Source organism: Colius striatus, chromosome W (assembly GCF_028858725.1).
Source record: "Colius striatus isolate bColStr4 chromosome W, bColStr4.1.hap1, whole genome shotgun sequence".
Taxonomy (NCBI): domain Eukaryota; kingdom Metazoa; phylum Chordata; class Aves; order Coliiformes; family Coliidae; genus Colius; species Colius striatus.
In genome coordinates, this window is record NC_084789.1 from 27070191 (window position 1) to 27191020 (window position 120830).

Consider the following 120830-nt stretch of genomic DNA (forward strand, 5'->3'; position numbering starts at 1 on the left):
AATTGTTGACAAGATAGTAGCAGCACCATTAGGAATATGGCAATTGGATATCATTGTCTATGCTCCCTTTGGACGATTTAAACATATACATGTCACTATTGATACCTATTTGGCCATGGTTTGGGCCACAGCCTTAACGAGCGACAGTGCTTGAGACAGCATAAGACATTGGAGGAGTTGCTTTGCAGTCCTTGGTGTTCCACATGAGATAAAAACTGATAATGGCTCGGGATACATAGCCAGTAGAACACAGAAGTTTCTGAACTTAAGGGATGTTAAACATACTACTGGAATCCCAGGAAATTCTACTGGTCAAACCATTATCGAACATACTCATCAAACCTTAAAATGACTGCTAGAAAAACAAAATAACGGGGAAAGAGGGGGTGAGCCCTCAAGATAGACTAATGAAAGCTCTTTATACAGTGAATCATCTCAGAATTGTGGCAAACTGGAATGAACCACTAGCATTAATACACTTTGGCCAAATGTGTCGGGATTTGGATTTTACTGATAAATCTAAAGTTTGGTATAAGAATCCCAAGAAACCTGTTTTCTACAGGTGAAGTGATATTTCCAACTTACAGATAATGCTCACAGATAAGCATGCTAAAGAATTTGAAGAAATGTCTGAAACTACATTCAGGAAGCAGAAATATCAGTGGAGTTAGAGAACTCATCCCTTCTCGTCCGTGTGTGTCCCTCCTAGCAACATAGATTATGTTTATTTTGAGTTTATGGATTTCTGTATTATATTGTTCAGCAATGTAGCTGTTATTGACCTTTTGTTGTAAATTCATGGCCATGGGTAAAAGGATTTATGTTTTCTTCATGTACCTTTAATTTTGAAATGTGTTGCTAAAGGCTGGTCCAAAAAGAAAAAGGGAGGAATTGTAGGCACAAATGTGGCTTGGACCACCCAGCTTGAATAAAGATGGTAGGGACAAGTTTATGCAGCTGGCAAGCTACTTCCAATTATCAGAAACAGGTGCTCCAATTTTTTTGGTTGCAAAATGTGGAGAAAAAATGAGGGAGCATGGACATGGATCCCGGGGTATAATGTTAGGCCTGATGGGGCAAGGCAATCTGAGTTCTAGTTATATGAATTTAATGCACAATCAAGACCAGACTCAGAGCCACGGTTAAAGTAGTTGCTGTCACGTAGTCAACATAGACAGCAGGCCGCTTTCTGCTCCTTCAAGGTTGGACTGTTTTCAGCTAACGAGCTAACAGCTCAAGGTCGAAAACAACTTTGGAGAAAAACAAGATGGGAAAATGTGAGGGAGCTTGCTTATCGCAGAAACCGCAAGTAGGATGAACATAAGAATGTAATCTATTAGCTGCTGTTGCTGAGCTAGCTTTGAAGCTGCTTTGTATATAAGTTAGAGCCTGCTCTCAATAAAGAAGAAGATTTCTGCTATCACTCACATTGAGTAGGACTGATTTCTTCCCACCCAGCTGAGAATCGGACTCTGGGTTGATCGCCGCATGAAGTAGGCTTGGAGCTGGTTTTTCAGGCTTCGAGACGGGTTTTTCAGGCTTCAAGCTTGGTTTCAGGCTTCGAGCCTGGTTTGCAGACTTCGAGTCTGGTTTTTCAGGCCAAGAGCCAAAAACTTCGCGGCATATGGTGCCCGAACAGGGACATCACTGGGTGTTACCGGGTAAGGAGCCTGCCTGCGGGGAGCTCAGACTTGAAAATCCAGAGGCAGTCGTCGGAGGAGGAAGCCTGCCGGACCCCAAGCAGAGGTTGCTGTACCCGGGGGAGTGACTACAGGTTGCGGTGAGACAAGGATCCGACAACATGGAAAAGGAGGTAGCACTCTCACTTTTACATCGTTTTTTAGAAAAGCGGGGAATGGACTTAAAACTGACCGATTTGTCCGGTCTACTTGTACATAGTAATTGTAAAGGCTTTTTTAAGGACTCTGAGAAATATTTTGATGAGAAGGAGTGGAGAGTATATGGGAATTGTCTTTGGGACTTGGTTATAGACGAAGATAAGACTGCTTGGAAACTGATGAAACCATGGAGAGAAGTAATTAACTGTTTGAAAAAGTATAAGTTGGAAAAGGATTTGGCCGCTGCTATAACTCAGCGGCTTGATATGCCCGAGACTGTAGCCGAGCCAAGAGCTGGACTGTTTGGTATCAGGACTAATTATATCTCACCTCCCTTTTCTGGTGAGTGGCGAGAAATTGGAAACCTTCTCCGGGAATCCACTATTAATGGTGATAAGGACAATAGTAAGATCAGTAAAGATCTAGGTCTCGTTTGGAGAGCCGTGCTAAATACTTTAAAAGAAATGCCTGCAGCCCAGGCGTTGACCGTTGCGCCGAGGCTGAAGGAGACAGACAAGGGAACGGACAGGTTCCTGCAGGAAGTATTAAAGAAACTGGAGCGACAAGAGACCATCGAAACACAGCCTGTCGCCACTGAAAGCCAGCCCGGTGCTGCCCATCGCTGAGCGGGGCATGCTGAGAAAAAAAAAAAAAAAAAAAAGTTCTCTACACAAGAGTTTTTACAAAGTCAGAGAGGCGAAGGGGCTTCGGAGCAGAGCCCCCGCGGGAGAGCTGCTTCCCATTCGAGCCCAGCCCGCCGAGTTACCCCTGGGACGACTTGCAGGGGAATGCCAAGTGGGCGGAGTCGGGCGGGGGTGCAGCGCAGGACGATCAGAGGAGTGGGGGAGCACGACCCCGCGTTAGACTGGGCACCATCAGGCACGCGAGGGGAGACAAAGAAAACACAGGAGAGAGTAATACCGACTGCGCCGCCGGCGCCGGGGACGGCACGGAGTGAGTCAGACCTCCCCTGCCCCTTCCATCCGCAGCCGCCGCCGCGCAGCCGCTTCCCGCGCCGGGTCAGTGTCTCCGGAGCCCCCCCCACACACACCGCGCGCCGACACCACTGGCCCCAGCCCTCACGGACCGCAGGGCTCATCCTTTCCATCCTCAGTCCGTTGCCTCAAAGAGTGTAAAAACTGTTGGTCGTGATGTTATGCATTTTGCTGTAAATGTGATGATGAATACTGGTTTTCTTACAGTGGAAACTTTCTAAGGTGTTTTAGGTGTCAGGAATGGAACATTTTGACATTGAGAAGCTAAAAGGTGGTTTGTGTTTTAGACTCATTGGTGAAGGATTTTTTTTTATCAGGAGTAAAAAAAAAAAAAAAGAATTTTGTCATACTGTTGATGCTTCAAATGATTGTGGTAAATGGTTTTAGGCAATTTCAACAAACCAAGCAAAACGTGGGTTACACTGGCCAAAGCAATCAATCAGTCTACAATATGTTTATCAATGGCCACTCCAGATAATCCTTTTTCTACGTTTGGTGGGCACAATGGCCTGTATCAAATGCATTAAAAACAAATCCCTTAGTTAAGGGTAATGGTAAAGTTGACAACTGGGATTTGATCATTTCATGGTTGCCAATAATGACAACAGAGCCACAGGAGTTAGAATTACTGGGATCTATAAAGATGGATTTTTGTGTTATGTTTAATTTTACCAGCAATACCAAAACATTTGGGACAGAATGTGGATCCCATCCTGGGCGTGTATAAGAACACAACATCTTGGTGCAATTATACTTCACCAAAAAGATCCAGGTCTAGTCTTGTGCCTATGCAGTTACCAAAGGGAATTTTTCTGATCTGTGGGGACCAGGCATGGCCTGGAATACCCTCGAGATTACAAAGGGGACCACGCAGTTTGGGACAACTGACGATCTTGATGTCTAATCACACAATGATTTAGAAACATCATTGTCCAAAACAATTTACTGACGAATGTGATGACCATGTTACCTTTGGTCTCCCTCAGCAATAATAGCAACTAGTATATTTGCTCCAGGTGTAAGAATATCTGCTTTATTAACTCAGCTATGCAAATTGGGATGCTGGCTTAGCAAACAAAGTAACCAAACCTCAATGACATTAGAAGGCTTGATTAGTGATGTAAGTAGTATTAGACATGCACTTGTGTATCATTATATGGATGATATCCTCATTGCTCAGGAGGAGGCATTTACTGTAGATCAAGAGAGAGATCTAGAAACCATGTTATTTAGGGAAACTAACTTTGTTTGCTGCTCGACAGCAGGACTGGTTAAAAAGTACCAAGTTGCGGAAAACAAGAGACACCCACAACTTAAAAGGAGATTGTGATGGTAAAGTACAATTGTGGTCCATTACGGCGAATGTATTTGCTTCAGCATTTGTACCTGGGTTGGCTGCAGCCCAGGCCTTACGGCAGTTAGAAAAACTAGTGTGTTGGTCGGAGCAGCAAGCTAATGTTACTACTGATGTTATTGAAAAATTGCTAGCAGACCAGAAAAGCCTTAGACATGCCTTATTGCAAGATCATGCAGCTATTGATTTTTTGCTATTGGCACAAGGGCATGGATGCCAAGACTTTGAAGGCATGTGTTGTTTTAATCTTTCTGATCATAGTGAATCTATTCACAAAGATTTGGCATATTTAAAGGCTCACGCTAAGAATATTATGGTGGGTTATAACCATTTTGATAATTGGCTTCAATCAGCTTTTGGGGGTTGTCACCTTGGTTGACTATGTTAATCAAAGAAGGGTTAAGATGGATATTGGTTATTTTGCTTTTGCTTGTAATGTTTAGAATAGTATATAGTTGTATTATGAAGGCAGTACATACATTGACTGACTCAGTCTTGATTGTGCAAAAACAAAACGGGGGAATTGTGGAGAAAAAAATGAGGGAGCATGGACATGGATCCCGGGGTATAATGTTAGGCCTGATGGGGCAAGGCAATCTGAGTTCTAGTTATATGAATTTAATGCACAATCAAGACCAGACTCAGAGCCACGGTTAAAGTAGTTGCTGTCACGTAGTCAACATAGGCAGCAGGCCACTTTCTGCTCCTTCAAGGTTGGACTGTTTTCAGCTAACGAGCTAACAGCTCAAGGTCGAAAACAACTTTGGAGAAAAACAAGATGGGAAAATGTGAGGGAGCTTGCTTATCGCAGAAACCGCAAGTAGGATGAACATAAGAATGTAATCTATTAGCTGCTGTTGCTGAGCTAGCTTTGAAGCTGCTTTGTATATAAGTTAGAGCCTGCTCTCAATAAAGAAGAAAATTTCTGCTATCACTCACATTGAGTAGGACTGATTTCTTCCCACCCAGCTGAGAATCGGACTCTGGGTTGATCGCCGCATGAAGTAGGCTTGGAGCTGGTTTTTCAGGCTTCGAGCCTTGTTTCAGGCTTCGAGCCTGGGTTTTTCAGGCTTTGAGCCTGGGTTTTTCAGGCTTAGAGACTGGTTTCAGGCTTCGAGCCTGGTTTGCAGACTTCGAGTCTGGTTTTTCAGGCCAAGAGCCGAAAACTTCGCAGCAGAAAAAGACCTTTCAGCTATTGAGTCCAAGCCCTGCCGTCACACCGCCCAGCCCACCACTAACCCACGGCCCTCAGCTCCACAGCTTTGCAATATCTCCAGGGATGGGGACTCCCCCACCTCCCTGGGCAGTCTGGGACAGGGGCTGACAGTCCTCTCAGGGGAAAGGTTCTTCCTCAGCTCCAATCCAAACCTCCCCTGGAGCAATTTGAGGCTGTTTCCTCTTGTCCTATCTCTCATTACTTGGGAGCAGAGACTGATTCCCACCTCATGACAGCCTCCTGTCAGGGAGTTGCAGAGTGCTCATGTCTCCCCTCAGCATCCTCTTCTCCAGGCTGAACACCCCCAGCTCCCTCAACCACTCCCCATGAGATTTGTGCTCCAGACTCTTCCCCAGCTCTGCTGCCTGTCTCTGGCCACGCTCCAGCCCCTCAGTGTCCCTCTTGCAGTGAGGGGCCCAACACTGAACACAGCACTCAAGGTGCAGCCTCACCAGTACAGGGGGACACTCACTGCCCTGGTCCTGCTGGTCACACTAGTGCTGATACAAGCCAGGATGCTGTTGGCCTTCTTAGCCACCTGGGCACACTGCTGGCTCATGTTCAGCTGCTGTCGACTAACTTCCCCAGGTCCTTTTCAGTGGGACAGCTTTGCAGCCCCTCTGCCTCAAGAGGCACTCAGATGATGTCTGAGTGAGACTTACAGACACCTCCTGTAGCAACAGCCCATTCCTTCATACACCTGACACAGCTCAGGTTTGATAATTGCTGGAGATTTGACAAAACCTGGAGATTTGCTTATAGGGTAAGCTGACAAATTAATATAGAGCCACTGGAAATTTTATACTAATCAGTGGACCAGAAACTGCATTTGTGGACTGCCAGATTAAATTTAGAAGCCTAAAAGATGCTCGATGATAGAAAAAGGGAGATATCCTTGTCAAATACTGTGGTGTTTACATGGAAAGAAGGAAGACAAGAGTGACTATATTACACGAGGATGATGATAACAAATGAAGAGTACTTGGTAGTGACACTTGTGAACCACAGATCACCACTGTCCAAAAAACGGACATGGTTTTGTTTATTAATGTTTGCAAAGGCTCTGGGGACCCTGCAGAGTGAGAGGAAAGCATCATGATGCAGAAGGCTGTTCTTGGCACAGTGCCTTGCTCAAGTTTCTTTCCTCCCAGACTGCAGATGAGCATTTTCATGCTCTTAGAATCTGCACCCAGCAAAACAGCATTCACTCACTGCTTGAGCTTTTCTTGGGCTGGTAACTCAGCTGCTCCAGTTTCCCAAATAGCCTTCATGATGTAGCTGAAGTCTGAGACCTGGGTGGGAGAGCAGGCACAAGAAATGTTGTCAAAAGCTATCTTCACTTTCAGCTGGAGTGAGGACAGGGGCAGCTCATGTCAGCTCAGACTGGTGGATTGGGCACAGACACCCTGCAAATGCTCCCCAGTGTTTAAGGCTTCAGGACAGAGTGAGAGGTTATTTGAGGCAGGTGTTTCAGCTCCAAAATGAATACATGCAGCCAAATCCTCTGCATTTCTCACTCAAATGTAATGTGTGAGCATATTTCAAGAGCTAGAGAGCTTTATCAGGACACAAATAGAAGTTAGGCAGCAAGACATTTGGAGATACCTGGTTTGACTGTTAATAATGAACAGAATAAAGCAATAATGTTTATTTGTTTTCTGTAGTCTATGTGATATTAAGTCAAGGCTAACACTGTAGTCAAAGGTATTTAGAGAGGGCAGCAGCAGAAGCAATGAGAGATGTTGGGAGGAGGCTGTACAGCAGGGCAAGAAGGGCAGGGAGCCCCTTCCCTCCCATTGTCACAGTGGAGACAGGGTACAGATACACACATCACCTTTTTGGTTATCCGTACCAGACAAACACAGCACCATGCAACACAATCTGCAGCTGGAAATGGGTGGAGAGCAGGATATGGGTAGTTATTGCAGTCCACTTTTTGGGAAGCCATGTGCTTTGGAAGTGCAGCTGCCCGTGGCAGGGAGCAGCTTGAAGAGTAACCAGGCTGTCAGCAGCTGGGACACAAGCTCCCGAGTGGCATTTGCTTGCTGAAGGGAACCACAATTCTCAGGATGCATTACTGGGATAGACTTCTCACTTGGAGCAAAATCCACTCTGCTGCATTTCAAATGGAGTTCAAGTATTGAAAGTACTATGGAAAGAGCCACTTGTCTGTTTTGCTCACAGGAGGTTGACTTCTGTGGTGTCTCATCAGGTTAAGATTCCTTCCCAGTGTGCCTTCCCTCCCAGCCTTGGCCCAACCCTGCACCTTCTATGGCGACTTGCTGTCCAACCTAGCTGAAGGCATCACTACTTCAAACATTATTTCTCTTCTAAAGGAGGATTGGAAGAATACCTTATCCTGATTGCACTCTGCTGACAGCAACTCCACCCACCTCCCACCCTCCAGCCCAGGCCCCACACAGCCCACCACCACTCCATGCCGTGTGTGCACAGCTGCCCATAGCCTGGGTCATGGGCACAAGAGAGTGTCACACACACACAGGATTATTCCCTTTGACTTTGTTTCACCCACTCACAGACCTTCCAGCACCTGAATACTCCTCTGCCAAGTGGTTCCTTCATCCCAAGCAATCCGCACAGCAGCAGCCAACCCAGAAGACTCCACAGTGAGGGGGGGCAACTCATGCATCCTCCTAGTTTGCATCTGAGACCTTTGCTCAGACCTAAAGACTGAGAGAAAGGCTTTGGAAAGGCAGGCTGTCTCCCACAGCTGGCTCAGCCAGTTACTGTACAAAATGGAAAACACACACACATTATTTACAGCCTGCTTTTCACATGATGGAGCAACTCTTGGCTCGATCTTTCCTGATCTCTGTATTGGTCAGTAAGTCCATCCTGACAGTCATCTGTGATGCTCTCTTCAGTATCCGTTTGGAGTTGCTGCACTTCAAGTTCTTGTGCACCCTATTGACTGAGGCGAGTGTGGTCACATGAAACACATCCCTCACGCTGTTCTCTGAGACCTTGGAGGAGCACTCTGCATAGGCCACTGCTCCGATCTGCTGTGCCAGCGTGCTGCCCTGCAGTCCAGAGAGAGTGGGAGGAAGAGAGAAGAAAGGTTAAGACACCAGCAATCTGAGAAGCATCCTGTCACATCACTGCCCTACCCGTGCCCTTCCACACTGGGAAGCAGCTCTTACCACATCTACTCATCACCTCTGTAAATGAAGTACAGGCTGTGAGAGCAGCAGAGGTGAGGGTGGCCTCCTAGGCAGACAGTGCTTACCAGGCTGGACCCTGAATATCTTGTGCTTTCTTACTAATGTGATGCCACCGCTGCAGCTGAGGGTCTGGGCAGCTCCTTGCGCCGGGACAGTCACCAGTATACAACTAGAACCAGGCATGGAGCAACCCAGAGCACTATAGAGACTGGATCTCCAGGACAGCCTGGAGACACTGCTGGGTCTACTGGTAGCCACAGCAGCCGCCTCTGATCCCCCAGCTGGGCTTTGTGCCCCTCCTCAGTGTTGTCCCAACACAGAATCCAAGCAGGAGAGTCACTCAAAGCAAAAAGAGCTGCACTGAACTAGGAGATGCAGAAGAACAACACTCTCTTAGCCAGCCCAACTTGGCAAATCAGGCATTGCCATCACCTTTGAGGACAGACTTTTTCACCTGCTAACCAGGAGGCTGTTCAGCAGAACATCAAGAATAAGTCAAAGTCTATCAGAGCTGGAGAACAGAGTGCTGTAAGCATGAGTAGCTCAGAGTCCACTAGCCAAGATCAAACCAGCTTCAGACCAAGACCTGAGTCATTTGCTGATGAGCTTCCTTGTACTAGTAGGTCCTGCAGAACAGTCCCTACCAAACCTCCACCTCCCTGAGCCCTAAGGGGATGGTTGCTGGCACACACCTGCTCATGTGTCACAGGGATGAGGTGCTGCTTGGAAAGCTCCTATAGCATGTTTAAGTCCGTCCACATGGCCAACTTGAGGCGATCAGCATGATCTTCACATTGGGGCAGAACTCCTGAGTTTCCCCTTGCCACTGCAGAGGAGACAAGAGGGAGAAGTTGCTGGGGGCTGATAGTGTATGAGATATTTGCCCTCATGGCCAAGAAGAAGTATTAAGAAGAGCGTGGGCAGCAGGTTGAGGGAGTGTCATGGTTTAGGCCCATCAGGGGATAAAAGACCACGATTAGACTCAAGTACCAAAGACCTGAAAATTGCCAAAGGGCAGGGAGAGCTTAATTGCTGCTTATGGTCCAGGACAAAACAGACCAGATTAATCAGCTTGGGGAAGAAAATAGAAAATAATTTAATCCAACACCAACTAAAGCATAACCATAAAACCCCAAAACATAACCAACACAAAACAACACAGAGTGGTACAATGATGAAGAGTACAACCAGCCCTTTAAGAACACCTTCTCCCCACCCCTCCCCTCTTCCCGGGCTCAGAGCCCTGATCCCAGTGTCTTTATCTCCTCACCTGCTAAACGGCTCAGGGGTGCAGGGAATGGGGGTTTCAGTCAGTCTATAGCTTCTGCTGTTTGTATCTCCTCAGGGCAGGCGGGCTCCGCACCAGTCCTCCCTGCACCTCCGCGGGGTACCTCACACACCAGGCAGCTCTGCACGGGCAGTTCCAATGTCCATTCATCCCAAAGGCTTCAGCTCCTCTCTGCCTCTCATGTGGGTCTGCTCTGCAGCCCACAGACTCTCCAGCACGGCCTGCGCCATGGCCGCCTCTTCACAGTCTCTCGCCCATCCAGGCACACTCACCTGGAGCTGGTGACTCTCAGTCCTACCATTGCCCTCCATGGGTTGCAGGGGTACAGCTGCATTCTCACCACGGGTTACAGAGGAGTCTCTAGTCTGTGTAGGCACAGATGTAGCTTGGACCAGCCAGCTTGAATAAAGATGGTAGGGATAAGTTAATGCAGCTGGCATGCTACTTCAGAAACAGGTGCTGCAAGTTAATCAATTGGGCCCTGGGTGATCTCATGGGCAGAAGCAGCATATAAGGAGGTAGCTAGCAAAGGAAGGGTGGCTTTGAGTCAACTCTGGTGGTTGTACTATGTTGCCTCTGTATGTGCATTACTTAGACTCTCTATGTCTTCAAGTGAATATTGCCTGCACTACTACGACATTTGGTGACCCCAACGTGATACGCCAAATTGGTTGGATTAAGAACCCTCGGCAGAAAAGCACTTGGATTCCTGCTTGAAAAGGCAAGTGATCTGAGTAAAGTGATATAATGGGAAAAATGATAACCAAAGAGGAAAATCCTATTGACACCCTTCAGCATATCCTTGCTGAGAAAGGATTCAGTTACGAAAGAGAGGATTTGCTAAGACTTGTAAGATGGGGACAGGAAGTAAGTCTCTTTGTTTCCCCCCAAGAAGTATATGAAAAGGGACACTGGGAAAACCTAGGAGACATGTTGAATGATGCTATGGGCTTGTGTAAATCGGTATAATCCATTATACACCAGCTAGAAGCTGAGCGTGCTGCAGCTGCTGCCATGAAAGCAGAAGCTGCTGTACCATCTGTGTTCCCGGTAGATGCTAAAAGGTTCTTTGGAGGTGGGAACTTTATAGTACCATCGGCTCCACCTCTAGAAGAAAATACTAAGAGACTCTTCGGAGGGGATAATGTTGTAATACCCTCGGCTCCACCTCTAGAAGAAGAGAGCATGGATGTGAGCCCACCTCCCCCAGAACCCCCTAGAGCACCGTTCCAGGAGCCAAATACGTGCATTGCTTCTCCTCCCCTCCCACCCACCCTTCACCATCCTGCCCCATCCCATCCTTCTGCTATGTCTGAAGGAGTACCTGTCAGAGAACGAAAGGTACATTTTACAAATGACACTGTGGATATGCCATTGCCCCTGAGCTCATCAATCCCTGAGTGCATTCCTCTTCCATCATCACCCCCAACATCTAGTGAAGTTGAAGATCAACAAAGACAATTATTAAAGGAAGAATTAATACGACACGGAGAAGATATGAAACACACTTTGGTCCACTTGGAGGAACTGATGGAAAAACCAAAAGCAACAGCTAATCAACTGTTGGAACGAATCAATGAATTAACCAAACCAAAGATTAAAGTTTCATCCCCACAGGCGCTCAGAGACCCGTGGCCAGATGACTATGATCCGGCTAAGAAATGGAGAGGCCTCATAAGTGATGTGGTAATGGAAGGAGAATTTATTCCACAAGCCTTTCCAGTAATAGTAGCACAAAGAAAACAACAATGGGCACCTTTGGATTGGAAGTTGGTAAGGGAAGGCTAGAAAGCTGTAATGCAATATGGCTTGTCCAACCCATACATTCAAACATTATTGGATCATATTTTTGCCAGTGGATTGATGACTCCATTTGACTGCCGGAAGCTAGCAGAAACTTTCCTGACGCCCACTCAGATATTACTATGGGAGTCTGAATGGGAAAAAAGAGTTGATGTGGCAGTAGTAGAAAATATGGACTTACAACAGGGAGATCCACAGCAAGTCGTCACAGCAGATATGATGTTGGGTAAAGGACCGTTTGTTGACCCTCAGGTACAAGCCCGACTGCATGAAGCTGTTTTGCAGCAAACGCAGACACTGTTTCGTCAAGCATTTAAGATTGTTCCTGACATGGGGGTGCCAGTTCCCTCATATACAACTATTATACAGAAACCTAATGAGCCTTTCATGACCTTCTTAGACCGTCTAAGAGCAGCTCTGGATTGTATACCAAACATGTCAACTGAAGTAAAGGCGGAAATAGGGTTACACTTAGCAGTTGCTAACGCTAACCATGATTGCAAAAAGATCCTGCAGGCTCTCCCGTGGACAACAACTTTGATCGATATGATAGAAGCCTGCTCTAGGGTAGGATTGTCAGCACATTTAGCTGAAGCTATGGCAACAGCATTGAAACCTTTAGTTCAACCTCACAAAGGAAATCGGAGGCCAAAATGCTTTAATTGTGGAAAAATAGGACATGTGAAAAATCAATGTCGGTCCAGACCATTGGTATGGACAAACAGCTCTGCCAGGCCACCTGGGTCCAACAGCAGATTTCATGGCAACTGTTACAGATGTGGCAAGTTTGGCCATAGAGCCATTGAGTGCCTCTCTCGAGTGGCCAGACATACAATGCCTAAGGGAAATGAGTTAACGAGCACAAAAAGGGCGAGCGCGATGACAAAAAAACGCCCTTCAACACCAACAGCTGCCTGGATGGCCTCAGATCAGCCACTGCAGGAAGCGCAGGAGTGGATGTGGAAACAGCAGTAGATGTAACCATCCACAATACGGAGGTAACAGTTATATCATCTAATGCTAACGGATCCCTTGGCTATGGATTAAGTGCTTTGCTTTTAGGATGATCATCGGCCTCTCGACAGGGTATTTTTGTGCTCCCTGGTGTAATTGATGTGGATTATGAAGGAAACATTGGAATAATGGTAAAAGTTTGGCAGCCACCAGTTCATATACCTAAAGGAACTAAAATAGCTCAATTAGTTCCTTTCAGAGCTGAAGTTCCTTTTGCAGGAAGTCGTAAGCGTCGAGACGGTGGTTTTGGATCCAGTGGAGTACCTGAGGTAAGACTGGCAATGCCACTTTCACAGGGAAAGCCCACTCATATGGTTGTATTCCAACATCCAAATGGTGAACACATGGTTGGGTACAACACATTACTGGATATGGGAACAGATGTTACTATTGTTCCATTATCCTATTGGCCAAAAAGCTGGCCTTTAGAGAATTTAGACACCCCTGTTGTTGGACTAGGAGGAATACAGATGAAAAAAATTAGCAGAGACCTGATTTCAGTATGCATACAGGGTGAAGAGAATAGATGTGTGCAAATTAGGCCGTATGTAATGAATACTGCCGTTTGGCTTTTAGGTAGAGACGCCTTAAGCCAAATGGGCTTTTGTTTGTCAAATGAAAATTTTTAATCGCGGCCATTGATGGGCGACCAATCCTGAAGTTAACCTGGCTCACGGATAAACCCGTTTGGATTGATCAATGGCTGCTAAGCAAAGAAAAGCTCGCCCACATTCATGAATTAGTAAATGAACAATTAGAGAAAGGTCATATTAAGCCATCCACCAGTCCATGGAATACACCAATTTTTACTATCCCTAAAAAATTAGGGAAGTGGAGGCTGTTACATGATTTAAGAGCTGTTAATGCAGTGATGCAGGACATGGGTGCTTTACAGACAGGATTGTTGTCTCCTGCAATGCTTCCAAAAGAATGGCCTCTGTTGGTGATTGACCTAAAGGACTGTTTTTTCACAATTCCCCTACATGAGGATGACAGTGAGAAGTTTGCTTTTACAGTACCATCTACTAACAAACAAGAGCCAGCAAAACTATATCAATGGACTGTTTTACTTCAGGGAATGAAGAGCTCGCCAACTATTTGTCAAACTTATGTTGCCTGGGCGCTGTCACCTCTGCGCAAAAAATACCCTCATGTCTTATTTTACCATTATATGGATGATATCTTGATTGCAGGAAAAGACCTGGACCAGCATCAGATTCTACAAGTGAACCGGCAGTTAAGCATCTCCGGGTTGGTGATCGCACCAGAGAAGGTACAAATGCACGCCTCTTGGTAATATTCAGGTAATATCATCACTGATGCACGCATTTATCCTCAGAAGGTGGCAGTTAAAACAGATATTGCTAACTTAACAGATGTTCAAAAGCTAATAGGTGATATCCAATGGGTACGAACCATATGTGGTATCACGAATGAGGATCTTGTGCCACTAATGCCTTTGTTAAAGGGTTCAGTAGAGACTGATAGTGCGTGAAAACTGTCTAGTCAGCAAATCCAAGCAATAGAAAAAATAGGAAACAAGATAGTCAATAACTACAGTCACCGATATGATCCTGACCTGTCAATTAACATTGCTGTGATAAGTCAAAACCAGCATGTAATGGCAGTCTTGATGCAATGGGATTCAGTAGCGAAAGACCCATTGAGGATCCTGGACTGGATATTTTTGCCATATAATTTGCAAAAAACAATTACCACGAGGCTTGAGGCAATTGCGAAAATAATAGTTAAGGCCAGGAAACGTCTGCTGGAAATAGCAGGGATTGAGGCAAACGTCATTTTTGTTCCTCTCACAGATGAGTTCTTGAACTGGGCACTGCAACAATCTGATGAATTACAGTGAGCCTTATTGTCATATCCAGGGACTATAAATAATCATTATCCGGCCTATAAATTGTTTTCTGTTAAATTTCAAATGGAAGACCGGCCGTTGAGATCAGCAGTACCCGTTAAAGGCCTAACTGTTTTTACCGACGCAAGTAAGATCCAAGCCAAAGCAGGAGTGGTTTGGTGGGAGAATGGACAATGGCAAAATCTAACTGTTCACTCCCCAGGCAGTTCAGTTCAACTGCTGGAACTGATGGCTGTAGTTAAAACTTTTGAGAAATGGCCAGATGTCCCATTAAACATCATCTCTGATTCCCTCTATGTGGTTGATGCCGTCACTCGATTATAGAGAGCGTTGTTGAAATCTCTAATCAGAATCTGTATCGCTTATTTCTGCGGCTCTGGCATCAGATAAATGAACGTCAAACTGCTTATTATATTGGACATATTAAAAGCCATTCGGGCTTAAAAGATGGCCTATCAGTTGGCAATGAAATTGTTGACAAGATAGTGGCAGCTCCTTTATTGATACCTACGGGGCCAATAATTGACAAATTTTCTCAAGCCCGAAGATCGCACGATTTTTTTCATCGAAGTGCGAAAATGTTGGTGAAGCAGTTTGACCTGACCATATCAGACGCTCAGGGTATTGTTTCCACATGCCCTGCATGCCAGAATCAAATCGGCCTAGGAGTAGGAGTCAATCCCAGGGGTCTGGCACCATTAGGTATATGGCAATCGGATATCACTGTCTATGCTCCTTTTGGACAATTTAAACGTATACATGTTACTATTGATACTTATTCAGCCATGGTTTGGGCCACAGCCTTAACCAGTGACAGTTCTCGAGATGTCATAAGACATTGGAGGAGTTGCTTTGCAGTCCTTGGTGTCCCAAGAGAGATAAAAACTGATAATGGCTCGGGATACATAGCCAGTAAAACATGTAAGTTTCTAAACTGATGGGGTGTTAAACATACTACTGGAATCCCAGGAAATTCCACCGGTCAAGCCATTATTGAACATACACATCAAACCTTAAAAGGCCTGCTAGAAAAACAAAAAACAGGGGAAGAGGGGGTAAGCCCTCAAGATAGACTAATGAAAGCCCTTTATACAATGAATCATCTCAGAATTGTGGCAAACCGGAATGAACCACCGGCATTAACACACTTTGCCCAAATGAGTCGGGATTTGGATTTTACTGACAAACCTAAAGTTTGGTATAAGAATCCCACTACTGGAGAGTGGCAAGGACCTGCAGATCTGTTAACGTGGGGGAGAGGCTATGCTTGTGTCATTACAGATCAAGGTCCCCGATGGATTCCGGCAAAATCGATCAAGCCACATCAACAGAAAGGACTTAACTGTAAGACCAATAGGGAAAAAAAAAAAAAAAAAAAGATCTTGAGGAAAGAACCAAGTGATCCACCCTCAATCCATCACTCTATTAAAATGTAAACCCTCGCAACTGTGGCACTACATACGCTGCTATAAATTCCTCCAGCTATCTGTATTGCATTAAAATTGAAGAACTTAAGATGACCACTGGGAGCTTGAAAACAAAAATGGTGTATTTTCTACAGATGAAGAGATACTTCCATCTTACAGATAATGCTCACAGATCAGCATGCTAAAGGATCTGAAGAGAAGTCTAGAACTACATCAGGAAAATAAATATGAGTGGAGCTACCAAGAACTCATCCCTTTCTGCCAGTGTGCGTCCCTCCTAGCAACACATATCAGATTATGTTTATTTTGACTTTATGGATTTCTGTATTGTATTGTTCAGCGATGTAGCTGTTATTGACCTTTTGTTGTAAACTCATGGCCATGGGTAAAAATATTTTGTTTTCTTCATGTACCTTTAATTTTGAAATGTGTTGCTAAAGGCTGGCTGGTTCAAAAAAGAAAAAGGGGGGAATTGTTGGCACAGATGTAGCTTGGACCAGCCAGCTTGAATAAAGATGGTAGGGATAAGTTAATGCAGCTGGCATGCTACTTCAGAAACAGGTGCTGCAAGTTAATCAATTGGGCCCTGGGTGATCTCAGGGGCAGAAGCAGCATATAAGGAGGTAGCTAGCAAAGGAAGGGTGGCTTTGAGTCAACTCTGGTGGTTGTACTATGTTGCCCCTGTATGTCTCTGCACGTGCATTACTTAGACTCTCTATGTCTTCAAGTGAATATTGCCTGCACTACTATAACAGGTCTGGTGCTCCTCTTTCCTTCCTTCTTCTCTGACTGGGGGGTCCATGTGTTTGCCTCCATCTTGTACCACTCTTACACCTCCTCCCAAGTACTTCAAATTCCCATCCTTAAATAGTGATAACAGAGGTGCCAGATTGGCCCAGCCAGGCCAGAGGTGGGTCTGAACCCAAGAGCCGGGGGAAAGTCCAAGAACTCTTTACTGGGTCTTCACTGTAACCCTTTCCCCTTTGTTACCAAGCAAAAGAGGCTCCTTGATAAACCATGACAGGGAGGTTCTCCTGCCCCTCTATTCTGCCCTGGTGAGGCCTCATCTGGATTCCTGTGTACAGTTCTGAGCTCCTCAGCTCAAAAGGGACAAGGAACTGCTAGAGAGAGTCCAGCGTAGGGCACCTCTACACATGACCCAAACCTGGACCAGTCAGGGTACCAAGACTGCTACTGGTAGCCACTGCAACACTGCTTTAGGATCTCTTGCCTCAGACCTGTGGTGCCAATACCAAGGCTGGTTTTGGCCTCACTGCATTGCCCAGACTTCAGGAAGAGGGGAAGGGGCACAGGCAATGGTGGTCACCAATGTCAGCTAGGGCTCTCAGTGAAGATACAGATTGTGAGCAGCTCTGGAGTCTGTGCTGAAGATGGGAAACACAGGACCAGACAGCTTTCAGTGTTCTGAATAAAACATGAGGCTCTAATGGGATCAGATTTGGAAAGCAGACTTCAGAGGCTAAGACCATGCACTCTGGTGCATGTGGCTTTTCCAAACGGGAGATCACAGCTGCTCAGAGCCTGATTAGCTCATTGAGGCACTTTAATGACTGCCACAGGCAAAGACAGGAATGGTCTGAGTGCCTGTCAGATAATTTTATGCTCACTTGTTCCAGATATGCCCTGAAAACCTGTTAAAGCTAAGCTGCAGTCCCCTGTGCTAGGCCACAGGAGACCACTCAGGGGTATGACTGTGGAAAAATAATGACCACACAGTCTGATGCACAGATCTGAGGACTCCAAAGGTCACCCTCACTGGACCTTTTGAATCACAGGTGGTAGGGAGCTCTTTGCACAACACACTTATTTGTTTACTATTGGGAGACACGTGTTAAAGAAATGGAGATATTCAGAGTGTAGCTTCAGTCAGGGAAATAAAGAATGGAAGCAATGGAAGGAGAAGGCCAGGGTAAATAGCCACTTCCTTCACACTAATGGTCCCTTTCAGAGCTCCAAAAATGGATGCCCAATGTGCAGCTGTTTGCAGCAGTAAATAAAACCATCACCTGTGACCTCCACCAGGACAGATCTGTATGGCCCAGCCCCAGTGTTTCTAAAGTAGGAGGCAGGTGATAAATAGACATTACCTCTGGCTAAAGATGTCACCTGGAATTAGCAATTTCCTGCTACACTAAGTGATGGTTCAGCATATATCCTGGGCATTTAGAAGGGAAAAGAAAACTAAGCCCACAACCTGGTGGCCATAACCTGGTGGAGAAAGGATGTGCCAAGAATGACTAGAGTTTCATTAGACCAATATCAGAACAAAGCAACTGCAAAATATGGAAAAATCTTATTTTCCACTAGGAGATGGGCTCAAGTATCTTCACCATGACTCCCATTTCCCTGATGACAAGGACATTTGTCCACCAGGACTCACAGACATCTTCAGGACCCAGGCAACTGGGGAGATTTCTGGTGTTGCAGCTGCACAGTGTCAAGGGCTGACACAATGATGCAGTTCTTTTGGAGCTGGAATTCAAGCAGCCTCATTTACCTGAAGGATAAAAACCCTCAAAGGGAATTGAGCTACAGAGTCTGCTCTTACCAGGATGAAGTCACAGCTGTCTGCAATAACATAGGGCTGTCTGATCTATGGAGAGAGGTGCAATACTCTTCTCATGATTTGTTGCTCTATCAAGACTTTTCAGAATGAAGGCACCACCCCACACAAACCTGCTTTGTAAGAAACAAATAGCTGCTTGTTTGCATTCTCTCAGATGGCTCCTTTCGTTCAACTGTACAGGCTGTACAGGCAGCCCAAGCATCAGAAGGGCAACAATAATATAGACTTCCTCTGCTGAATTAGCATTTTTGCCCAGGCTTAAATAGGGAGTGTTATTTTCCTTATTCACTTGATATCAAAAACTAAAATCCATGGTGCCTTAGAAATTTTCCTCACCTCCATAGGCTGTGAGCCTACACCAAAGAAAACGAGGCATCTACTCAGAGGCACTTAAAGAAATCCCCTGTGATTTAGGGTTTATTTTAAGTCACTGTATCAAAAAGACATTGCCCAACAATGCTCAAAGCATCTGTGAGGACAGGGAAGATCGTGTACTGAGTGGTACTGACTCACATGAAGAGTGTCCAGAGAGAGAGAAATAAACCCCAAACCCAGATAATTATTGTTGGGTTTGCATCTCATTAAGGTGTAAGCGATTTGCTTGCATTGTTATGATTCTGCCGATTCCCCAAGCTGAGCAGGGAACTCTTCCAGTCTGTATGAAACATGCTTCACTCCACCCAGTACCTGCTTTGGAAGGGAAGACTGAGCCATTGACCGAATTAATCATAGAATCATAGAATGGTAGGGGTTGGTAGGGACCTTTAGAGATCATTTAGTCCAACCCCCCTGCAGAAGCAGGGTCACCTAGATCACGTCACATAGGAACATGTCCAGGTGGGTGTTAAAGACCTCCAAGGAAGGAGACTCCACAACCCCTCTGGGTAGCCTGTTCCACTGGTCCGTCACCCTCACAGTGAAATAGTTTTTTCTTATGTTTAAGTGGAACTTTTTGTGTTCCATCTTCATCCCATTACCTCTTTTCCTGTTACTACCTACTATAGAAAAAAGGGATGTCCCAACCTCTTGACACCCACCCTTTAGATATTTGTAAATGTTAATAAGATTTACCCTCAATCTCCTCTTCTCCAGACTAAACAGCCCCAGTTCCCGCAGCCTTTCCTTGTATGAAAGATGTTCCATCCCCCTGATCATCTTGGTGGCCCTGCGCTGGACTCTCTCCAGCACTTCCCTGTCCCTCTTGAGCTGAGGAGCCCAGAACTGGACACAGTACTCCAGATGAGGCCTCACCAGGGCAGAGTAGAGGGGGAGTAGAACCTTCCTTGACCTGCTGGCCACACTCTTCTTGATGCATCCCAGGATACATGGCCATTCTTGGCCATGCGGGCACATTGCTGGCTCATGTTTAGTTTATTATCAATCAGGACTCCCAGGTCTCTCTCTGCAGAGCTGCTCTTCAGCAGTTCGACCCCCAGCCTGTACTGGTGCATGGGGTTGTTCCTTCCCAGATGCAGGACTCTGCACTTGTCCTTGTTGAACCTCATGAGGTTCCTCTCTGCTCAACTCTCAAGCCGGTCGAAATCCCACTGAATGGCAGCACAGCCTTCTGGCAAATCAGCCAGTCCCATTGACTTAAAAGCCTTAAGCTTGGCCAGCAAGTCTTTAACCTCTTTCTCTTCCACCAAGGGCAAGTCCTCTGCTGTCCAGGCCATCCTACTATCCTTGCTGGACTGGGCTTACCGAGGGCCGACCTTGGCTGTAAAGACTGAAGGAAAGAAGGCATCTTCAGCTTTCTCTGCATTCTCGGTCACCAGGGCACACTTTGGGTTCAGCAGCAGGCCTACATTCCCCCTCATCTTCCTTTTCTTGCCGATATACTTGAAAAACACCTTATTACTTTCTGTCTTGGTTTTGTCCAGCTGGGGACAAAGAGCCACGAGGGTGCTCGCTCACTCCTCCCCCTCCCGGTGAAATGGGGAGGAGAACCAGAGAAAAAAAGAAAACCCGTGTAGGTTGAAATAAGAACAGTTTAATAGAACAACAAGAAGAAACAAGTTCAGGCAAAACAGTTATAACAGTAAATGAGGGGATATACAAAAGGAATGGTGTGTGCCACAGTTGCTCACCACCCGGGACCTGACACGACCACGCCCGACCAGCAGCCAAACCTGCAGTTCCGCAGCGCTGCCCCCGACTAGCTCCCTGCCTATATGTACTGGGCATGACGTCAGTATGGTATCAAATACCTGTTGGCCAGCCTGGGTCAGCTGCCCATGCTGTACCCCTTCCTACTTCCTCATCAAAGTTAACTCTATCCTAGCCCAAACCAGGACATTCCACCCCTTATTCTATACTATCTATGTCATGCCTAGTTTCACAATATATAACATCTAAACACCACACTTCCTCTCCCTGAAAAAAAAAAAAATCAAATATGGGCAAATACAGAGAAGTATATCATTCCCTCAGTTTATAGACCATCCCCCTAACCTTCCAGTTGAGTCCATTTAGTCCATAACTTCAGGTCTTATACATCATAAATCTTTCACAGCAGGGAAGATGGTGTGTGTGTGAGATAGATCATGGCATGCAGGAGTTTGCAGCTGGTCTATTCAGTGAGTCTTGTCTGTAAGTTGAAGGCACTGATCTTGAGGACGTCACTGGGCATCACTTCACATTCCGCCATTCTGTATCTTGCTCGTCCAGGTCCATCCTTTAGCGATCTGGGTGATTCTTACTGCAGTGTCAGTGATACGGCATAGAGCAACTATGGTAGTGGTGACATACAACAGCAAAGTTATTTAACAACTAACATAATACAATTCAATTCATGGAATTCATGGGCTATTCTCATCCAAAATCAAATTTCTTTGAGGTACACACTGAATTTCCCCATCCTTGCACATCACCCACCAAGTGTACCCAGGTCCCTGAGCAAAAACAATCCCACAAATGGGTTTGCCTTTACCCAAGGTAGGACTCACCTAGACTGCTTTCCCTAACAGATCTTTTACATGCACTACAGGGACTTTATCCCCTTCTACAGTATGTAAAAGTTCCGATTAGACAGGGCCAGCTCTGTAGACAGATCCTCGGAGTTGATTAGCCAGGTGGCCTTTTCTAAATGTGTATCCCAATGTTTGAATGTCCCACCCCCCATTGCTCTCAGTGTGGTCTTCAATAGTCCATTGTGTCGTTCAATTTTTTCCGAGGCCGGTGCATGATAGGGGATGTGATAAACCCATTCAATGCCATGCTCTTTGGCCCAGGCATCTATGAGGTTGTTTCAGAAGTGTGTCCCATTGTCTGATTCAGTTCTTTCTGGAGTGCCATGTCACCAGAGGATTTTCTTTTCAAGGCCCTGGATGGTGCTCCGGGTGGTGGCATGAGGCACAGGATACTTTTCCAACCAGCCGGTGGTCACCTCCACCATTGTGAGCACATGGCGTTTGCCTTGGAGAGTCTGTGGCAGTGTGATATAATCAATCTGCCAGGCCTCTCCGTATTTATATTTCTGCCATCACCCTTCATACCATGTGGGCTTCCACCGTTTGGTTTGTTTGATTGTAGCACGTCTCACACTCACGGACAACCTGTGCAATGGTGTCCAGTGTTAAATCCACCACTCGATCACGAGCCCATTTATAGGTGGCATCTCTTCCTTCATGACCTGAGGTGTCATGGGCCCACCAAGCTAAAAATAACTCCCCCTTGTGTTGCCAATCCAAATCTACCTGAGCTGCTCCAATCTTTGCAGTCTTGTCCACTTGCTGATTATGCAGATGTTCTTCCGTGGCCCTGTTCTTAGGTATGTGGGCATCTACATGGCGCACCTTCACAACTAGCTTCTCTAGTCAAGCAGCAATGATGAAGCCTCGGCCAGTTTTCTCATTCAGCAATGTCTAAAGCCAACTGGATGGCTTTTACCTCTGCAAACTGTCTCGATTCACACTCTCCTTCTGCAGCTTCTGAAATTTTGTGTAGGGGACTCCACATAGCTGCCTTCCATCTCCGATGCTTCCCCACAAGATGACAGGACCCATTGGTGAACAGGGCATACCGCTCCTCATCTTCTGCAAGTTCCTTGTATGATGGGGCCTCTTCAGCACGTCACCTCCTTTTCTGGTGATATTTCACTGTCTTCACACTCTGGCCAGTTCATGTTTAATTCCAGAATTCCAGGGTGGAATTCTAGAATTAAACAATAATTCTAGAATTAAACATTAATTCTAGAATTTCCTATGCAAGCTCATTTTGTGATCAGTGCAATCCACTTACTCCATGTAGCATCAGTTGCATGATGTGTGGAGGAGGCCCTCCCTAGTACTGACCATGGAAGTCATTGCATACTTTTTGTAGAAAAGAGCTAGAAGTCCCCTCGAGGGGATCAGAATAGAAATCAACCCTTCTAATCTGTCTAGGGGGCTGCTCACTGGAAACTAGAGTGGCATCTTTCCAGGAAAAATTGCTTCTTGTAACCGTTTTTCCCCGTAATTCTCGTGCCCATGCCCTTAAGGCCAAAGTAGGTTGCCCATGCCACTTGTTCACGTTTTCTCGTTGGTCCTGCAGGTAAAGCCACAAAGCACCTCATGGTGTGTGCCCTCTATATTCCCTCTCTTGAACAGAGGGACATCTACTCCTAATAGCTGAAGTACGGACTCAGGCAGGTGGAGGGTGGGACATATCTTTGAATTGGCGGAGCTCTTGTGACATTTTATCTACAGCTAAAACAACAGCCTGTAGGGAGGAAGACAGACTTTCTTCATATTGCCAAAGTTGAACACCCATTTCCCCTACCGTTTTCCCCTCGCCTTCTTTCCAGGAGATGACTGTCAATGAATTGGCATAAGATGATGGTGCACTTTGCATAAATCTTTGTCACGTAGATTGTGTGCACCGGACTTCATTTGGAGTATATAACAGTAAATGAGGGGATATACAAAAGGAATGATGCATGCCGCAGTTGCTCACCACCCAGGGACCCGACACGACCGCTCCCGACTGGCAGCCGAACCCGCAGTTCCACAGCGCCGCCCCCGACTAGCTCCCTGCCTATATGTACTGGGCATGACGTCAGTATGGTATCAAATATCTGTTGGCCAGCCTGGGTCAGCTGCCCACGTGTGGCAGTTTGACCCTGGCTGGATGCCAGGTGCCCACCACACCGCTCTATCCCCCACCTCCTCAGCAAGCCAGGGAAGGGGAGAAATGAGATGGGAGTCTCGTGGGTTGAGATAAAAGCAGTTTAATAAAGAAACAGCAAAGCCACGTGCATGGGAAGCACAGCAAAAGCAGATAAAGCTGTTACTCTCTTCCTCCTCTTCTGCCCTTACTAATCGATGATATGGACTTGACCTCCTTATCCACTGTTTCTTTTTCACTACTAGGTCAACCACTGTGGTTGTTGTTTGATTCCCTGACTCAACCATGGTGGTCTCAGATACAGTTTGAGTTTCCACTTCAACCATAGTTCTCTGAGAGGACTGGAGTGCAGCTCGGTAGGCAGAGGCTAGGCCCCAGTATAATGCCTGAACCTGGACCTCATTGGGGTAGATAAGACACCCTTCTATCAGGTGGCATGCCAGTAAAGCACGGGTTTTTATCTGTTCAGGTGTAAAATCCCAGGTTACAGGAGGAATTTGCCCAAATTCATCCACAAACTCTGCCACCCAGGGACTGGCCGCTTCAGGGGGCATTTTAACATGTTTCCTTCCCAAATTTGTCCTCTCTGATACCCAGATGAGTCGAGATTCCACAAAATATGTAATATACCAGCCCTATTAATTAGTAAAAACTGCTATTATCTCACCCCACGTTGGGCGCCAAAAAGGCTGTGGTAGTTTGATCCTGGCTGGATGCCAGGTGCCTACCACACCACTCTATCCCCCACCTCCTCAGCAAGCCAGGGAAGGGGAGAAATGAGATGGGAGTCTCGTGGGTTGAGATAAAAGCAGTTTAATAAAGAAACAGCAAAGCCACGCGTGTGGGAAGCAAAGCAAAAGCAGATAAAGCTGTTACTCTCTACTTCCCATCAGCAGCAATGTCTGGCCACCTCCTGAAGAAGCAGGGCTTCGGTACGCATAGCAGTTGCTTTTGGAAGGCCAGAAATTAATCTTGACCCCCCTTCCTGCTCCTCTCCCCCAGTTTATATTACTGAACTGACATCATATGGTATGGAATATCTCCTTCGTCAGTCTGGGTCAGCTGTTCTGGCCATGGTCCCTCCCAAGATTGTGCTCACCCACAGCTATTGGTGAAGGTGGAGGAAGGAATGCTCGAGGGACAGCTCTGATGCTGTGTGAGCAGTAGTCATAATATTGATATCAACAACAATCACAGCACTGCAAGAGCTGCTGTGAAAAATCACTACCATCCCAGACCCACTACACCATGCAGTACCACTTCCTACTTCCTCATCAAAGTTAACCCTATCCTAGCCCAAACCAGGACACTTTCCTTAACTTTCCTGGCTAAATTTAATTCTAGAAGGGCTCTAGCCTTCCTAGTTGACCCCCTGCAAGCTCTGACAAATTTCCTCTACTCTTCACAAGAAGTCAGCCCCTGTTTCCACCTCTCATAGATGGCTGCTTTCTGCCTGAGTTGTCCCAGCAGATCCTTGCTCATCCATGGAGGCCTCCTACCTACTTTCTTACATGTTGGGACACACTGATCCTGGGCTTGGAGGAAGTGATGCTTGAAAATTGACCAGCTCTCATTGGCACTTCTACCTTCTAGGATCTTATCCCATGAGATCTGTCCAAGCAGGTCTTTGAAGAGGCCAAAGTTGGCTCGCCTGAAATCCAGGGTCACGGTCCTGCTTTGTGTCCTGCCTCTTCCACACAGGATCTTGAACTCTATCATCATGGTCGCTGAAGCCGAGGTTGCCTCCAACCTTCACATCCCCAACCAGACCCTCCTTATTTGTCAGCACAAGGTCCAGCAGCACATCCCTCCTTGTTGGTTCCTCAATCATCTGCGACAGGAAGTTGTCGTCAACAATCTGTAGGAACCTCCTGGACTGTGCATGCTTGGCTGTGTGGCTATCCCAGCAAATATCAGGGAGGTTGAAGTCCCCCATGAGGGCCAGGGATTGTGACTGTGAGGCATCTCCCAGCTGTTTGTAGAAGGCCTCATCCACTTCCTTCTCCTGATCAGGTGGCCTGTAGCAAACTCCTACAACAGTATCATCCACATTACCCTGCCCATTAATTTTCACCCATAAGCACTCAGCCTGCCCCTCATCCCTACTGTCATGGTTTGACATGATAGCCTTTTCTGGTAAGGGGGAAGTGGCTGTAAAGATGGCTCCTGTGAGCAACTTCTTACAACTCTCCCCAGCTCAGAGCCAGACCCACTTCTGGGGCTGAGCCAATTAGACACCTCCACGATCACTTTTTAAGAAGAAGCTGGAAGGGGAGGTTTCTTCCTCCACTTTCTTTTCTTCTTCTGCCCCTTTTTCTGGCTGGTAATGGTACATGGAGTAGGAATAGTGAGAGAAACAACCATGCGGACTCCAAGGTCAGTGATGGAGAGGAGGAGGTGTGCTGGAGCAGAGACTCCCCTGCATTCTATGGAGAGAACTGGTGAAGCTGAGATTTATTTTCATTTCTTTAAAGACATGGCATCGGCGGTAGAGACCCATTTTGCTAAAGCTGGCACCAGACCAGGGGCAGCAATTCACTTCACTGCAAATCCCGAGACAGGGGTGGTGATTTTCTTCTTTAAAACTATGGCCGGAGCAGGCCCTGTCCCAAGGAAGGAAACCAATATCCACAGCTGTAACTGTGGGGAGGAACCCACAACAAAACAGCTCATTAAACTTATGCCCAGAAGAGGCCTTGTCCCGAGAGAGGAACCCTGTAACTGCAGAAACTGCAACCATGGTGAAGAATCCACGCCTGAGATATTCACCAAGGACCGCATCCCGTGTGAGGGACCCTATATCGGCAGAAGTTGCAGCTGTTGGGAGCAACACACACCAGAGAAGTTCGTTAAGGACTGTGTCCCAGGGGAGGAACCCCATGTTGGAGCAGGGGAAGAATGCCAGGAGTCGTCCTCATCTGAGAAGACAGAAGCGGCAGAGCCCATCTGTGAGAGACTGACCACATCCCCCACTCCCTGTCCCCCTGAGCCGTTGAGGGGGGAGGAGGTAGAGATATCGGGAGCAGTGAGCTGGGCCTGGGAAGAAAGGAGGAATGGGGGAGGGAGATCTTAAAGTGTTGGTTGTAATTTTCTCATCATCCTACTCCCTTTTTGCTTTTATTCTGTTCTGTTTCTTGTAGAATAAACTTTCCTACTTTCCTCTCTAAGTCTAGTACTGGAGTCTGTTTTGCCCAGAACCATAATTGGCAGCGAGCCCTCCCTGCCCTTGTCTCAATCCACCACAATCTTGCTTATCTTTTTACTCCCATTTTGCTGGGTCCTCCACCATTCTATCGAGGGTAGGGGTGAATGGGGGGGCACCGAGTGAGAGACTGTCAGGGTTCTGCTGTGCTAGCTGGGCCAAACCATGACATCTACCCAGCCAGAGTTCAATACACATTAACTGCTCACTCACACAGAGAGCAACTCCACCTCCCCACCTTCTTGACTTGTCTTTCCTGAACAATACATAGCCCTCCATGACTGTGCTTCAGTCATGGCAGCTGTCCCATCACATCTTTGTAACCACAATGAGGTTGTAGCCCCGCATCTGCTCCCACATCTCCAGTTCCTCCTGCTTATTCCCCAGGCTGCGTGCATTGGTGTAGAGGCAGCGCAGGGGCTTACTGTAACACACAGGTTTCCCTGAATGGATACAAGAGGATCCTCCCCAGTTTAGCCCTCTGCTGAAGATGACGGGAGACAAGCCCACCCTGTAGTGCAACAAGTCTCAACTTTATTTGCAAAGATACAACTCTTATAGATACAATAATCAGGCTCATACATATTGCAAAAGCTAAGCTCATCATTGGTTCCCAGTTAGGTGCAAACCTCGCCCTTGTTTCAACATACTCCAGATACTTGTGGCTGCTTAACCCAAACTAAGCTCCTGCTTTTTCATCCTGTTATCATACAGCTCTCTTGCTCTCACGGCCTTGAGCAGGAGTCCAATAGCTTATCGCTTAGTGCTTACTGCCTAACCAGCTGTATTCTATCATGTCCTCTTTTCTCTAGCCAAGTCTCCACAAAACTCCCCACATCTCCCCCGTTTTCTTTTTGGACAATGATATTAGCCTGCCACATCCTCTCAAATGTTCTTGCTATTGTCTGTTGAATACAATTTTTGAAACAGGGAAACACTAACAATATAAATAAAACAATATCCATAAAGCCAATTCCATACATTATAACATTTCGCAACCAAGGGCCTATTCCCCATCCCTTAAGCCATCCTTCAAGTCCTAATCCCTCTTCTTGTTTCAACTGATGTAATCCCTGTTGAAGTTCTTTCAGTTTGGCATGTATCGAGGTGGAATGGTCCGACAGGTTCATACAACACATGCCTTCAAACTCTTCACATCCATGTCCTTGGGCTAATAATAAAAGTCTATGGCAGCTCTATTTTGTAACACCACATGATTTACACTTTGAACGTCAACTGTTAACATACCAATCATTTCTGAAGTTTAATTTACCTCATCCTTAGTCCAACATCCTAACTGTTTAGCCAAGTTCATGGCCTTATTGGCTGCTCCTCCTGGCAAAAGGATGGCAACTATGACTTGCTTCAGTTCACTCCAAAATCGTGGGGGACCAATATCAGTACAATCAAACTCATAATAACTACGTTTTTTGCGGGAGCTATTATTATGGTCAGCAAGCTGCATTAGCGTGGTTAAGTTAGGGTGGAATAAAGAGAGTTTCCCCAAATAACAGGGTCCACCTGGGGGATTTACTGGTATTCCGTTCCAGGCCCTTTCTCCACAGGTTAAAAATATAGCCGTGGGCAATTTCTTTGGTGATGTGATACTAGAGCCATTACAGCTGGAATACAATTGCTTAAATACCATTTCTGACTTCAAAGAAGAGTCTAAGGTGACCCAATATTTTCAATTTCTATTAAAGTCGTGGATATCCCGTGACATAAAACTTACCCAATTTCCCCCTGTTCCATTAGTACCAAAGCTTGCATTGGCACTTGCAAACAGGTCTATTTCCTCAGGGGGTGAGGCTAATGTGGTATTAAGGGACTTAATTATCTCACATTGACCTTTCGTTGATGATCGTGATCATCGCTAATTGTGTTCAGCCCCGTCCTATTACACAAGGTGTTATTGTCTACTAGTCCACAAAGTTCCTCCAAATTCCACACGGGCAATCCTATCAAACATGTTTTAAAAGGATTAGTAACCCCTCCCAAACTAAGACAAAGAGATGATTGACCAGTTTGATTAGCAAAGGTTATCCAAATATTATCTCTAGGCTGATTAAAATGCATCAAGCTGTTAGCAATGATAGTTACACTAAAAGCTATGGTTATAACAAAACACCTCATTATTATTCATTAAAAATCACTATATTTTTGTTATATAACCTTCAGTCTTTTGATTGTTAGCCAGTACTCCAGTGACCACAAGACGAGGGTGTATTTATTCTTCAATCTCTTCCTGTCCTTTTTCGTCAGATGGTTTGATCTCCGCAGCTTCAAGGACAGCTCTTGTCCACTTGGCTGGCACCCAAATGGATCCTGTGGGAGAATCAACACACAAATACCCACGTCCCCAGTATAATACTTTGGCCAGAGGCTGCCATATCCCTGTTTTAGGGTCACGATATTTAACCCATATTTCTTTCTTTCTCTCCTTTTGTGCCTTTGGATTATGATGTATTATTGCAGGTGGTAGCTTCTGTTCCCCAAACACACACAGGTGGTTCATAACAAATAAGGCCTTTAACAATTTCATATGTGGGTCTTTGACATCCCCATATTTACCAAGATATCTTTTTAGAGTCCTATTGGCTCTTTCTATTATGGCCTGTCCTGTGGGGGAGTGGGGAATCCCTGCTACATGTTTAACTCCCCATTGCCTCATAAACTGTTCTATGCTTTTAATTATATAGGCTGGCCTCTTGTTTGCCTTTATTTTCTGAGGAATTCCCATTGTTGCAAAACAACTATATAAATGATGTTCCACATGTATGGCCCTCTCCCCTGTCTGTGCTGTTGCCCAAACGAATTTGCTCCATGTGTCTCTGGTTACATGCACATATTTCAGTCTTCCAAACTCTGCCACGAGTGACATCCATCTGCCAAACTTCAACCCCTTGTTTACACCATGTGCTCACACCTGCCACCACCAGCACCTCCTCTCACTCCACCCCGTGCCCACCTCTTCTGTACCTTTCACCTCTCACATTACAACCCGAGATCTTCCGGACGCCTACCACATCTCCCGTTCCCTATGCTCGATGACTCCAGTATCCTGTGGCATGGGCTGATACATAACATGTCTGCCCAGCACATATGCTAGCTGAGCCAATTGCAGGAAGATATGATCAGGTGCTGGTCATGTTCCACTTCACTATTCAATCTTGCCAATAGTTGAGTGACTCCATCTTGATTCGCATCACGGCAAGCACTCCGAGAAACACATCAATCTGCAAGAGAGACTCAGTAGACCATTATACTCATATCTTCTACACCCCATGCTCTCCCCCTCCCTAAGACTAGTGTGAGGGATACCGTGGCTCAATGCATGGGGATAGCTGGTATGTCCATGACCCCTGCGGGCAGCCTATAACTCAAATTTTACTAACAAGCATCAGACCTCCATAATCAGCAGCAAAGCTAGCGTGTTTATAGTACTTCTAATTGGTCCTTTCTCTAAAAAGCCAGCTGTAGTTTTCTGCGAGAAGTCTTACAGTTTCACATGCTGCCTCAGCCTCCTCCTTGCTCGAAGTTCTTATCTCGTAGGTATTTTTGCTTCTTCGTTTCTCATAGTAGAGAGCAGCTCAAGGACAATCTGCACATTAGTTTTAGCAACTCATGCCTGGTAAGCTTCTTCTTATACACTGAAAAAAAAGCACAGCTGACAAAGAAAGTTATTATACTTGTGCTAAAGGTAAAATCTCTAGTAGGTCTATGTTGCAAAGTTGTATGGCTAATACTACTTACATTACTAATCAAGTCTTCTAATGTCATTGAGGTTTGGTTACTTTGTTTGCTAGGCCAGTATCCTAATTTGCATAGCTGAGTTAATAAAGCAGATACTCTTACACCTGGAGCAAATATACTAGTTGCTATTATTGTTGAGGGAGACCAAAGGCAACATAGTCATCACATTCACCAGTAAATGCATGCACAAATTGTTTTGGACAATGATGTTTCTAAATCATTGTGTGATTAGGCATCAAGTTGTCCCAAACTGCGTGGTTCCCTTTGTAATCTTGAGGGTATCCCAGGCCATGCCTGGTCCCCACAGATCAGAAAAATTCCCTTTGGTAACTGTACAGGCAGAAGACCTGGATCTTTTTGGTGAAGTATAATTGCACCAAGATGTCGTGTTCTTATACACGCCCAGGATGGGATCCACATTCTGTCCCAAATGTTTTGGTATTGCTGGTAAAATTAAACATAACACAAAAATCCATCTTTATAGATCCCAATAATTCTAACTCCTGTGGCTCTGTTGTTATTATTGGCAACCATGAACTGATCAAATCCCAGTTGTCAACTTTGCCATTACCCTTAACTAAGGGATTTGTTTTTAATGCATTTGATACAGGCCATTGTGCCCACCAAACGTAGAAAAAGGATTATCTGGAGTGGCCATTGATAAACATATTGTAGACTGATTGATTGCTTTGGCCAGTGTAAGCCACATGTTTTGCTTGGGTTGTTGAAATTGTCTAAAACCATTTACTACAATCATTTGAAGCATCAACATAAACCACCTTTTAGCTTCTCAATGCCAAAATGTTCTGTTCTTCCGAGTTCCATTCCCGACACCCAAAACGCCTTAGAAAGCCTCCACTGTAAGAAAACCAGCATTCATCATCACATTTACAGCAAAAGGCATAACATCACGACCAACAGTTTCCACACTCTTTGAGGCAATGGATTGAGGATAGAAAGGATGAGCCCAGCGGTCCGCGAGGGCTGGGGCCGACCGTCTCGGCGCGGTGTGTGGGGGGGCACCGGAGACACTGACCGGGCGCGGGAAGCGGCTGCGGATGGAAGGGGTCCCCCCCCCGGGTCTGGCTCACTCCGTGCCGTCCCCGGCGCCGGCGGCGCAGTCGGTATTACGCTCTCCCGTGTTTTCTTTTTCTTCCCCCGCGTGCCCGATGGTGCCCAGTCTAACACGGGGTCGCGCCCCCCCACTCCTCTGATCGTCCTGCGCTGCACCCCCGCCCGACTCTGCCCACTTGGCATTCCCCTGCAAGTCGTCCCAGGGGTAACTCGGCGGGTTGGGCTCGAATGGGAAGCAGCTCTCCCGCGGGGGCTCTGCTCCGAAGACCCTTCGCCTCCCTGACTTTGCAAAAACTCTTGTGTAGAGAAGAACCTTTTTCTTTTTTTCTCGGTATCATCCGCCTCAGCGCCGCTCCCGGCGCTACTCTCGGTGCCTCTGCCAGTTCACTCTCTGCCCCAGGGACAGGCTCACTAAGTGGCGGGGGGAGAGGCAGGGGCTCTTTAGGCCGGCACTCTCGTTCCCCAGGAGGGGCTGATGGCTCATATGGTTCTCGTACCCCATCCGTGCCATTTTCCTACACGCGGGGGGGGAAGCACTACTCTTGAGACGATAGGAGCCAGCGAGGTGGATTGGAACCGGTCATGCTCATAGTTTTTATTCTTACTCTGTGCTGCTGATGCATGCTCAGAAGCCTTCTTTTCTGTCTGATGTTGCAACAACTCATTGTGCACTATCCTCCAAAGCTTCCCTAACTTTTCAGCTATTTCATCGTCCTCCAGGGTAGCTTCCCACAGCAAATCCCCAAATTTACGCCATTCGCTCAATTCATGCACTGGATGTGGATTCTGAAACACTCCCTTAGCATACCCATAAGCTAACAACCCTGGTAGGTCTTTTTGCAGATCTATACCCTTTATCTGCCGCTTCTGCAAGAATGCAGTAAATAAATCATATGTCGCTTGCCTTTCCATACCTATTTGTCAGCGCGCTGTTGCAGCCCTTCAAGGTCCGCCGGCACGTATCGGCCGGGCTCGTCTATACGGTCACCCAGGGCACGGCGTGTTCCCAATTTTCACGTTTATTGCCATCCTTGCTGCATAGGACCCAAACCCCTTCGTCACTCCGCCGTGGCGCCCAGTCGGTATATCACGTCCTTCGTGTATCGCGTCGGGGTCACCATTTGCTGAAGACGACGGGAGACAAGCCCACCCTGTAGTGCAACAAATCTCAACTTTATTTGCAAAGATACAACTCTTTTATAGATACAATAATCAGGCTCATACATATTGCAAAAGCTAAGCTCATCATTGGTTCCCAGTTAGGTGCAAACCTCGCCCTTGTTTCAACATACTCCAGATACTTGTGGCTGCTTAACCCAAACTAAGCTCCTGCTTTTTCATCCTGTTATCATACAGCTCTCTTGCTCTCACGGCCTTGAGCAGGAGTCCAATAGCTTATCGCTTAGTGCTTACTGCCTAACCAGCTGTATTCTATCATGTCCTCTTTTCTCTAGCCAAGTCTCCACAAAACTCCCCACAGCCCTCCCTCAGGGTGGTCTGCTTTCTGCATCTCAACATGGTGTGCGGATGAGGGGCACTTATGGCATTCTCTGCCCTGCCCTATTTCCCTGCTAGACAGGATAGCTTGTTCTGTGTTGCTTCACCCCCCACCTCCCAAGTCCTTTAGTTTAAAGCCCTCTTGATCACGTTGGCTAGCCTATTCCCAAATATTACAGTGCCTTTATGGGAGAGATGAATTTCATCCTGTCCTATCATGTTATAGTTGCCATAGAAAGATCTGTCGTAAAATCCGAAATCTTCCCGCCAGCACCAGCCTCTCAGCCAGGAGTTAACTTGACTGATTTTTTCATTATTGACTTGCTGTTTATCTCTGGTGAACAGGATGGAGGAGAAAATAACCTGAGCCCCCCTACCTTTCACTTGCTCCCCCAAGGTTTTAAAGGGAAGGGACAGATGCAGCTACGGACACGCTTCTCTTGCTGCAGGGAGCTGCAGGAGAAGCAAACTCCATCCCTAAGCCACGCAGCATTGCAAGTATCCCCACCCTATGCCCAAGCACAGTGAGACAAGCCTCGCAGGGACTGTCATGTCTTCTCAGGTTTATCCTCCACACAGTCCAGCGTAAGCATTTCTGCTGTTGTTTCTACTGCAACTCTTTAAACCTCTGTCCAACTGGTTACTGACTTGCCTGAGAATGTGATCCAACTGCACATATTTTTAGGCTTAACTATGTATTTGTGCTGAGGCAGAACACGAATATACTGGTCTCAACAGGGAGCATGGGAGGAACTATTTTAGTACAGAAAGGGCAGCTCCACATTTTTTTCTCTGCTTCAGAGTGCAAGTGACATTGAACTCTTCCCAAGACTTGCTCTTGCACTTTAGAAGAGGCAGTCATGGCAATCCTGGAGCTGCAGGCTGGGAATACAGGCACAGACAGCCTCAGCATCCATGGAAATGCCATTGCTAAACTTGTCCCCTTTCAGCTCTCTAATCTTATCAACATTCCTCAGTAGTTCCCCTAAAGAAGGATCTGTTTTAGCAGCCTGTAGGTTCCCACACAGGCTGTACCAAGGCAGATTGTTTGCAGAGCACAGGCAAAGAGGGAGGAGGAGAGGTATTTGCAACTCACAATATTATTCTTGTCTCAAAAGCACATCTGCTTAAGAGACAGAAGCCCTGGAGAAGGGCTGGCAGCTGTGCAACTGGGAGTTGCAGCAGAGGACAAAGTGGCACTGCTGAGTTCATGGGCACCAGTCTTTGCAATGTCACAGGTTATGGCAGACACTGCAGCTCTCAGCAGCTGGTCCACAAAGGACAGAAAAGTCCTCTCCAGCAGCTCTACAAGGTGGTAATGATCATACGTAAGGCTCAGTGCCAGGTCTGGGCCTCCCCTGGAGCCACTGGCACAGATGTTGCTAACAGAAATGGGCAGCTCTGCACTGAGATCTGCATCAGCAAAAGATGCACCAAGCAGATAAAAGGCCTGAGGTCACGGCACTGCTCTGCCTATATCTCTTAGAGGCCTCGGCCACAGAAGGCAGACAGAACTTCCCAACGTAACAGGAGTGTGAACCAAAAGCAAAGACCTGAGCCCAGGCTACCATACACAGCTTTAGCACCACCCCCCCTTATTATTATTATTATTTGGAATAAAACAAAATCCTCCACCCAGGCACAGGGCAAAGCTTCAGACTGGCCAGCACTGACGCCACAGCACCCCAGTCTTTCTGAGGCACTAGTGTTGCCTGAGCACATCTTTGTCCCTTTGGTTCTCAGCACTGGGGAGGGGGCTCTGCAGGGTATCCACGGCAGTAGGCAGGATGGGCCAGTCTAGAGGTGTGGGCATGGGGTTCCCCTGGCAATGCCCAGGTCATTCACCACAGGAATGCACCAATGGACAGTCCCCAGGAAGCAGGTCGGGCAGCACTGAACATTCTCACTGCCAGAGACCTGCTGAGTGGGGCAAGGAAGACCTGCTAGAGATGGGCAACAAAGCTGGGGAAGGGTCTAGAAAACAAGTCTGATGAGGGGCAGCTGAGTGAGCTGGAGGTGTTTAGCTTGCAGAAAAGGAGGCCGTGATCACTCTCCACAACTCCCTGACAGGAGGTTGTAATGAAGTGGAGGTCGATCTCTTCTCCAAAATAATGACTGATAAGACAACAGGAAACAGCCTCCCCTGCACCAGAGGAGGTTTAAATTGGAGTTGAGGAAGACATTTTCCCTGAGAGGGTTGTCAGCCCCTGTCCCAGGCTGCCCAGGGAGGTGTGGGAGTCCCTATCCCTGGAGCTATTGCAAAGCCGTGGAGCTGAGGTGCTGAGGGCCATGGGTTAGTGCTGGGCTGGGCACTGAGGGCAAGGGGTGGACTAGGTAGGCTTAAAGATCTTTTCCAACCAAAATGATTCTATAATTCCAGTGTCTCCACTGCAGGTGTGAGACCTCCCAAAGCAGGGCAGACCCACAGACACTCCCTGATCCCACGGTGAATACAGCTGCCCGATTTCCCAGGGAAGTCTCCCTGCCTGGTGCACACATCCTGGTAACTGCACTCCCTTTCACACCTCTGAAGCATGGAAATGAAACTCGCCCACTGTTTGCAAAGCATTGCTAGTGATCCCAAAATCATCCACCCTTCCTCCACAGGGAAGAAAGCTCTTCCTGACGGGGCTGGGAGGCACTCAGACCTTTGGAAATTGCATTCTCAAGCCATCAGGCGTCCTGTCAAACAGGAGTTTCCCCCCTGCCACAAGATACCAACGCTATGCAGAGGAGTTGTTCCCGTACCAAGCACATTCAGCCAACAGGAAGCAAAGAAAGAATTTGCCTGAATGGAAGCACAAAGAGCAGCAAAGCACCATATCCTCTGTATGAGTCACAAGCAGAGGTGCCAGGGCACAGCAGCCCCCTGGAGCCGTGTCCACCCAGTATGGCAGGCAGGCTCCACTCCTCTTCCTTCACACACAAAGATGTCAATTTTGCTTTTTAGTGGAGGCTTTAGAAAACACCATGTAGCTGTTTCAGGAGGCAGGAGGGATAGGACATCTCTTCCATGCTGTAAAAAGGCACCTGAAGCAATTTCACTCTCACAGTATGTCCAGAGGTGGGACTAACTTAAATAGAAGCATGAAATGCAATCAGCAGCTGTGGATGATGGACAAGGGGTCAGACTCCAACTTGGTTCACTTTTCTCCCTGGAAGGTTCTTAGATCTAAGACAGTGCAGAGTCCTCACGTTTGCCCTGAGTGGCACAGATTTCACCCTTGTGGAGGATTCTCAGTGCTGGAGGCTCTCCAGAGTCACCCTCCAGCTTCAGAAAAAAAACCTAATCAATGGACAAAAGGTTAGAAGACATTTAAAGGAAATCAGGGGTCCCAATACAATTTGGGAGGCATTCAGTTCTCCATCACTTCTGTCTACCCTACGGCACTATTTCTGTAACTAGATTGCCTGTCTGCCTGCCAGCTGCTAATGTCATAGCCTGCACTTGCCACTTAGCAGAAGGGGCAAATTCAGCCTGAAAGGCTGCATTTTCCAACACACTTCTTGTGGCCAGTACTACAAAATCCCATGGAGCAGACAAGATCCCAGTTTGTACAGAGATTTTCAACAGGACTCCTGAGTGGCCAGGCAGGTCATGGTCATGCTTGATGACAATAAAGGGAGTTTTCCAGGCAGACTGCTCTTGCCCCAACATCCATTGTTGGATGATGTTCAGCTCACCTTGTGCGCTTTAAGAGTCTCCAGCAACTTTGACAATTAACTATGGGGCCAGGAGGAATTTTAAAAAAAAGAAAGAGAATTAAATAAAAAATTAATCATCAGCTCCTCTGGCCTCCTCTTCTGATTTCTGGAGCAGACTGTCAGTTCCAATTACTTATCTAACAGATAGTGAGTGTTTAAAATATAAAGGGTGATCTTGACAGGAAGAGGGGAGCAATTTCCCAGCATGTTCCTTCCCGCTCTAAGATGGAATAAACCCCTAAGTGCAAAGCTGTTTAAAAGAGACAGAAGGTAGCACAGGGACAAGGGAAAGTGCAACCCAGTGCCTGTCACCCTGCATGAAGAGGGCAATTAGCCACTCTCAATTCCTTTAGCTCAGCTGATTCAATTCATTATTGTGCAAAACTTCTTTTAGCAAAGCTCCCGTTTCCAAGTGTCTCTGAAGGGCAGTGAAAATTCAACAACAGCTTGCAGTCTACAGGTAAAAATATAAGTTTGATTACCAGGGAAAATTGCTCTGTATCCGTTTGCAGGACTGTTTATGGAAGAACTAATCAAAGCTGCAACAGAAGGGGATTTATCTGGAAAACTATCTAGTGAACTCTATCTACAACAAAGCTGTTGGAAAAGGTCTTACATTTTTCATGGGGAGAAGGGAGAAATAATCAAAGTCCATTTCCTCTTGGCTATAGAGATATTAGACAAACTTCTATCTTTTGTTGAAAAGGGTACAAATGAATGCATGATAGCATCAGATACATGTACATAGCTTTAAAGACCTTTTTAAATCATGTCCTTTTCTTTTAACATTTGTTACGATCAAAGACAAACATTCTGGAGAATTCCTAAAAAGCAGAAGACAAATCAAAAGTGCTTCCACATCCCCAAAAAGGTGAAGTTCTTCACATCAAATGCAGATACCCAGAGCAAATAATTCAATGCCTAACAAAGATACCCCACCCTTTTTGCAGCCACACGGGTGACCAAGCTGTGGGTGTTCACACCAGAACACATTGGTGACACACAGGGTCAGACACCCCTCACTCCCAGCACATCCCAATTGGAGCAGCTCCAGGGAACCCTCTGCAGGGAAGATTCCCCCCAGGTCAATTAGGATGGTTTTGCTGTTACCAGGTCTGAGGGACCTCACGCTGACACACCAGCCCAGCAGCATCCACCACACAATGACTTCCATGGCATAGCCACCCTTCTGTGCTTCAAACCCAGCTCCCAGTCATATGTTGAGAGCCAACACTCTAGCCACAGCTCCAGCACCAAGAGCTGCCCTAAGAGCCAGCATCCCTCTGGCTCGCAGCACAGCACACATCATGCAGGCAAAGCAAAAGACCTCTTTTTTTGTCTCAGAGAATAAAAAGTAGCAAAAAGTAACGTCTCCTGGGTCAGGAAGATCCAGAGTAGACTCAACAAACACTAGTCCAAGACTGAATAAAGCCATCTCTTTAAGTAGAGCTGTGTCAGTCCTACAGTTGTAATTTCAATGGATATAAAATTACAGCAAGGAAATGGGGTGTAAAAGAGTAAAATAAATCCTAGGTCACAATTTAATTTACTATTGCTCTTGGACACCAAAAGAACTTCATTTGTTGTAAGGACTCCAGAAATTATGGGGAAAGAATACCAGCAAGTCTGTGATGTATTTACACCAACAGAGCACACTATTCAGCTGCATCATGCATAGAGAGCAGTCAAAAAAAGTTTGCAGATGTAAATTAAAAGGTGCACATGAACTTTGCTGGATGTCAATATTTTTACCAGCTCTGTAGCAAGAACTTCACTTGTGACCTGCACCTCCACAGAAAGGCACCATGAAGTGGGGGAAGGGGCTAGGTGAGCTGGGACAGCTGTGCCTACAGCTTCAGGCAGAATCACAACCAAGGACACAAAGAGGCAAAAAAACCCAAAACCCCAAACAAAAAACCCAAAACCCCAAACAAAAAACCCAAAACCCCAAACAAAAAACCCAAAACCCCAAACAAATGACCAAAGAAGCCCTGACAGTCTGTTGCAGAGAGTGATGACAGGACAGCACGTCCCCACAGCGCATTCCTCTCCGAGGTGAGGTCGTCCTTTTCACGCTGCACCTTCCCTCTGCCCCGTTTTTCCCCGGCCTCACCTCTCACCCCTGAGCTGTTTTTGCACTCCGGCAGTTCCCTACCCAGGCATAGGGGGAATTACTCTAAGGCAACCGCAGCGCCCGAAAGCAGTACAGAACCGGACTCGGAGGAAGGGGGCGCTGCACCGAGAAGAAACCAGAACCCGCAGCACAGTGGGACCTGGAAACCCCTCGGAGCGGCGAGGGGGCTGCCCAGGATTCGGCTCGCAGGCTGCCGGAGCACCCGGCGCAGCCTCAGGGTGCAGAACCGCTGCACCAGCCCCAGCCCGGGGGCTCGGGTAAAGGGAGGAATTGGACCCTGGGGCGGAGGAAGAACGAGCCCCTGCCTCACCGCTCCCCACACCCTCCCCGCGACTCACCTGAGGTGTCCCATATGTTGAGCTCGGTGCGTTGCTTGTCGATCTCGAAGCTGGCCGTGTAGCTCTCGTAGCTCGGGGGGGGGGGGGGGGGGGACACGGAGGGGAGAGCAGAGGTGAGCCCAACCCAGCGCAGCCCCGCCGAGCCCACCCGCACCCTCCCCCGCCACCGCACCTCGGGGTAGCAATCCTTAGCGAAGACGTGCAGCAGCGCGGTTTTGCCGCACTGCGTGTCTCCCACCACCACGACCTTGTAACGCGCCAGGTGCTCCTCCACGATGCGGGGCCTCTTCGCCCGCGCCGCCGCTTTACCGGGACGACCTCGGCCTAGCCACGCCCTCGGCCCCGACGGCATCAACCAGGCTCGGAGCGGAGCCGGTGCTGGGCAAGGCCCTGCTTTTACAGTCGCCCTCGCCACCTCCCGGCCCTGGGAGCTGCCCCCCACCGCCCCCTCGGAGCGTCCTTCCCACGGGCAGCCGGCGTTTGTTGCGAACTTCCCCCAGATACGATGTGGGGGACGGATTGGGATCTCACCTGGCACCGGTCGCGGCCCCCTCGGGTCCGCTGCTCCCTCCCCGCCCCCAACCCCGCCTCCCGCTGCCCCTGTGCCCAGCACTTCCCACCGCATCACGGCGAGAGGGGTCGGTCTGGAGCGACCAGAGCTGCCGGGGAACGTGGGAGGGGCAGAGCTGCAGAGCAGCGGGAGAGACGGCAACCCCCAGTGCCCCGCACGGAGATGACCCCCCCTTCCCACCGCGGCCTTCCAGCCCTGGCACTGCCAGGGGAACGGGGCTTGTTCCCCCGTTTTTTTTGGCAGAAATGGGAACACTCAGCATTTCAGCCATCTCTCCGTGGGTTTTAAGAGTCCCATAACTAAGACGGCCGTGACCGAGTTATATTGGTGAGGGCAGGAGACCCTTCTTTTGGAGGGGCTGCACCACCCCCAGCCTGACTGCACAGCCTTCTGCAAAGAACGATTTCTGCTCTCCATTCCTCCCCGAGTGCAGACAGTGCATTTAATTGGCAGAATTATTGAAAAGAGAAAGGCTCCTCTGCTACTAATATTTTGCTAGCCACACTGCAGGAGAATTTATTATAATGGCAAACTTCCATTTCTCAGAGATAAGCTCTCTGTCACAAAACACAACAAAAATAGAGACGTTGAAGACAAAGCAAGTCTGAAGAAGTAAAAATTAAACTGTTTTGGCAGTGAAACTGGATTTATTAATGGACTGAGGGGGCAGATTGTTTTTGCTGAAATCACAGTCATTTTTCATGTATAAATATTGGCATTGTTGTGGTGGTTTAGCCAGGTGTCCACTAAATCATAAAATCACTCCCCCTCTGTTGCACAGGAGCTTTCCAGAGTCAAAGACATAGAGTCAGTGCTCATTTTATTAGTAATACATACTGATATTTATATATTAGTACAGAATTCAGGTGATAGTAACATAACATTTATTGGTTACATCTGCAAAGCAATATGCTACTCGGCACAAGCTAATTGGTTAATTGGTAAAGCTCACACTCTTAGTTTAAGCAAAATCTCAGTACAGCTGTGGTTAAAAATATCCTGCTTTTACTTCTTCTCAGCTGCTCACTGTTTTCAGGCAATCTCCTCCTGGCATGCGCTCAAGGTCAAGCTGACCTGGCTATCTGTGTGAAAGCTTGGATTGTGCAAACATGCTTCTAACAAAACTCCATATCCTGTATTAGTAAGAAACTTCTCTACACCCCTCCTAAACTGGACAAGAGAGAGAGAGAAAAATAACAAGTGGTTTGTGAATTAGGGACAGAGATCACTCAGCAATTAGTGTCAACAGGCAAAACAGACTCAGGGAGAAATGATTTGATTAAAGGAACAGTAAGAGCAGGGAGATGATAAAACTGAATCTTAAAAAACACCTCCTCCCATCCCTCCCTCTTCCTGGGACTCCCCTTCCTTCCCCCCCCCCCCCCAGCAGCGCAGGGGATGGGGGTTTTGGTCAGTTCGTTACAGATGGACTTTGCTGCTGCTTCTTCTCAGGGGGAGGCCTCCTCACACTTCCCACTGCTACAGTATGGGGACCCTCCCATGGGAGACAGTCCCTCATGAACTTCTCCAGCGTGGGTCCTTCCCATGGGCTACAGTTCCTCACACCCTGCCCCAACATGGGTCATCCACAGGGAGAACAGTCCTTCAGGTACCAACTGTTCCAGCCTGAGTCCCTCACAGGATCACAAGTCCTGACAGCAAACCTGCTCTGCTGTGGGCTCCTCTCTCCCCACAGACTCCCCACAGCTTCCTTCAGGCATCCACCTGCTCCAGCGTGGGGTCCTCCACAGGCTGCAAGTGGATCTCTGCTCCCTGCTGGCCTCCATGGTCTGCAGGGGCACAGCTGCCTCACAATGGGCTGCACCACGGGTCACAGGGGAGTCTTTCTGTCAGGGCCTAAGCACCCTCCTCCCATTCCTTCTCCACTAACCTTGGTGTCTGCAGAGATGTTTTCACATTCTCTCTCCCTGTTGCTGCTGCAGTTTAGCAACTGTGCAACAACTTCTTCTCCTTCTCAAATACATTATTCACAGAGGCGTTATCTCAGTCACGAACTGGCCAGGCCTGGGTCAGCTGCAGGGTCCAGCTTAGAATTGACTGGCCCTAACCCTATGAGCTACAGGGGAGGCTTCTGGCAGCTCTTTGTTTAAAGAAACCACCCCTGTAGGCCTCCCCCCCCAAAAAAAAAAAAAACTGACCCAGGCAAAACCACTACAGCTGTACATGAAGTGGGGATGAGGAAAGAACAGAGATGTGGTGCTAGGCACACAGGTAACTCAGTGGCTCTGAGTGCTGCTTTGCTTTCTGCTGGATCTGCCAGCCAAGCACCATCTGGGATGTGCCAAGCGTGTGCTTTAGAGAGGTGGCTGCCTGCACGGGTCATGAGCTACACAGCTCCTGTGTCTTGAGATGCACCCCTGGGGCAGGGGCTAAGTGCAAGTAGGGCTGAAGGTGTGTCCTTAGCTCATTCAGCTGGTGGAGGATGATTTATGTCCCCTCAGTCATCACATACCAGACAAGACCTTAGAGCTGAGGGGATGAGGCTGTCCTGGAATGTCCTGGAATCACAGTAGCACAGCTCATGTCCTCATCTGGTCTGACTCCTGCACTATATGGGGCAGGAAACTTCTCAGTCGACTCCTCATTCAGTAACTTTGTGATGTGCATTGCTGCAACATCTCTGTGCCTCCCAGTCTTGCCTTAAGAAACGTGATGAGTAACTGTCACATGCTTGTTTCCTTCCACTCTCCTGGAGGAAAGGAGCTTGTGCAGCACCATGACATGTTTTATAAGCTCTGTAGGGTTTTTTTTGGCCTCCTCATATGTGTGCATGTCACTCAGCTTTTATGTGGAGGAATGGAAAGAAAAGCTTACTGTGGGTAAAGAAGTGCTGGGTGGCCATGGGTGTCACCTGGAGCAAGCTGTTCCCCTGGCCATACCCATTCTTCTGAAAGTCTTTCACTGTAGTTCTCAATAGGAATTAGATTTTTCTTCCAACAAGCAGATTATTGTGACCCCGCTTCAGAGGAAGCAGGAAACTTTCTGTAGTGATCACTAAAGACCCTCATTTGACTTCTGGGGAAAGAGAGCAGCTGAAAGTGCCTTTTGCTCAAAGCCACCTGGGCCACTGTCACTGCTAAGCTTCAGGTCCCATTTGGCGCAATGCACCTTTTGGCAGGCAACACTTTCAAAATATGTTAGGCTACCTCCAGTCACAGTGTAAATTTTCAGAATAAGATACAGAGAGAGACATGTTGTGACTATCATCACGTCTGGTGAGGTGACAGATGGCTCCCACACCTTTGCTCCTGAGAACAGCTTCCAGCTACTTAAAATGTAGCTTCCCCTTGCCCTGCTCTAGGTGGAGGCACTGCAGCGACACACGTGGTCCTTCCCATCACATCCCTTCTGCCAGGGCTGTCAGCACCAGCCCAGCCCCAGCTTTACCTCCGGCCCGGCCCAGCCAGGATACTCCTTGGCAGAGGAGTACAAAAAGTTCCACTTAAACACAAGGAGAAACTTGTTTAGTGTTGAGGTGAGGGAACCCTGGCACAGGTTGCCCAGGGAGGATGTGGAGTCTCCTTCTCTGGAAGTTTCCAAACCCACCTGGACATGTTCCTGTGCCCCCTGATCAGGGGAACCTGCTTTAGCAGAGATTTGGGCTGGATGAGCTCTAGAGGTCCCTTCCAACCCCCACCATTCCGGGATTCTGGGATTCAGAAGGCCTCAGTGCCTCATCTGCATGCTCCTGTGCAGCAAAAGTCCACATTTGGAGAGCTTGCTGAAAAATGAGCTGGAGGAATGAGCACCAATTCCAGTGGGAAAACTCATCTTAGAATCATAGAATCATAGAATGGTAGGGTTGGAAGGGACCTTTAGAGATCATCTAGTCCAAACCCCCTGCAGAAGCAGGTCAACCTAGATCAGGTCGCATAGGAACATGTCCAGGTGGGTCTTGAAGACCTCCAAGGAAGGAGACTCCACAACCCCTCTGGGCAACCTGTTCCACTGCTCTGTCACCCTCACAGTAAAATAGTTTTTTCTTATATTTAAGTGGAACTTTTTGTGTTCCAGCTTCTGTGACTAATGCCTCCACTTGCTGGCCCACACCAGTGTCCCATCCCCAGTGAGCAGCAGCCAGCTCCTGTGCCATGCTGGGGATGGTAGAGCTGTAAGCTCAGTGTGCCAGATGTGAATGCCCATCCTGAGCACACGCACCAGCACCTCCCCATCAGCCCCCTGCAAATGGCAGCACTTCACTCCCACCGATATGCTGGCAGAGCAGTGACTAGGCAGAACTGTTCGTCTTAAACCTGTAAAACATAAACTGAATGGAGTAAAGTAAGATTTACAGGGGAATTGTTACTGAACCGAGCTGGTAAGGAAAGATTAAATGAGGAGTATAAAAGAGACAAAGGCAGCAAGAGCAGCCTGCCCAATCAAAGACCTGCCACCACACAAAAATACCCCTATTTGATCTGCCTTAGAGCTGCATACAGCTTAAGAAGCCCAGCAGGAGAGGAGTCTGACTCCTCAAACCCACTGCCTTCATATACCACTCTGAGCCTTTGGGAGTCATCTCTTCATCTCAGGCATCTATAAGGGGCTCCCTCCCAGACAGCATATTTCATCCACCACAAGAGCTCTGACAAGTGAAAATAAGCCATGGAAAAGACAAATGCTAGGAAAGATAGCATTAAGAGACAGAGGGCTGTTCTTTGACTGCTTATTCCTAATTTTGGGCATGGGAGATGCCCAAACATCAGGAAGGCACATCTGTATTTCTCAGAGCTGAGCAACGGCAAATAAAAGTGTAAAACAGCCGTCCAAGCTGGACTATGGTCCTATTGTGCAACTGCATGGAGGCACAAATGTAGCTTGGACCAGCCAGCTTGAATAAAGAAGGTAGGGACAGGTTAATGCAGCTGGCAAGCTACTTCAGAAACAGGTGCTGCAAGTTAATCAATTGGGCCCTGGGTGATCTCATGGGCAGAAGCAGCATATAAGGAGGTAGCTAGCAAAGGAAGTATGGCTTTGAGTACCCTCTTGTGGTTGTACTATGGTGCCTGTGTATATCTCTCTATGTGCATTACCTAGACTCTTTATGTCTTCAAGTGAATATTGCTTGCACCACTACAACATTTGGTGACCCAGATGTGATTTGCCAAATTGGTTGGATTAAGAACCCTCAGCAGAAAAGCACCTGGATTCCTGCTTGAAAAGGCAAGTGATCTGAGTAAAATGATATAATGGGAAAAATGATAAGCAAAGAGGAAAATCCTATTGACACCCTCCAGCATATCCTTGCTGAGAAAGGATTCAATTATAAAAGAGAGGATTTGCTAAGACTTGTAAGATGGGGACAGGAAGTAGGTCTCTTTGTCTTCCCCCAAGAAGTATATGAAAAGGGACATTGGGAAAATCTAGGAGACGTGTTGAATAATGCTATTGGCTTGTGTAAATTGGTATAATCCATTATACAACACCTAGAAGCTGAGCGTGCTACAGCTGCTGCCTTCAAAGCAGAAAATGCCATACCATCTGTGTTCCCAGTAGATGCTAAAAGGTTCTTTGGAGGTGGTGACTTTATAGTGCCATCAGCTCCACCTCTAGAAGAAAATACTAAGAGACTCTTCAGAGGGGATAATGTTGTTATACCCTTGGCTCCACCTCTAGAAGAGGAGAGCATGGATGTGAGCCCACCTCCCCCAGAACCCCCCTAGAGCACTGTTCCAGGAGCTGAATGCACACATTGCTTCTCCTTCCCTCCCACCCACCCTTCACCATCCTGCCCTGTCCCATCCTGCTGCTATGCCTGAAGGAGTACCTGGCAGAGAACGAGAGTTACGCTTTGCCCATGACACTATGGATCTGCCATTGCCCTTGAGCTCATCAACCCCTGAGTGTATTCCTCTTCCATCATCACCCCCAACATCTAGTGAAGGGGAAGATCAACAAAGACAATTATTAAAGGAAGAATTAATAAGACACAGAGAAGATATGAAATGGACTTTGGCCCATTTGGAGGAACTGATCGAGAAGCCAAAAGCAACAGCTAATCAACTGTTGGAACAGATTAATGAATTAACTAAACCAGAGATTAAAGTTTCACCCACTCAGGTGGTCAGAGACCCCCTGCCAGATGACTATGATCCGGCTAAGAAATGGAGAGACCTCATATGTGATGCAGTAATTGAAGGAGAATTTATTCCACAAGCCTTTCCAGTAATAATAGCACATAATAATCATGCAAAACGACAGTGGGCACCTTTGGACTGGAAGTTGGTAAGGGAAGGCCAGAAAGCTGTAATGCAATATGGCTTGTCCAACCCATATGTTCAAATCTTATTAGATCATATTTTCACTAGTGGATTAATGACTCCATTTGACTGACACAAACTAGCAGAAACCTTCCTGAAGCCCACTCAGGTATTGCTATGGGAGTCTGAATAGGGAAAAAAAAAGAGTCGATGTAGCAATAGTAGAAAATATGGACTTACAGCAGGGAGATCCGTGATTAGTCGTCACAGCGAATATGATGTTAAGAAAAGGATCATTCGCTGACCCTCAGGTACAAGCCTGACTCCATGAAGCTATTTTGCGGCAAACACAGACACTGGCTCATCAAGCGTTTAATATCGTCCCTGACATGGGGGTGCCAGTTCCCTCATATACAACCATTATACAGAAACCTAATGAGCCTTTTATGACCTTTTTAGACTGTCTAAGAGCAGCTCTGGATCATATACCAATCATGTCAGCTGAAGTGAAAGCGAAAATAGGGTTAGACTTAGCAGTTGCTAATGCTAACCATGACTGCAAAAAGATCCTGCAGGCTCTCCCGTGGACAGCAACTTTGATCAATATGATAGAAGCCTGCTCTAGGGTAGGATCATCAGCACATTTAGCTGAAGCCATGGCAACAGCATTGAAACCATTAGTTCAACCTCACAAAGGAAATTGGAGGCCAAAATGCTTTAATTGTGGAAAAATAGGACATGTGAAAAACCAAGGTTGGTCCAGACCATTGGTATGGACAAACAGCTCCACCAGACCATCTGGGTCCAATGGCAGATTTCATGGCAATTGTTACAGATGTGGCAAGTTTGGACATAGAGACATTGAGTGCCTTTCTCGAGTGGCCAGACATACAATGCCTAAGGGAAATGGGTTAATGAGCACAAAAAGGGCGAGCGCGATGACAAAAAAACACCCTTCAACACCAACGGCTGCCTGGATGGCCTCATATCAGCCACTGCAGGAAGTGCAGGAGTGGATGTGGAAACAGCAGTAGATGTAACCATCCACAACACGGAGGTAACGGTTATCTCATCCAATGCTCATGGACTACTTGGCTATGGTTTAAGTGCTCTGCTTTTAGGACGGTCATCGGCCTCTCGACAAGGTATTTTGGTGCTTCCCCGGTGTTATTGATGCTGATTATTAAGGAAACATTGGAATAATGGTTAAAGTTTGGCAGCCACCAGTTCATATACCTAAAGGAACTAAAATAGCTCAATTAGTTCCTTTCAGAGCTAAAGTTCCATTTGCAGGAAGTCGTAAGAGTCGAGATGGTGGGTTTGGATCCACTGGAATACCTGAGGTAAGGCTGGCAATGCCACTTTCACAGGGAAAGCCCACTCAGACGGTTGTACTCCAACATCCAAATGGTGGACACGTGTTGTGGTTTGGCCCAGCTAGCACAGCAGCACCACGACAGTCTCTCGCTCGGTGCACCCATTCACCCCCACCCTTGTTAGGATGGCAGAGGACCCAGCAAAATGGGAGGAAAAAGATAACCAAGGTTGTTGTGGATTGAGACAAGGGCAGGGAGGGCTCACTGCCAATTATGGTTCTGGGCAAAACAGAATCCAGTACTCAACTCAGAGAGGAAAGTAGGAAAGTTTATTCTACAAGAAACAGAACGGAATAAAAGCAAAAAGGGAGTAGGATGATGAGAAAATTACAACCACAACTTAAGATCTCCCTCCCCCATCCCTCCTTTCTTCCCGGGCCCAGCTCACTGCTCCTGATATCTCTACCTCCTCCCCCCTCAACGGCTCCGGGGGACAGGGAGTGGGGGATGTGGTCAGTCTCTCACAGATGGGCTCTGTTGCTTCTGTCTTCTCAGATGAGGATGACTGCTTGCATTCTTCCCCTGCTCCAACACAGGGTTCCTCCCCCGTAACACAGTCCTTAACAAACTTCTCTAGTGTGTGTTGTTCCCAACAGCTGTGGCTTCTGCCGATATAGGTTCCTTCACACGGGACACAGTCCTTGGTGAATATCTCTGGCGTGGATTCTTCACCGCGGTTGCAATTTCTGCAGTTACAGGGTTCCTCTCTCGGGACAAAGCCTCTTCTGGGCATAAGTTTAATGAGCTGTTTTGTTGTGGGTTTCTCCCCACAGTTGCAGCTGTGGATATTGGGTCCCTTCCTCGGGACAGGGCCTGCTCCGGCCATAGTGATGAAAGGCCCCTCCTTTGGGACACGGCCTCCTCCAGCCAAAATCACTGTCCCTGGCTCGGGGCCTTTAATGAAGTGAATCGCTTCCCCTTGTCTGGGGTCAGCTTTAGCAAAATGAGTCACTGCCCCTGATGCAGGCTCATTATCAAAATGAGTCTCTACTGCTGATGTGGGGTCTTTAAAGAAATGAAAATAAATCTCATCTTCATCAGTTCTCTCCATAGAATGCAGGGGAGTCTCTGCTCCAGCACACCTCCTACTCTCTTTCATCACTGACCTTGGAGTCTGCATAGTTGTTTCTCTCACTGTTCCTACTCCTTGCACCACCACCAGTCAGAAGAAAAAGAAGGGGCAGGAGAGAGAAAGAAGGTGGAGGAAGAAACCTCCCCTTCCGGCTTCTTCTTAAAAAGTGATCGTGGAGGTGTCTAATTGGCTCAGCTCCAGAAGTGGGTCTGGCTCAGAGCTGGGGAGAGTTGCGAGCAATTTCTTACAGGAGCCATCTTTACAGCCCCTTCCCCCTTACCAGAAAAGGCTATCATGTCAAACCATGACAACATGGTTGGGTACAATATGTTACTGGATACGGGAGCAGATGTTACCATTGTTCCATTATCCTATTGGCCAAAAAGCTGGCCTTTAGGGAATTTAGACACTCCTGTTGTCAGAGTAGGAGGAACACAGATGACAAAAATTAGCAGAGACCTGATTTCGGTATACATACAGGGCGAAGATAATAGATGTGTGCAAATTAGACCCTATGTAATGAATACTTCCGTTTGGCTTTTAGGTAGAGACGCCTTAAGACAAATGGGCTTTCATTTGTCAAATGAAAATTTTTAATGGCGGCCAATGATGGGCGACCAATCCTGAAGTTAACCTGGCTTACAGATAAACCAGTTTGGATTGATCAATGGCCGCTAAGCAAAGAAAAGCTCGCCCAGATTCATGAATTAGTAAATGACCAATTAGAAAAAGGTCATATTAAGCCATCCACTAGTCCATGGAATACACCAATTTTTACTATCCCTAAAAAATCAGGGAAGTGGAGGCTGTTACACGATCTAAGAGCTGTTAATGTAGTGATGCAGGACATGGGTGCTTTACAGCCAGGATTACCCTCTCCTGCAATGCTTCCAAAAGAATGGCCCCTGTTGGTGATTGACCTAAAGGACTGTTTTTTCACAGTTCCCCTACATGAGGATAGCAGTGAGAAGTTTGCTTTTACAGTACCATCTATTAAGAAACAAGAGCCAGCAAAACTATATCAATGGACTGTTTTACCTCAGGGAATGAAGAGCTCGCCAACTATTTGTCAAACTTATGTTGCCTGGGCGCTGTCACCTCTGCGCAAAAAATACCCTCATGTCTTATTTTACCATTATATGGATGATATCTTGATTGCAGGAAAAGACCTGGACCAGCATCACATTCTACAAGACGTGAAGTGACAGTTGAGCATCTCCAGATTGGTGATCGCACCAGAGAAGGTACAAATGCACGCCTCTTGGTAATATTCAGGTAATATTATCACCGATGTGCGCATTTATCCTCAGAAGGTGGCAATTAAAACAGATATTGCTTACTTAACAGATATTCAAAAGCTAATAGGTGATATCCAATGAGTACGAACCATATGTGGTATCACGAATGAGGATCTTGTGCCACTAATGCCTTTGTTAAAGGGCTCAGTAGAGGCTGATAGTGTGTGGAAACTGTCCCGGCAGCAAATGCAAGCAATAGAAAAAATAGGGAACAAGATAGTCAATAACTACAGTCACAGATATGATCCTGACTTGTCAAATAACACTGCTGTCATAAGTCAAAACCAGCATGTAATGGCAGTCTTGATGCAATGGGATTCAGTAGCGAAAGACCCATTGAGGATCCCGGACTGGATATTTTTGCCATATAATTTGCAAAAAACAATTACTACGAGGCTAGAGGCAATTGCGAAAATAATAGTTAAGGCCAAGAAACATCTGCTGGAAATAGCAGGGATTGAGGCAAACGTCATTTTCGTTCCTCTCACAGATGAGTTCTTGAACTGGGCACTGCAACAATCTGATGAATTACAGTGAGCCTTATTGTCATATCCAGGGACTATAAATAATCATTATCTGGCCCATCAATTGTTTTCTGTTAAATTTCAAATGGAAGACTGGCCGTTGAGATCAGCAGTACCCGTTAAAGGCCTGACTGTATTCACTGATGCAAGTAAGATCCAAGCCAAAGCAGGAGTGGTTTGGTGGGAGAATGGACAAAGGCAAAATCTGTTCACTCCCCAGGTAGCTCAGTTCAACTGTTAGTGCTAATAGCTGTAATTAAAACTTTTGATAAATGGCCAGATGTCCCATTAAACATCATCTCTGATTCCCTCTATGTGGTCGATGCCGTCACTCGATTAGAGAGAGAATTGTTGAAAGAAATCTCTAATCAGAATCTGTATAACTTATTTCTGCGACTCTGGCATCAGATAAATGAACGTCAAACTGCTTATTATATTGGGCATATTCGAAGTCATTCGGGCTTCGAATATGGCCTATCAGTTGGCAATGAAATTGTTGACAAGATAGTGGCAGCTTCTTTATTGGTACCTATGAGGCCAATAATTGACAAATTTTCTCAAGCCCGAAGATCGCACAATTTCTTTCACCAAAGTGCGAGAATGCTGGCAAAGCAGTTTGACCTGACCATATCGGACACTCAGGATATTGTTTCCACATGCCCTGCATGCCAGAATCAAATCGGCCTAGGAGTAGGAGTCAATCCCAGGGGTCTGGCACCATTAGGAATATGGCAATCGGATATCACTATCTATGCTCCCTTTGGGCGGTTTAAACGAATACATGTCACTATTGATACTTATTCAGCTATGGTTTGGGCCACAGCCTTAACCAGTGACAGTTCTCGATATGTCATAAGACATTGGAGGAGTTGCTTTGCAGTCCTTGGTCTTCCAAGAGAGATAAAAACTGATAATGGCTCGGGATACATAACCAGTAAAACACGTTTCTAAACTGATGGGATGTTAAACGTACTACTGGAATCCCAGGAAATTCCACTGGTCAAGCCATTATTGAACGTACACATCAAACCTTAAAGGGACTGCTAGAAAAACAAAATTGGGGGAAGAGGGGGTGAGCCCTCAAGATAGACTAATGAAAGCCCTTTATACAATGAGTCATCTCAGAATTGTGGCAAACCAGAATGAACCACCAGCATTAACACACTTTGCCCAAATGAGTCGGGATTTGGATTTTACTGACAAACTTAAAGTTTGGTATAAGAATCCCACTACTGGAGAGTGGCAAGGACCTGCAGATCTGTTAACGTGGGGAAGAGGCTATGCTTGTGTCATTACAGATCAAGGTCCCCGGTGGATTCCGGAAAAATGGATCAAGCCACATCAACAGAAAGTACTTAATGACTGTAAGACCAATGGAAAACACAATCTTGAGGAAAGAACCAAGTGATCCACCCTCAATCCATCACCCTATTAAAATGTAAACCTCTTTGCAACTGTGGCACCATGTACACTGCTGTAAATTCCTCCCGCTATCTGTATTGCATTAAAAGAATTGAAGAACTTAACAAGACAACCAATGGGAACTCGAAAGCAAAAATGGTGTATTTTCTACGGATGAAGAGATACTTCCATCTTATAGATAATGCTCACAGATCAGCATGTTCAAGTATCTGAAGAAAAGTCTGGAACTACATTCAGGAAACAGAAATATCAGTGGAGCTACCAAGAACTCATCCCTTCCTTCCAGTGTGCGTCCCTCCTAGCAACACATATCAGATTATGTTTATTTTGAGTTTATGGATTTCTGTATTATTGTGGTAGTTTGAGCCTGGCTGGATGCCAGGTGCCCACCACACCGCTTTACCCCCCACCTCCCGAGAAGCAAGCCAGGGAAGGGGAGAAAATAAGATGGGAATCTCGTGGGTTGAGATAAAAGCAGTTTAATAAATAAGCAGCAAAGCCGCGTGCGCGGGAAGCAAAGCAGAAGCAGATAAGCTGTTACTCTCTACTTCCCATCAGCAGCAATGTCCGGCCACCTCCCGAGAAGCAGGGCTTCAGTACGCGTAGTGGTTGCTTTGGGAAGGCCAGAAATGAATCTCGCCTCCCCTTCCTGCTCCTCTCCCCCAGTTTATATTACTGAGCTGACGTCATATGGTATGGAATATCTCCTTGGTCAGCCTGGGTCAGCTGTCCTGGCCATAGTCCCTCCCAAGATCATGCCCACTCACAGCTATTGGTGAAGGTGGGGGAAGGAATGCTGGAGGGACAGCCCCGATGTTGTGCAAGCGGTGGTCATAATATTGATATCAACAGTAAGCACAGCACTGCAGGAGCTGCTGTGGAAAATCACTACCGTCCCAGACCCATTACAGTCTCCACCCCTTATTCCATACCATTTATGTCATGCTCAGACAAACCATCGTAACAATCCATATACATTCTTATATACTCTCATTAACCAGTACCCCCACTCTTCAACAGACAAACATCATTCTTGTATTCCCTCTTGCATCTTGCATCAAACAAACAAACAACATTCTTATATCTTTCATCCTCTGTAGATGTTCACTGGAGCAGGTCATAACTTCTGTCTCATCCATCAAGATGAATATCCAGGCCAGGGGAAACAGTATGTTCAGTGTTGGGCACCAGCACCGGCTTGGTTTGTCCACTTGTCCGGTTTTTCTTGCAAAGTTCATCTACAACAGATAACTCACATAACAGGTTATTTTTCCCCCAAGGTTAAGTCTCCTTGAGGTACACATCGAGTTTCCCCATCCTTTCTCATCACCCACCAAGTACAGCCAGGCCCTTGAGCAAAGACAATCCCACGAATGGGTTTGCCTTTTCCCGTGGGAGGTGCAACCCATACTGCCTTCCCCAGCCATTTCCCTGGGTGCACTACGGGGACCTTATCTTCTCCCACAGTATGCAGTGGTTTTGTTTGGGCAGGACCAGGACGGTTAGTTGAACCTCTGCTATTGACCAGCCAAGTGGCTTCTGCTAAATTTTTATCCCACTGCTTCCATGCCCCATTGCCCAGTGCTCTCAACATGGTCTTTAGTAACCCATTATATCTCTCAATCTTTCCAGAGGCTTGAGGGTGATAGGGGATGTGTTATATCCACTCAATGCCATGTTTCTTTGCCCAGGAGTTTATGAGATTATTTCGAAAATGAGTTCCATTATCTGATTCAATTCTTTCTGGAGTGCCGTGTCGCCACAAAACTTGCCTTTCAAGACCCAAGACAGTATTTCGGGCAGTGGCGTGGTTTACAGAGTATGTTTCCAACCAACTAGTAGTTGCTTCCACCATGGTGAGTATATACCGCTTGCCTTGATGTGTTCGTGGTAGTGGTCCAACATAGTCAATTTGCCAGGCCTCACCATACTGAAAACCCAGCCATTGGCCTCTGTTCCAGGGAGACTTGATTCGTGTGGCTCGCTTGATTGCGGCACACGTTTCACATTCATGGGTGACCTGTGTGATGGCTTCCATGGTCAAGTCCACCCCTCGATCACGAGCCCATCTATATGTTGCATCTTTTCCCAGATGTCCTGATGTTTCATGGGCCCATCGAGCTATAAATAGCTCACCTTTACGCTCCCAGTCTAGATCTACCTGAGCTAGTTCAATTTTAGCAGCTTTATCTACCTGTTGGTTATTCCATTGTTCTTCATTGGCACGGCTTTTTGGCACATGAGCATCTACATGACGTACCTTCAGAGTCATATTTTCCACCCGAGCAGCAATGTCTTGCCATAATGCAGCAGCCCAGATGGGTTTACCCTTGCGCTGCCAGTTGGTCTTCTTCCATTGCTGTAGCCATCCCCATAGAGCATTAGCCACCATCCAGGAGTCAGTGTAAAGATAGAGTACTGGCCACGTCTCTCGTTCTGCAATCTTTAGAGCTAGTTGGATAGCCTTCACTTCAGCAAACTGACTTGACTCACCTTCTCCTTCAGTAGCCTCAACAACTCGTCGTGTGGGACTCCACACAGCAGCTTTCCACTTACGATGATTTCCTACCACGCGGCAGGATCCATCAGTAAACAAAGCATAATGCCTCTCATCTTCTGACAGTTCATTATATGGTGGTGCCTCTTGGGCGCGAGCTACTTCCTCAGGCAATGCTCCAAAATCTCTGCCTTCTGGCCAGTCCATGATTTCTTCCAGGATTCCTGGGCGATTAGATTTCCCCAGCCGAGATCGTTGTGTAATCAACGCCATCCACTTACTCCATGTAGCGCTGGTTGCATGATGTATAGAAGGGGTTTTCCCTTTGAACATCCAGTGTAACACAGGCAGATGTGGTGCCAAGAGGAGATGAGCTTCTGTGCCAATGACTTCTGAAGCAGCTCGAAGTCCCTCATATGCTGCTAGTATTACTTTTTCAGTTGGGGTGTAGTGGGCTTCCGATCCTCGATATCCTCGGCTCCAAAACCCTAATGGTCGACCTCGGGTTTCTCCAGATGTTTTCTGCCAGAGGCTCCAGGTGAGACCATGCTCTCCAGCGGCAGTGTAGAGGATATTCTGCACATCTGGTCCTGTACGGATGGGCCCAAGGGCGACTGCACGAGCTATTTCCTGTTTAATTTGTTGAAAAGCTTGTTGTTGCTCAAGGCCCCACTCAAAACAGTTCTTTTTTCTGGTTACTCTAAAGAGAGGGCTCACAAGCTGACTATAACCTGGGATATGCATCCTCCAGAATCCCACAAGGCCCAGGAAAGCTTGTGTTTCTTTCTTATTAGTCGGTTGAGACATAGTAGCTATTTTATTCACAACATCCATAGGCACATGCCGACGCCCATCTTGCCATTTTATGCCCAAAAACTGTATCTCTTGTGCAGGTCCCTTTACTTTGTTTCTTTTTATAGCAAAACCAGCTTTCAGGAGAATCTGTATTATTCTTTTCCCTTTCTCAAACACTTCTTCTGCCTTGTTGCCCCATACAATTATGTCATCAATGTACTGTAAATGTTCAGGGGCATCACCCGTTTCCAGCACAGTTTGGATTAGACCATGGCAAATAGTAGGACTATGTTTCCACCCCTGGGGCAATCGATTCCAGGTATATTGGACACCTCTCCATGTGAAGGCAAATTGTGGCCTGCACTCTGCTGCCAATGGAATTGAGAAGAATGCATTAGCGATGTCAATCGTAGCATACCACTTGGCTGCTTTTGACTCCAGTTCATACTGGAGCTCTAACATGTCTGGTACAGCAGCACTCAGTGGTGGTGTCACTTCATTCAGGCCACGATAGTCTACTGTTAACCTCCACCCTCCATCAGATTTTTTCACAGGCCATATGGGACTATTAAATGGAGAATGAGTTTTGCTAATTACTCCTTGAGCCTCCAGTTGATGAATCAACTCACGGATGGGAGCCAGGGAATCTCGGTTCGTGCGATATTGCCTCCGGTGCACTGTCCTGGTAGCAATTGGTACCTGTTGCTCTTGAACTTGCAGCAACCCCACAACAAAAGGGTCTTCTGAGAGGCCAGGTAAATTAGAGAGTTGTTTGATTTTCTCTGCATCTACAGTGGCTATACCAAAAGCCCATCGATACCCCTTGGGGTCTTTGAAGTACCCTCTCCTGAGGTAATCTATGCCAAGAATACAAGGGGCCTCTGGACCAGTCACAATGGGGTGTTTTTTCCATTTGTCCCCTGTTAAGCTCACTTCAGCCTCTAATACAGATAATTCTTCACATCCCCCTGTCACTCCAGAGATCCAGACAGAATCTGTGCCTCTATACCTTGATGGCATCAATGTACACTGTGCCCCTGTGTCTACTAAGGCTTTATACCTTTGTGGGTTTGATGTGCCAGGCCATCGAACCCACACAGTCCAGTAGATTCGGTCATCCCTTTCCTCCTCCTGGCTGGAGGCAGGGACCCTCTATTTCTGTTCTTCATCAGAGTATTCGCTATCTGATCCTTGCAATTGCAGACCTGAAGTCTCCTCATTGGCTTCGAAGGAAGTAGTTGCAGTTCTTCTATGTCTTGGAGATTGTTGATTGTCCTCTTTTGTTTTGGCAGCCACTCTGCTGACAGCTCTCCTGGGCGGTCCTTTTCTAACAGCTGTCTTCCCCCTTAGTTCACGTACACGCGCTTCCAGCTTAAAAGTGGGTTCACCATCCCACTTCCTCATATCCTCTCCTTGGCCACGCAAAAAGAGCCAGAGTTCATTTCGCGGTGTACTCCTGCGTCTGGGACTTCCCTTTCCCCTGGTCGGGACAGTGGATGACTGAGTTCTTGAGGCAGATCTAACAATCAGGCCATCATCCCACACTGATGAGGAGGTGCAGAGGCTCTCTTCATAGTTCTGTAACCAAGAAGATACCCTCTCCACTGTTGGTATGTCCATGTCTGGATGATACACCATTGCCAGGATATTAGAATATGTAGCTGGGGCACTCTGGATCACTTTTCTCAACATGGCCCGTGTACACTGGACATCGTCTGGATCTGTGGAGGCCTCGACATTATCCAGATCACCATAGATGACTTCCAACACAGCTAATTCCCTTAGATATTGGATCCCTTCATCAGCTCTAGTCCACTTTCCTCGGGCATTTACAAGGTCTTCCTTGAATGGGTATCTTGCCCGTACACTTGAGAGGAGTCGTTTCCAGAGACTACAAACTGAGGTTTTCTTTCCAATGCCTTTATCAATTCCCCGGTCCCTAGCAAGAGATCCTAGCTGTTGGGCTTCTCTGCCTTCCAATTGTTGACTGTCAGCCCCGTTATCCCAGCATTGGAGCAGCCAGGCACCAATCCGCTCACCTGGCTGGCGACTGTAATCTTTTCGCATATCTCTAAGTTCTGTTGAGGTGAGGGACCGAGTAGTTTCCATTTCCTTTTCGATTTCTTTCACTTCTCCTGATCTCCTTACCGAAGGACCAGTTTCTTCTTCTAGCCTTTCCTCTTCCTCCTCGTCTGCCCTTACTAATCGATGATATGGACTTGACCTCCTTATCCACTGCTTCTTTTTCACTACTGGGGCAACCACTGTGGTTGTTGTTTGGTTCCCTGACTCAACCATGGTAGTCTCAGGTATAGTTTGAATTTCCACCTCGGCCATAGTTCTCTGAGAGGGCTGGACTGCGACTGACTCAACTATGTTGGTCTCAGGTACCGTTTGAGTTTCCATTTCAATCACAGTTCTCTGAGAGGACTGGAATGCAGCTCGGTAGGCAGAGGCTAGGCCCCAGTATAGTGCCTGAACCTGATGGGCCTCACTAGGGTAGGTAAGACACCCTTCTATCAGGTAGCGTGTCAGTAAAGCAGGGTTTTTTATCTGTTCAGATGTAAAATCCCAGGTTACAGGAGGTGATAACCGTCCTAGAAATTTGCCTAAATTCATCCACATACCCTGCCACCCAGGGACTGGCCACTTCAGGGGGCATTTTAACATGTTTCCATCACAAATTTGTACTCTCTGATACCCAGATGACTCCAGATTCCACAAGATATATAATATACCAACCATGTTAATTAGTAATATTAAAACTCTCGTATAAGGGTGACTAAGGACCTGGGAAGTCTGTGTAACAGAATTGTCTAGATCAGTCCGAGCTGAGGAGAAAGAGGTGCTTTGCCCCATGGCCTCCACAAGATAGCTCCCACAGCACACTAAATTCATCAGTAACAGAATGAGACTTGCTATTATTATTTGGGCCATCATGTTCCCAGGCCCTTTCATCCTCTTCACAAAATTATATAGCCAGCTTAGCAAAGCTATTAAGGTTAAAGTACAGCCAAGAGTCAATGTTAGGAGCATCGTGTTCCCAAACATTAGAAAGTGTAAGATAAGCTGCATAGCAGCAAGGCTCCGTGACCAGCACAGGAACTTTGCTCTCATTGGTTTACTGTAATTGCAATGCAGTTAATGTAAATCTGCTATTATCTCGCCCCACGTTGGGCGCCAAAAGGGCTGTGGTAGTTTGAGCCTGGCTGGATGCCAGGTGCCCACCACACCGCTTTACCCCCCACCTCCCGAGAAGCAAGCCAGGGAAGGGGAGAAAATAAGATGGGAATCTCGTGGGTTGAGATAAAAGCAGTTTAATAAATAAGCAGCAAAGCCGCGTGCGCGGGAAGCAAAGCAGAAGCAGATAAGCTGTTACTCTCTACTTCCCATCAGCAGCGATGTCCGGCCACCTCCCGAGAAGCAGGGCTTCAGTACGCGTAGCGGTTGCTTTGGGAAGGCCAGAAATGAATCTCGCCTCCCCTTCCTGCTCCTTTCCCCCAGTTTATATTACTGAGCTGACGTCATATGGTATGGAATATCTCCTTGGTCAGCCTGGGTCAGCTGTCCTGGCCATAGTCCCTCCCAAAATCATGCCCACTCACAGCTATTGGTGAAGGTGGGGGAAGGAATGCTGGAGGGACAGCCCCGATGTTGTGCAAGCGGTAGTCATAATATTGATATCAACAGTAAGCACAGCACTGCAGGAGCTGCTGTGGAAAATCACTACCATCCCAGACCCATTACAATTATATTGTTCAGCGATGTAGCTGTTATTGACCTTTTGTTGTAAACTCATGGCCATGGGTAAAAATATTTGTTTTCTTCATGTACCTTTAATTTTGAAATGTGTTGCTAAAGGCTGTCTGGTCCAAAAAAGAAAAAGGGGGGAATTGTAGGCACAAATGTAGCTTGGACCAGCCAGCTTGAATAAAGATGGTAGGGACAAGTTAATGCAGCTGGCAAGTTACTTCAGAAACAGGTGCTGCAAGTTAATCCATTGGGCCCTGGGTGATCTCATGGGCAGAAACAGCATAAAAGGAGGTAGCTAGCAAAGGAAGGGTTGCTTTGAGTCAGCTCTGTTGGTTGTGCTATGTTATCTGTGTACATCTCTGCACATGCATTACCTAGACTCTTTATGTCTTCAAGTGAATATTGCTTGCACCACTACAACAACTCAACACGAGCTTCCTCCTTGTTCCCAGTGCAGCCATCCAGATATCCATAGACGTGCCCCAAGGCAGAGCCAGATGATGTGCAGCCTGTTCCAGGCCTCTGCCCTCCTGGCTGCTTTCCTGCCTTTGTGCTCTGCTTCCTGAGCAGCCCCAACCATCCTCCTTTGCGTGGCTCCAGGGCCAGCCCATCCTGGAATACAGCCCTGCAGGATAAAGGCACGTTCAGACAAAACTCTTGCATTCACCTGAAGAGTGGGACTGCTGTCACAAACAAAGGCTAATACATGGGCTGGCCAGAGCCTTCCATCAGATGCTGTCAGCAGTGCTGGTAGTGCCCTGCCCAAAGCAGGCCTTGTGCCAGGCTTTGCTTGGCTTGGGAATTCTGGAGCACTGGAGTTCGTGGAAACTTCCCCAGTACATGTTTTGGCTATCCTTTGAGTGGTCTTTGCTTTCTTTTTGGGGGATGAGTAGTTTTCAGGGGTTCCTTGACTTGTGTGACTTGATGGCAAGTGTGATACATGGGAGCTGGATGTAGACCCAAGCAGTGAATTCAGGGAAAGGACTGCTGTCTGTTGGCAGATGCTTCCTCATGAGCAGGAGAGGCTGGATCCATCGATCTGTCTACACAGCCTGCCTTATTTGTCTTTAGCTACGGGATTAGAGTTCTACTCCTCCCTCTTGTCTGTGAGTCAGTCCACGCCTCATCTCCACTATATGCAGCCATTTCAGGGCTACTAGCAGAGAGATGTTTATTAAACCTCTCTCCAAGTGACATCAGTTACAATAAATTGTAGAAATAGCTCAGCAAGATGACATTCCAGCAAAACAGCCGTTTCAAAGGTGTGTCCAGAAAAGATGAAAGCAGGTTGTTTCCTTGAAATGAATCATCTAACATAGGAAAAAAAAAAAAGTGGGAAAAAAGGTGGTGCGGAGGAAGAGAGACCCTCCATGCAGTGCAGCGTGGCCAGGGGACTGCGGGTGGCCGGACTCCGCGGAGCTGCCGTCCCGAGGGCTGCGGCCCAAATGAGTTTTCGTTAATTAACGGCCCCGGCGGAGGGTGTATGGGCACATCTGCCCCCACCCCCTTCTCCTCGGCACCTGCCGGAGAAAGTCTTTACTCGGCGGCCAAGCCGGAGAAGCCCCTCAGCGGTGCGTCCCCCGGGACACCGGGCTGCGGAGGGGCGGGAGGCGGAGCCGGGAAGCGCAACCCCTACTGCCGCGGCCCCGCTCCGCGCCGGACCGTTCCGCCCTCTGGCCGCGCCCTGCGTCCCGGCTTTTCTCCGTCCGCCGTCGCTCCTCTCTGCTATGTCCGCTGAGCCAGGTCCGCTTGCCCCTGCCTCCGAGCGGGGTCCCCGCCCCCGAGCCGCTGGTGAGCGGCGGAGCACCGGGCGCTGGTGCTGATGGGTTTCGGTGGCTACGAGACGGTGAAGGTGCAGACGCGGCGGCGGTCCGCGGCCCGGAGAGGTCTCGGTGCGCGTCCACGCCTGCGGCCTCAACTTCGCCGACCTGGTGAGGCGGCGGGGACTGTACGACCGTCTGCCACCGCCGCCCATCTGCCCCGGGATGGAGTGCGCCGGAACCGTCCACGCCGTCGGTGACGGCGTCAGTGACCGACAGGTTCCCTGAATCCCTGGTTCGTCCTGGTTCAGTTTGGTTCGTCCCCGCAGCCCGCAGGTGGCCCCGCCCCGCTGCCCGCAGGTGCGGCCCCGCCGCCGCCCCGCCGGGCTCCAAGCCCTGGGAGAGCTCGAGCGGCGGGAGGCGGCGGCGGCCCGCGGGTGACCGTCCCTCCGACGGGGCAGAGCCACGCTCCCCTCCTCGGGATCACGCTAGCAGCGTCCGCTGCGATCCTGCCCGCAGAGGCTCCGTGGCGGCCCGGCATTAGACAAAGCCCTTCGACAAAGGGGCCGCGCTGTCCTTGCTCGGGCCGAACCTCCCGCCGCCCCGGCTGCCCTCACCCCGGAGCGGTGAGGGGACTGCCGGCTTCCCCCGCCCAGAGCCGAGATCTTTGGGGTCTCGGGTCGTGTTCCTCGGTGTTTTTGCATGCATCAATTTTTCTTCTTAGTGGTGAGGATTGGTAGGGTGTTGGGCTAAAGCATGACCATGCTGTTTCTGAATGTGTTTGTGTCTATCATTTTATACTGCATGGATATAGAAGGAAATGGCTCCAGCTGCCACAGAGTTGACCAGGGCTACCTCAGAGTGGTGAGGTGTGGGCATGAGCAGATTATTTGCTCTTGATGCCGGGTTCATGGCCCATGATCCTTTGCCTGCAACATTTCTAGGACTTTGAGGGACAGAGGAGTTGGCTCTGTATGTCCCAGACCTTTGGGTCTTAGGGCTGTTATAATGATGGTGCTTTAAGATGATTCTTGGGTGTGCAACTAGCAAAACAAATCATCTCTAAGAAAATCCCAATGTGTCAAAAATTATCCCCTCCCCATGGAGGAGATCATCTTGATTTATTCAAGTATAAATGCTAAACCTATACATTGAGGAGCCTTTATGCTCTCTGTCTCTTGACTACCTGCTGTTTTGCCGTCTCTTGTACAGTGGGATAAAAGCAGATTTTGGGGACTTCAGGCCTGAGACTTAGACCTGAGAGGTTTTCCTAAGGCTGGACATTCCTTCTCCAGGGTTGATCCTGTTAAGTATTTCCTCAGGCCTCCTGCCTGTTGGCAAAATGATGCTCATGAGGGGCAACAGTAAGGTTTCATGGTGTCCAGACTTCTGCTGACAGCTTGGGCAGGATGGGCGGGACATGACCCCTATCTCCCTTACCTTGTTGGGGGTCTGTTGGTTTGGGAAGCTGGCAATCAGGCAGCACCCTGAGTGTAAGCCAGAGCCTGGGGCACCTGCAGCCCCTCTAAGGCTGCTGGTATGTGCCCAGGTCTGTGATGAGAGGTGCAGTGGTTTGCATGACAAGTGGAGCAGAGGCTGCAGATTCCCACCTGAGCCCAGGGATGCTGCAGACCTCTGCACAGAAAACAACTTGTGTACCTGGTTCAGGGTGTGATGACTTCTGCTAGCCTGGGGCTTGTTTCAGGCTGCCTTGTCCTCTGATTTTAGGTTGGTGATAAGGTAATGGTCCTGGCTAGGTCAGGGCTCTGGCAAGAAGTTGTGAATGTACCATCTAGCCAGACTTTCCTGATGCCTGAAGGAATGAGCTTTGAGGAAGCGGCTGCTCTTGTCAACTACCTATATGTCAACTACCTACAACTTGCTCTTGTTAACTGCCTATATGATCCTGTTTGACTTTGGAAACCTGAGACCCAACCAGAGCATTCTCATCCATATGGCTGCAGGTAAACAGTTCTTGCCAGGCCATGCTGAGACTTAGCCTCAATGTGCAGCTCCTGAACGAGTGACACAGATGAGGAAGGGATCAGAATGGGGGTGGACTGACAAAGCATCACTTGCCAGAGCCACGGGATTCATGCTGACCCAGGCACTGGCAAATGCTGAACCCGTTTCCCAGCAGCTGGGCTCGATCCTCCCCACAGTGTCCCAGATATCAGCCTCCCTGCCCTCCCAGTGCTGTGGGGATAATTTACTTATCCAGAAGCTTTTCTGCCTGCTGGGGCTCTTTGCTTCAAAGTCTCTCACTGCTGGTTTTCAAGTGGTGTGGGAACTGCTGCCATCCAGCTGTGAAAGACTGTAGAGAATGTCCCAATTTTTGGCACAGCGTCTGCCTCGAAGCATGACTCACTGAAGGAGAGTGGAGTCACTCACCCCATTGACTACAGAATGATGGATTATGCAGAGAAGGTCTGGAAAATCTCTCCCAAAGGTACCTTGTGCTGGAGAACTTTTCTGACTGTCTTGCATTTCTTTCAAGTGCAAAGAAACTTCTAGTGACTTAATTCCTTCCCTCAGGTGTTGACATTGCCTTGGACTCCCTGGGAAGATCTGATACATCCAAAGCACTTAACCTGTTGAAGTCAATGGGCAAAGTCATCACTTATGATGAGAGCCACATGCTCTAACTCCAGCTCCTGTGTAGGAGGGGACCATGTGATGGAAGGGTGGGCATGGATCTGCCTGGGAATGCTCCTGAGGCACACAGCCTCGAGGGAGCATCACTGTTGCTGATTGCTGTGTGTGTTGTGGCTCTGTCTTTTCACAAAGATCTTTAGGATGCTTCGTCAGGGTGAGGCACTGAGGGGAGAGAGATTTATGCCTTGTCCTGAGAGCTCTGGTTATAAACTGCAAGGCATTTCCGTCCCATGGTGAGATCTCTCTTGGGAGTATGAGCTGGTGCCTGCAGGGCAAGATGGAATGTCCTCCTGAGGAACAGCTGTTTTGTCCAGGATGATGCAAGGGACAGCACTCATAGAGCCTCGCTTTTCTTCTAGAGGATTTGTGGGTGATGAGGTTTGAGGCTACTGAATATGCCCTGAAACAATGTGATTTTTTTGGGTTTTTTTTTTTGGGGGTTTTTTTTTTGGGGGGGGGGGTTTGGGGGTTTTTTTTGGTGGTTTTTTTGGGGGGGGTTTTGGGGGTTTTTTGGGGTTTTTTTGGGGGGGTTTTTTTGGGGTTTTTTTTTTTGTTTTTTTGGGGGGGGTGGGTTTTTTGGGGGGTTTTTTTTTGGGGGGTTTGGGGTTTTTTTGGGTTTTTTTTTGTTTTTTGGGGGGTTTTTTTTGGTTTTTTTTTGTTTGGGTCTTTTTTTGTTTGGGTCTTTTTTTGTTTGGGTCTTTTTTTGTTTGGGGTTTTTTTTTGTTTGTTTGGGGTTTTTTTTTGTTTGTTTGGGGTTTTTTTGTTTGTTTGTTTGGGATTTTTTTTTGTTTGGGGTTTTTTGGGTTTTTTTTTGGGGGGGGGGGGGGTTGTTTGTTTTTGGTTTTTTGTCCTGTAGCAGTGTGCTGCTCCTGCTGGCCCAGCTGTTGCAACCTGAAGAAGCCTGTCTGTAGAAAAAGGGCAGTGCTTTCCTGCCAGCCTGGCTGGATCTCACTTGTAACCCGCTCTTGCTGCTTGCTGCCTCTCTTGCCAGCATTCCAGTCTAGTTGTGTTGCTGCTGCCCTTCTAAGAGAGCAGTTGTTCTATATTTTTGCAACATATGGGTGCCAATAATCCAAATTCTGCCTATCTTGAGGCCAAGACAGGGACCTGATTTAAGGTCGAATGGGCAGATCCTGGTGTGATCCAGCTCTCACTGCTGCCCGTTCCCGAAGGAAAACACAAAACAACCGAGGTCGTTTTATGCGGTGCTTTATTGAGGGCCCTAGGGACCTGAGGACTAGTGTCCAAAGTCAGAGCCCCCACTAACAGAAAATTTCACAGAGTTTATATACTTTCCACAAATGATTACTTCATCAGGTCCCCGTGATGTTTACCAGTTTTCTTAGACTTTAGGATTATGTTGTGCTCTTTCATGTAGTTACTTGAGACTATGCTTATCTGAATCCACAACCAGAAATTTCCATAGATAACAAACAGGTAAACATTCGAGATAACGATTTCTTTGAGAAAAACAAGATTCAGCGTTCAGCATTCTTCACTAATCTCTTTGCTTTGTTTAAGCAAGAATGCACAAGCTCAGCATGCCCCACTAGTTCCCTAGACTGCTAGGTTACATCAACATCCCACACTGCTCACTAGGCCTCGATACAGACCTTAGCCTAACTACTTCTAACTTTCCATATACAGTAATGCTAACAACATTATACCCTGGGGTCCATGTCCATTCTCCCTTAACCACTCCTCCACATGAACGTACTTTCCTGGCAGCTGCAGCACTTGTTGGCTCTGCAGCCAACTCCAGGTGCACTGTCACAGGAAGAGCCAGGAGAGCTCTAAGTGAAGAGGGCCCAGAATTCTTGTCCCCAGGTGTGGGATGGAAAAGAACTTTAGCTCCAGCTGGAGGGTGCCAGGGCTGGCCTATCACGTCACGTCACATCATATCACATCACTTCACATGATCTGCCTTGTGAGCTGAAGCAAAGGGAGGCACCAGCTCTGCCATTGTAGGGGCCTGAAAGAGCTACCTAGGCCAGGATTTGTTGAAGTGGAGCCTGTGGTTCTCCTCTGTTTGCTAAAACATCCCCCATACACACCTTGAGATGAGCTGGGACATACCTGGCTTTGCCTCCATCTCAGGAGGTTTTGTGTGGGATGTCACAATGAAGAGGAAACTCTTCATTGCAAGACTTGATCTGGAATGTCAGCCCATGCTCAAAGGCTTTCTTCAGCAGCATTGCTGTCTTCTGCCCCTCTCTGTTGTCAGGCAGGAAAGCACAGAAATTTCCCCCTTTGTAAGGGTGTCCTGGGTGGGGGTCACTGACCTTGGAAGAGAAAGAGAGCATTTTAAACAACCACCTGAGTGCTGTGCCTCAGAGCTGGCTTTTGAGAGTCTGTCTAACTTGAAAATACACAGACAACTGTGGCCCACATGGGTTCACTTTGAACTAAACCTATAGACCATATGCTCTTCAAAAGCTGCTCTCAAACTTGGTGTGGAGCTTTTTGCCTTCCACAGCTGAAAATCTCTGGTACTTTGCATATGGAGCTGGAGCTGCCCTCCCCCTGCTGCCACACACACACTCACCCCCCCCCAGATACACTGACAGAACATGGGGGATGGGAAACCCCGTGTGCATGCCATCAGAAATGTAGGCAACCTGGAGCATTGGGTCTCAATAGTAGCCAGGCAGATGCTGAGACAGGGAGGAGATCTTGAATGTCCTTGAGATCTTACGGCTTGGGGCAACTGAGGAGGAGCTGCAGCAAGTTGGCTGTGTACTGTCCCCTGCAAAGCATGTCCTGCACAAGGAGCGACCACAGGTTGCCTGGCAAGTCACACCTGAGCCCTGGCAAGCATCACACTGGCCCAGAAGGGTCTTGCTGCTTTCCTCTCCAAGGCCAGGGCCCCTCAGCTGCTGTGGGGAGAGGTCAGACTCCTCCTGCACATTGCTCCTCCCTGTTGGGAGCAGGGCTCTTTCCTGCCCCCTAAGCTCAGATGCAGGTGACAGCTTGGCAGCAGACTTAGGCGACTGAGTAGCCCTAGCCCTGTAGAGCCAGGTGGGCAGGGAGTGAGGAGCATTGTCTGCAGCAGGGCCCAGCAAGCGCGACTGCCCCATCGCTTTGGTGTGGCCTCCTCTGTTCTTGTCTCTTGCAAACTGGAATCTGTCTGGCAAAACCTGCTTTAGCTGAGCAATGTTGGGCTCCCCCACAGACCGCTTTGTCTTTGGCTGTTCCCGGGGTTCCCTCAGACCAGCAGGACTTGACTTCTCAACCACACCAGGGCTCAGGAGGCTGCTTCCTCCTTGCACAGTCCCAGAATCCACACAGCCATCAGCCTCCTCCTGCCCCAGTGCCTGCTGGAAACTCCAAGGGCTCGGGGGCCTCTTTTCCTCAGCCTTGGGCACATCTGACTGGTCTTCTTTATCGTTAATGTTCGGGTGCTGCAAGACTCCAGGCTGTTGGGAAGGCCTGCACCCAGCACCATGTCCTGGCTTCTGCTTGGATGGATGGCATTTAAATGCCATCTCTGCTCCTGGAGACAAGGATGGAGACTTAAGGGCACAAAGCCTCCTGGAAGAAAACACATGGAAGGCCTCAGTCACCCCTGGCAGCATCTCCTTGGAGCAGGCAAGATAGAGCTTGTACTTGTCTCTGCTGAATCCAACCTGGAGGGTGTTTCCTTGCAAAGAGGCTGCACAGTTCACTCAGGACACTGTCATCTGGCCCATCTACAGCCAGCTCTGAATAGCTCACACTGACACACAAGGTCAGGACATTTCTGCACCAGAGCTTCCACTTTCTATTTAGCCTGGAAAAGCTTGTTCCTGTCTGCTGCCTGCAGCAACAGCACCATGCAGTGCCTGGAGCAACACTCTGAGATCTGCATCCCTCTGTCCCTGCACAGCTCATCAAGAGCAGTGCAGCAAACGTCTTTCAGGTAAGATCACTACAGAAAGTCCAGGCTCATTCCTTCACTCACCCTGCTGCCTCCTTGGGACTCTCCTTTGACCTCGACAGGGAGAAGCTGTTGGAATGCCTCAAAAAAGGCTTGGATTCAGAGGGTTTGCAGTCTAAAGCAAAAGAGGTCCTTGTCATGTCAAAGGGACTAGATGTGTTGTGCCTGATGGGACCGGAGCTTTTCGCATACCCAGGATACTGCCAAGTGCTGTTTTCCTTGCCTCCCAAGGCAGACAGAGCCTTGTGCTTTGTAAGTTTGGCACCTCCATTCACATGGTCCTGTTCTTTGGGAACCTTCTGCTGAGACTCTGCTGCTGACTCGAAAACCACATCTGTTGTAGAGACACAAGGCTGGTACTGCAGGGTCAGTACCATTGGGTCACTTGGACCTTGTCATGGTTTGACATGACAGCCTTTTCTGGTAAGGGGGAAGGAGCTGTAAAGATGGCTCCTGTAAGAAGTTGCTCAAAACTCTCCCCACTTCTGGGGCTAAGCCAATTAGACACCTCCACGATCACTTTTTAAGAAGAAGCCGGAAGAGGGGGCTTCTTCCTCCTTCTTCCCATTTCTTCCTTCTTCTTCTTCTGGCTGGTGGTGGTGCAAGGAGGAGGAAGAGTGAGAGAAATAACCTTGCGGACTCCAAGGTCAGTGATGAAAGAGAGGATGAGGTGTGCTGGAGCAGAGACTCCCCTGCATTCTACGGAGAGGACTGGTGATTTATTTTCATTTCTTTAAAGACCCCGAATCAGCGGTAAAGACTCATTTTTATAATGACCCCATATCAGGGGCAGAGACTCATGTTGCTACAAACTCCGAGCCAGGGACAGTGATTCACTTCATTAAAAGCCCCGAGCCAGGGACAGTGACTATGGCCAGAGGAGGCCGTGTCCTGTGGGAGGGACCCAACCACTTCACTGCAGACCCTGAGCCAGGGGCAGTGATTTTCTTCATTAAAACTATGTACAGAAGAGGCTGTGTCCCAAGGGAGGGACCCAATATCCACAGCTGTAACTGTGGGAAGGAACCCACGACAAAACAGCTCATTAAACTTATGCCCAGAAGAGGCTTTGTCCCGAGACAGGGACCCTGTAACTGCAGAAACTGCAACTGTGGCAAAGAATACATGCCAGAGATATTCACTAAGAACTGCGTCCCGTGTGAGGGACCTTGTATTGGCAGAAGCTACAGCTGCTGGGAAGCACCCACACCAGAGAAGTTTGTTAAGGACTGTGTCCTGGGGGAGGGACCCCATGTTGGAGCAGGGGAAGAATGCAAGGAGTCGTCCTCATCTAAGAAGAGAAGCAGCAGAACCCACCACATCCTCCGTTCCCTGCCCCCCTAAGCCGTTGAGGGGGGAGGAGGTAGAGATATCGGGAGCAGTGAGCTGGGCCCGGGAAGAAAAGAGGGATGGGGGAGTGAAATCTTAAAGTGCTGTTTGTCATTTTCTCATCATCCTACTCCCTTTTTGCTTTTATTCCATTCTGTTTCTTGTAGAATAAACTTTCCTACTTTCCTCTCTAAGTCTAGTACTGGAGTCTGTTTTGCCCTGAACTGTAATTGGCAGCGAGTCCTCCCTGCCCTTGTCTTAATCCACAACAACCTTGGTTATCTTTTTCCTCCCATTTTGCTGGGGCCTCCGCCATCCTAACGAGGGTGGGAGTGAATGGGGGCACTGAGTGAGAGACTGTCATGGTGTTGCTGTGCTAGCTGGGCCAAACCACAACAGACCTAAAGCATCTGTCTCTGAGAAGGGTTTCCCAGAAATCTGATCTTGTCCCAGTGGTGGAGAGTCCTGATTCAGCAGGAGGCCCTGGCTAGCCCGAGACCTGTCAGCATTCAGAGTGCTGAAGTTGGCAGCTAGCTTGAGCTCACCTGTCAGCTCCAACCTGCCTGGGTTGAGCCTTGAGGCTAAGGTGTCAACAGATGCTTTGGGCTTGTGCAGTGTAGCCTCCATAGTTGCTTGATATGAGGGTAGTGTGCTGCTGAGTGCACCAGCTGCATGGGTAGCACCTCTCTTGGTGCTGAAATCCTGAAGGTACTGCTTGGCCTGACACACATCAACAAGGTTCCCAATAGGATAAAGCTGCTTCTTATCCTCATGGCAGAGCACCTGGGGATATAGATCCTGCAGCTCACATATCAGAGCCCTGAGGGCTTGGCTGTCCATCTCCAGTCCTCCCTTGCTGATCTTTCTCTTGCATAAGCTCACCTCCAGGTGCCGGTAAAGCTGCTGCAGGGCCAGGCAGGCCTGTTGCATGGCACCCACTTTCCCAGACACACCTGCAGATGGTTGGAGGTACAGGATGGTGATGCCATTACTGCTGACATCCACTACATCCACATGGTGCCAGCACAGGACACTTTGGTACTCAGCAGCACAGAACCTCTGCACGTACAAGTAAATGTCCAAGTCCATCACGAGGGAAAAGTCCTCCAGGTGTTCTACAGCTTCCCCATCCACTGGGCCTTGTGGTGATGGGACTTTATCTGCCTTCTCACACACCTGGTCCCAATTGGGCAGCTCTGCCCTCTCTCCCTCTGACCCAGTGGAGGCAGGCACTTGCAGGTGATCATCCATCTCTTTGGCCACCTGGCTGGAGCCTGGCAGGAGGATCTCTCCAGCAGCTTGACTCTTGAGGTTCAGGCTCCCCAGCAGGTCTCGGCTGAAGGCCTGCAGCTCAGTGAACAGTCCCTTGACCATACAGTGTGTGCTCTTGAAAGCAAAGTTGAATTGCACATTGCTGTAGCCTTTGTGCAAGTTCCTCAGGAGGGTTTTGCCAGCATGAAGCTTGCAGTAGTCAGCTATCATGTAAGCATGTATAAATAACTGCAAGGAGAGAGCAAGGGAGGGAGAGCAAGGATCAAAAATAACCCCTTGTCATGGTTTGACATGACAGCCTTTTCTAGTACGGGGGAAAGGGCTGTAAAGATGGCTCCTGTAAGAAGTTGCTCGAAACTCTCCCCACCTCTGAGCCATACTCACTTCTGGGGCTGAGCCAATTAGACGCCTCCACGATCACTTTTTAAGAAGAAGCCGAAAAAGGAAGCTTCTTCCTGTTTCTTTCTTCTTCTTTTAGGGTTGGTGGTAGTGCAAGGAGTGGGAAGAGTGAGAGAAGCAACCATACAGACTCCAAGGTCGGTGAGGAAAGAGAGGAGGAGGTGTGCTGGAGCAGAGACTCCCCTGCATTCTATGGAGAGAACTGGTGAAGCTGAGATTTGTTTGCATTTTATTACAGACCCTGTATCACTATGGCCAGAGGAGGCCCTGTCCCGTGGAAGGGACCCAACATTTACAGAAGCTGTAACTGTGGGGAGGAACCCACAAAAAAACAGCTCATTAAATTAATGCCCAGAAAAGCCCATGTCCCGAGGGAAGGACCCTGTATCTGCAGAAACTGCAACCGTGGCAAAGAATCCATGCCAGAGATATTCACCAAGGACTGCATCCCAGGGGAGGGACCCTGTATCAGCAAAAGGCGCAGCTGCTGCGAAGAACCCACACCAGTTTTGTTCGTGAAGGACGGTGTCCCGGTGGAGGGACCCCGTATCTGAGCAGGGGAAGAATGCCAGGAGTCGTCCTCATCTGAGAAGAGAGAAGCAGCAGAGCCCATCTGTGAGAGACTGACCACATCTCCCATTCCCTACCCTCTCCAAGCCATTGAGGGGGGAGGAGGTAGAGATATCAGGAGCAGTGAGCTGGGCCTGGGAAGAAAGGAGGGATGGAGGAGGGAGATCTTAAAGTGCTGCTTGTCATTTTCTCATCATCCTGCTCCCTTCCTAGAATAAACTTTCCTACTTTCCTCTCTAAGTCGAGTACTAGAGTCTGTTTTGCCTGGGACTGTAATTGTCAGTGAGCCCTCCCTTCCCTTGTCTTAATCCACAACAACCTTGCTTATCTTTTTCCTCCCGTTTCGCTGGGGCCTCTGCCATCCTAACGAGGGTGGGGGTGAATGGGGGCACTGAGCAAGAGACTGTCATGATGCTTCTGTGCTAGCTGGGCCAAACCATGACACCTCTCCTCTGAGGCATGGAGGAGGCAAATGCCCCTGACACTTGTCACAACCCCTGCATGGTTATGACAGAAGAGACGACATGATCTGCCAGCTCTGTCCCTCAGCATCCTGCTTTTAAATGAGGTGGGATTGAAAGCCCCAGCATCATTTAGACCTGGTATACATAGTCAAAAGCTTTCTGCAAGGAATGTGAGGGCCAAATGGCAGAGACGTGACCTCTTCTACACACTGGGTGCTCTGCAAACAGTCCAAAGCCAAGAAATCCACTACCCCTTTTGCATCTGAAATGCAGCTGCCCTCTTGCTCTCCTAGAGTTCCAGCTGCAGACCTTCAAGATGTCTGGCACCATGGGCTTGCAGAAAGGTCTGCAATACCAAAGCTAACTCCCTTTCCCTTATTTTCAGTCCTTAGACTTGAAAACATGAGACCTGGCTACTGCCATACTCTCCTGAATCTGGAGGAAGATGCAAGAACTCTCCAGTGCCTCCTAGACACCAGCATGCCTGTCTCCTAAGCTCTCCTAAGAAAGAGAGAGGAAAAATACACCACATGCCCAGCTAATGACATGGCAGAGACATTAACAGGATCCCTCACGTGTCACCAGATGGGCTGGAGAAAGTGTCCCTTTCCTCCAGTCTGACTATTCTTCCTTGCTTTGACAGACACAAACAACAAACAAGCAAGCACACAGCCCGTCATGGCTGTCCCTGTGTTATTGGCACAGAGAAACACTCCATAATTCCTTATTTGAATATGAATTAAAATGGATTTGCATTAAGTCTAATTGAGATTAAAGTGAGCCCGAGCGTGCCTGCTAGACTGGAGAGCCAGCTGGGGCTGTCATGTCTGTGTGGGCAGGAGCTGTCTGCTCCTCACTACCTCATCAGGGCTCAGCTCTCTGACATGCACCATCACTTCTGATGTAGAGCTTTATACTAACATGTATTAATAAACTTTATACTAACTTATTGCATTAGTATAGGTTTAACTGTAAAAGCTTTTATTTTATACAGACAAAGCTATCTGCTTAGAGATAAGCACACACGAGCTTGCACCATGGCTACCTCCTCACACAGTCTCCTGCCCGTCCGGGCGCACTCACCCAGAGCTGCTGGTGGCTCTCAGTCCTGCCATGGCCCTGCATGGGTTGCAGGGGTACAGCTGTGTTCTCGCCACAGGTTGCAGAGGGGTCTCCAGTCCAGCGCTCCTCCTTCCTTCCTCCTTCTCTGACTATGGGGTCCGCATGGTCACCTCCATCTTGTACCACTCTTACACCTCCTCCCAAGCACTTCAAATTTCCATCCTTAAATAGTGCTGGCAGAGGCACCAGATTGGCCCATCTGGGCTGGAGGTGGGTCTGAACCCAAGAGCCTGGAGAAAGTCCAAGAACTCTTTACTGGGTCTGCACTGCAGCCCCCTCCCCCTGTTACCAAGCAAAAGCAGCTCCTCACTAAACCATGACACAAGCCCAAGACAATTCCTCCAACCACCAACCTGGCAGGATGCCTCTTCATCTCTTTTTAAAGACATTTATAGCTCAAAATTTTTATGAAGAAGTTCTTGTTCTTTCTTCGGGTCTTGTGACTTTTCTCTATAGTTTCCTCAGCCTCATGTAAGTTCACACTGTCTTGCTCCAGAGCATGACAAAGTCCCTGCAAGAGAACTTTCCATCAAGTTGGTGAGACACTGCAGACACTGCTCTCCCCACTCCACTGTCCAGCCCCAGTCTGTGCTATGGAAGGAGCCAGGCAGGCCCCAGGCCCCAGTATCAGCTCCCCTAAACTGGGGTGCTGCTTCCTCCCCACTACTGGCTCCCGGCCCAACAGAAAATAAGCTCAAGCTCCTAGCCCATCCCCACTCTCATAGATGTACCTTGCAGTGCTCAACCTCCTGCTGGATGTGCTCATGGATCACTTCCTCGGAGTCGCACCCTAGGACGTTGTCCTGTGGCATAATTACCTAAGTGGCCTGGAAATTAAAACTTACATTAAAACTTATTTTAGAAATCAGCATTGTTCACCAATTGAGGAAAGGTATAAAATCAAAAAGGCTTAAAGGGTGGATACAGCTGCTGCTGGTATGTGAGGAATCCACAATACAGCAATTCATAGAATCATAGAATGGTAGGGACTGGAAGGGACTTTCAGAGATCATCTAGTCCAACCCCCCTGCAGAAGCAGGTTCACCTAGATCAGGTCGTATAGGAACATGTCCAGGCGGGTCTTAAAGACCTCCAAGGAAGGAGACTCCACAACCTCTCTGGGCAGCCTGTTCCACTGCTCCGTCACCCTCACAGTGAAATAGTTTTTTCTTATGTTTAAGTGAAACTTTTTGTGTTCCAGCTTCATCCCATCACCCCTTCTCCTGTTACTATCTACTATAGAAAAAAGGGATGTCCCAATCTCCTGACACATACCCTTTAGATATTTGTAAATGTTAATAAAATCTCCAATCAGTCTCCTCTTTAGACTAAACAGCCCCAGTTCCTGCAGTCTTTCCTCGTATGAAAGAAGTTCCATTCCCCTGATCATCTTGGTGGCCTGCGCTGGACTCTCTCCAGAAGTTCTCTGTCCCTCTTGAGCTGAGGAGCCCAGAACTGGACACAGTACTTCAGATGAGGCCTCACCAGGGCAGAGTAGAGGGGAAGAACCTTCCTTGACCTGCTGGCCACATTCTTCTTGATGCATCCATCTTCTTGATGCAATCCATCTTTTTGATGCAATTCCCTGCAAATATGACGGAGGGTGACAGAGCACTGGAACAGGCTGCCCAGGGAGGGTGTGGAGTCCCCTTCCTTGAAGGTCTTTAAGACCCACATGTTCTTATGCAACCTGATCTAGGTTGACCTGCTTCTGCAGGGGGGTTGGACTAGATGATCTCTAAAGTTCCCTTCCAACCCTATTCTAGGATAATGTCATTTTAATACCAAAACACACCTCCATCCCAAAGGCTACCCACCTCCAAGGTGTGATCACTCCTCCTTGAGTCTGTGCCCTGAACTTTTTGTAAGCTATGCCTTTAAATGCAAGGCGAGAGAATTTTACGCCAATTGTAATAAAGATATTTATGGCTGAAGTCACTCAAACTCCACCTTGAGGGTAAAAAAAGGTATATAAATGGCTAAAGAAAAGGGGGTTATTGGGGGAAGACACCATCACAATCAAGTCAAGGGGAACACGACTGAGATCAGTCAACGGGCTGAGCCTCTCTTCCCCCCATTGGGACACCTCAGGTGAGACTTAAACTAAGTGCTTCTGCAGGAAACTTAGAAATCTCTCTAGAGAGTTTCTCTTTAACTTTTTGTAGCCAGGCTGTATTGTCTGTAACTTTGTGTGCTGTAATACTTATATATCTATTTTTGCACATGCTTTCTTCTGCAGACAGTCACTATCACCAGCAATCCATAAGAACCTGTATATCTGTTGCATGAATAAAATTGCACTAAGTAGCCAGTTGTCACAGTTTCTCACTGAATGCGACTAAACCCTAGAGTGTAGCCGTGCTAGTTCATGAGCACGACTGGACTGAAGGTGCAGTCCACTATCAGTGTATCCAGAATGGTGATAATTCATAGAAGGTGAACGTGACTGGACTGATTGTGGCAAATTGGGCATCACTCAGAACTTACACCTAACCTCCCACCTCAGTGAGGAGAGTTAGAATGCAAGGGAATTTATTTTCTGCCAAATCACTCTGTCCCCTTTTAATGTGATGCAGGCCCCTGGCCTGGGGCAGGTAGATAAAGGAATCCTAAAGGTAGAAGGGGCCCTCAGCCACGCTGTGCCAAGCCCTGGCCACTCCCCAAGCCCCTGCAGCTCAGCCCCTCACCCCATCCGCTTCCATCTCCACCTGGGCACACTGAAGCTTCAACCCCATGGCAGTCATAGGGGAAACCCCTGCCTGCTCAGACCATGCCCTGGGGCCCCTCCTACAGCCTGATGGGGCCTTTGGGACCCCTTATCAATTCCTGAGGGACTCCCGACCCTCATTTCCACTCCCAGTGCCTGTGTCCATCCCATTCTGCCTCTGCACCACCCCCCCCCCTCTTGCAGAGGCCACACAGCTGTCCCCAGCCCATTCTGAGAGCAGCAGAAACGTCCACCCCCACACAGGAAGAAGCCTTGCAAGGCTTGGTTTAAAATACAACAAAACAAAATAGTTTTAATAAACATTTATTGATGCAACTTTGTTACACCTTTAGAAGCGCAGCTTCTGGAAGAACCACTTATTCTTGCCTGTCTTGTACCTGAAAGAGGAGGAAGACAGTCAGAGACTCACTCACTCAGTATTAGTAGCCCCATGCTGTCCCCATCCTCCCTCCATAGCAGGTCACAGCACTTGGCTCACCCAGAGGCAATTCACCCTATCGCTTCAGCCTGGGCTGCAACTGGATCCACTTTAAACTTTTAAATCCCCAGGGGAAGCAAGTGTCAGTTTCCAGATTTTCCTCATTAAGCCACCTCATGAAGGACACACATGCTACAAGGTTTCACAGATGCCCAGAATAGTAATGGTTGGAAGGGTTCTCTGGACCTCACGCAGTCCAATCCCCTGCTAAAGCAGGTTCCCCTCAGTCAGGGAGCACAGGAACATGTGCAGGCAGGTTTTGAAGACCCCTAAAGAAGACTCCACAACCTCTCTGGGCAGCCTGTGTCAGGGCTCCCTCACCTCAATAGTAAAATAGTTTTTCCTTATGTTTAAATGGAACTTTTTGTGTACCAGCTTCACCCCATTACCTCTTGTAATTGCACCTCTTGCACCTCATTGGGTGCTACAGATTGGCCTCATCCTCTCAACACCCACCCTTTAGGGATTTCTAAGGTCCACTCTCAGCCTTCTCTTCTCCAGTATAAACAGCTCCAGTTCTCACAGCCTTTCCTCCTCAGAGAGATGCTCCAGTCCCCTGATCATCTTGGTGGCCCAGTGCTGGACTCTCTCCAGAAGTTCCCTGTCCCTCTTGAGCTGGAGAGCCCAAACTGGACACAGGACTCCAGATGAAGCCTCACCAGGGCAGAGTAGAGGAGGAGAAGAACCTCCCTCAACCTGCTGCCCACACTCTTCTTGATGCATCCTAGAATGCCATTGGCCTTCTTGGTCACAAGGGCACATTGCTGGCTCATGTTCAGTTTATTATCAACTAGCACTCCCAGGTCTCTCTCTGCAGAGCTGCTCTCCAGCAGGTCAGTCCCCAGCCTGTACTGGTGCATGGGCTTGTTCCTCCCCAGGTATAGGACTCTTCAGTTGTCCTTGTTGAACCTCATCATGTTCCTTCTCTGCCCAACTCTCCATCATCCTCTCAGGTGGAGGGCAGCCATCAGGCACATCCCAAGAGAGCAGTCACCCTCCTGGGCAGAGAGCTTTACTACAGCTAAGGCCCCAGGTGGCACACTGTCTCCTCACAGCTCCTTCTTGCTGAGGGAGCTCCTGAGCAAAACACTGAAAGACAGATCATTAATCAGAACACTCCTGGCAAGACATTAGCCCTGTCCCACTAAGCCCAGTGAAAGGCAGTGCATCAATTGGCACTGAGATGCCAAGAGATCGTCACAAAGTCAGTCCGAGCCTACAGCTGTTGGTGAATTGTTCCTTATCTCACACCACCAGCTCCCTGACCAAACAGTTGTGTAATCATACACCAGAGGGGAGAAGGAAAGCACTCATCCAAAATGCGAGGAAGTCAAGGCAGAAGTGTCCAACCTGGGACCTAGCCAGGCCATGGCACTGAGTCCTTGCCCCAGGAAGGGTGCTAACACCACGGCAGAGAAGCTTCCAACTCACCTTTCCTCAAATTTCACCTTGGCTTCACGTCTCGCTTTGCGTTTCAGAGCAGGGTCCCTGAACACATCCTTGTTGACCACTGTTTTGTCCAGGGGAATATCGACAGAATATCTGGGCAGAGAGCAGGAAAGTTGGAAAGAGCCCCGGGTGCTGGTATGGAGTGAAAGCAAAGTGGGCAGCCCAAGAACATCAAATGCAGGAACTAGTGCCAGGTTAAGGGACTACAGCTCATAAAACCTTCTCTGTTCAGGAAGTCATAGAATGGTAGCAGTTGGAAGTGCCTTCCAGAGCTCATCCAGCCAAACCCCCTGCTAAAGCAGGTTCCCCTCGATCAGGGGGCACAGGAACATGTTCAGGCGGGTTTGGAAACCTCCCGAGAAGGAGCCTCCACATCCTCCCTGGACAGCCTGTGCCAAGGTCCCTCACCTCAACACCAAATAAGTTTTTCCTTGTGTTGCAGCTTATGTCCATTACCCCTTGTCATGTTTCTGGACACTACAGAAAAAAGTGTTACCCCATCCTCCTGACAAACACCCTTTAGGTACTTAGAAGTGTTAATGAGGTTCCTCTTTAAATAAACAAAAGCATCCAAAGACATTTAATTCATCCCATAGAGGAAACAGCTACACAGTTCACAGGAGACAAGTAGCTCAACCCAACATGGTGTGTTTGGCTGCCTACACCAGCAGTAGCCACATAGGGACAGGGAGAAACGTCACCAGACTACCACAGCTCCACCAGTACCCCAGATCCTCAGGATCATCTCAAAGGTCCATCTGCTGCCACCTCCATGATAAAAAGGAGAGTATGGCTGAAGTAAGAGACAGATGCCTTGTTCCAGAAATGCATTAATATTTCCCCTCAGTCTCACATCCCTAAGTCCCTATTTTCACAGTGTCTGGTCAGTCAGGTAATTCAGAACCTCAAAGGCTCCCAGTGTTCACCAGAGCACACACAAGAGCTGGGATTGCTGGAAGCAGATGAGGCTCTGCCAGGGATACCAGACTTCAGACACTTCTCATTTGTAGACACCTCCTCAGATTCCTTAAAGAGTTCTACTCCTCCTTGTTTATAGATCCCAAATCTCTATCCTCATTTGCTATTTCACACAAGCATAATTTGGGCTTTGATTGATGAATTATAAGAAAATTGCAAGTAAAGGGTTAAAAGTATTTAGAAGTGCCAGTACTGCTCATCTGTTGTGCAGACACCTGTGAGCAGGAGGCCTTTGAAATCAGCCTGAGAAGTAGCAAGCGGATAGCAAAATGGTTACGTTTTGACTATAAATTGGGGGATCAAGCAGACAAAAAACTTCAAAACAGTTTCAGCAAGGCCACAGTGCCCAAAATGAGACAACTGCTTCATTTCTCTGTAAGGTATATAGTGTTCTTTCATTTTTTGATGTGCATGTTAGGAGAGAACCCTCATGCACCCAGTCCTGCAATAAAGGAATGACAGCTTTCTAAATTTTCTAAATTATAAAGCCAGTAACACCAACCCCACCAGCAGCATCCCAGGGGTCACACTCACCGAGTGGGCATCAGATGGTTGTAGTTGTAAACTTTCACAAAGGACTTGATCTTGGATCTCTTGGCGATCTTCTTCTTGCCCATGGCAGTGGTCACCTTCCGTGGGTAGCGGTCGATGCCCGCCACCAAGGCGTGACTGTACGGCCGGTCTGAGGTACCATCGTCGATGTTCTGAAACGCCCCAACCACAGCCGAAGATGGCGATGGCACCACGAAGCACCATCTGCCGCCGCCGCCCTTAAATCCCGGCGGAGACCCCCTCCCCCTCGCTTTGTCCAGCCTCCTGCCCTCTCTGTCGGCAGCCCCCCGGAGCCCCGCGCTCACCTTCACGATGACGGCCTTACGGCCCGAGTAGCGGCCGGCCAGCACCAGCACCACCTTCCCCGGCTTCATGAACTTCCCCATCTCTGTGGAGACAGCCCGCGACGGTCAGGGCTGGGCCCGTGGCGCTCACATCTGCACCTCCCATCCCGCTGTCCCCGCGGATGGCGGCAGATCCCGTGCACGGGCCCAACCAACACTCACCGATGCTTCGGCGGCGATGGCGGACAGATCGGAAAAGGAAGTAGTTGCCGCTCCGCTGACCTTTCACAGCTTGTCGGCTACATCACTTCCGCGTCGTCCAACGCAGGAGGAGCGACGCCATCGTTGCCCGGCAACGGGCAGGGACGGATGTTGTTCCGTCTGTCGCCCCCACTATCCGCTCCCCGGGCGGGCACACACTGGCGGCCGCGGTCAGGTGAGTCCCTCCCCCGGGGCTCCCCCTATCCCAGATAACGAAAACCCCGGTTATAAACACCCAACCACCACCGGCCGCAAAGGACAAGGTCACCGGGGGTGGGCTTCTTCACAGATGGACACTGCTAAAACGATTTAATGCATCCGCTATAACACACGGGGCTACGGCAACAAAGGCTTTGAAAAAGGACAGAGTTGCCACCACCACCAGCCTAAAGAACAATGGATAGAACACTTCCCTGGATAGCTGAGGCCCCTGACACCACTGTTCTCATCTATTGACACAAGGGAGGGCAGTCACTCACCTCCAGACAAGCTTGTGTTCTGTGAGAGGGGTCATGTAAGGGCATCACTTAAAGCACAACCTTTGAAGAATAACCCCTTGGAGGCAGCACAGGAGCCACGCTGCACAGGCCAAAAGGCTTTCCCTCGCTCAGGGCAGCCAGCCTCACATGCTGAACATTCAGCAGCAAGGCGGGTCTGTTCTCCAGAGCTGCCTAGAAGCACCTTGCCCTGACCTCCAGCAGCTTTGCAGCAGCAGCCTTGTAAAACACAGATTTCCAGCATTGAGAAATCATTAAGATTTCCCTAAAGGCAAATATCAGTTTAAAAGAGCCAAACTTGGTCTTAAAAAGGCCAGACATCTTGGGCCCAGCTGCCTACTTGTGGGGGAAAAAAAAAAAAGGATGATCTCCAATAAAAATACATCAAAAAGCATCTTTGATGTTTTTCAGCTGTTGGACAGCCAGGTCAACTGGGAGGTTGAATTTTAAGTTGATGAGGCTACTGAAAACATTGAGAGCACTCTCAAAGCCTGTGTTTGCCATGTAGCTCCAGGGCTGGTAGTGGGACTGCACCAGAGCTCCAGTTTTGCAGATGAGGTTTAGCCAGGAGAGCAGGCACTGCTCGTTCAGGGCCATACACACCAGAGCTTTCAGTTTTGAGTCTGTGCTGTGCTTGAATAGGTCATGCTCCATGAAGATGGTGTGAATGGCTATCAGCAGGTTCTGTTTGGGGGTGATGGCCACTCCTCCTGTCACAGGCAAGGCAAAGGACTGGGAGAGCTTGCAAGCTGGGGATTCCACAAAGGCCTGTCCATTCTTGGCGTTGTAATACTTCACAAAGAGCTCTCAGGGGTGCATGGTTTGTGGCAAGGGGGTGAAGGTGGGGATCAGGCACACGATGGGTGCCAATACCAGGCTCATTCCTTGAGAGGAGGCATAAAGCCCATGAGCCATCAGGTCTCTCAAAGCAATGGTCAGTTCCTTCTGCACAGCCAGGGTCAGCTCATCTCTGCCTTCCAAGGGAATGTCCTGCAGGTTGGAGGAACTGATGACATGGTCTACCCGCTGGTGTTTCAGAGCAAGCTACCTCACCCGCTCTACTGACACCTCCAGTTTCTTAATTAAGGGGGAATAATCCTTGTTGGCTTGGTCCTTCTGCCAGAGGGTATGAGGATTCTGACCCATAGCACAGCCAAACTGTCTGACAGCAAATATTTGCAGCACAGCAAGCATACAGCACATAAGGTGCAGGCCTGTTTCTTGCATCTTCCTGGCATCTTCTGGGTTCACTGATCAGGTTGGAAAAGATAAATAAGTACTCTCATTAAGGAATCAACAGCTTTGCCTTTTCATACACACCAAGGGAGTGCAAACATCTGCTCCTCCTCCATCACAGATTCTCCTCCTCCTCAGGAGCTTTAGTCAGTGATGCTACTTTTTCTAGTTTCAAAGCACTGAAGCCACCCAGAAAAGCAAATATTTTCAGGGCATGTTCTCAACAATCAGGTCATCTTACAGAGAAGAAATCCTACAGCAGCTTTCCAGGGTGGGCATATATACAGTGAGGAAATCTTTAGACAGCACAATATCACACAGGTAACTAGGAGGTACCAAAACCTTTGCTGAAGGTGATCACTGCCTACTTTAGAGTAGCATCTTCTTTCAGCAGGCTAAAAATATACACTGCTTACTCCTGATGCCATTATTAAATCAAATTTACATGAATAGCCACACTGGGTAGGACCCAAATTCCATCCAGGCCAGTATCCTACCTCTGACTAGATGTCTCAGATGACAAACGGTAAATTTCTTGTAATATTCCCTCTACTGTACCATTCTAGCTCTGATAAATTCACATAAGTAGACAACTCTCAAATTATAAAGAACACTGGATCCATCCAGCTCACTGTATCTGCTCCCAGAACTAAAACTCAAAGAGCATTAATTACAGGGCAGCCCACCAGTGTGTACAAGGCAAGGCTGCTCAGCCTGTCTGCATTTTGCACCATCATAAGTCCCTTCTATCCTGATCTCTGCTGAGGATCAATCCAACCTCTGTGCCACATGTTCAGGTTCTGTGACTCCCCTAATGATCTTATGGATGAAAGGGGTAAAGGAACTGGACACAAACTTTTTCTCAGTGGGAACAGGAAAGCACAGAAACCAAATGTCAGGAAAAAAAGCAAAGCAAATGCTGGTCCATGCTTCCCAAACCTCAAGTGAGTGACAGCAGGAGCAGTGCTGCAAGCTCTGAGCCAAGTAGTGCCCACCTTTGTTTCCAGAAGGCTGTGTATTTGGTCTGTAGGAGCCACCTTTTCTGCCTGCACATTCACAGTCTCCATCTTCTGCCTTCCCAGAGCTTCCAACTTCATCTAGAACAAGAATTTTACACTATTATTTCACACTTGTGAATTCAAGTTGCATCTCTCAAGTATTAAGGTCTCTCAGCACCCTTTTTTGTCAGCCTCTTGTTCTCCCCACCACCAGTTCTGAGAGATCTGTCCTTCCCCATGACCCAGAAACCCTTCCTGCATCCTGACATCTGTGACCTCCCTCCTCATGACTTTGTCAGGGAATTACAAAGCAATTCAATCTGCCCATCTAAAAAAAAAATCTCAGCACTGACCCTGAATGAAGTTGATGAGCATTTCAAGGTCCCTTATCTGTGTCTTCAGCTGTTCCACCAGCTGCTCCTTCATCCTGCCAGGATTAACAATCGGTGCAATGGCAGCATCCACACACTGTTGCAGTTCCTCTGGAGAGAGCATTGCAATATCTTCATTCAAGTCCATGTCCAGTTTCTTTATCAACTCATTTATAATCATCTACAAAACACAAGATCATAGCATGATCTCACCGTGTGGTGCTGATGCCCATGAGCTTTAAAATACTCCTTTACCCACTCATTATCTTGGAGACAGATCACCTTTGCTACACATAGAAAATGGCAAGAGAAGACACAGGACACATTTACACATGCAGATGAACTACTGATACTCTATTAGAGTTGCTGGTTAGAAATATGGACTCACCAACTCCTACAGCTTGTAAGAGGTTTGCAAGTGTCAAGACAAAAAGGCAGAAGGACTTTGCAAGCCTTACCCATTGTCTTTCCATAACCACAGACTGTGGCAGAGAATCATAGCTGCCCTCTTTGTAAGCAAACATCTCCAGGTCATCCAGTTGTGTCTTGAGCTGCAGGATAAGTTCTCTCTGCTTCTCCTTCTGGACCTCAATTTGCTCCTGCTTCTCTTGCTCACTCTGTAAAAAAAAAAAAAAAAAAAAAGTCACCAGTAAAAAAAAAGTGAAGATTTATTGTCAAAGCCAAGCCCAGAGAACAGGATTGTGGTATGAAGAGTGTTTCCCTCAGCTCATGCCCTTTGCCAGCACACATTACACACTAGTCTGAGGAAAAAGATGTGCCTGAACATCAAGGAGAGGTGCCAGCTGCATCACTTCACCTGACAAATGAAGAGCCTCTCCAGACCTCCTGCACCAAGTCCCACCTCAAAAGGCCAGGAAGCACTGTTGCAAGTCACCAAATAACATGTGTATATCAAAGATCCTCTGAGTCACCGCCATATCTCAGAGCAGAGCAGTGACACATGAAGTAGGACTTGAACACGTGTCACTGCGAGCTGGCACCAGCTCATCGAGCACCTGCATATGGAGATTCGCGCAAACCTGCTGGCCCCATCTCTTTGCCTGGAGCCAATCACAACCACAACGGAGTGTGCAAGTGCCTCTGGTCAGCACGGCACCCCTCCCTTTGGCCACCAAGCTCCCCTCAGCGGTGAACAACCGCCGTAACGGGCTGCAGTACACACCGACCCCGGGGCTGACAGTACGGAGCAGAGGACCACACGACGCCGCTATCTCAAAGGAGAGAGTATTCTCCTCACTCCAGAAAAAGCAATCGCTCTGCTGCACCGCATCCCTCCCAAGAGTCAACTAGGCGCGGCCCATGTCCCCCGTCCCGGCAGCGGGTCCCGGCACTCAGTGGGGCGTCACCGAGGCCAAGAAGCAGCGCTCCAGGACAACCCCGGAAGGTGAAGTCCTCCAGGTCGCGGAGCAACCTCTGCTGCTCGCTCGGCCCGGTCCGGGCCACCTGCCGCAACCGGAACTGCACCTGCGCGAAGTGGGAAGCTAGCGCCAGCAGCGCTCCATGCAGCCGGCGCTGCTCCGCCCGCAGCCGCGGCACCGACTATGGCGAATCCTCCACAGCCACCTCCTCATCGTCTTCTTCTTCCTCCGCTATCGTCGCCAACGCGGCACCCACCGACACCCAACACTCCCCAAGGCCCAACGTACCACCCTCCACCTCCATGGCTGCCACTACCCCTATCTAAAGACTGCCACCATCTTTGCCGCCGCGGGGCGGGGCCTGGCGGGGGGCGGGGCCTGCGCGGCGACAGTGCGCTCCCCAAGCAGCTTGGCAGACCGTTTACAGCGGCATCTGGGGGTCCCCGAGGGTCGGGGCGTGCGGCCTGGCGCGGGCCGAGGTGGGGCGCCTGCGGGTGGCCTAGGGGGGGCGTTGAGCTGGCGACTGGGCTGCGAGGTGGCCACTCCACGCCTGGCCCGGCCGGCCCCCGCTCCTAGGCCCCTGACAGCCGCGCCCCTGGCCCGAAATAGCGCGGGGCGGGGTCGACGCCGCCATGGCGAGGTGAGCGCGGCTGGACGGGCCGGGTCAGGCAGCGGCCGGCATCCCAGCGAGGCACACGGTCCCCGGGGCAGTGTCCGATCGGGGTCTCGGGTACTGGCCCAAGGTCCAGTACCTGAGGCACCACCGGCCGGGACCCTTCGGCCCGGAGCAGCGAGGGAATGGCGCTGGGAATGGCAGGGGAGAGTGAAGGCAGGCCGACCTGCTGGGCCCCGCCGGCTGCCCAGGCGAGGGACCAGGAGTGGGGAGCTGCCTGCCCAGCACCCACCGCCCGGGCCCTGTGCTCACTTCGCTCTCGCTGACAGTCCCGGAGCTCGACCCAGGCAGGGTACACATTTGGGACACCTTCCTTGGTCCAATCCCCATCCGGTGCCTTGCACAAGTGCTACTGGGCACCATGGAAATATCCACTGGTCTGCCCTTTCCCGAGGCAACTGACAAAGACGCTGTGGTACGACCGCCCATGGTATGTCTACCTGGAGTTCTGTGTGGAGGACAGCAGAGATGTGAAGGTGGTCATTGAGGACCAGTGGCTGGTGAGCTGCACTGCCCCACCAATTGGGGACATGGTTCTGAATTGGAGGTGTTTTGGGGGACAGAGAGGAGGGCTCTGTGAGAGCAGGGCATGTGTGGCCTCAGCCCTCTCCTAAGCCAGGCTGTTATGGTGTTTTGGCAGTTGCAAAAATGCAGATGGCGTGGAGTTCTAAAACAAGATCAACCAGTACACCAGGGTCAACTCCAAGGTGAGATTTCCATTCTCTAACAGCCTGCGTCAGGCTCAGAGTTAATCCCAGCCTATGTGGTCTTGAGCAATGCTGCTTAGTGTTGAATCCTGGCCGGGGATCCCAAGAGCTTGAGTGGAGTGAGCACAAGCCTGGGAGCCCTGACTCTGAGTGCTGCCTTGGGCCAGAAACAACTCTTCTCTGTGGTTCTGTGTTCCCCACAGCCTGCACATGATTGAGCTTTGATCCTGTATGTGTCTGCAGTGGATTACAGAGAGGAGTCTGGCAGATACTGAAGTGAGGCATCTCCCATCTGTTGGCAGGACTCACAGGAGAAGCACTCTGATCACTCCATCACATGTTTTATGAGAATGTGGAAGGAGAAAGTGGCCTGGCCTCGTATCACCAAGGAGAACATCAAGGTGTGTTTGGCACCCGGCAGCCAGGACCAGCCTGAGCATATGTGCTGCCCCATGCTGCAGCTCCCAGGGGACACTGAGGGCCCCACGTGGGCATCCCAACACAGAGCTCCCAAAAAGCCCAATGTCACGGTCACTGCCAGTCCACAGAAAGGATGTGGCACACTTTTCCCTTAATGCAGGCAGGATCAGGACCAGCACATGCAGATGAAGGGGGACAGCCCCTGTCCCTCCTTTCCCCAGCCCTGTGCAGGAGCAGCCTGTGCTCACCCCATAGAACAATCCCTGGGCTGTGAGGATGGTGCTGCCTCATCCTCCCCGAGCTGCTCCCTCCCTCAGGGGATGCTCTCTCTGCCCACAGCCAGCCTGGTTCTTTGTGGACTTTGACAACTGGAGAGACTGGGAAGGGGATGAGGAGGTGGGGAGGGCCATGGTGGAGCAGTATGCAGAGGTGAGCAGGGGCCATAGGCCTCGAGGGTCCTGGGGCACATGTGAGGTGGGGTGCTTGGGGTAGGGGGGGTGATGGGCATTCAGAGTTCCCACAGCTGTGTGTTTCCCATCAATCTCCTGGAGAAGGTGACAGACAAAGGCCTCCCCACCCAGCCATGGATGACCTGGATGTAAGTACTGCCTGTGAGATTCCCACAGATGCTGCTACAGGCTGCAGCTGCCCCCGCTGAGCCAAGTCTCTGGCCCTCTGCTTGCTCCAGGACACCAGCAGCAGCTCCAGCTGTTCTCCTTGGGCAGCCTGTCCTGGGACCAGCCAGGGACACCCTCCCCAGGGCTGACTCTTCCTTGGCACCTGGCTCCTCCCTCCTGCAGGAAGACCTCTGAAGCCCAGACCCCTGGAGACATAGGACCAGCAGCACACACTGGCGAGCAGCCCGAGCTGGGATCTCTGGGAAAGTGGAGCTGCCCCGGATGATTCCCCGCCAAGCGCAGCGGAGTTGTTTATTTATTTACTTTACTTGAGCTGCCACCACCGTGTGCTGTCCCTTCGGGTCATCATGTGCCACTGATCACCATGATGCTGTCTCCTCACATCACTGGGAGCGCACGCCCTGCACCTCACCCTGCAGGCCCTGCCCACCCACTACGTCACAGTGGCCATCACCGCTGGCCCCATATCCCTCCGTGGATGCCGCCGTCGCCACCAGTCCTGTGTCCTTCCCTAGTCGTTGCCACTGCCATGGTGTTCCAGTGCCAGGGGGACAGCTGAGCCTGGCAGGTAGCAGCAGGGCAGGTGTGGTAGTTTGACCCTGGCTAGATGCCAGGTGCCCACCACACCACTCTATCCCCCACCTCCTCAGCAAGCCAGGGGAGGGGAGAAAATAAGATGGGAGTCTCGTGGGTTGAGATAAAAGCAGTTTAATAGAGAAACAGCAAAGCTGCACGTGCAGGAAGCAAAGCAAAATCAGATAAAGCTGTTACTCTCTACTTCCCATCAGCAGCGATGTCCGGCCACCTCCCGAGAAGCAGGGCTTCAGTACGCGTAGCGGTTGCTTTTGGAAGGCCGGAAATGAATCTTGCCTCCCCTTCCTGCTCCTCTCCCCCAGTTTATATTACTGAGTTGACATAATATGGTATGGAATATCTCCTTGTTCGGTCTGGGTCAGCTGTTCTGGCCATGGTCCCTCCCAAGATTGTGCTCACCCACAGCTATTGGTGAAGGTGGGGGAACGAATGCTGGAGGGACAGCCCTGATGCTGTGCGAGCAGTAGTCATAATATCGATATCAACAGTAAGCACAGCACTGCAATAGCTATGTTGGAAAATCACTACCATCCCAGACCCACTACAGTCTCCACCCCTTATTCCATACCATTTATGTCATGCTCAGACAAACCATCTTAACAACCTATATACATTCTTATATACTCTCATTAACCAGTACCCCCACTCTTCAACAGACAAACATCATTCTTGTATTCCCTCTTGCATCTTGCATCGAACAAACAACCAACATTCTTGTATCTTTCATCCTCTGTAGATGTTCACTGGAGCAGGCCATAACTTATGTCTCATCCATCAAGATGGATATCCAAGCCAGGGGAAACTGTGTTCAGTGTTGGGCACCAGCACCGACTTGGTTTGTCCATTTGTCTGATTTTCTTGCGAAGTTCATACCTCATTGCCTACAACAGACAACTCACATAACAGGTTATTTTTCCCCCAAGGTTAAGTCTCCTTGAGGTACACATTGAGTTTCCCCATCCTTTCTCATCACCCACCAAGTACACCCAGGCCCTTGAGCAAAGACAATCCCACAAATGGGTTTGCCCTTTCCCATGGGAGGTGCAACCCATACTGCCTTCCCCAGCCATTTCCCTGGGTGCACTACAGGGACCTTATCTCCTCCCACAGTATGTAGTGGTTTTGTTTGGGCAGGACCAGGACGGTTAGTTGAACCTCTGCTGTTAACCAGCCAAGTGGCTTCTGCTAAATTTTTATCCCACTGCTTCCATGCCCCATTGCCCAGTGCTCTCAACATGGTCTTTAGTAATCCATTATATCTTTCAATCTTTCCAGAGGCTTGTGGGTGATAGGGGATGTGGTATATCCACTCAATGCCATGTTTCTTTGCCCAGGAGTTTATGAGATTATTTAAAAAATGAGTCCCATTGTCTGATTCAATTCTTTCCGGAGTACCATGTCTCAACAAAACTTGCCTTTCAAGGTGCCAAGACAGTATTTCGGGCAGTGGCATGGTTTACAGGGTACGTTTCCAACCAACCGGTAGTTGCTTCCACCATGGTGAGTATATAACGCTTGCTTGGTGTGTTCGTGGTAGCGGTCCAACATAGTCAATTTGCCAGGCCTCATCATATTGAAAACCCAGCCATTGGCCTCTGTTCCAGGGAGACTTGATTCGTGTGGCTTGCTTGATTGTAGTGATGAGCAAAAGCAGACATACAGAAGGGAAAGGCCTGAGAAAGTTAGAAAGACATGATTCACTGTAAACTAACATGATAAGAAACCTCAGCTCACTGGAATTTGAACCGCTCGTTAGTAAAGGCCTTGAAAACCCTGAAAGCTGATAACTAAGAAGCTGGTGTGCAGACAACTGCAGATAAGAAGGACTTGGAATGTGGAAAACAGAATTGTTTGCATCCTGCTCCATGGCATGGAAATCTACCAGAGACACTGAACAAATGTAAGCTCAAAGAGGACTTATTACAATACAGAGTGGGGATAGGTCATGAATATGTAATAGGCGCTTATGCATACCCCTACCTGTACCCTATAAGTAGCCCTTTGTTAGACAATAGTGTGTGCGAGCTGGGCAGAATTATGTCCCTCACACCTGCCGGCGCAATACATACCTGCTTTATAACCCTTAACCGTGTTGTAGAGTTTGTTCCACACGTCAATTGGCGAGCCAGCCAGAAGACTCTCTCTGCCCGGCTGCTGGACCGGGTGGGGTGTGGGACATTCTAGGCGTGCCACCGGACTGTTTCTCTGGAGAGTCTCCCATCCCCATCCGATCGCTGCAGGGGAAGAGACAGACCGGCCAGCAGGCCAGATATGTAAATTGGGAAAGCCTGCAGGGGTATAGGGGACGAGTCCGTAAGCCGTGTATGGGACACCTCACGCTGTGATGAGGAGTAGGGGAGCTCACCAAGATCCTGTAAGTCGTAGTGGGGGTAGAAGTACCCCTTGCGCCTGGTGAGGGAGGGATACTGCTTGCCCTTGGGGAATTAGTGAATTCGCTGGTATGGTAACTTTGGCGCTTCTCGCTGGGATAGCGGGAGCACTGTGTGTGGTAGCTATCATCGTATATATTTGCTGCAAAACCTCTGTACCAGTACCATGCATATTTTAACATCGTTAAGAGCTCAAGTTGAGCATGGCTTGTGTTGCAGAGTGTGTGTGTGTGAGTGTGTGGTAGCATGGGACTTGCAGCGCGACTACGGAGTTCTGATCCACATCACCGTTTTCCCGGGAGGGAGGCAGCCGGAGACGAGCAGAGCTGAAAGGTCATTGTTGTATGTTGGAAATCTGTTCTGTGTTTTGTGAGTAGTTTGGTGTATGGCAGAGTGCTGGAGTTTGGTAGAAATCTAAAACTTTGGACTGGGGGGGGGGGGGGGGAACTCGAGCCGCCGACCTTCGGGCTGCCGGCCGGGTGTGCCACCAGGTACTTTCAAGTGCTAAACGAATAGAACAAGGCAGGACAGCCTGATCATTGTAAAAGCTTGATCACTCTGAAAAGGGAGGGGTGCCGTGTTCCTCCGCAGACAGGGGGGTCAGGATTCTGCAGATTGCAGGAACGGATCAGGTTTCGGTGTTTGGATTACTATAAGGCTTTGTTGTGTTATTCGGTTAAGCTAAAACACTTTATTGCCCTGAGTCCTTATAATCCCTGGACAGGAGTTGTTGTTGTTATTAGTTGTGGGTTGGTAAAAACAGTTCCTGTGGAAGTTAGAGAAAGGTAGAATCGGAGGTATAATGGGACCAAAACTGAGCAAGGAATTTCCCCAAGCAAGCCCCTTAGGATGCCCCTTAGGAATTATCTGGAGGTCCAGGAGGTTCAGTGAGCAAGAAGTTAATAATGTTTTGCAATCAGTGGTGGCCCTTCTACATATTAGATGATCAGGAGAGATGGCCAGAAAATGGTACCTTGAATTACAACAGTCTTTTACAATTAGCACTATTTTTAAGGAGAGAGCGGAAGTGGGAAGAATACTCATATGCTGCCCTGTTCTTCACCCTTCAAAACCATCCAGAGTATCAAAGGAGTTGTGGTCTTAACCCACCACAAGACCCTATGGTGTTGGCCTTAGAAAAGGAGAATCAGAGAGAAAGAAAAGACAAATTGGAGAGGTGTTGTTCTGCATGTAGTATAGAGCAGAGATGTATTAATCCTGAGAAGGTTCGGAAAGCACAGGACAAAGGGTTACCAGACCATGAAAGACCACCACCAGTGAGAGCACAGGAGAGTTTTGAAGAGTTGGAACCTGAAAGTGCTCCAAGTGTTAGTAGTGCCCCGGGAACCCCCATAGCACACCACACAAGGGCAAGAGAGGAGCCAAAAGTGGAACGTATCCAGACACCTTTACGGGAAGCAGTAGGACCAGACGGAAATGCAGTGTCGATTAGAGTACCGTTCACTTCATTTGACTTAGAATCATGGCAAAGTAAAACAAGATGCTATAGGGCAGATCCTATAGGAGTGGCAAAACATTTCAGGTATTTAGTCAGACGGCATAACCCTGATTGGAAGGATGTCCAGTTAATGCTAGACAGCTTCACCAAAACCGAGAAGCAGCTAATATTAAGAAGGGCTCAGGAGTCAGCTGAGGACCACCTTAAAGGGACAGAGGAGGATGTAAAAGAGTATTTTCCCCTACAGGATCCCTACTGGGATCCTAATAGGTCGGCACATATGAAACTATTGGAGCAGTATCGAGATTGGGTTGCAAGGGGAATAGAGAGCGCCATCCCTAGAGCAGTTAATTGGGCGGCATTGTATGCAGTCTGGCAGGGGCCAAATGAATCCCCAACAGAATTTCTCGAGAAACTGAAAGATACAATGAGGCACCAGGCTCCTTTAGATCCGGAGTCAGATATTGGGACATAGCAATTAGTCTCGCTTTTCATCGGGCAGTCTGCTAATGATATACGGAAGAAGCTACAAAAGCTGGGAATGCCTGAGGGGCGTAATATAGAAAAGTTGCTTGATGAAGCTTGGAAGGTATTCAATAACAGAGGAGGAAGGGAGAAGGGACCGCAAGGTGGCGGAAGAGGACCGGAGAAAGGATAGGGGAGCTCTAATAGCAGCTTTTACAGCAGGGCAGAGCCCCTGGGAACAAGAATCCCGGGAGGTCTCCTGTAGGGATTAATCAATGTGCATGTTGTAGACGTACAGGACATTGGAAGAAGGATTGCCCCCAGAAGAAACAGAGAAAAAAGAAGAGTAAGAGGGTTTCCGTAGTAGAAGAACAGGAGGATTGACAGGGACCTGGGGACTCCACCCTAGCGGATCCGCTGGTTATAATGAAGCTAGGGGAACGGCAATGGGGAGTTGAATTTCTAGTGGATACTGGTGCTACATTTTCGATATTGAATCAAGCTTTAATGCCTATAGATGACGACTTTATAACGGTAAAGGGGGCTACTGGCCAAAGTGAAAAGGCATATTTTCTCCAACCCTTAAGGTTTAAATTGGCAAAACAATTGGGGATCCATAAGTTTCTTTATATGCCAACCTCGCCCAAGCCACTACTGGGGCGGGACTTATTAGAAAAATTGGAAGCAGAAATAAAATTTGGGAAAGACGGGGTAGAAATTAAAGTGGGAGGTGACCAGTTAATTGAACTTTTAAGTTTAGCCCTAATAAGTCCCTCTGAAGAGATGAGAGTGCCAAAGAAAGTGGAAGACCAAGTATTCCCTGGGGTATGGGCCACTGAAATGCCTGGCAAAGCAAAAACAGCCTTACCCATAACAGTTAAAATTAAACCAGGAACCAAACCGGTAAGAGTGAGACAATATCCCTTGAGGTTAGAGGAGAGGAAAGGGATTTGCCCAATCATAGAACGATTTCTGTAATATGGATTACTAGTAGAATGTGAATCTGAATACAACACTCCCATATTACCAGTGAAGAAGCTGGATGGGAATTACAGAATAGTTCAGGATCTTCGGGCCATAAACAAAATAACTGAGGATTTATACCCTGTGGTGGCCAACCCATACACTTTGCTGACAAAACTGAAACCTGAATTGGCCTGGTTTACTGTATTGGATTTAAAGGATGCTTTCTTCTGCCTAACTTTGAGCCCTGAGAGTCAACTGCTGTTTGCCTTTGAGTGGGAGAATCCAGAGACAGGGAGAAGGACACAACTTACATGGACTGTGCTCCCACAAGGCTTTAAAAACAGCCCAACTCTCTTTGGCAACCAGCTGGCTAAAGACTTAGAGCAGTGGGAGCGACCACCTGGGATTGGAACAGTGTTGCAGTATGTGGACAACATCCTGGTAGCCACAGTAACACAGGAGCAAAATATAGCATGGACAGTAAGTTTATTGAATTTTATTGGACTAAGTGGTTATCGAATTTCTCCACAGAAAGCTCAAATAGCCCAGCAAAAGGTGACATATCTAGGATATGAAGTCACAGCTGGTGAACGGACCCTGGGAGCCGCATGGAAGGAAGCCATCTGCCAGACTCCCAGACCACAGACAGTTGAGTTGCTCCATACATTCTTGGGAATGACAAGTTGGTGTCCGTTATGGATTTATAATTATGGACTGTTGGTGAAGCCACTCTATGAACTTTTAAAGAGTGACACAAAGAATCTCACCTGGACTGGGGAAGCCGCTCAGGCTTTTCACAAATTAAAGTGAGAGCTAATGCAGTCACCGGCCTTAGGCCTACCAGACCCTACAAAATCCTTTTGGTTATTCTCTCATGAAAAGCAAGGAATTGCGCTGGGAATACTGGCTCAGGAGCTTGGCCCAGACCAAAGGGCAGTGGCATACTTCTCCAAACAATTGGATGAAGTAAGCAGAGGATGACCTAGCTGCCTAAGAGCGGTGGCAGCAGAAGTAATTAACATCCAGGAAGCTTGTAAATTCATGATGGGTCAGCAGATCACAGTGTTGATATCTCATACAGTGTCCACTGTACTGGAAGCAAAAGGGGGGCACTGGTTATCCCCACAAAGATTCCTCAAATATCAGGCCATTATGGTAGAACAGGATGATGTCCAGATAACAGTAACTAACATTGTCAACCCAGCATCTTTCCTTAGTGGAGTTACAGGGGAAACAGTGACTCACGATTGCCTGGAAACCATTGAGGCAGTCTACTCCAGTCGACCAGACCTGAAAGAACAACCGCTGGAGGATGCTGAGGACACATGGTATACAGATGGCAGCAGCTCCGTCAAGAATGGACAGTGCAAAGCAGGGTATGCAGTGACCACTACAGACAAGGTAATAGAGTTTGGGCCCCTCGCCTCAGGCACCTCTGCACAAAAGGCTGAAATAATAGCTTTAACTCGAGCATTAGAGCTTGCTAAAGACAGGAAGGTTAACATTTGGACAGATTCCAAATATGCCTTTGGAGTGGTTCACGCCCATGGAGCAATCTGAAGAGAAAGAGGACTCTTATCCACCCAAGGGAAGCACATAAAACATGCAGAGGAAATTCTCAAACTGTTAGAAGCTGTACAGTTACCAAAGCAAGTAGCGATTATGCATTGCAAAGCTCACCAAAAGGGAACAACTGCACAAGAGGTAGGAAATTCCATGGCAGACTGGGAAGCAAGGAGAGCAGCTGAAAGAGGTACAGCAGAGATACAGTCTCTGATTCCAGATGGAAAAATACCAATCAACCAAATTCCTAACTATTCAAAAGAAGACCAGAAATTGATTCAGGATTTAGGTGGAAAAACAAAGGAAAATGGGTGGGCTACAACACCACAAGGGAAAATAGTGGTGCCTAGCACATTACTTTGGGCTATAATCATGGCTGAACATAGAAAGTCTCATTGGGGAGTTGAAGCCCTGTATAAGTATCTAACCAAATGCATTGTCGCCCGTAACTTGTACACAACCATCAAACAAGTAACACAACAATGTGAGATTTGTTTACAGAATAACCCACAGGTAAGTCGGAAAATGGAGCTAGGGCAGATAGGGAAGGGTAATTTCCCTGGACAGTGGTGGCAATTTGACTTTTCAGAACTTCCAAGAAAAGGGGGGTTCCGATATCTACTTGTACTAACCGATACCTTTTCAGGATGGCCAGAAGCATTCCCTCGCCGAACAAACAAGGCTAGAGAGGTAACTAAGGCTTTACTACATGAAGTAATACCAAGATTTGGGGTCCCAGCAGTAATATCCTCAGACAGAGGCCCTCATTTTGTGGCCAAAATTACCCAACAAATTAGTCGGGTTCTGGGGATAGATTGGCAGTTGCATACTCCCTACAGACCCCAGGCAAGCACCCAGGTGGAAAAGATGAACCACCTTCTTAAATTACAGATTGTAAAATTGGGCCAAGAACCTGGACTAGCCTGGCCTCAGTCACTACCTCTAGCCTTGCTGCAAATAAGAATTAAACCAAGGGCTAAGGAGGGATTAAGTCCCTTCGAAATAATGTATGGAAGACCCTATTCGGTCCAAGCAGGAACATCAACACAAGTTGGTGCCGAGGTGTTAACTGACTATGTAATAAGCTTACAAAAACAACTTAGAAAAATAGGAAAACTGGTTTTGGAGACCCGTGCTCGTGGCCTGGACGGGCCAGTACATAACATAGAACCAGGTGATTATGTATATGTCAGATCTCTTTCAGACTCACCCCTGGAGCCGAAATAGGAAGGACCATTCCAGGTTCTGTTGACGACACACACAGCTGTTAAGATACAGGAACAGACATCATGGATACACCATACCAGAGTAAAGAAAGCTCACAAGCAGCGTTGGGAGGTAACAGAGACTGGACCCTTAAGACTCCGACCCCGGCAAAGGTCCTCACAATCTTAAGAGCAGACCTTTAAAATGATTAATGAAGAGTTTAAGCTGTTAATATGTTTTAGTATCTTCTCCCTTGCCTGCAACAGAGAGCCTAAGGACTGGCCTTGGAATCATGCTCAGAAGAGCCATATTGTGATGAAGGGAAAGGTGGATCCAAGAACAATGCTGGCTATGGTGGTCTCTCACGGGAATGAGGTATACCAGGAAAGCCAGTGGGACAGAGGTAATGGGGACGAGATTACCTGGTTATGGGCAAAAATGGGGAATGAGATCACAGTGGGATGCCAAGCATATCATGAGGATGATGAGACGGTGATTTTGGGGGGAAGTATGATTAGTATAAGGATGATGACATCTTCAAATGAAATTGGAGAAGTGTGCCTAGGGAGACCTGAGTGCTGGTTTAGTTTTAACCTAACCGAACCAGCCCTGGTCACCTGCCTATGGCAAGGATTGGAAGATCAGGTACTGCACTATAAAGCCAAAATTGACCCGAGGTTAGAACTAAAGATCTTTGAGATTGGGCCATATGTAATCAAGAATATGGGTCAACAACAAATGTTGCTTGGCCCAGAATGGTCTCTTAAACGTGTTGAAATGCCAATGCGAATCAATGTTTCTGGCATTCAGCCAGCATGCTCTCCTTTCCTGAAAACATCTTTTGAGGGCTGGACAACTTGGCTGCAGAAACAAGGGCCCTTTAGGGGCCAAACACAGAGAGACATAACTGGTGTATAGGGGACAGGATTGGAGGTCCTAAATGGAGTTGATTTGGAAATATTAATGAACAGATTGGCCACTGCAAATAGTGATCTGATAAGGTTACAACAACCTTTGCAATATTCTCTATCAGCATTAGGAACTAAAAAGTGGCTTTTATCAAAAGGGTCACCAAGGTGGGAAAAGGTGGAAAGGCATTACCATGATTGGGTAACAAACACAGTTGGTACGGTCCAGGACAATGTTTCTTTGGCCCTCAGTTGCGTACAGACACAATTATGGATGCAGTCGGTAGCTGCCCTAATTATACGAGAGGGTGGTAAAGTTATTTTCCCCACTGAAATCCAGAAGGTGGTTTGGAACAGTGCCACAAACTTAGAGAAGGAGCTTCAATCTTGGTGGACTCTGGTAAATTTTACCTATGATCCCATCACTGATACAGCCACAGCATTTGTGTTGACTGTATGTAACGCTTCAATATACGTGATCCACCCCATTATTGCATTAGGACTAAACCATAATAGAACTGTGCTCTGTCCTTCTGAACACAGAACGTGGACACAAATGGTGCACGGGAAGTGGCAAACTGTAAATTTGGAGCCTTGCATTACTCGAAAGCAACAAGGACTCATCTGTAAAAATAGCACACTCGATGCCCAAGACATCTGCCTCAACACCGAGCAAAGCATCTGTCACTTTGAGATCCATCCGGATGCTAACCAGAAGACCGTACTTGTATATATTGGCCAAGGTTGTGTGTGTTTAAGGACTGCTTGCACATCTATAGTAGTAGATAAGATAATCATGGATAGTAAGAATAATTCTAATTTCTGTATTTGTAACTTCGTTAAGATTGTTGGGTGTGACTTTTCTTATTTGGCACCAACCGTATCTGACCAACTGATAAAATCAAATTATACAACACTTCCCAAATCATCACCTGTACCTATTGGAATGAATCTTACATTGGTGACACAATTAAAGAAACATCAGAATTTGATCAAAATTTTAAACGAGGTCCAAGAAAATGGGAAAAAGACCCCAATAACAGTCCACTATGACACCAGGGGAATAAAAAGGGTCCTGAAATGAGTAAGAGAAGACACAAACAAGCATTGGTGGGATGTGCTGTTTGGATGGTCCCCCACTGCGACTGGCATCCTAAATAAGATGTGTCACCCCATTATAGTCTTTTTGATACTAGTCTCAGTTAGCTTTGTTTTCTCTGCTGTGCTGTTTATTTGGAATTGGAGAATGCAGCGACAACTAACAATTTTGTCTTCCATGTCTAGTGCCCATGAAAATGCATTAAAAGGTGAGCTACAAGTGAATCACTTTCCAGTTCCCCTTCAAGAGGTAGAAATGCATTTGGCAAATGAATTTGCCGATACTAAAAGACAGGGGGGAATTGATGAGCAAAAGCAGACATACAGAAGGGAAAGGCCTGAGAAAGTTAGAAAGACATGATTCACTGTAAACTAACATGATAAGAAACCTCAGCTCACTGGAATTCGAACCGCTCTTTAGTAAAGGCCTTGAAAGCCCTGAAAGCTGATAACTAAGAAGCTGGTGTGCAGACAGCTGCAGATAAGAAGGACTTGGAATGTGGAAAACAGAATTGTTTGCATCCTGCTCCATGGCATGGAAATCTACCAGAGACACTGAACAAATGTAAGCTCAAAGAGGACTTATTACAATACAGAGTGGGGATAGGTCATGAATATGTAATAGGCGCTTATGCATACCCCTACCTGTACCCTATAAGTAGCCCTTTGTTAGACAATAGTGTGTGCAAACTGTGCAGAATTATGTCCCTCGCACCCGCCGGCGCAATACATACCTGCTTTATAACCCTTAACCGTGTTATAGAGTTTGTTCCACACGTCAGCAGCATATGTTTCACTTTTGGGGGTGACCTGTGTAATGGCTTCCATGGTCAAGTCCACCCCTCGATCATGAGCCCATCTATATGTTGCATCTCTTCTCAGATGTCCTGATGTTTCATGGGCCTACCGAGCTATAAATAGCTCACTTTTACGCTCCCAGTCTAGGTCTACCTGAGCTACTTCAATTTTAGCAGCTTGGTCTACCTGTTGGTTGTTCCATTGTTCTTCAGTGGCACGGCTTTTGGGCACGTGAGCATCTACATGACGTACTTTCAGAGTCATGTTTTCCACCCGAGCAGCAATGTCTTGCCATAATGCAGCAGCCCAGATGGGTTTACCCTTCTGCTGTTGGTCTTCTTCCATTGCTGTAGCCATCCCCATAGGGCATTAAACACCATCCAGGAGTCAGTATAGAGTACTGGCCACGTCTCTCGTTCTGCAATCTTTAGAGCTAGTTGGATGGCTTTCACTTCAGCAAACTGACTCGACTCACCTTCTCCTTCAGTGGCCTCAACAACTCATCGTGTGGGACTCCACACAGCAGCTTTCCACTTACAATGATTTCCTACCACGTGGCAGGATCCATCAGTAAACAAAGCATAATGCCTCTCATCTTCTGATAGTTCATTATATGGTGGTGCCTCTTGGGCGCGAGCTACTTCCTCAGGCAACGCTCCAAAATCTCTGCCTTCTGGCCAGTCCATGATTTCTTCCAGGATTCCTGGGCGATTAGATTTCCCCAGCCGAGATCGTTGTGTAATCAACGCCATCCACTTACTCCATGTAGCGCTGGTTGCATGATGTATAGAAGGGGTTTTCCCTTTGAACATCCAGTGTAACACAGGCAGACGTGGTGCCAAGAGGAGATGAGCTTCTGTGCCAATGACTTCTGAAGCAGCTCGAAGTCCCTCATATGCTGCTAGTATTTCTTTTTCAGTTGGGGTGTAGTGGGCTTCCGATCCTCGATATCCTCGGCTCCAAAACCCTAATGGTCGACCTCGGGTTTCTCCAGATGTTTTCTGCCAGAGGCTCCAGGTGAGACCATGCTCTCCGGCAGCAGTGTAGAGGATATTCTGCACAGCTGGTCCTGTACGGATGGGCCCAAGGGCGACTGCACGAGCTATTTCCTGTTTAATTTTTTGAAAAGCTTGTTGTTGCTCAAGGCCCCACTCAAAACAGTTCTTCTTTCTGGTTACTCTAAAAAGAGGGCTCACAAGCTGACTATAACCTGGGATATGCATCCTCCAGAATCCCACAAGGCCCAGGAAAGCTTGTGTTTCTTTCTTATTAGTTGGTTGAGACATAGTCGCTATTTTGTTCACAACATCCATAGGCACATGCCGATGCCCATCTTCCCATTTTATGCCCAAAAACTGGATCTCTTGTGCAGGTCCCTTTACTTTGTTTCTTTTTAGAGCAAAACCAGCTTTTAGGAGAATCTGAATTATTCTTTTCCCTTTCTCAAACACTTCTTCTGCCTTGTTGCCCCATACAATTATGTCATCAATGTACTGTAAATGTTCAGGGGCATCACCCATTTCCAGCACAGTTTGGATTAGACCATGACAAATAGTAGGACTATGTTTCCATCCCTGGGGCAATCTATTCCAGGTATATTGGACACCTCTCCATGTGAAGGCAAATTGTGACCTGCACTCTGCTGCCAACGGAATTGAGAAAAATGCATTAGCGATGTCAGTCGTAGCATACCACTTGGCTGCTTTTGACTCCAGTTCATACTGGAGCTCTAACATGTCTGGTACAGCAGCACTCAGTGGTGGTGTCACTTCATTCAGGCCACGATAGTCTATTGTTAACCTCTACCCTCCATCAGATTTTTTCACAGGCCATATGGGACTATTAAATGGGGAATGAGTTTTGCTAATTACTCCTTGAGCCTCCAGTTGAAGAATCAACTCACGGATGGGAGCCAGGGAATCTCCTTTTGTGCGATATTGCCTCCGGTGCACCGTCCTGGTAGCAATTGGTACCTGTTGCTCTTGAACTTGCAGCAATCCCACAACAAAAGGGTCTTCTGAGAGGCCAGGTAAATTAGAGAGTTGTTTGATTTTCTCTGTATCTACAATGGCTATACCAAAAGCCCATCGATACCCCTTGGGGTCTTTGAAGTACCCTCTCCTGAGGTAATCTATGACAAGAATACAAGGGGCCTCTGGACCAGTCACAATGGGGTGCTTTTCCCATTTGTCCCCTGTTAAGCTCACTTCAGCCTCTAATACAGATAATTCTTCACATCCCCCTGTCACTCCAGAGATCCAGACAGAATCTGTGCCTCTATACTTTGATGGCAGCAATGTACACTGTGCCCCTGTGTCTACTAAGGCTTTATACCTTTGTGGGTTTGATGTGCCAGGCCATCGAACCCACACAGTCCAGTAGATTCGGTCATCCCTTTCCTCCTCCTGGCTGGAGGCAGGGACCCTCTATTTCTTTTCTTCATCAGAGTATGATCCTTGCAATTTTAGACCTGAAGTCTCCTCAGGAAGTGGTTGCAGTTCTTCTATGTCTTGGAGATTGCTGATTGTCCTCTTTTGTTCTGGCAGCTACTATGCTGACAGCCCTCTTGGGTGGTCCTTTTCTAACAGCTGTCTTCCCCCTTAGTTCACGTACACATGCTTCCAGCTTAAAAGTGGGTTCACCATCCCATTTCCTCATATCCTCTCCTTGGCCACGCAAAGAGCCAGAGTTCATTTCGCGGTATACTCCTGCATCTGGGACTTCCTTTTCCCCTGGTCGGGGCAGTGGATGACGAAATTCTTGGGGCAGTTCCGACAGTCAGGCCATCATCCCACACTGGTGAGGAGATGCAGAGGCTCTCTTCATAGTTCTGTAACCAAGAAGATATTCTCTCCACTGTTGGTATATCCATGTCTGGGTGATACACCATTGCCAGGATATTCGAATATGTAGCTGGGGCACTCTGAATCACTTTTCTCAACATGACCCGTGTACACTGGACATCGTCTGGATCTGTGGAGGCCTCGACATTATCCAGATCACCATAGATGACTTCCAACACAGCTAATTCCCTTAGATATTGGATGCCTTCATCAGCTCTAGTCCACTTTCCTCGGGCATTTACAAGGTCTTCCTTGAATGGGTATCTTGCCCTTACACTTCAGAGAAGCCGTTCCCAGAGACTGCAAATTGAGGTCTTCTTTCCAATGCCTCTATCAATTCCCCGGTTCGTAGTGAGAGATCCCAGCTGTTGGACTTCTGTACCTTCCAATTGCTGACTGTCAGCCCCGTTATCCCAACATCAGAGCAGCCAGGCACCAATCCGCTCACCTGGCTGGCGACTGTAATCTTTTCGCATATCTCTAAGTTCTGTTGAGGTGAGGGACTGAGTAGTTTCCATTTCCTTTTCGATTTCTTTCACTCCTTCTGCTGATCTCCTTACTGAAGGACTAGCTTCTTCTTCTAACTTTTCCTCTTCCTCCTCTTCTGCCCTTACTAATCGATTATATGGTCTTGTTGACCTCCTTATCCACTGTTTCTTTTTCACTACTGGGGCAACCACTGTGGTTGTTGTTTGATTCCCTGACTCAACCATGGTAGTCTCAGATACAGTTTGAATTTCCACCTCGGCCATAGTTCTCTGAGAGGACTGGACTGCAACTGACTCAACCATGGTGGTCTCAGATCCAGTTTGAGTTTCCATTTCAACCATAGTTCTCTGAGAGGACTGGAGTGCAGCTCGGTAGGCAGAGGCTAGGCCCCAGTATAGTGCCTGAACCTCATGGACCTCATTGGGGTAGACAAGACACCCTTCTATCAGGTGGCGTGCCAGTAAAGCAGGGGTTTTTATCTGTTCAGGTGTAAAATCCCAGGTTACAGGAGGTGATAACCGTCCTAGGAATTTGCCCAAATTTATCCACACACCCTGCCACCCAGGGACTGGCCGCTTCAGGGGGCATTTAAACATGTTTCCATCGCAAATTTGTCCTCTCTGATACCCAGATGAGTCCAGATTCCACAAAATATACCAGCCATATTAATTAGTAATATTAAAATTCTCATATAAGGGTGACAAAGGACCTGGGAAGTCTGTATAACAAAATTGTCTACATCAGTCTGAGCTGAGGGGAAAGAGGTGCTTTGTCCCATGACCTCCACAAGATATCTCCCACAGCTCAGTAAATTCATCAGTAATAGACTGAGACTCACAATTATTATTTGGGTCATCATGTTCCCAGGCCCTTTCATCCTTTTCACAAAATCATACAGCCAACTTAGCAAAGCTATCAAGGTTAGAGCACAGCACAGAGTCAGTGTTAGTAGCATCATGCTACCAAACATTACAAAGTGTAAGATAAGCTGCATTGCAGCTAGGCTCCATGACCAGCACAGGAACTTTGCACTCATTGGCTTACTGTAATTGCAATGGAGTTAATGTAAAACTGCTATTATCTCGCCCCACGTTGGGCGCCAAAAAGGCTGTGGTAGTTTGACCCTGGCTGGATGCCAGGTGCCTACCACACCACTCTATCCCCCACCTCCTTAGCAAGCCAGGGAAGGGGAGGAAATAAGATGGGAGTCTTGTGAGTTGAGATAAAAGCAGTTTAATAAAGAAACAGCAAAGCCGCGCACGCGGGAAGCAAAGCAAAAGCAGATAAAGTTGTTACTCTCTACTTCCCATCAGCAGCGATGTCCGGCCACCTCCCGAGAAGCAGGGCTTCGGTATGCATAGCGGTTGCTTTTGGAAGGCCAGAAATGAATCTTGCCCCCCCTTTCTGCTCCTCTCTCACAGTTTATATTACTGAACTGACATCATATGGTATGGAATATCTCCTTGGTCAGCCTGGGTCAGCTGTTCTGGCCGTGGTCCCTCCCAAGATTGTGCTCACCCACAGCTATTGGGTGAAGGTGGGGGAAGGAATGCTGGAGGGACTGCCCTGATGCTGTGCGAGCAGTAGTCATAATATCGATATCAACAGTAAGCACAGCACTGCAAGAGCTGTTGTGGAAAATCACTACCATCCCAGACCCACTACAGCGGGGCAGGACCGGCTCTCTCACAGTGCCACTGTCTCTCTTACAGTTCAATACCAAAGTGCTGTCATGCCGGGTGGCAGAGCTGCGGCCCAAGGGTGGCGGGGAGCCGGTGTGCAGGTTCCAGGTGTTGCTGGAGAACACCATCCACTTTCCCGAGGGCAGTGAACAGCTGCCGAAGCGAGACTGACAGCACTGATTCCCCCATGTCCTCCACAGCCCGACAACCTCAGCCTCATTGGCGATGTGCCGATGCTGTGTCACTCGGCAGAGCACCAAGGCCATTCACTTCGTGCAGACAACGTTGGAACCGGGCGCCGAGGTGCTGCTGGATAGGGAATGTTGCTTGGACCATATGCAGCAGTACTCAGGTCCGTGCCTGTCATGGTTTGACATGACAGCCTTTTCTGGTAAGGGGGAAGGGGCTGTAAAGATGGCTTCTGTAAGTAGTTACTCGAAAACTCTCCCCAGCTCTGAGTGAGACACACTTCTGGGGCTGAGCCAATTAGACGCCTCCATGATCACTTTTTAAGAAGAAGCTGGAAGAGGAGTCTTCTTCCTCCTTCTTCTTCCTGTTTCTTCCTTTTTCTATTCCTTCCTCTTCTAAGTGATGGTGGTGCAAGGAGTAGGAACAATGAGAGAAATAACCATGCAGACTCCAAGGTCAGTGATGAAAGGGAAGAGGAGTCATGCTGGAGCAGAGACTCCCCTGCATTCTACGGAGATGATTGGTGAAGCTGAGATTTTTTTTCATTTCTTTAAAGACCCCGTGTCAGGGGCAGAGACTCACGTTGCTAAAGCTGACCCCAGACCAGGGGCAGCGATTCACTTCATTTAAGGCCCCGAGCCAGGGACAGTAATGATGGCCGGAGCAGGCCATGTCCCAAGGAAGGGACCCAATATCCACAGCTGTAACTGTGGGAATGAACCCACGACAAAGCAGCCCATTAAACTTTTGCCCAGAAGAGGCCATGGCCTGAGAGAGGGACCCTATAACTGCAGAAACTGCAACCGTGGCAAAGAATCCATGCCAGAGATATTCACCAAGGACTGCATCCCATGTGAGGGACCCTGCATCAGCAGAAGCCGCAGCTGTTGGGAACAACCCACACCAGAGACGTTCGTTAAGGACTGTGTCCCAGGGGAGGAACCCCGTGTTGGAGCAGGGGAAGAATGCAAGGAGTCATCCTCATCTGAGAAGAGAGAAGTGGCAGAGTCTATCTGCGAGAGACTGACCACATTCCCCATTCCCTGCCCCCCTGAGCCATTGAGGGGGGAGGAGGTAGAGATATCGGGAGCAGTGAGCTGGGCCCGGGAAGAAAAGAGGGATGGGGTAAGGAGATCTTAAAGTGTTGGTTGTAATTTTCTCATCATCCTACTCCCTTTTTGCTTTTATTCCATTCTGTTTCTTGTAGAATAAACTTTCCTACTTTCCTCTCTAAGTCGAGTACTGGAGTCTGTTTTGCCCAGAACTATAATTGGCAGTGAGCCTTCCCTGCCCTTTTCTCAATCCACAACAACCTTGCTTATCTTTTTCCTCCCATTTCGCTCTGCTATCCTAATGAGGGTGGGAGTGAATGGGGGAACCGAGCGAGAGACTGTCATGGTGCTGGTGTGCTAGCTGGGCCAAACCACAACAGTGCCCCGGGAGCATCCGGTAACACCTCGATGCAAAACATCGACCAGCAGTGTCATCCGGACCCTGGGCAGGGGGGATGTCATTGACAGCATATCCCTACCCTGGGCAGGGAGAGGGCAGCCCGGAAGCACTGCACACTTTGGTTACTTTGCCAAATGGCTGTCCCAATGTTGGAAGGTCCCATCTCCCTTTGCTCTTACTGTAGGCTCAAACAGCCTGTGGTATTGTTAGCTTTTCCCACGGGCTGGTGCATGAGAGAAGATGGGCCATACCCACTCTATGCCATGCTCTTTGGCATGGTGTTTGTTAGTGTCTATGAGGCTACTTCAGACATGACTGTCTGTTTTGATTCTTCCTGGGGTGCCCTGTCACTCGAAGACGGATTTTTCAAGGCCCAGGGGTGTGTTCCAGGCACTGGCATGGGCCACTGGATCTGTCTGCTTCTGAGCAGTAGCATAAGCCCCATAGCAACAAGCACATACCTGGGCATTTGCAGATGTCATGAGCAATACCAGCTGTAAAAAAATAGTTTGACTAAAAAAAATCTCTTTTCCTGTGTTCAGTGGCACTCACAGCTACCGCTTGCATATCTCTTCCTGGACAGCATCTCAACACTGCCATTGCAGAACAGCTGTTTGGATTCAAGACAACTCCATGATGAGCAGGGACGAAGCTCCTTTTGACCCCTGCTGATGCCTCTGGAGAAGAGGAAGCTGAGAGGAGACATGATCACTTTCTACTACCTTGTTACAGATACAGGATTATTTTAGTTAACAACTTAACATCACAATAACTAATTAAGCACTTGTTAATCACTTGGTAATAGTTTAATCAATTAGCTAAGCACTTGCAAATAGCTCAATCACCTGTTGATTAAGTAAGCATTCATTTGAATCACATAAGGATCAAACTGCAAGAGTTACATACCACACCTGATAAGGACCTGTTAAGACAAGACCCTGAGACCTGTTCAGACAAGACCCTGGTATATGTATTTGTTAGGTTACCTTACCTGTTGCTAAAGCAAAGGGAATGATATATTTTTTTAACCAGTCACTATGATATTGGAAATGTTATAATAGTTAGGAACCAATCAAGGTAAAGGGCAAATTAAGAGATGGACATTTTATGCATGCTTTTGTTGGCAAATGTAGTTCTTTGTTTGAAGTGTATAAAAACCTTGAAATTGTAACTAACAATGAAGCCATGAAGTTTGGAGGAGCTATCTCCCCTGTTTCCCAGTGCTGCATAATAAAGAAGTGCCTGCTTATCTGCATTCTTGTGTAGATAAGTTTTTGGGGATTGCGGATCGAGCAACGGTTTTGGTTACCCAGATGAGACCTTGCGAGTGAGACTGGACGGGATGGGATGCTGATTGAACTCCAGCCGGCACCGAGGGATTCTCGGGGAGGACCATCGCCTGCGACCCTTACAGTTCCTCTCAAAGTTCCCTGGAGTGGTAAGGCACTTCTAATTGGTTGGGGGCAGAACCTGGTGAACTAGCCTGTAAGTCGCGGTGTCAGAGACCCTGCTTGGTTGGGCCCAGGGAAAGCCCAAAGGAGCCTGCCAGTAAGACGGAGCGAAAGTTCTGCTTGGTTGGGCTAGAGGATCCTCAGGTATTGGAAGCCTAGGCGCCGCCCGTAAGGAGAACGCAAAAGCGATCGCAGGGTTGGCATTGGTATTGCAGCCCATAAGTCGGACGAAGTGATCACAGGGCTGACATTGGTATTGGTATTGGTATTGGTAATTGGTAGAAGTGGGCCCACATAAGTATATGGTAAGGTACCTATTGGTTTTGGTTTGTATATTGGTTTGTATATTGGTTTGTATATTTTGGTATATATACAGCGAGCCCTCCCTGCTCTTGTCTCAATCCACAACAACCTTGCTTATCTTTTCACTCCCATTTCGCTGGGTCCTCCGCCATCCTAACGAGGGTGGGGGTGAATGGGGGCACCGAGTGAGAGACTGTCGTGGTGCTGCTGTGCTAGTTGGGCCAAACCACGACAAATGGCAAACAAAGCACCTGAGAATTCACCCCTTGGGTATCTGTTAGCACACTCGAAGGAATTTAAAGGTGATTTTTGTAAAGATCAATTTATAGAGTACTGTAATCATGTGTAGAAATATTGAACTGTGCCTTTAAGTTTCTGTGTTTGAAGGACACCATAATTTTTGGCTATGGCATTTAAGTGGTCAAACCTGTTTAGGAGAGAAAATTCTAACAATAAGGGCCCTGTGCCAAAAACCTCTCCTTTGAGCTGCCTTTTGGCTCACTGGAAAGAAATACATAATGATTTGTGTAAAAAGCAGCTTATTGAATATTGCAATCATACGTGGCCAACATATGCTCTGGATGATGAGGAAGTGTGGCCCCTGAATGGAATATTAAGTTATAATACTATCTTGCAATTAATCTTGTTTTATAAGAGCAAGGAAAAGTGAGATAAAGCCCCATATGTAGATCTGTTCTTTTATTTAAGAGAAAAATCTGAATGGCAGAAAGAATCTGAATGAACAAATCGAATAATGTCACTCAGTAGAAAAACAAAAGGTTCAAAACCGTTGCTCCACATGTACTGCCGCAAAAATGTGTCTTGAACGTTTGACCCTTAAGGAGGGAGGGCTGTTCCTATATACACCCTCTCTCACTTACCTGATCCCGAACATGAACCTGAACAGGGACCCAGCAACCTGACAAGGATACATCCTGGAGTACTGGTTCAAGGGAGGGCTCCCAGCCCTGTCCAGATAGTAGTGATGTGGAAAAATGAGGACTCTGACACAGAACCTTCCTTATTGGTGTCCAAGAGAACTCAATGCCGTACTCATTTAATAACCATCTTAAAGATCCCCTTAAAATCTAAAGTCAAAAAGCACATAATTGCCCCCATTAAGGCACGGGGTTGGGCAGAGTGAACCAGTATATATGAAAGTGCCTTTCTCAGTTTCCAATTTAATTCTCTGAGAAAAAAAAAAAAAATCAACTGACTCCTATAAGGAGGACTCGGATAAAAAGAGAAAGAAAAAAACCCCAGAGGACGGAACCCAATAGAAACACGGGAGTAACGTATTCAGTTTTAAATACATCTAGAGGAGCAATAGGAACCAAACCAGCAAATCTTGTCAGAGCCACAGGGAAAGAGAAAAAAAAATACCAAAAAAAAAAAAAAGAAAAAGCTGCCCATTTTTGCAATCCCTGGATCTGAAATTTGGAAACAAAATTACAACATATGAATTTTTGTATGTTTCAGAATGTCTGATACCCCTGATGGGAAGAGACTTGTTGTCTAAATTAAATGCACAAATTGTCTTTGAATAGGGAGGCTTGTTAATAAAAATACCTGAATCAAAGACAGGACAAATATTGATGATAAAACAAAAACCAAAGATGTTAGAATTACCTCCAAAGGTGAATGATGCAGTGATCCCAACAGTGTGGTAAACTGAAATTCCAGGAAAATCAAAATTGGCACAACCAGTTGAAATAAAAGAAAAAGTAAAATCGGTCAGGGTGAGACAATACCCAATAAAACCTGAGGCAAAACAAGGATTAAAAGTACTAATTGATAAATTTTGAAATATCAAATTCTAGAAGAATGTGAGTCAGTGTAATACACCTATTTTACCAGTACAGAAACCAAATGGAGAATAGAAGTTAGTTCAGGATTTAAGACCCATAAATCAGATTGTGAAAGGCACACATCCAGTTGTAGCAAATCCATATTCCTTACTCACAGCTCTGAGAGAAAATTATCAGTGGTTTACAGTGCTTGATTTAAAAGATGCTTTCTTTTGTATCCCTTTGGAAAAGGAAAGTCGTAAACTATTTGCTTTTGAGTGGGAAAGCCCCAAACAGGATGCAAGGTACAGTTAACATGGACACAGCTACCCCAAGGATTCAAGAATAGTCTGACTATCTTTAGAAGACAACTAGCAAAAGAACTGGAAATTTGGACCAATGAAAAGACAGTGACAGCGAGACCAAAGCATCTGCTTCTCCAGTATGTGGATGACATCTTAATTGCCACAACGGAAAGGTCAGCCTGCATACAGGAGTTCTGATACAGAAACTAGGAAGCTGGAAGAGACCGGTGGGATATTTTTCCAAACAACTGTACTCGGTGAGCAGGGGATAGCCTTCTTGCCTCCAACCGCAGTCTTGGAGCTAAAGGGGGGACATTGGTTATCCCCGAGTCGAATGATGAAATACCAGGTAATTCTCACTGAGAAGGATGATGTACTGTTGAAAACAACTAACCTTCTAAATCCTGCAGTGTTTCTGAGTATTTCACAGGAAGAGCAACAACTGGAACACGACTGCATTGCAACCATTGAACATACGTATTCCAGCAGAGAGGACCTGAAGAATGATCCTCTCGAGAACCCTGAATAGGAACTGTTCACAGATGACAGCAGCTTCGTCTTGAATGGAACTCGCCACGCAGGATATGCGGTAACAACAAAAAGCATGGTAATAGAAGCAAATGCATTGCCAAGCACAACTTCTGCACAGAAAGCAGAACTGATTGCATTGACACGTGCTTTGTAATTAAGGAAAACTAGTTAATATTTGGACTGATTCAAAATATGCTTTTGGAGTAGTCCATGTCCATGGCACCCTGTGGAAAGAAAGAGGACAACCGTCCTCCCAGGGAACAAACATTAAGCATCAAAAGGAAATCTTGCAACTGCTAGCAGCAGTGCAGGAACCAGTTCAAGTGGCAATCATGCACTGTAAAGCACATCAGACAGGGAACTCAAAGATAATTGATGGAAACAGATTAGCAGATCATACTGCTAGGAAAATAGCACAACACACAGTCTCACAAATGGCAATCATCCCCACCAGAACAGTAGTGCTTCCTAAGGAGCCACCAAAATATTCAGGGGAAGATGAGAAATTGGCAAAGTTATTAAATGCAGAGAAAAATTCAGAAGGATGGTGGAATACAAGTATAGGTCAGATAGTATCGTCTCCCTTAATTATGAGAGAGACTTTGCAAACAAAGCATAGGGAATGTCACTGGGGTGCAGAAGCTATGACTCAGCTTCTGAAAAGAAATATAATATCAGTAGCAATGTTGGAAATGGCCAGATCAGTAACGGCAAAATGTGAAATTTAAAGAACAATCCAATAGTACAAAAGAGGGTACAGATGGGCAAAATAAAAACTGGAGTAGAACCAGGAGATTATTGGCAAATTGATTTTACAGAATTACCTAAATGTAATGGATATAAATATGTGTTGGTTGGGGTTGACACCTTTTCAGGATGGCCAGAAGTATTTCCCTGTTGCACCAATCAGGCTAAGGAAAAAGTTAAATGGTTCCTACAAGAAATTATTCCAAGGTTTGAAATTCCCTTTGGAATATCTGTGCTTGTTGTGGGTGACTCGCTGCTAAGGGGCACTGAGAGACCCATCTGTGGAGCAGGTAGGGAGTCAAGAGAGGTGTGCTGCCTGCCTGGAGCCAAGATCAGGGATGTGGCCAATAGAGTGCCATGGCTCGTCAGGGATGCAGGCTACTACCCCTTACTTGTGTTCCATGTAGGTATGAATGATGTCATGAGGCATGACATCTCCAGGATCCACATGGATTTTATAACCTTGGAGCAGGTAAAATGCAGAGGGGCTCAGGTTATTTTCTCCTCTATCCTGTTCACTAAAGGAGGAGTTTGTAATGGAAAAATCAGCCAAGTGAACTCCTGGCTGAAAGGCTGGTGCCGGCAGGAAGGCTTTGGGTTCTTTGACAATGGATCCTTCCTTGGGGATTACAACTTCATAGGACAGGGTGGGATTCATCTCTCCCGTAAAGGCACTGTATTATTTGGGAGTAGACTAGTAAATTTAATCAAGAGGTCTTTAAACTAAGGGCCTTGGGGGTCAGGGGAGAAGCAAAACAGAACAAGCTGTCCCCTCTAGATGGGAAACAGGGCAGGACAGGGAATGCAATGATAAGTGGCCTTCATCTGCACACTGGGCTGAGATACGGAAGGCTGACCACCCTGAGAAAGAGCCAAAGCAGGGAGGAACCTCCTGCACCCGTCCAGGGAAACCTGTGTGCTTCAGTAAGCCCCTGTGCTGCCTCTACACCAATGCACGCAGCCTGGGGAATAAACAGGAGGAACTGGAGATGTGGGTGCGGATGCAGGGCTACGACCTCATTGCAGTCACAGAGACGTGGTGGGACAGCTGCCATGACTGGAACACAGCCATGGAGGGTTATGTATTGTTCAGGAAAGACAGGCTGACAAGGTGTGGAGGTGGAGTTGCTCTCTGTGTGAGGGAGCAATTAATGTATACCAAACTGTGCCTGGATGGGGATGAGGAGCAGGTAGAGTGCTTATGCGCAAAACATAACGAACAGGGCAAGGCAGGTGATATTGTTGTAGGAGTTTGCTACAGGCCACCTGATCAGGAGGAGTATGTGGATGAGGCCTTCTACAAACAGCTGAGAGCTGCCTCATGATCACAGTCCCTGGTCCTCACGGGGGACTTCAATCACCCTGATATTTGCTGGGATAGTCACACAGCCAAGCATATACAGTCCACGAGGTTCCTACAGATTGTTGATGACAACTTCCTGTCGCAGATGATCAAGGAACCAACAAGGAGGGGCGTGCTGCTGGACTTGGTACTGACAAATAAGGAGGGCCTGGTTGGGGATGTGAAGGTTGGAGGCAACCTCAGCTTCAGCGACCATGATGATAGAATTCAAGATCCTGTGTGGAAGAGGCAGGACACAAAGCAGGACCGTGACCCTGGATTTCAGGCAAGCTGACTTTGGCCTTTTCAAAGATCTCCTTGGACAGATCTCATGGGATACAATTCTAGAAGACAGAAGTGCCCATGAGAGCTGGTCAATCTTCAAGCACCACTTCCTTCAAGCCCAGGATCAGTGTGTCCCAACATGTAAGAAAGGAGGAAAAGGAGGTAGGAGGCCTCCATGGATGAGCAAGGATCTGCTGGGACAACTCAGGTAGAAAGCAGCCATCTATGAGAGGTGGAAACAGGGGCTAGCTTCTTGGGAAGAGTATAGGAACATTGCCAGGGCATGCAGGGCTGCAACTAGGAAGGCTAGAGCCCTTCTAGAATTACATTTAGCCAGGGATGTTAAGGACAGTAATAAGTCATTTTTCAAGTACATCAGAAGCAGGATGGCGAGGAGGGATGTGGGCCCACTGCTAAATGCTGAGGGTGCCCTGGTGTCTGAGGATGCAGAAAAGCCCGATGTACTGTATGCATTCTTTGCTTCAGTCTTTACGGCCAAGGCCGATGCTCGGGAAGCGCAGTCCGGCAAGGATAACAGGATGGCCAGGACAGCAGAGGACTTGCCCTGGGTGGAAGAGGAAGAGTGTTGCCGGTACCGGCAACATCACCAGGCCACCCACACGTATCACTCAGCCCACCGACTGCTGAGGGGACAAGATCACTGCATACTCAGTATGGATGATGCTTTATTCCAGCTTATTGCTTGCGCCATGCGCTTTTATCTGCTAACACAAGCACCTCCTTTCACTCCACCCCATGCCCACCTCTTCTGTACCCTCCACCTCTTGCGTTACAACCCGAGATCTTTCGAACGCCTACAACATCTCCGCCTCCCTAAGCTCGATGACTCCAGCATCCTGTGGCACAGGCTGATACATGTGTCTGCCCAGCACACGTGCTAGCTGAGCCAATTGCGAGAAGATATAAACAGGTTCTGGTCATGTTCCACTTCACCACCCAATCTCGCCAATAGTTGAGTGATCCCTGCTGGATCTGCGTCATGGCGAGCGCTCCGAAGAACACACCAACCTGCAAAAGAAACTCAGTAGACTGTTAGACTTGTATTTCTGGCCATATTTGTTTTGCCGGGATCCACTGCCGGGTTCCCTCCTTTTCTACACAAGCATACCCTCGGCCCAGGCATCTAAGCTTCCACCTTGACTCTCACTCCCCAGTGTTGATTTGCTGTAATTTGACTGCTGGTAATTTATCTACTGCTACTGGTTCTTGCTCCCTAAAGTGTGCTTGCGCCGGTATGGGTCCTGACCCTCGAACAAAATGGTTAAGGACGTACAGACAGTGCATTAAAATATCGTGTTGCTTATCGAGGGGAGTTCTATGCCCTCCCTAAGACGGCTGAGCTGTAGTTTAAGAGTAGTGTGAGTGTGTTCAACGATCGCCTGTCCCTGGCTATTGCAAGGGATACCATGCACCAATTTGATCTGCCAGGTTTGGCAGAATTCTTGTGTCACATGGGAGGTGTAACAAGGCCCATTGTCAGTTTTGATTTGTTCAGGACATCCTAGGACAGCTATACATTGTAGCCAGTGCCTAATCACATGGCGCGCTGTGGCTCAGTGCATGTGGGTAGCTAGTATGTAGCCACTGCAGGTGTCAATGCTGACATAGAGGTGATGGTTGGGACAAAAGGGCTCATAAATTTGTGACATCCGTTTGCCAGATCTGATTCGGGAGCAACCCTCGGGGATTAACTCTGGCTTCCCATGGTAGCGCTGAAGCACATTGAGGGCAAGCAGCAACTATCTGCTTTGCCACTTGGAGAGGGATCTTGGCCTGATGATGTAGAGCCCATACTCCACAATGCAAAAGGACGTGTAGCTGTCTGGCCACTGGGAAATCCTCTTGGGTGGAGATAGGCAATACATGCATCGCTGCTTCGTCCGCCTTTTGGTTACCTTCAGTGAAAGCCCCCAGAATATTGGTGTGACTGTTGATGTGTAAAATAGAGCAGGAGGCAGCACGAGTTTGTAAAGCATTCAATATGAGGTCTGCTATAATGGTGGAGGCACAAATGGCTCATGCACATTGTCGAACTAGTTCAGCGATGAATCTCGAGTCAGTGATGATATTGAGCAGCGTTGAATGCCATGCCTCCAGGGCAAGGACAACAGTCTTGGCCTCTAGATATTGCACCGATTTTGTGGCGTCAGTATGCAAGATTTTCTCCCACCTGTCTACCTGTTTCCACACCACTGCCGCTGTGTTGGTCTTTGATGAGGCATCTGTAAAGCATGTGTCTTTACAGTCCCATGCAGCTCCTTCACAGCTTTTGTTTCTAGGGGAGCCCATTCATATCTGCCTCCATCGGTCATTGAATCATAGAATCATAGAATCATGGAATCATAGAATGTTAGGGGTTGGAAGGGGCTCCCAGAGATCATCCAATCCGCATCCTCTGCAACTTGTCCCGGGGTAACCCGGCGGGCTGGGCTCGAGTGGGAAGCAGCTCTCCCACGGGGGCTCTGCTCCAGGGCCGCATCCCTCACTCTCCTCCTCGCTATCAAGTTTATCACATTCCGCATCCCCACACAGCGACGGACCCATCTGTGCCCCCAGATTCTCCACTTCCATGCTTGTTTGAGCCTCCTGATAGCTACAAACTCTCTCCTCTGTCTGCACTTTCCACCCCTCCCCCTGGATAGCTTCCTGTACCGACAACCAGAACTGTTTCTCCTCTGCTGCCTTAGACAAAGTCCTCTTAATCTCCCTCCACACTTTAAGATGCTGATCCATCCCCTTGGTCCCTGCTAAGGCAGTCTGTAACATCTCTTCCTCTACCCCTGTCCAAATCTGGACACTTAATAACTCTGTGGGTGCCTGTAACACACCCCGCTCCGCATCCATAGGATGCAGGCGGCCATGGATGCGCATTGAACCCGCTCGCCCACCACACCGCAAGCGCCACTGCCTTGAGTACCTTAATCACCTGTTCCAACTGTGTCATGGCTGCAGACGTCGTGCATTCCGCCGATCACGTCGGGGTCACCATATGTTGCTGCTACTGGCAACATCACCAGGCCGCCCGCACGGATCATTCAGCCCACCGAACACTGAGGGGACAAGATCACTGCATACTCAGTATGGATGATGCTTTGTTCCAGATTATTGCTTGCGCCATGCACTTTTATCTGCTAACACAAGCATCTCCTTTCATTCCACCCCGTGCCCACCTCTTCTGTACCCTCCACCTCTCACGTTACAGCCCGAGATCTTCCAGACGCCTACAACAGAAGAGGTTAAAGACTTGTTGGCCAAGCTTAAGGCTCGTAATTCAATGGGTCCTGATGGGATGTATCCCAGAGTGTTGAGAGAGATGGCTGATGTGATTGCTAAGCCTCTCTGCATCATTTTTGAACAATCATGGAGGACAGGCGAGGTTCCTGAAGACTAGAGAAAGGCCAATGTCATGCCAGTCTTCAAAAAGGGCAAGAAGGACGACCCAGGAAACTACAGGCTGGTCAGCCTCACCTCCATCCCTGGAAAAGTGATGGAACAACCCATCCTGAATGTTATAACTGAACATATGAAGGATAAGATGGTTATCAGGGGGAGTCAACATGGATTCACCAAGGGGAAATCCTGTTTGACCAACCTGATAGCCTTCTATGAGTGCATAACCAGCTGGCTAGATGAGGAGAGAGCAGCGGATGTCATCTCCCTTGACTTCAGCAAGGCTTTTGACACTGTCTCCCAGAACATCCTCATCAGAAAGCTCAGACAGTGTGGCTTGGATGAGTGGACAGTGAGGTGGATCGAGAGCTGGCTGAATGACAGAACCCAGAGGGTGGTGATCAATGGCATGGAATCGAGTTGGAGGCCTGTGGTCAATGGAGTTCTTCAGGGATCAATTCTGGGGCCAGTCTTGTTCAACATCTTCATCAGTGACCTGGATGAGGGGACAGAGTGTACCCTCAGCAAGTTTGCTGATGACACCAAACTGGGAGGACTGGCTGATTCCCCAGAAGGCTGTGCTGCCATTCAGCAGGATCTTGACTGGCTTGAGAGTTGAGCAGAGAAGGAACATGATGAGGTTCAACAAGGACAAGTGCAGAGTCCTGCATCTGGGAAGGAACAACCCCATGCACCAGTACAGGCTGGGGGTCGAACTGCTGAAGAGCAGCTCTGCGGAGAGAGACCTGGGAGTCCTGATTGATAATAAACTAAACATGAGCCAGCAATGTGCCCTTGTGGCCAAGAAGGCCAATAGCATCCTGGGATGCATCAAGAAGAGTGTGGCCAGCAGGTCAAGGGAGGTTCTTCTCCCTCTCTACTCTGCCCTGGTGAGGCCTCATCTGGAGTACTGTGTCCAGTTCTGAGCTCCTCAGCTCAAGAAGGACGGGGAAGTGCTGGAGAGAGTCCGGCACAGGGCCACCAAGATGATCAGGGGAATGGAACATCTTTCATATGAGGAAAGGCTGCAGGAACTGAGGCTGTTTTTAATCTGGAGAAGAGGAGATTGAGGGGTGATCTTATTAACATTTACAAATATCTAAAGGGTGGGTGTCAGGTGGTTGGGACATCTTTTTTTTCTATAGTAGCTGGAACAGTGGAACAGGCTGTCCAGAGGGGTTGTGGAGTCTCCTTCCTTGGAGGTCTTCAAGACCCACCTGGACATGTTCCTATGCGACCTGCTCTAGGTGACCCTACTTCTGCAGGGGGGTTGGACTAGATGATCTCTGAAGGTCCCTTCCAGCCCCTACCATTCTATGATTCTACAATCTTCAGACAGAGGACCACATTTCGTGGCCAATGTGGTATAAGAGGTAAGCAAAGTCCTAGGAATCTCCTGGGATTTACATGCCCCTTGGAGACCGCAATGAAATGGAAAACTGGAAAGAATGAATCTGGCCCTAAAAAGACAAATTAGCAAAATTTGTCAGGAGGGCAAACTAAATTGGCCTCAGGCACTTCCACTTGCATTGCTACAAATAAGAATGAAACCTCGAAGCGGAATGTCAGTAAGTCCTTATGAAATAATGTATGGAAAACTCTATGAGTTTCCTGAACTCAATCCAAACATATATGTAATGGGAAAACAAGATGTATATAACTATTTGCTTTCTCTTGGAAAAACTCTAAACAGGCTCCAATGTGCAGTAGTGTGGAATTGACCTTTGACTTTGGAAAATCCAGTACACAGCATACTGCCTGGAGATTATGTCTACATAAAGACTAGGAACGAAGAACCTCTGCAAGGAAGGTGGAAGGGACCATACAAGGTGTTGCTGACCACCTTCACTGCTATCAAGATTGCCGAATCAGATGCCTGGATCCACTACACTCGAGTGAAAAAGCACCATCAAGCCCATGGAAGTGAAAGAGTTGTAGGAGATCCTGACATATTGAAGTTAACTCTGAAACATAACTAAGTTTTTCTTTTAGTTTGTTTTTCAGTCTATGGTGGTGGAAACATGGATCAAAATTGGATGGTTGAATCGATTCGTACTGAACGTTCAGGCCCAGACTCCAGTCCAAAGAGAAATATACTCGGAACAGGTAATTCTAATACCAGGAAAAACTCAGGAGGAAAATCTGATGATAGACTTAATTAAGGAATTTGCACATTTGCAAAATGTTTCCCAAATTACTGCTTGCCTACCTATACCATGGGCAGTGGGAGAATCCATTCCTTGGGGAATCTTAACCATGAATACTGTTAAGAAAAATGAGACTGCACACTGTAAACAAAAACCAGTGATAGGCTGGTAAGAGAGGGTAGATTACATTAGAAAGCAATGGACAACCCCCGGTAATAGAGAAGATTGTTATAAATTGCTAAACTTTCCATTTTAACGCCATAGGAAGATTTGGAGATGTTGGGTGGTGCAGATATGATGAACCAAAAACAAGGAATGTGTCTTGAATGACTATGGATTGGGAATGTGAACAGGTTAACAAGACAGCAAACAGGGAGGATGAATGGAATTCAGTTTGGGGTGTTAATGTAAACTTACAATTTATATACATGGCTAAGACATCTTGGTGCTTTAAGTGGGCTGGATTTGAATTTTCAGTAAGCAGGTTAGTATTAGATAGAGGTACTTAGACAAGAGAAAAGGAGAAAAAGGTTCCTTGGTGGGAGTGTGAATAAATATACAATTGCACTACAGTGAGCCAAGCAGTTCAGCGTGTACCTCAATTGGCAATAGCCTTGAAGATTGGTTGTTTATGCAGAGGACTGAAGAACAACTTAAACGTGACCAGCCTCTGGAGAGTTAGCTGCCAAAGATATATGATTCCAAGCCCAGGACATTTGGTCTGGGCTATGAGTGATGGCACATGGACATCTCACCTACCAGTAGATGGAAAAGTCAAACAAATAACTTTGGGATGGCCTACATTATGCCCAATTTGGAAAAAATCTCCCTTTAAGGGATTGGAATGATCCAGGTACTGGAGTCTGAGCACTAGAATCTCTCTTAAATCCTATAGCATCCTACCGAAATAGAGAGTGGTTATATCGATTGACTGGACAGGTTGAACGATTGGCAAATGTAACAAGAAAGGGATTTTAACAACTGAATTTACAATTACAGGCTACCTCTATAATGGCGTTACAAAATAGAATTACTCTGGACATGCTGTTGCTGAAGGAACATGGGGTGTGTGGCTTCCTAAAAGACAGAGTAGACCATTGTTGCATACACATTCCAAACTTTACCACAGATATAGAACACAATTTAGATCAACTAGATAACATAGAAAAGGAAACACACATAGAAAAGGGAAGACATGAACACAAGCTGGATAGAGAAAGTTTTTGAAGGACTGGGCCTGGACCTAAAATCCTGGATAAAATCACTGATTGAAACACTTCTGCTATTGATTATAATGTTTCTGGCAATCTATTTGGCATATCGTTGCATCAAAAGAGAAATAATACAAAGAACACGATGGAGCAATAGAATCTTGACAGCATTGTCAAGAGACAATGATCGGTTCAAAGGTAATCCACCACCATATGACAATCATGGTTTTGTTATGGAGGCAAGGGAAATACAAGAGTGAAAGTATTGGAATGTGATTATCAATACTTTCAAAGGGGGGAAATGTTACAGATACAGGATTATTTTAGTTAACAACTTAACATTACAATAACAAGTTAAGCACTTGTTAATCACTTGGTAATAGTTTAATCAATTAGCTAAGCACTTGCAAATAGCTCAATCACCTAATGATTAAGTAATTATTCATTTGAATCATATAAGGATCAAACTGCAAGAGTTACATACCACACCTGATAAGGACCTGTGTAGTCCCAGGGACTTGTTCAGACAAGACCCTGGTATATGTATCTATTAGGTTACCTTACCTGTTACCTTAGCTGTTACTAAAACAAAGGGAATGATATATTTTTTTAACCAATCACTATGATATTGGAAATTTTATAATAGTTAGGAACCAATCAAGATAAAGGGCAAATTAAGAGATGGACATTTTATCCATGCTTTTGTTGGCAAATGTAGTTCTTTGTTTGAAGTGTATAAAAACCTTGAAAATTGTAACTAACAATGAAGCCATGAAGTTTGGAGGAGCTATCTCATGTTTCCCAGTGCTGCATAATAAAGAAGTGCCTGCTTATCTGCATTCCTGTGTAGATAAGTTTTTTGGAATTGCGGATCTGTCAACAACCTGACAGGAGGTTGTAGGTGGGGGTTGGTCTCTTCTCCAAAATAGTGAATGACAGGACAAGAGGAAATGGGCTCAAGTTGCACCAGGGAAGGTTTAGACTGGAGCTGAGGAAGATCTTTTTCCCTGAGAGGGTTGTCAGCCCCTGTCCCAGGCTGCCCAGGGAGGTGGGGGAGTCCCCATCCCTAGAGCTATTGCAAAGCCGTGGAGCTGAGGTGCTGAGGGCCATGGGTTAGTGATGGGCTGGGCACTGTGAGGGCAGGGGGTGGACTCCATAAGCTTAAAGGTCTTTTCCAGGCAAAATGATTCTGTGATTGTCTGTAGAGGACACACGATATATTGCCAGTACAGTAGTGCATCCCTGGATTACCAACCATTTGTTCCCTCTGCTCTGATGCAGTTCTACACTCCCACTCAGCTTTGTGTGCCGCAGGAATGTGTTTTTCAGGGGAGAGCCTGTACATGCACACATACAGTCTAACAGGAAGAAAGTTTCTGTACCTTTGAATCTATTTTAAATTCTCTCCAACTGAGAGAGGATAGTGTGGTGGTTTAGCCCAGTGTCCACCAAGTCATAATATCACTCCCCCTCCTAAACTGGACAGGAGAGAGAGGGAGAAAAAAAATAATGAGTGGTTTTTGAGTTAGGGACAGAGAGACCACTCAGCAATTAGCGTCACGGGCAAAAAAGACTCAACTTGGGGAGAAAAAAGCTTGATTTATTAAAGGAAAAATAAGAATAGGGAGATGAGAAATAAAACTGAATCTTAAAGCACCTCTCCCCAACCCTCCCTCTTCCTGGGACTCTCCTTCCTTCCCCCGCAGCAGTGCAGGGGATGGGGGTTGCAGTCAGTTTGTTACAGATGGACTTTGCTGGTGATTCTTCTCGGGGGAGGCTTCCTCACATTTCCCACTGCTACAGTGTGAGGTCCCTCCCATGGGAGACAGTCCCTCATGAACTTCTCCAGCATGGGTCCTTCCCATGGGCTCCTCATGAACTGCTCTGGCATGAGGCCTCCCACGGGGGCAGCTCCTCACACCCTGCCCCAATGTGTGTCAGCCACCAGGAGAACAGTCCCTCAGGTACCAACTGCTCCAGCCTGAGTCCCTCACAGGATCACAAGTCCTGACAGCAAACCTCCTCTGGTGTGGGCTCCTCTCTCCCCACAGACTCCAAGGTCCTGCCAGGAACTTGCTCCAGGGTGGGCTTCCCACAGAATGCCTCCTTCAGGCATCCACCTGCTCTGGCGTGGGATCCTCCACGGGCTGTGAGTGGATCTCTGCTCCCCACTGGCCTCCATGGACTGCAGGGGCACAGCTGCCTCACCATGGGCTGCATCACAGAGGAGTCTTTCTGTCAAGGCCTAAGCACCCTCCCTCCCTCTCTTTCTCTACTGACCTTGGTGGCTGCAGAGATGTTTTCACATTCTCACTCTCTGGTGCTGCTGCAGTTTAGCAACTGTGCAGCAACTTCTTCTCAAATACATTAATCACAGAGGTGTTACCTCAGTTACTAATTGACCAGGCCTTGGTCAGCTGTGGGTCCATCTTAGAATTGACTGGCATTAGCCCTATCAGCTACAGGGGAGGCCCAGGCAAAACCACTACAGATGGTTACTGAGTTAATTGGCAGTCTGTACATAGCCTGGATGGCTATGAAGGTAGCAGGGAGAGGCTGTGGCCAGCTTCCTGCTAATGAGCATGGTGCAGAGGCAGAAGGATGGAGACAGGAGGGCTGTGTTGCATCTGCCTGGAAAGCAGAGCCTGTGGCAGTGAAGCAGCTTGACCCCCATATTGGTGCAGCCCTTTACTGGACCCCAGGCAGATCCGGTATCCCAGTGAGCAGTGCTTAGAGGCTGAGCCAGCAGTGACCACCAGGCCTTGACCCCACAAAACAGCCAGCAGCCAAAGGACACCTCTGTCCCTGTAGGCTGGTGGCTGTGCACAGCCTGTTGGTCCCAAAGCTGTGCTTGTTTCTGTAGGCAGTGAGGGAACACAAGTGTGTCCCTGTTCCTAGCACAAAGTGCCCTCAGAAACCCCAGATAAACAGTGCAAAAAGCATCTTGTCGCAAATCCCTGCTGCACCTGACTGCATCTGAGGGTGAAAGGCGATGAGGATGGTGTGGCTTGACCTTGCAGGTGCTATAGGAGCAGTAACCCAGGAGAGATGTCCTTCCTCCACCACCACCAGCAGCTGTTGCCACAGTCCCTGTGTCTGGGAACTGACCTCCCGTCCTGCCTCACCAGCCAGCAAGACATCCAAGCTCAACACATAAACT

The 120830-nt window shown here is 47.9% G+C and overlaps 3 protein-coding genes and 1 pseudogene across 10 annotated transcripts; 2 read left to right on the plus strand and 2 right to left on the minus strand.

The window, feature by feature from the left end:
• The first annotated feature begins 60395 nt into the window (after positions 1-60395).
• On the plus strand, positions 60396-63317 carry LOC133628400 (synaptic vesicle membrane protein VAT-1 homolog; annotated as a pseudogene).
• Positions 63318-75414: 12097 nt separating this feature from the next.
• Positions 75415-79174, minus strand: LOC133628526 (large ribosomal subunit protein eL27-like). Of its 2 annotated transcripts, XR_009820734.1 has the most exons (6): positions 79091-79174; positions 78890-78972; positions 78567-78736; positions 77037-77147; positions 76062-76694; positions 75415-75504 (listed from the first exon to the last, which is right to left on the minus strand). XR_009820734.1 is itself a non-coding variant. In XM_062016806.1 (5 exons), exons 2-5 carry the CDS (start codon positions 78968-78970, stop codon positions 75456-75458), a joined length of 411 nt encoding a protein of 136 aa, XP_061872790.1. In that variant the 5' UTR covers positions 78971-78972; positions 79091-79174; the 3' UTR covers positions 75415-75455. The 2 variants fall into 2 exon arrangements, 1 of the variants encoding a protein (XP_061872790.1); XM_062016806.1 differs by lacking the exon at positions 76062-76694.
• A 69-nt stretch (positions 79175-79243) lies between these two features.
• LOC104559463 (RUN domain-containing protein 1) lies at positions 79244-83754 on the minus strand. The gene is given in 7 exon segments (XM_062016565.1): positions 79244-79329; positions 79609-80876; positions 81858-81959; positions 82214-82412; positions 82690-82848; positions 83599-83695; positions 83741-83754. Coding segments are annotated over 6 exon segments (1437 nt in total). The 3' UTR covers positions 79244-79329; positions 79609-80010.
• Positions 83755-88022: 4268 nt separating this feature from the next.
• Positions 88023-97449, plus strand: LOC133628652 (protein NYNRIN-like). 7 transcript variants are annotated; one of them, XR_009820768.1, is made up of 3 exons: positions 88023-89016; positions 92454-95094; positions 96143-97449. XR_009820768.1 is itself a non-coding variant. In XM_062017061.1 (3 exons), exon 3 carries the CDS (start codon positions 95655-95657, stop codon positions 96681-96683), a length of 1029 nt encoding a protein of 342 aa, XP_061873045.1. In that variant the 5' UTR covers positions 88038-89016; positions 92454-93323; positions 94679-95654; the 3' UTR covers positions 96684-97449. The 7 variants fall into 7 exon arrangements, 5 of the variants coding, with proteins under 5 accessions (XP_061873043.1, XP_061873045.1, XP_061873047.1 ...); XR_009820769.1 differs by having other exon boundaries at positions 92454-94823; positions 94958-97449; XM_062017061.1 differs by having other exon boundaries at positions 88038-89016; positions 92454-93323; positions 94679-97449.
• The last annotated feature ends 23381 nt before the right edge of the window (positions 97450-120830 follow it).

Excerpts from the sequence above, each read along its gene's own strand:
- LOC133628526 (XM_062016806.1), bottom strand. The coding sequence starts at position 78,970 with ATGGGGAAGTTCATGAAGCCGGGGAAGGTGGTGCTGGTGCTGGCCGGC. Across the intron at positions 78,737-78,889 it reads GTAAGGCCGTCATCGTGAAG|AACATCGACGATGGTACCTC; the intron begins GTGAGCGCGGGG and ends GGGGCGTTTCAG. Across the intron at positions 75,505-77,036 it reads AAGGTGAAATTTGAGGAAAG|GTACAAGACAGGCAAGAATA; the intron begins GTGAGTTGGAAG and ends CTCCTCTTTCAG.
- LOC133628652 (XM_062017059.1), top strand. The coding sequence starts at position 93,585 with ATGCATTGCAAAGCTCACCAAAAGGGAACAACTGCACAAGAGGTAGGA.